The 128,831-nt window shown below is 42.0% G+C and overlaps 2 protein-coding genes across 10 annotated transcripts; one reads left to right on the top strand and one right to left on the bottom strand.

Annotated features, from left to right (window-relative positions):
• Positions 1–36,439: 36,439 nt before the first annotated feature.
• ZDHHC13 (zDHHC palmitoyltransferase 13) lies at positions 36,440–87,573 on the top strand. Of its 7 annotated transcripts, none has more exons than XM_086385166.1 (17): positions 36,440–36,539; positions 51,064–51,209; positions 53,415–53,537; positions 55,747–55,824; positions 56,995–57,139; positions 58,550–58,614; positions 59,972–60,134; positions 60,533–60,658; positions 63,939–64,072; positions 67,400–67,500; positions 72,917–73,041; positions 74,105–74,167; positions 74,875–74,968; positions 76,722–76,805; positions 81,256–81,413; positions 84,577–84,674; positions 86,958–87,573. In XM_086385166.1, exons 1-17 carry the CDS (start codon positions 36,513–36,515, stop codon positions 87,094–87,096), a joined length of 1,869 nt encoding a protein of 622 aa, XP_086241292.1. In that variant the 5' UTR covers positions 36,440–36,512; the 3' UTR covers positions 87,097–87,573. The 7 variants fall into 7 exon arrangements, with proteins under 7 accessions (XP_086241292.1, XP_086241295.1, XP_086241293.1 ...); XM_086385169.1 differs by having other exon boundaries at positions 51,069–51,209; XM_086385170.1 differs by lacking the exon at positions 36,440–36,539 and adding an exon at positions 49,784–49,869 and having other exon boundaries at positions 51,069–51,209.
• A 9,114-nt stretch (positions 87,574–96,687) lies between these two features.
• CSRP3 (cysteine and glycine rich protein 3) lies at positions 96,688–117,388 on the bottom strand. Of its 3 annotated transcripts, none has more exons than XM_086385174.1 (7): positions 117,360–117,388; positions 116,298–116,420; positions 106,795–106,934; positions 102,386–102,554; positions 100,533–100,665; positions 98,523–98,616; positions 96,688–97,024 (listed from the first exon to the last, which is right to left on the bottom strand). In XM_086385174.1, exons 2-7 carry the CDS (start codon positions 116,333–116,335, stop codon positions 96,948–96,950), a joined length of 651 nt encoding a protein of 216 aa, XP_086241300.1. In that variant the 5' UTR covers positions 116,336–116,420; positions 117,360–117,388; the 3' UTR covers positions 96,688–96,947. The 3 variants fall into 3 exon arrangements, with proteins under 3 accessions (XP_086241300.1, XP_086241301.1, XP_086241302.1); XM_086385175.1 differs by having other exon boundaries at positions 116,298–116,523; XM_086385176.1 differs by lacking the exon at positions 116,298–116,420.
• Positions 117,389–128,831: the final 11,443 nt, after the last annotated feature.

A 128,831-nucleotide genomic window follows, 5' to 3' on the forward strand; every position in this document is an offset into this window, starting at 1 on the left:
CTCTGTACAACTTCTCTCTCCATTTCTCAAAGCGATCTTTCAAACTTCATCTGCTCTCCTTGAGGGTGGGATGAATGGAGAGTAGCATGGTATATGTAAAATAGATAGCCAGTGGGAATTTTCTGTATGACACAGGGTGCTCAACCCAGTGCTCTGTGACAATCTAGAGGGATGGGATGGGGTGGGAGGGGAGAGGGAGGGCCAAGAGGGAGGGGACGTATGTATACCTATGGCTGATTCGTGTTGATGTATGGCGGAAACCAACACAGTATTGTAAAGCAGTTATCCTCCAATTAAATTAATGAAAACAAACAAACAAATGAACATCTCATCTTCTATCCTGAAGCCTCAGCACCCACTCTTGTGTAAATCTATCAGCCCATCTCCACTTCCCCCATTCTGGTTCCAACAGCTCTTGCAACAGTCTCGTAACTAGTGCCCCAGCCAGCTGCCTAGGTTCCCACCAACCTGCCTCCATGCTGCCAGAGTGAGATTTCTTAAAATACAGATACAAACCTCTAGGCTCCTACCCAGAACCCTGCAGGGGATTCCTGGTGTCCTTATGAAATGGCTGAAATGTCGAGGTCCCTCTTGGTCTGATCTTGGTAGCCTCATCCCTCATTTTTTCCCTTAAGAACTAGAAGTTTGGGATGGTTAGATCTCTGCCCCACCACACTCACTCCCACCTCTGGGGCCTTTGCACATGCTGTTCTTCCTCACCTGGAAACATTTTCTTTCTTATTACTGTTCCTGCCTCACCCTCTCCACGCCACCTGGCTCTCTGCAACTCATCTACTAGGGCCTCAGGTTCAGTGTCACGTCTTCCAGGAAGCACTGCTTGCCTTCCGAAGTCTGGAAGTCTTAGATGTGCCTGCCATGTATTCCCTCAGCGTCCTATTGGATCCTCAGCTTTTGGCACATGGTAATGCATGTGTGAGCGCACGTGTGTGTGTGTGTGTGTGTGTGTGTGTGTACTCCACCCCCTCCCCGAGCAGAGGGCAGACACCATGTCTGTTTTTGTCTGTTTTGGATCAGAGACCAAGTTCCTACTCAGAATATATTGGTTGAATGAAAGAGTGTCCTTCTTTGCAAAGAGGCTGTAGAAGGGATTCTTGCTTTGGGCCCTTTCCACCTCTGGGACCACCTTTCCATAAAACACACCCTCTCCTACACTTAAGTGGTATGTTACCATATCAACAGAAAATTTCAACATTCAATTCCTGTTTCAAACAGAAATTCACTCTAGGTGATGGTGCAAGGGGCAACAGGAGACTCCTCAGAGATCCAACATGACCAGTATTGGGTTGCATAATATAATTGCAGAAGGAAGTCTCAGTGGTGAAGTATTTGTTTCCATAGCTTCAAGCTCATTCTCTGTAACCAGGAGAGGGTGATTAATTTTCTGGAGGGACTGTTTAGACAGCCTATCCCCCTGGATAGTATCTTACTTTTGTGGTGCTGTTATGTCACTTGGCAGAAACAAACAAACGGGACATTGATAGCCAACAAAATGCACCTTGATCTACACCTCACACCTTATACAAAAATAAACTAAAGATGGACCATGGAGCTAAGTGTAAAATGTAAAACCATAAAATGTTTAGAGGAAAACATAGGAGAAAAGCTTTGTGATCTAAAATTAGGAGAAGAATTCTTAGACATGGCACCAAAAGCACAACCTATGAAAGGAGAGACTAAACTATTTAGACTTCATTAAAACTGAAAACTTTTGCTCTGTGGGCGACTCAGTGAAAAAGATAAAATGATAAGTACCAGTTGGGAGAAGACATTTGCAAACTACTTGACAAAAGGCTTGTTTTCAAAATGAAGAACTCTATACTTAACAGTAAGACAAATAATGCAATGAGAAAATAGTGAAGAACCTGGACACTTTGCTAAAGAAGATACGCAGATGACAAATAAACACATGGAAAGTTGTTTGCCATTACTAGCTGTTAAGGTATCACAATGAGATACCACTACACACCTATTAGAATGGCTAAGATAAAAAATACTGATGAAACAAATGCTGGCAAGGAAGCAGAGAGTTGAAACTAGGTCTTACATCTGCTTTTGGTGAGCATGTGAAATGTTAACAGCCATTCTGGAAATCTGCCTAGGAATTTCTTAAAGCATTAAACATATACTTGCTGTGTGACCCATGAGTCACAATCTTGGGCACTTATTTCAGAGAAATGAAAACATGCTCACATAAAAATGATCATGGCACATGCTCATGTAAAGTGTCCTAGGTGCAAAAGTTCAGAGAAGCTTTATTTGTAGTAGCTCCAAACTGGGAAACAACTCAACTGTCTTTCAGTATGTGAAGGTCAAACAGACTGTAGTACATCCATCTCATGGAACACTACCCAGCAAGGAAAAGGAGTGAATTATTGATAAATGCAAGAGCTGAGATGTATCATGAGGCTATTACGCTGAGTGAAAAAATGGCAGTCTTGAAAGCTTAAATACTGTATTATTTCATTTATAAAACATTCTCAAATTGACAAAGGGGGGATGGAGAAGAGAGAAGTGCTTGTGGGGGCTTGGGAAGGGGAGGGGGGTTTGATTATACAATGGCAGCACTATACAGCTGCCATTTGTGGTTCTGGGCAGTTCTGTCTTGATGTGGCAGTGATTATACAGATTAATACATATACAAGTTTTATAAAAAGTGAGTGCATGCAGACACTGGTCAGACTGTTGTGCAGATCAATCAGTAATGCACTGTAGGCGTGTAAAATGTCACAGCTGCAGGTGGCTAGATGACTGGTACATGGAATATTTCTGCATTATTTTTGCATCTCCCTGTGGCTCTGAATTATTTCAAAATTAGAAGTTAAAAAGTGGACTGGGAAAAAGGAGGCAAAGGAGCCTCTAACTTGTGCTAGGTGCCCTTTTGAAGGAGGTCACCATTATCTTTATTATCTCCACCATAGTTGGGCCTCAGACCAAGCAACAGGGAGGGAACACAGCCCTGCCCCTTAGAACAAAACCCGGTTTCCCCCTCAGTCAGTCTCTCCCATCAGGAAGCTTCCATAAGCCCCTTATCCTTATCCACCAGAAGGCAGACAGAATGAAAACCACAATCACAGAAAACTAACCAAACTGATCACATGAGCCTTGTCTAGCTCACTGAAACTATGAGCCATGCTGTGTAGGGCCACCCAAGACGGACAGGTCATGGCAGAGAGTTCTGAAAAAACGTGGTCCACTGGAGAAGGGAATGGCAATCCACTTCAGTATTCTTGCCTTGAGGACCCCATGAACAGTATGAAAAGGCCAAAAGGTATAACACTGAAAGATGAACTCCCGCAACATGCTACTGGAGAAGAGTGGAGAACTAACTGCAGAAAGAATGAAGAGGTGGAGCCAAAGCAAAAACAACACCCAGTTGTGGATGTGACTGGTGATGGAAGTAAAGTCTGATGCTGTAAGAAGCAATATTGCATAGGAATGTTAGGTCCGTGAATCAAGGTAAATTGGAAGTGGGCAAACAGGAGATGGCATCAACATTTTAGGAATCAGCGAACAAAAATGGACTGGAGTGGGTGAATTTAACTCAGATGACCATAGTATCTACTACTGTGGACAAGAATCCCTTAGAAGACATGGAGTAGCCATTGTAGTCAACAAAAGAGTCCAAAATTCAGTGCTTGGATGCAATCTCAAAAACGACAGAATTATCTCTGCTCGTTTCCAAGGCAAACCATTCAATATCACAGTAGTCCAAGTCTATGCCCCAATCAGTAATGCTGAAGAAGCTGAAGTTGAATGGTTCTATGAAGACCTTTTAGGACTAACACCCAAAAAAGATGTCCTCTTCACTATAGGGGACTGGAATGCAAAAGTAGGAAGTCAAGAGCTACCTGAAGTAACAGGCAAATTTGGCCTTGGAGTACAAAATGAAGCAGGTCAAAGGCAAACAGAATTTTGCCAAGAGAATGCACTGGTCATAGCTAACATCCTCTTCCAGCAACACAAGAGAGGACTCTACACATGGACATCACCAGATGGTCAATACCAAAATCAGATTATATTCTTTGCAGCCAAAGATGGAGAAGCTCTATACAGTGAGCAAAAACAAGACCAGGAGCTGACCGTGGCTCCGATCATGAACTCTTTATTGCCAAATTCAGACTTAAATTAAAGAAAGTAGGGAAAACCACTAGCCCATTCAGGTATGACCTAAATCAAATCCCTTATGATTATACAGAGGAAGTGACAAATAGATTCAAGGGATTAGATCTGATAGGGTGCCTGAAGAACTATGGACAAAGGTTCGTGACATTGGATAGGAGGCAGTAATAAAGACCATCCCCAAGAAAAAGAAATGCAAAAAGGCAAAATGGTTGTCTGAGGAGGACTTACAAATATCTGAGAAAAGAAGAGAAGTTAAAGGCAGAGGAGAAAAGGAAAGATACACCTATCTGAATGCAGAGTTCTAAAGAATAGCATGGAGAGATAAGAAAGCCTTCCTCAGTGATCAATGCAAAGAAATAGAGGAAAACAATAGAATGGGAAAGACTAGAGATCTCTTGAAGAAAATTAGAGATATCAGGGGAACATTTCATGCAAAGATGAGCACAATAAAGGACAGAAATGTTACGGACCTAACAGAAGTAGAAGATATTAAGAAGAGGTGGCAAGAATACACAATAGATAGCAAAAATCAATAAAGCCAAAAGCTGGTTCTTTGAGAAGATAAATAAAATTGACAAACCATTAGCCAGACTAATCAAGAAACAAAGGGAGAAAAATTAAATCAACAAAATTAGAAATGAAAATGGAGAGATCACAACAGACAACAGAGAAATATAAAGGATCATAAGAGACTACTATCAGCAACTATATGGCAATAAAATGGACAACTTGGAAGAAATGAACAAATTCTTAGAAAAGTACAACTTTCCAAAATTGAACCAGGAAGAAATAGAAAATCTTAACAGACTCACCACAAGCACGGAAATTGAAACTGTAATCAGAAATCTTTCAGCAAACAAAAGCCCAGGTCCAGACGGCTTCACAGCTGAATTCTACCAAAACTTTAGAGAAGAGCTAACACCTATCCTACTCAAATTCTTCCAGAAAATTGCAGAGGAAGGTAAACTTGCAAACTCATTCTATAAGGCCACCATCACCCTAATACCAAAACCTGACAAAGATGCCACAAAAAAAGAAAACTACAGGGCAATATCACTGATGAACATAGATGCAAAAATCCTTAACAAAATTCTAGCAAACAGAATCCAACAACATATTAAAAAAACCATACACCATGACCAAGTGGGCTTTATCTCAGGGATGCAGGTCAATATCTGCAAATCAATCAACATAATACACTGCATTAACAAATGGAAAAATAAAAACCACATGATTATCTCAATAGATGCAGAGAAAGCCTTTGACAAAATTCAACATCCATTTATGATAAGAAGTCTCCAGAAAGCAGGAATAGAAGGAACATACCTCAACATAATAAAAGCTATATATGACAAACCCACAGCAAACATTATCCTCAATGGTGAAAAATTGAAAGCATTTCCCCTAAAGTCAGGAACAAGACAAGGGTGCCCACTCTCACCACTACTATTCAACATAGTTTTGGAAGTTTTGGCCACAGCGATCAGAGCAGAAAAAGAAATAAAAAGAATCCAGATTGGAAAAGAAGTAAAACTCTCACTGTTTGTGGATCCATGATCCTCTACATAGAAAACCCTAAAGACTCCACCAGAAAATTACTAGAGCTAATCAATGAATATAGTAAAGTTGAAGGATATAAAATCAACACACAGAAATCCCTTGCATTCCTAACCACTAACAATGAGAAAACAGAAAGAGAAATTAAGGAAACAATTTAATTCACCATTGCAACGAAAAGAATAAAATACTTAGGAATATATCTACCTAAAGAAACAAAAGACCTATATATAGAAAACTGTAAAACACTGGTGAAAGAAATCAAAGAGGATGCAAATAAATGGAGAAATATACTGTGTTCATGGATCGGAAGAATCAATATAGTGAAAATGAGTATACTACCCAAAGCAATCTATAGATTCAATGCAATCCCTCTCAAGCTACCAATGGTATTTTTCACAGAACTAGAACAAATAATTTCACAATTTGTATGGAAATACAAAAAACCTCAAGTAGCCAAAGCAATCTTGAGAAAGAAGAATGGAACTGGAGGAATCAACCTGCCTGACTTCAGGCTCTACTACAAAGCCACAGTTATCAAGACAGTATGGTACTGGCACAAAGACAGAAATACAGATCAGTGGAACAAAATAGAAAGCCCAGAGATAAATACATGCACCTATGGACACCTTATCTTCGACAAAGGAGGCAAGAATATACAATGGAGAAAGGACAACCTTTTTAGTAAGTGGTACTGGGAAAACTGGTCAACCACTTGTAAAAGAATGAAACTAGAACACTTTCTAACACCACACACAAAAATAAACTCAAAATGGATTAAAGATCTAAACGTAAGATCAGAAACTATAAAACTCCTAGAGGAAAACATAGGCAAAACACTCTCCGACATAAGTCAAGGTGGGATCCTCTATGACTCACCTCCCAGAATATTGGAAATAAAAGCAAAAATAGACAAATGCGGCCTAATTAAAATTAAGAGCATTTGCACAACAAAGGAAACTATAAGCAAGGTGAAAAAACAGCCTTCAGAATGGGAGAAAATAATAGCAAATGAAGCAACTGACAAAGAATTAATCTCAAAAATATACAAGCAACTCCTGCAGCTCAATTCCAGAAAAATAAATGACCAATCCAAAAATGGGCCAAAGAAATAAGACATTTCTCCAAAGAAGACATACAGATGGCTAACAAACACATGAAAAGATGCTCAACATCACTCATTATCAGAGAAATGCAAATCAAAGCCACAATGAGGTACCATTTCACACCAGTCAGATGGCTGCTATCCAAAAGTCTACAAGCAATAAATGCTGGAGAGGGTGTGGAGAAAAGGGAACCCTCTTACACTGTTGGTGGGAATGCAAACTAGTACAGCCACTATGGAGAACAATGTGGAGATTCCTCAAAAAACTGGAAATAAAACTGCCATATGACCCAGCAATCCCACTGGTGGGCATACACACCAAGGAAACCAGAATTGGAAGAGACATGTGTACCCCAATGTTCATTGCAGCACTGTTTATAATAGCCAGGACATGGAAGCAACCTAGATGTTCATCATCAGATGAATGGATAAGAAAGCCGTGGTACTTGTACACGATGGAATATTACTCAGCAATTACAAAGAATACATTTGAATCAATTCTAATGAGGTGGATGAAACTGGAGCCTCTTATACAGAGTGAAGTAAGCCAGAAAGAAAAACAGCAATAGTGTATACTAACACATATATATGGAATTTAGAAAGATGGTAACAATAACCCTATATGCAAGACAGCAGAAAAGACACAGATGTATAGAACAGTCTTTTGGACTCTGTGCGAGAGGGCAAGGGTGGGATGGTTTGGGAGATCAGCATTGAAACATGTATATTATCATATGTGAAATGAATTGTCCGTCCAGGTTTGAGGCATGATACAGGGTGCTCGGGGCTGGTGCACTGGAATCACCCAGAGGGATGGGATGGGGAAGAAGGTGAAAGGGGGGTTCAGGATGGGGAATACATGTACACCCGTGGCAGATTCATGTCAATGTATGGCAAAACCAAGGGGAAAAAAAAAAAGAATACACAGAAGAACTAGACAAAAAAGATCTTCAGGACCCAGATAATCATGATGGAGTGATCACTCACCTAGGATGAGTGATCACTTCCAGGATGATCAGACTTCCTGGAATTCAAAGTCAAGTGGGCCTTAGAAAACATCACTATGAACAAGGCTAGTGGAGGTGATGGAATTCCAGTTGAGCTATTTCAAATACTAAAAGATGATTCTGTAAAAGTGCTGCACTCAATATGCCAGCAAAGGTGGAAAACTCAGCAATGGCAACAGGACTGGAAAAGGTCAGTTTTCATTCCAATTCCAAAGAAAGTCAATGCCAAAGAATTCTCAAACTACTGCACAATTGCACTCATCTCACACGCTAGTAAAGGAATGCTCAAAATTCTCCAAGCCAGGCTTCAACAGTACACGAACCGTGAACTTCCAGATGTTCAAGCTGGTTTTAGAAAAGGCAGAGGAACCAGAGATCAAATTGCCAACGTCTGCTGGATCATCGAAAAAGCAAGAGCATTCCAGAAAAACATCTACTTTTGCTTTATCAACGATGCCAAAGCCTTTGACTGTGTGGATCACAAACTGTGGAAAATTCTGAAAGAGATGGGAATACCAGATCACCTGATCTGCCTCCTGAGAAATCTGTATGCAGGTCAAGAAGCAACAGTTAGAACTGGACATGGAACAACAAATCCATGTTTGCATTTCCACCAACAGTGTAAGAGGGTTCCCTTTTCTCCACACCCTCTCCAGCATTTATTGCTTGTAGACTTTTGGATAGCAGCCATTCTGACTGGTGTGAAATGGTACCTCATTGTGGTTTTGATTTGCATTTCTCTGATAATGAGTGATGTTGAGCATCTTTTCATGTGTTTGTTGCCATCTGTATGTCTTCTTTGGAGAAATGTCTGTTTATTTCTTTGGCCCATTTTTGGATTGGTCACTTATTTTTCTGGAAAGGAGTACATCAAGGCTATATATTGTCATCACCCTGCTTATTTAACTTATATGCAGAATACATCATGCAAAATGCCAGGCTGAATAAAGCACAAGCTGGAATGAAGATTGCCCGGAGAAATATCAATAACTTCAGATATTCAGATGACACCACCCTATGGCAGAAAGCAAAGAACTAAAGAGCCTCTTGATGAAAGTGAAAGAGGAGAATGAAAAAGCTGACTTAAAACTCAATGTTCAGAAAACTAAGATCGTAGCATCTGGTCCCATCACTTCATGGCAAATAGACGGGGAAACAGAGGAAACAGTGCCAGATTTTATTTTTGGGGGGCTCCAAAACCACTGCAGATAGTGACTGAAGCCGTGAAATTAAAAGACACTTGCTCCTTGGAAGAAAAGCTATGACCAACCTAGACAGCATATTAAAAAGCAGAGACATTACTTTGTCAACAAAGGTCCATCTAGTCAAAGCTATGGTTTTTCCAGTAGTCATGTACGGATGTGAGAGTTGTCAGCTAAAGAAAGCTTAGCACCAAAGAATTGATGCTATTGAACTGTGGTGTTGGAGAAGACTTGTGAGTCTCTGGGATTGCAAGGAGATCAAACTAGTCAATCCTAAAGGAAATCAGTCCTGAATATTCATTGAAAGGACTGATGCTGAATCTGAGACTCCAATACTTTGCCCACCTGATGTGAAGAACTGACTCATTGGAAAAGACCTTTATGCTGGGAAAGATTGAAGGTTAGGGGAGAAGGGGATGACAGAGGATGAGATGGTTGGATGGCATCACTGACGCGATGGACATGAATTTGAGTAGGCTCCAGTAGTTGGTGATGGACAGGGAAGCCTGGCATGCTGCAGCCCATGGGGCCACAAAGAGTCAGACACAGCTTAGCGACTGAACTGAAGTGCCCTTAATTTGTCCATTCATTCAATATATTTATTGGATGCCTTCTGTATACCACACACTATGCCTGAAAATTAAAGTAAACTGCCTTTCTGATAATTACATTCTAGCTGAGAAAGATTAAATAAGTTGCCCAAGGTCACAAAATGGTAATAGATGGAATTGGATTCAAAGCCAAGGCTGCCTCTATAATTTTTTAAGTACCATGTGGCCATAATATACTTGTGCTATTGGTTTTGTCACTTAAAAAAAAAAAAAAACTATCTGCAAAGCAATTATATTTGGAGGTGATTTTTCATCAAATCTTTAGAGGGTTTTTTTTCTTTTACTCTACTAGAGGATTTACTACAGGGTTTCTTTATTTAAAAGACATTGAGTTTTTGGGAAATTAATCAATGTGTCATCCTTTTTTTAATTATGTACTCAAAAAACTCAGAGAAGAAAGGAAATGAAAAAAGGAAACTTTCTTCTCTCAGTGAGTTCACTTGGGTGTCGAGTTATTTTCTGGGATTCCCTGACCTGGATGGTTGTGGGAGGATTGGCCTCTCCATTTCAGCTCGAAGATGGTATTGTGAAGCCCCTGTACCCACTTCTGCCCACTCCTCTGGAGGCAGCAGGATTTCCAAAGGGGCAGTAGGGCTGTGGGGCTGCCTGGGGACTAAGCACAAAGCACCATGCCTTTGGAGCCATGTGAAGGCCTAAGGCATGTCTGGGGTGGCATGGGGGCCACCAGCGGAGCCGCCTCCTTAAAATGGATCACACACATGCTGGCCTGGCCAACAGCATCTGCGGGCTCCCTGAGGATCTGTATCTGTCCTCTGAGTTCCTGGATCACGGAAGATCCAAATTTATGTATCACAGCCGATGGGGTGCAGCCCTCAGAATGATCAAGATTGTATCTCCTGGCCTTGCCAACCAGGCAGATGGAAGCCAAGCAGGATTTGTGTCAATTTAGAAAAATGTAAAAAGTGATGCTTCTTCCATTTGAGTCTTGTGGTTTACACTGACTTTATGTGTGTAAATATGTGAGTGAGACAGAGAGAGAGAAAGGAAGAAATGTAGCCCTCATGCATTTAATCCAGCACTTGCTGTACATGTCACCTTGCTGGGACATATCAATCATGTAAAATGAGGGAACTATTGATTGGATTTAGCACAAGTGCCCTCCTTGTGCTAAATGCTAAAATCCATACCCTCTATTTTGAATCTGTTTTTTAATATCTGTGTTTGAGAACTTGTAGATGGTGAAGCCAGCATGTGCTTCAGGTCTGGCTGACCCCAAATCCCATCGCTAAGCATTAGAGTGAAGTTAATTCTCGGGGCTCTAATCCCACACTGAGAGATGCATGCCCTTGCTCCTGCTGGCAGACTGGAAGGGAAGATAGACTCTTCCTCAACCCTGCTCCATCGCACATGCCTGGGCTCCAGCCTGACTCTGTTCCTTAAGCCCAGGTGCCCTGTACCAGTCCCAGCTAGACTGAGTACAGTGGCTCCCATTTGCTTTCCTTCCTTTTTTCTTTTAAAGAAAGTCTTTGTTTTTATTTTACTTATTTATTTACCCTGGAGGCGGGCACAGCAATACCCATGCCCTGAGAAATCCTTTGGACAGAGGCTGCACTGGGTCTCCAGTGCTGCACACAGGCTTTTCTCCAGTTGCAGCAAGAGGCAGCTACTCTCTAGCTGTGGTGTGCACGCTTCTCTTTGGGGTGGCGTCTCTTGCTGCGGAGCAGGGACCCTCGAGTTTAGGCTCAATAGTTGTGGTGCATGAACTTAGTTGCCCTCCGATGTGTGAAATCTTCCCAGACCAGGGATCGAAACTGTGATAAGGGATTCTTATCCACTGGACCACCAGGAAGTCCCCTATGCTTCCATACATGATCGCCTCCCTTGACAATCATTTCATAAAGAGCCCTAAGTCTTTCTTTGCCCTTTGAACTGATGTTAAACTCCATCTCCCCAGAACATCCTGGCACAATTAATAATGCTATTGCCAAAGGCAGGACGTCAACACTGTCAGATTTGCCTTTTCTCTGACCAACTGTCCCAGCCTTTCTAGCACTGAAATAGAGTGTATTGTGGAAAGATGTTGGAATAAGAACAGATTTTTGTTTCCATTTTTTTATGCAGGACTTTGAACCACTTTATTATAATTTTAGAATTGTTATTGCAGTTGGAAGTTGGTTTTCAACAAATAGTCTGTAAGTCAAGAATGAATAATTATTTTACAGTTTCTATGAAAACAAGGTATTTATTTAAAAAATAAAGATTGTGGTTTTTTTTTTTTTTTTTAATGCAAGGATGTTGCCCATCTTCATGCAAGTCTGTATCTGCTGGTGTGTGACCTTTAGCAACTTGCTGTAACCTATATGAATGAGAGTAACCCGAGGTGCTCAGCACTGCTTCCCTCTATTTGCATCCTGATCTGGCTTATTCATGGAGCCCTCAACTTGCATCATCTGGGAAGGTCCACTTCTCCTCCTGAGACCTGCCTGCCTGAGCCTTGAACCCCCTTCCCCTGATAATTAAGTGTGTTGAGATGTCTGAGTGCTGATGTCAACCTGACACTCAGGATGGGGCGAAACCAAGGTGGTAAACTCGTTAACACCATTAGGATTTACAACAAAATAACTCAAACAGTTCCAGTCATCAGGGGAGACAGAAAGGGTCTCCTGGGCCACCTGCCAGCATCAGCATGTTGTTTCCTTCATCCTGAAGTTTCTCTTTCCGTTTTCCTTTCCCAAGATGGTGATAGCTTTGTGGTATTTCCTGATTATAATACAATAAACATTCTTATTTTTAGAAGTGTAGAAAGGTACAAAGAAGAGATAAAAATCAACCATAATTTCACTATTGGAGGAGGAAATGGCAACCCACTCCAGTATTCTTGCCCGGAAAATTCCATGGACAGAGGAGCCTGGTGAGCTACAGTCCATAGTGTTGCAAAGTGTTGGACATGACTGAGCACACATGCACTCACTCTATCTTTCCTGATATTATCACTATATCCTTCCTTTTTCTAGACCTCTGTAGCAGAAGGCATTTTATCTGATAGTATTGGGACTGTACTTAGTGAATTAAGGAAAAAAAGAGTTGAAATAAGAAATGATAACAATAACAGGGAGAACAAGATGGCAGAGAGTTAGTGGATGTGGAGTACATCTCTCTTCATGGATACATCAGGAATACACCTTCAGGCACAGAAGTGCATGCAGAACACCAGCTGAGAGCAGACCAGAGTACCTGGCCAGCAGAAAAAAATATATAGACCCAGGCAAAACTCGGTAGGAGGAAGGAACTAGGCGGAAAAATAGGAGTGTTAGTAAGACTGGATCTGCCCTTGGCAGGTGGGGGAACGGAAGCAGGGGTCCAATTCCCACACTGGGGCAATTGTCCGAGTCAGAGGAGAAACATTTAAGGCTGAGAGTGAAACAGCTGATCTGTAGCAGCCTAAATGGAATGAGAATCAGACAGTCCTTGCTGCAGCCATACATACCCTGGACAGGGATGCAAGTCCCGTGTAAGGTGCAGTGGCTGGGAGCTGGAGTTTAGGGATTGTGGAGCAATCCCAGGGCGAGGGCTGCTGTTGACTGTGGAGAGATGGATCGAGGTTGTGTGAGGGAGGAGATTGTCATGAGAAATGCCTGTGGAGGAAAGCAGGGCAGCCATGGAAGCAAGGCGATACTGATGAGTCATGCATAGGGGGTGGAGCCATCACTATAGCCTCTCTCCCTCTACATGCCAACACTGGCAGCTGAACAATAGAGAGGCTGGCCCATCAAATATCTGATGCACTTAATTAAAGAACAGGACCCCACCCAGGGTGCCCCTTTAAGTGCCAAATGCACTGATTTACAGAGTAGAACCCCAGGCATGGGGGCCCCTCTATGTGCCTGACCCACCGAGCAACAGAGAAGGACCCTAGGCAAGAGAGCTCTCTAAGTGCCCGAATGGGTGAAGCTACAGAGAAAGACGGCCAAAATGGCTTTCTGATTGCCAGCTACAAGAGGGTCGGAAAAAGACTCTGATATGGCCATAACTCTTGCAGCGGAAGCAGTCCACGGACACTTGGCACCACCGGGGTCCCTGCAACCCAAGCAGCTGCGCCATCTTCATGCTCAACTCTCACTGGGGCAGAGCTGCCGCAGGCAATAAAGTCTTGCATCTATGTGTGCAGGGTCGCTTTGGTAGTGTCCAACTCTGTGATCCTGTAGACTGTGGCCAGAAATGGTATGGACCTAACAGAAGCAGAAGATATTAAAAAGAGGTGGCAAGAATACACAGAACTATACAAAAAAGATCTTCACGACCCAGATAATCATGATGGAGTGATCACTCACCTAGAGCCAGACATCCTGGAATATGAAGTCAAATGGGCCTTAGGAAGCATCACTATGAAGAAAGCTGCTGGAAGTGATGGAATTCCAGTTGAGCTATTTCAAGTCCTGAAAGATGATGCTATGAAAGTGTTGCAGTCAATGTGCCAGCAAATTTGGAAAACTCAGCAGTGGCCACAGGACTGGAAAAGGTCAGTTTTCATTCCAGTCCCAAAGAAAGGCAATGCCAAAGAATGCTCAAACTACCACACAATGGCACTCATCTCACATGCTAGTAAAGGAATGCTCAAAATTCTCCATGCCAGGTTTCAACAGTATGTGAACCGTGAACTTCCAGATGTTCAAGTTGGATTTTAAAAAGGCAGAGGAATCAGAGGTCAAATTGTCAACATCTGCTGGATCATACAAAAAGCAAGCGAGTTCCAGAAAAACATCTACTTCTGCTTTATTGATTACTCCAAATCCTTTGACTGTGTGGGTCACAGCAAACTGTGGAAAATTCTTCAAGTGATGGGAATACCAGACCACCTGACCTTCCTCTTGAGAAATCTGTATGCAGGTCAGAAAGCAACAGTTGGAACTGGACATGGAACAACAGACTGGTTCCAAATCACTTGCATTTCTATATACTAACAATGAAAAATCAGAAAAAGAAATTAAGGAATCAATCCCATTCACCATTGCGACAATAGGAATTAAATATCTAGGAATAAACTTACCTAAGGAGACAAAAGAACTGTACTGCCAGGGTCCAGCCCCAGTGGATCCAGGGAATTCGAAGTGGGGACGGCGTCGGCGAGGATAAGAAAACAATTTCTTAATTAAATATTAATTAGAAATATAAAGAGTAATAGAATAAGGATAGCTCAGTAGGAAAATTCAGCGGAGAAAAGAGGCTGAATAACTTGGTTTACGTGGAAAGCTAATAAAATTCCAAAATAAGGAATTTGTATCACCACGTAGGCCGCAGGTGTCCTCCCGTTCTCCTGAAGGAGAGGAGACACTAAGGCCTCCCTAGTCAGATCTTAGAAGCCCAGGCAAAATTAGTAGGCTTGACGAGCCTCCCTGCCCCAGATGGGAATTCAGCCAGAAGGTGAGAGAAAGAACGACATGGGGAGACCAAGTTTTGGTGAACAAAGCCCGCACTTTATTTTCCAAAGTAGTTTTTATACCTTAAGTTGTGCATAGGGGATAATGGGGGAAGGGGTAGAGTCAGCAGTAAGCCAGGCTTTCTTCCTACAAACTTATCATATGCAAAAGTTTAGGTGATTTACATCATCTTCTGGCCCGGACGCCTGTTAACATTTTAAGACCCTTTCTTCAGAAAACTTATTTTTCTCTAAAGGTGATTAGTCAGGAGCCACCCTCCAAAAGCATTAGATAAAGTTGCATTCCTATAGGGCAAAGGTGTGGTGGGCTATAACAAGAAAAAGAATTAACTCAAGGGTCCAAGGTTACAAACATTAAAGCTACTACTTACATTCCTATACACCAATTATATTAATCAATACACTGCCAGGGACACAGTAGGTAAGGGATATGGAAACTTAGCAGCAAACATCGGCCCAACAAGTGAAAAACCCTTCACCAATACAATTTCTAATCAATCTTTTAACTGCTCAAAGGAATCTGTATTTAGACAGTTTAGAACATCTCATGCCTCTCATGGTTGGGAGGCTCTGAACAATCACATGTGGCCCAAAGAACCTATTCAGGCAGGCTAGAGGACTTCCAAAGGAGTTTGTAGGTTGAAACACTCTTGTCACGTCCAAGAACTTTATTAACTAGAGCTGTAAGTTAATTCTTTTTTCAGAGAGAGGTGGTGGGGGACAGCCCCCTGTAAAGTCAGAGATGTAGGTGAAAGCACAAAGCAGTAAAGTAGGCAGACTCTGGTTTGGGGGGTAGGTGCTCGAGAATTTCCAGGGGGACTCCTGAGGCTTGATCCCGCCTTTGCGTATGCCGAGCCTCCTTCCTCATGACCTTTGCCATGGGCAGAGTTCCTCACGCTGGCTCCCGGCACTGTACACAAAAGATTATATGACACTGATAAAAGAAATCAAAGATGACATAAACAGATGGAGAGATATTCCATGTTCCTGGGTAGGAAGAATAAATATTGTGAAAATGACTATAATACCAAATGCAATCTACAGATTCAGTGTGATCCCTATCAAAGTACCAATAGCATTTTTCACAGAACTAGAACAAAAAATTTCACAAGTCATATGGAAATACAAAAGACCCCGAATAGCCAAAGAAGTCTTGAGAAAGAAGAATGGAGCTGGAGGAATTAACCTTCCTGGCTTCAGATTATACTACAAAGATATAGTCATCAAGACAGTATGGCAATGGCACAAAAACAGAAATATAGACCAATGGAGCAAGATAGAAAGCCCAGAAATATACCCATGCACCTATGGGTACCTTATTTTTGACAAAGCAGGCAAGAATATACCATGGAGCAAAGACAGCCTCTTTAGTAAATGGTGCTGGGGAAACTGGACAGCAACATGTAAAATAATGAAATTAAAACTCTTCCTAACACCATACACAAAGACAAATTCAAAATGGTAAAGACCAAAATGTAAGACCAGAAACTATAAAACTCTTAGAGGAAAACCTAGGCAGAACACTCAGTGACATAAATCAAAGCAAGATCCTCTATGACCCACCTCCTAGAGTAACAGAAATAAAAACAAAAGTAAACAAGTGGGACCTGATTAAACTTAAAAGCTTTTGGACAGCAAAGGAATCTGTAAGCAAGCTGAAAAGATAACCTTCAGAATGGGAGAAAATAATAGCAAATGAAAAAACGGACAAGGAATTAAGTTCCAAAACATACAAGCAGTTCATACAACTCAATACCAGAAAAACAAACAACCCAATCAGAAAGTGGGGAAAAGACCTAAACAGACATTGCTCCAAAGAAGACATACAGATGGCTAACAAACACACGAATAGATGCTCAACATCGCTTATTATTAGAGAAATGGAAATCAAAACCAAATGAGATATCACCTCACACCAGTCAGAATGGCCATCATCAAAAAGTCTACAAACAATAAATGCTGGAAAGGGTGTGGAGAAAAGGGAACATTCTTGCACTGTTGGTAGGAATGTAAATTGATACAGCTACTCTGGAAGACGGTATGGAGATTCCTTAAAGAACTAGGAATAAAACCACCATATGACCCAGCAATCCCACTCCTAGGCATATACTCTGAAGAAACCAAAATTTAAAAAGACACATGTATCCCACTGTTTGTTGTAGCACTATTTACAGTAGCTAGAACATGGAAGCAACCTAGATGACCATGGACAGATAAATGGATAAAGAAGCTGTGGTACATATACACAATGGAATATTCCTCAGCCATAAAAAGGAACCCATTTGAGTCAGTTCTGATGAGGTGGATGGACCTAGAACCTATTACACAGAGTGTAGTGAGTCAGAAAGAGATAAATATCATATTCTAATGCACATACACAGAATCTAGAAAAATGGCACTGAAGAATTTATTTACAGGGCAGCAGTGGAGAAACATAGAGAATAGACTTATGGACATGGGGAGAGGGTAGGAGAGGGTGAGATGTATGGAAAGAGTAACATGGAAACTTACATTGCCATGTGTAAAATAGAGAGCCAACGGGAATTTGCTGTATGGCTCAGGAAACTCAAGCAGGGGCTCTGTATCAACCTAGAGGAGTGGAATGGGAGGGAGATGGGAGGGAGGTTCAAAAGGGAGGGGATATATGTATGCCTATGGCTGATTCATGCTGAGGTTTGACAGAGAACAACACAATTCTATAAAGCAGTTATCCTTCAATAAAAAAATTTAAAAAATAACAATAACAAATGATGTATATTCTTTAACTTTTCTATTTCACTTAAAATACATTAATGTTTTAGTATAGCTTTTTATGTTACTGTTACTCTGCTAAAGGGAGTTCACCTTTGCCTTTCTTATATAGACACCAAAATATTTTACTTCCTAATTCTTGTTTTGGCTTCTTTGAAGAAAGAAAACTTAAAAAAATATTTGGAAGCATTCTGAGAGCAGACTCTTGAACCTTGACCATTATCCCTCTCCCCTAACCCATTATAGCTACCTCACTACAATAACACTTGTGTTCTTCAAAACTCTCAACTTAATTTTTTAAATACATTTCTCTGTGTTCACTCATTTTTCCCACTTATGTAACATTTAACTATTAATAGACTAACAAGTATGTTGGAATAAAGAGGCTAGAGAACTATAAAACTGACTCCTGCTGAACACATGAGCTGTCTGGTAGGAACACAAGTGGGTGGGCACAAAGGCACACGGCCTTCCATCCAGAACCTTCAGTGGGCCTGAGCACCAGTCCTGGATGTTTTCCAGGTAGAAGGGGTGTATTGACTCAACTGATGAGTCAGCTAGATGGTTGGATATCAATTAGGAGAGTTCACACTGTCAGGAAATACACATAAACACACAATACACATTAATATAATATGTTTAAAAAATTTGAAATAATACTGTCCATATGGTCCCTTTTTTTTTTTTTTGGTTCACCATGTTGTTTATTTAGATGGTAATAAATATAGTCTGACATTATCACTTTGGGTGATTGCATAGTACTCCATTGTATGAATATGCATCTTTACCTAATCCCTTACTAAGACCTTTTAGACTTTGTTTTCTTTCTCCTTTTTCTTTTGCACTTGTTTGTATTTTTATACACTCATTTGATTATTCCCCCAGGATAAATTTCCAGGAATGAAACTGCTGTATCAAAGCATATCCATATTATTAAGATTTTGATACACATTGCTACCAACACTCCAGAAAATGTATACCAATGTACATACCTCCAGTAATATCACCCCCAGGTTTTCCTCTTGGCCCCATCGCTGCTCCCCTCTTCACCCAGCCTCTCAGTGAGCAATGAGGACTCTCAGGAAGAAAGGTTTGACAGATGTGAGATGGGGCTTCCCCAAAGAGATGCCCAGTGGGCTGAACAGTGGTACCAAAGTGGTGAATCCATCAGAGACAGAAAATGCTCAAGGAGGGGAGGAAGTGGTGTGTGGGACTACTGCTTCCTTTCATGGAATCTCAGGACAGCATCGTGTAGCAGAGAGCACCAAGGACAAGACCCCACCCCCACCCCGCCCCAAGGACCTGGTTCTGATGGATACCTCTGTCACTTACAGGTTGTGAGACCTTTAGGCAAGTCATTTAACCTCTCTGAGCCTCAGTTTCTTCATCTATACAATAGCATTGTCCTTGATTAGAGCATTTATCTCAGTCTGCCTTGCCTTACATATGGCTGGACAGGATGCAGTCTCACTCTCACCAGGGAATTGCTGCCTTAGTGCAAGGAAGGAGATGATCTTGGACTTCCGTACTTACAACCTGGGTTTTATTTAGCTTCTAAGAACAAGTCCTTGCTTGCTACCATGGTGAGGGTCTTCGCCTTGAACTTGATAACCACATTGCCCATATTCTTGATTCCTGTGAAGCTGGGTCCAGAAACAGCTGGAGACTGAAATGGGGGTGAGGGGAACAGGAAGAGGGATACAAAGGACAGTTTCATCCTGTGTGTTGATGATTACCATTAGGTTTATTTCAACACAACCTGCCTAATCTTGAACCTCAGACTGCAAGATCACCCTTCCTGAATCTGCCTGCTCTTGGACTCCCCATCTGGTCTCATCTGTCTCTGTCCTGCCTAACGCACCTCATTGGACAATCCCATTTCTTTCAACTAAAGAAGTTCCTTTAAAATAACAACTCCCACTGACGTGTTGTGAGCACATATTAGATGTCAGGTACTGTGCTAACAATTGTACATGTATTATCCCTACTGATAGTCCCAGAAGGTAGGCATTCCCATTTTACGGGTGAAAAAACCATCTCAGCAAATTTAGCAGCTTTACCACAATCACACAGCTAGACTGTGAATGAGCTGAGATCTAAACCCATTCATATGGGAACCAAGCCTGTGTTAGTCATTGCCAACAACCAGGAGAGGCAGGGAGGACAGTGTTCCACTCTCTTCCCATTTTATAGGGGAGCAAGTTGAGTCTCAGAGCATGTCAGAATCACACAGCTGGTCTCTAGCAGAGCCAAGCCTAAAGCCAGATCCCAGTAAAGGCACCCTGGATGGAGCTGTTACTCAGAGAGGTCACTGAAATATTGAGGGATGGTCTTCTGGTTCCTAAAGTAGGAGAAAACAGGAGATACTTCGAAATCTTGCAGAGGGTTTTAAAATATTCACTTAAAGGCTTTTTGGCAGAACCTAAGAAGCATCTGTGGAGACAAGGATGAGTCGTTCCTGTCCCTGTCTACAGGAACCTTGAAATGCAAATACAGCATGACAGAGTTGCAGATGGAGTTGGCAAGGAGCACTTCCTGTTGTATCAGGGAAGACTTCCTAGAGGGATGCATTTTCATTAGTCCTTGAAGTGTTGATATAATTGGAACAGAGTCGGTGGTGTCCGCATACCTGGGGAGCATATAGTCCTGACTTCAGACTGACACATACCAGATGGCTCTTGTGAGCCAAGCAAACAGTAGAGCAAACTTTATATGCTTTGTGATGTTATTTTTAAAGTTATCCTTACTAATGGGTAGGCTGTGTTTGCTTGTTATGTTGCTGGATGAAATAAAGAGAAGAATGATCTATGTTGCAGACCTATGCTCATTACCTGAGCTTAAGTTTCACTGTCTCCTCGCTTTAGGAGCCATCTGCATAGCTTTTTAGGCAGAGGTCTCTTGAACAGTCTTCCCATGAGTTCCTGTTGAGAATATATCTTCTTTAGTCACCTGCGTTTAAGTGTTCATTAGTGCTTTCCCATCCATTATGTCATTTAATCCTCACACTGTCCTCAGGAGGAAGACGTGCAGAAAGTATTCCCATTTCACAGACGAGGAAATTGAGGACTCAGCATAGGGGTGACAAGTAGGCTTCAATTCACATTGACTTCCTGGACTGCTGTATTGAGGGTTCTGAGGGGAGATCTAGGGGTTCACTGAAAACTAATGCTGTGATCAGTTAGTGATAGCTTACGGTGAATGGTGTCAGATTCCTGATCTCTGAAGAAGAAGATTTAACTTCGGGACCAGGGACCAGGCTTGATCACTCAAGAGCTTTTGTATAGCAGAGTTTTATTAAAGTATAAAAAGGGACAGAGAAAGCTTCTGACAGAGAGTGCCCCCCTAGTGTTAGCAAGGGAGTTATATACTCTTTTAATTAGTTATTACAATAAATCAAAAGAATGTCTCAAGGTTGTAAAGATCTTACTAGACCCACTCCCATAATTTACATTTTAAGATAACAGGATTAGCCAGAAGGTTTTCAGGAAGGAGAAACTGTCCTTAAGCAGGATACATTGTTGTTATATAATCCTTAGTACAGAGTTTAAACTGAGTCGTTTGTTGTGTAATCATTAGTTCTAGGCTTAAAGGAGAAAACATTTTATGAGACTAAGACTAAGGAATGTAGAGAAAAAAAAGGTGTTTGTCCTTTGCTCCTCCTTGAGAATTCCAGACCCCTATTTCCTCCTTGAGAGCCCCAAACCCCTTTCTCCTCTTCTGGGACCCCGGACTTCTTATCAACTTGCCTAGGAATTGACTCTCTTATTAGCAACGTCTGCCCTGGACACAGATAAGGAGGCAGGCACCTATGCTGATGAGTAAAAGGTCTTAGATTTCATAATTCCCAACTGGGGGTTTTTCCCACCACATGTTCATCACAGAGGGCTTGTGGGAGGAGGTTCAGGTATATAGATACAAGTAGGAAATGGGACGGAGTAAATGCTCAATGTGGTAGACTAAAAATGGTCTTCCAAAAGATATCCATGTCCTAATCCCTGGAATCTGTGTTACCTTATCTAGCAAAAAAAAAAAGTGTGTGCTGGGGTTCCTTTGTGGATATGATTAAGGATCTTGAGGTAGGGAGAGTATTCTGGATTATCCAAGTGGGCCCTAAATGCAATCATGTGTATATTCATAAGAGGGGGTCAGAAAGAGATTTCACAGAAGAGAAGGCATAGATAAGGCAAAGAGAGTTTTAGATGTTTCCACAAGCCAGGGATTGCTGATGAGAAGTTGGAAGTGACAAAGAATGGATTCTTCCTTAGGGTCTTTAGAGGATGTGCAGCCCTGACAACACCTTGATTTGGGCCCAGTGGTGCTGACTTCAGATTTCTGGCCTCCAGAACTGTGAGAGAATGCATTTCTGTTTTTTAAAGCCACCAATTTTGTGGCATATTGTTACAGCAGCCACAGAAAATGGATATACTCAGTTATATATTTTTATTGAGGTATAGTTGATATGGGAGAAGGCAATGGCACCCCACTCCAGTACTGTTCCCCGGAAAATCCCGGGGTTGGAGGAGCCTGGTAGGCTGCAGTCCATGGGGTCGCTAAGAGTCGGACAAGACTGAGCGACTTCACTTTCACTTTCCACTTTCATGCATTGGAGAAGGAAATGGCAACCCACTCCAGTGTTCTTGCCTGGAGAATCCCATGGACGGAGAAGCCTGGTGGGCTGCAGTCCATGGGGTCGCACAGAGTCGGACATGACTGAAGTGACTTAGCAGCAGCAGCAGCAGCAGCAGTTGATATGCAATACTATGTTTCAGGTATGCAACAGTGAGTCACCATTTTTAAAGGTTATACTCTGTTTATAATCATAATAAAACATTGGCTATATTACCTGTGATGTGTAATATACCCTTGCAACTTACAAACATAGGCGTTTGTACCTCTTAATTCCCTACCCCTCTCCTGCTCCTCCCCTACTCTCTCCCGGCTGGTGACCACTGGTTTATTCTCTATATCTGTAAGTATGTTTCTTTTTTGTTATACTCACTAGTTTTAGTTTTCAGATTCCACATATAAGTGATATCATACCATATTTGTCTTTGACTTATTTCACTAAGCGTAACACCCTCCGGGTCTATCTATGATGTTGCAATGGTAAAATTTCATTCTTTTTTTTTTTTACAGCTGAGTAATATTCCATTGTGTGTGTGTGTACCCTACATTTTCTTTATCTACTAATCCACTCATGAGCACTTAGGTTCCTCCATATTTTGCCTTTTGTAAATAATGCTGCTATGAACTTTGTATACTCAAAGCAGTATAATTTTCCCTCTCTTTGCAATTTTCCTGAGCTCTGGAAAATAAAGTTCACATATATTGTGCAGCAAATAATATATATTTCCATAAAAATCTCATTGTCAATAGAAGAGACCTCCACTATGAGTATATATGTTTAAAGCAGAATCTCATGTCTATAAAGATCATGCTTAGATGTTTACTGTATAAGGATATTTACTCTACATGGATACTAATTAAACATTAACTAGTCTGCTCCATTTTCTACCAGAACAATTATTTGTCTGATGTTTTCTGCAGTTTATCTTCAATAGCCCATGGTTTGGATAATAGCTTTGTGAACAAGTGTGAGCCTTTCATTCTAAGGAAAAGGTTTGCCTCTGTATTTTAAGGGTGTTTTTTGATTGTTTTGAAGGTGTTAGGGATTTTCCTCCTTCAGGAAGGGTCTGGTAAAGAAGCAAAAATTCGGCCTGCCATGAAATTAGCACACAGGCAGGCTGAATGTCCAAGGTCAGCAAACTGGAGGCAATAAATCATGTTATCTCAGCACATAGCCCATGGAGCCTAAATTAGAAAAAAACATCCATTATGAGAAATGAAATTCTTAATAATGAAATCCTATTCATGAATGGATGTATGTTGGGGAGGCTATGAAATGTGACTTGGAAGAGATTTGGAATGTTAATATCTGAGAGTTCAGAAGATGACTGTCATAGATAATTGCAATGCAAATAATGAATTGTGAGTCACGTACCACTTTTTTTTTTTTTTTTTTTAATATTCTACTCATGTCACACTCAGGAGAAAACATCTGCTACAGGAAGGTGCAGAAGACATGGTGTAAAAATCACTGTCAAAAGAGCCTCAGTGAAGATTTCCCCCAGGCTGGACATCCTGGATGGGTTCTGGGTGCTTCACTGGGCTGATGGTATTTAATCCCATCTCCTTTCAGAGGAGCCTGAGGCACTGAGTCCTTGTGCAGTAAAACCCTTGCTTCTTGTCCTCTGCCCTTTCTTAGTGACCACACTCTTCCTGGGACACACCGCTGCCTTGTCAAAGCCCAGCATGGGCCTCATCTTCAGCCTCCCTTAGGCATGTGCTGAATTAAGTTAATCTATAACTGGTATTTATTGAGTGGAATTAGGAAACGGGCTGCTTTTCCCTTGGCTGGGTAAGAAAAAAGCTGTGTTTAGCATGTGTTGATCTGGTTTCTTAGGCCCTACCTGAGTTACCCCAGGGAAACCAGTTTCAAGTTGCCTTGGGACCAGATCAGACTGGACTGAGCAGGATTTCAGCAGCCTTTTAGTTAAGCCAAATCTTCTCTGGCCTAGAATAACCTCAAATCACTGTTGTCTTTATTTACAGAAAGCCTGGAGGAGTCCCACATGAGCTAATGTATCACATCACACACTTTCATTACTATCCAGCACCACCGAACTCTATCCTAAATAAGTGCAGTATTTAATCCCATAAACAAACCAGGTGGGTTTCCTGTTTTTGCGTCTGGGTAATTTATTTTAGTAGCTGCAAAGTCCTGGAAAAAAAAAAAAAGATTCCTTTCTCAGTATGGCTCTGAGAAGCCCCGTGGAGGTATAGCTGGTAAAATCCCTGCCTGCCAGCACAGGTGGTGCTTGTGGTCAAGAGCCCGCCTGCCAAAGAAGGAGACACGGGTTCGATCCCTGGGTCAGGAAGATCCCCTGCAGGAGGGCATGGCAACCCACTCCAGTATTCTTGTCTGGAGAATCCCATGGACAGAGGAGCCTGACGGGCTACAGTCCATGCAGTGGCACAGAGTCAGGCATGACTCAAGTGACTTTAGCATACGCAGGCAGACTAAAACCTACAGAGCTTCCATGTCTCATCAGAGGCAATTCAGCTAGTAATTGGCCGAGTAAAGACTTGAAAGCTGTACCTCTTGACTCTTCACTCAGCTCCTCACACTGTCCCACATGTCCCCTTCAAGGCCGCCCAGCATCAGGGCTGGTGGAGGAGGAAGCTGATACAGGGAGAGATGGGGCTCTTGCCTCAGACCCTCTGTGGGGCTGATCACAGCTGGAGGCCTGGCCTCTAGTGCCCTGGATTCAATCACAGGTCTTGATTCTCTCTGAATGTGCCCCACCCTGGGGGTATCCCAGTCCTGTGGGCAGTTCCTGGTTGGTTATGTGCAGCTTCCTTGGCCTGAGATAGCTGTCAGGGCCCGTGCCACGGGCTTCACCACTGTTCACAGCAAAGGCGACCTGGATGCTGTGCTCCTAAACCCGTCCTGAGGGAGGCAGGGCACCTGTGGAACGTGGACACAAGTCCTGTGACTAGCTGAAATTAGGAACCGTGATGCCCCGGGTTAACCTCCGAAGTATCGCCTTTTCTCCTCGGTTCCTCCCCAAACTTGTCGGCCCAGGCCTTAGGCTGGGGCTCCTGACAAGTCTTTCCTCCCTCACCTGCATGGAAGCATCAAGCGGAATTACGCGCCCGCGTGTTATATGTTCTGTGCTGGCTCCGGGGTTGTAGTAGTGAACAGAAAGGACACGGCCCCTTCGCTCAGAGAGTCACAGACTGGAGGCACGGGCAGTTACAATTCAGTGAGGGGAGCGCCGAGCTGTAAAGCTGTGGGGTGTGGGCAAGGACAGTCCCTTCAGCCTCGGGGGCGGGGGGGTGGGCTGGGAGACTTTGCAGGACTCATTCCCATCTTGCTCCTCCCATCCCCCCACCTCCTCGCTCACTGAAATCCTCTGAGTGCCTGTTATTTAAGAGATGTTGTCCCGGGTGTTATGGGGAGTTGGCTCCAGATTTCTGTGACCCTCGGTTCTGGACTACTTTTTAAAACAAGTAAATCTTATCTTCTCCCATTTCCTGATGCATTTGTTTCCCCACCATCCAGGAACCCAGTTCCCTTCACTGCCTCCAGGTTGTCCAAAGTCCCTTATCATTCCACCTACCTGGCCTCTTGCTCCAAGAAGTTCCCCAGATCTCAGCATTTCCTCCAGCTCATGTCTGCCTGTTCGCAAACCCAAACTGCTGTTTTCTCAGACAGAGGCACGTGGATTAGATGAATTCTCTTTATTTTCCCTCTCTTGTGGGTTGAATGTGTCCCCCTATAAGGTATGTTGAAGTCTGAACTCCTGGCACCTATGAATGTGACCTTATTTGGAAATGCGGTCTTTGTAGATACAATCAAGTTAAGATGAGCTCATACAGAATCAGGGCAAAACCTAATTCAGTGTCTTTATAAGAAGAGGAATGTTTGGACACTCAGAGAGACACAGGGAGAGGATACCATGAAGAGGCTGAGATTGATGTGTTCACAAACCAAGGAATAAGAATTGCCAGCAACCACCAAAAGCTAGGAGGCAAGGAAGAATCCTCCTAGAATGCTCAGGGAGAGCATGGCCCTGCGTACACCTTGATTTAGGACTTCCTCAAAGTCCTAAATTAGGACCAGTCCTGATTTAAGACTTGCCTTTAGAATGAAATTAGACAGAGGATGAGATGGTTGGATGGCATCACCGACTCAATGGACATAAATTTAAGCAAACTCCTGGAGATGGTGAAGGGCAGGGAAGTCTGGCGTGCTGCAATCCCTGGTGTCGCAGAGAGTCAATGACCAAGCAACTGAACAGCAACAACTAGAATTAAGTCACCCAGTCTAGTGTTTTGTTGTGGCAGCCCTAGGAAACCAATACATCCTGCTGAATGTGTTTACTTGTGGGGACAAAGGCATCTCTAATTCGTGGAATTTCAGGAGGTGTATGTCCCCTTCTCTGTGAATTGTCCCCACACCCAGTCCTTGCTAAATCCCTTAGTGCTCATGGCAAAAACAAGCTACTCCATCACCGCCAACTGGTCAGGGTAGATAAGCAACCCAGAGCCATCTAAGCCCTTGAACAAGAACAACCAAATGGATTCTTTTTTTCAAAATTCTGAATGAAGAGGCACAGAGACAATGATAAGCAGGTAGTGGGGGGCTGGGGTCAGTGTCACATGCAAGCAGAAGTAGTGGGGAAGCAGGAACCATGAGAAAGCAGAGGGCCCTGCTCTACAGAAAGAAGAGGACCAATGTCCAGAGGCACCAACACGAGAGAGAAAATAGTGACCATGGTTACCTTAGTTTTTGAGAGTATCTCAGTGCTTAACTCTAGTCCCACAAAAGACTTTGCAGCAGGCAGTAGGAGCCACAGAAGATTCAAGGGAGTGGCAGGGTTTCTGTCTATCATTTTATTTGGTGTTCTGCCTCTTCTACCATCTCACCCACTACTGCCCTAGCCAACTATCATCTCTATTGGTCAGATTCATCAGAAACTCAGTGGCCTTGGGAATGAACTCAGTCCCTACTGTTTAGGAAATCCAGATTTTGTCTGGATTCACCACCCAATCAAAGCACAGTGTGGAATTTTTTCATTTAGAGACTGAGATGACAACGAATTCAGCCTCTTACGGTCCCTCCTTCTATATTCTTGAACAACTTGCACTGGAGCAAGCCAGCTTAGCCAGTTACCATGGACACCACTCTGTCACTATAATCAGAGCCCACAGGCAGCAGCTAACAGCAGATTTGACTAGTGTCTTGTCCTCTAGGGAAGGCACAGCTGAGGGAAATGTAGCTTTTCTCACTAACATAAATAGTTTAGTGTGCAGAACAGGGAGGTGAAGGAAAGAGGAGGACAGTTCCAGCAAATGTCACAACCCATGTCCTTTTTGAAACAAGGAGTAAATACTGGCTGGGGGAACCTTGATCCTATTTGCTATAAAGTCAGGAATATTCCAGAGTTGGGTCATGATTATTGTTTAGGCTGAGTTTTCCCTAAGATTTCAGGTTTTCTCAGTTTCTTCTGTACCTAGTAACATCCAACATTTATACAGCACTTATTATATGCACATTACGTACATTCATTCATTTAATCTCTACAACTACTCTGTGGAGGAGTAGGTTTTATTACTAGCTCCATTTTGCAGATGAGAGTGGTAAGGTCTCTTCCACAAGCTCTAGCCTGATGCTCCTGGGGTCAATTGGCTTTCCTCAGGAAGTGATGTTTCAGTGTATTCCAGGAGCACAGAGACTAGGGGAGGTGGATATGTAAACCAACAAATACAGAGCTCTGATAGATGGATATAGAAGGTAGAGAAGGGGTTCTTGCTACACTAGAGTCAAGGTAGATGGATTACCTAATCCTGAATGTTGCTGTCATGATTTGGATACAACCAGAACATTTTCCTTAATAGCAGGTATTTAAATGTGGGACTGCAATCAGGTGACTAAGAGTCAAAACAGCAACTGGCAAAATATACTTCCTGCTTCACCTTCTTTCTCTTCCTCTCTCTACCCCTCCCCAACACACACTCCCATATGAATCTGGTTAATCTGGCAAGTAAAATATAAGATGTGTGCCATGCCCTCCTAACCCAGATCATATTAGCTGAGGTTTTTAGAGTAGCTCATCACCAGATCTTGATAAATAGTATATAAAAGGAAGTGAAAGACTCACTTTCCATTTTTAACTGCGAAGGTTTTTCACAGATAGAAGACACGTAATCTAGCAAGACGTCTAAGCAATCCTTGTCCTGTCCCTCAACCCCTAGTGCTGAAAATCTGTGAGATTTGTGGTATTTAGAAAGCTGAGACTGCCGAGGGCTGGTGAGATACCTGTGATGGGTCAGGAGACCTGCCCTAATCCTATCTTCATCAGTAACTTGCAGGGTGATCTTGTGTAAGTCACTTCCCTCCCCGAGCCTCCCCATTTACTAACAGAGGAAGTTAGAAAAGTCCTTTGAGCTGGTTTATGAATTATGAAAACAACCCTCTACTCTACCCTATCCCCACCCCCCACCCCACCCCCACCCAGGCTAAAGCAGGTCCCTAGCTTATATTCTTGGTACTTTTCCTTGTTAGCACTTATCATTTTACTTCTTCTTCTTTTTTTTTTATAAATCAATTTATTTGTCTCTATCAGTATTTGCCCTCTCCAAAATACTTGAACTCCAGAGGAACAGCGTTTGTATTGTTCACCACTATACTCATGTATCGATATTTCTCCCAGCAATGTTGATTCCAGCTTGTGCTTCTTCCAGCCCAGCATTTCTCATAATATACTCTGCATATAAGTTAAATAAGCAGGGTGACAATATACAGCCTTGACGTACTCCTTTTCCTATTTGGAACCACTCTGTTGTTCCATGTCCAGTTCTAACTGTTGCTTCCTGACCTGCATACAGATTTCTCAAGAGGCAGGTCAGGTGTTCTGGTATTCCCATCTCTTTCAGAATTTTCCACAGTTTATTGTGATCCACACAATCAAAGGCATTTGCATAGTCAATAAAGCAGAAATAGATGTTTTTCTGGAACTCTCTTGCTTTTTCAATGATCCAGCGGATGTTGGCAATTTGATCTCTGGTTCCTCTGCCTTTTCTAAAACCAGCTTCAACATCAGGAAGTTCATGGTTCACATATTGCTGAAGCCTGGCTTGGAGAATTTTGAGCATTCCTTTACTAGCATGTGAGATGAGTGCAATTGTGCAGTAGTTTGAGCATTCTTTGGCATTGCCTTTCTTTGGGATTGAAATGAAAACTGACCTTTTCCAGTCCTGTGACTGGAAACTGCTGAGTTTTCCAAATTTGCTGGCATATTGAGTGCAGCACTTTCACAGCATCATCTTTCAGGATTTGAAATAGCTCAACTGGAATTCCACCACCTCCACTAGCTTTGCTCGTAGTGATGCTTTCTAAGGCCCACTTGACTTCACATTCCAGGATGTCTGGCTCTAGGTCAGTGTTCACACCATCGTGATTATCTGGGTCGTGAAGATCTTTTTTGTACAGTTCTTCTGTGTATTCTTGCAGAACACCACCCTTATGGCAGAAAGTGAAGAGGAACTAAAAAGCCTCTTGATAAAAGTGAAAGTGGAGAGTGAAAAAGTTGGCTTAAAGCTCAACATTCTGAAAATGAAGATCATGACATCTGGTCCCATCACTTCATGGGAAATAGATGGGGAAACAGTGGAAACAGTGTCAGACTTCATTTTTCTGGGCTCCAAAATCACTGCAGATGGTGACTGCAGCCATGAAATTAAAAGACACTTACTCCTTGAAAGGAAAGTTATGACCAACCTAGATAGCATATTGAAAAGCAGAGACGTTACTTTGCCAAAAAAGGTCCATCTAGTCAAGGCTATGGTTTTTCCTGTGGTCATGTATGGATGTGAGAGTTGGACTGTGAAGAAAGCTGAGCACTGAAGAATTGATGCTTTTGAACTGTGGTGTTGGAGAAGACTCTTGAGAGTCCCTTGGACTGCAAGGAGATCCAACCAGTCCATTCTGAAGGAGATCAGCCCTGGGATTTCTTTGGAAGGAATGATGCTAAAGCTGAAACTCCAGTACTTTGGCCACCTCATGCGAAGAGTTGACTCACTGGAAAAGACTCTGATGCTGGGAGGGATTGGGGGCAGGAAGAGAAGGGGACAACAGAGGATGAGATGGCTGGATGGCATCACTGACTTGATGGACGTGAGTCTGGGTGAACTCCGGGAGATGGTGACAGGGAGGCCTGGTGTGCTGCGATTCATGGGGTCGCAAAGAGTCGGACATGACTGATCGACTGAACTGAACTGAACTGATACTCATGTATCAGAGAAGGCAATGGCACCCCACTCCAGTACTCTTGCCTGTAAAATCCTATGGACGGAGGAGCCTGGTAGGCTGCACTCCATGGGGTCGCAAAGCGTCGGACACGACTGAGTGACTTCACTTTCACTTTCATGCACTAGAGAAGGAAATGGCAACCTACTCCAGTGTTCTTGCCTCGAGAATCCCAGGAATGGGGGAGCCTGGTGGGCTGCTGTCCATGGGGTTGCACAGAGTCAGACACGACTGAAGCGACTTAGCAGCAGCAGCAGCATACTCATGTATTTTAGCCTGTGTCTGGCACATATTAGGAACTCAATAAACATTTGTTGCCTGAAGTGTTCCTAGCAAATACTCCTCCTCACCCCAGCCCTGCTGGCCTGGTACCAGAGAGCACTGGGGATTCCTAGCTGGTGTCTGTGGGAATCTCTGTGCTAACAAACGTGTGGGTTTTTCTTTTTTTTTTTCCTGTTGTTATTGACATTGCAAAGGGTCACTTTGGTGCCAACACTGAAACGACTACAATGAGCCCGTTTCAAAAAAATTGCCCCTGTCCTTCACAGGGCTATGGAAGAAACGAGGAGGCCAGATTCAAAAGTTGAGTCAGAACGAAGTCAGTTGCTGCCCATAGTGTAACAGTGACGATTAGCAAACCATAATGTGGAAATTTTTTTCAAAGCCAAGAATTGTTAAGCATTGTGCAGTCAGCACTTCTTAGAGTGATTTATGAAGTTGAACAACTTTTGATTTCCTTTTGAAAACCATCACTTGAGCTGTATTCATTCATCAGTTTGTTTGTTTGGACAGCACTTCTTTTTTAGGCTTTAGCACATGCCAGACCTGGTGCAAAGCATGGTAAGGGACATAAAGACGATGTGTGCCAGAAGCCCATGGCCAAGTAGAGAGTCTACCCAAGGACTGCAAGGCTGACCCTAAGAGGGCAGTGTTTGTGAATCCATTTGATTAAAGTCTGTCTTTTGCTGCTAGACAGTAAAGCCCCAGGAAGCCAGGGGATAGCATTTTGGTCTTGCTCCATACTGAATCCCCAGTGCTAAATGGTGCCTAGTTTGTAGTTGTTGTTGTTCAGTCGCTTAGTCGTGTCCGACTCTGCAATCCCATGGACTGCTGCACGCCAGGCTTCCCTGTCCTTCACTATCTCCCTGAGTTTGCTCAAACTCACGTCCATCGAGTCAGTGATGCCATCCAGCCATCTCATCCTCTGTTATCCCCTTCTCCTCCTGCCCCCAATCCCTCCCAGCATCAGAGTCTTTTCCAATGAGTCAACTCTTCGCATGAGGGGCCACTGAAGATGGGTGGGCATGGTGGAGAGGTCTGACACAATATGGTCCACTGGAGAAGGGAATCACAAACCACTTCAGTACTGTTGCCTTGAGAACCCCATGAACAGTATGAAAAGGCAAAATGATAGGATACTGAAAGAGGAACTACCCAGGTCAGTAGGTGCCCAATATGCTACCGGAGATCAGTGAAGAAATAACTCCAGAAATAATGAAGGGAAAGGATTACCCACTCCATTATTCTGGCCTGGAGAATTCCATGGACTGTGGAGTCCATGTGGTCACAAAGAGTTGGACACAACTGAGCTACTTTCACAACATATTCTTTGCAGCCAAAGATGGAGAAGCTCTATATAGTCAGCAAAAACAAGACCGGGAGCTGACTGTGGCTCAGATCATGAACCTCTTATTGCCAAATGCAGACTTAAATTGAAGAAAGTAGGGAAAACCACTAGACCATTCAGGTGTGACCTAAATCAAATCCCTTATGATTATACAGTGGAAGTGAGAAATAGATTCAAAGGATTAGATCTGATAGACAAGAGTGCCTGATGAACTATGGACAGAGGTTCTAACATTGTACAGGAGGCAGTGATCAAGACCATCCCCAAGAAAAATAAATACAAAAAGGCAAAATGGTTGTCTGAGGAGGCCTTACAAATAGCTGAAAAAAGAAGAGAAGTTAAAGGGAAAGGAGAAAAGAAAAGATATACCCATTTGAATGCAGAGTTCCAAAGAATAGCAAGGAGAGATAAGAAAGCCTTCCTCAGGGATCAATGCAAAGAAATAGAGGAAAATAATAGAATGGGAAAGACTAGAGATCTCTTCAAGAAAATTAGTGATATCAAGGGAATATTTCATTCAAGGATGGGCACAATAAAGGACAGAAATGGTGTAGACCTAACAGAAGCAGAAAATATTAAGAAGAGGTGGCAAGAATACAGAGAGGAACAATACAAAATAGATCTTCAAGACCCAGATAACCAGGGTGGTGTGATCACTCACCTAGAGACAGGCATCCTGGAATGCGAAGTCAAGTGGGCCTTAGCAAGCATCACTACGAACAAAGCTAGTAGAGGTGATGGAATTCCAGTTGAGCTATTTCAAATCCTAAAAGATGATGCTGTGAAAGTACTGCACTCAATATGCCAGCAAATTTGGAAAACTCAGCATCATCCGGTCCCATCAATCATGGCAAATAGATGGGGAAACAATGGAAACAGTGACAGACTTTATTTTGGGGGGGCTCCAAAATCACTGCAGATGGTGACTGCAGCCATGAAATTAAAAGACGCTTGTTCCTTGGAAGAAAAGGTATGACCAACCTAGACAGCATAGTGAAAAATCAGAGACATTACTTTGCCAACAAAGGTCCATCTAGTCAAAGCTATGGTTTTTCCAGTAGTCATGTGTGGATGTGAGAGTTGGACTATAAAGAAAGCTGAGCACTGAAGAATTGATGCTTTTGAACTGTGGTGTTGGAGAAAACTCTTGAGAGTTCCTTGGACTGCAAGGAGATCAAACCAGTCCATCATTAAGGAGATCAGTCCTGAGTATTCACTGGAAGGACTGATGCTGAAGCTGAAACTCTAATACTTTGGCCATCTGATGCGAAGAACTGACTCATTGGAAAAGACCCTGATGCTGGGAAAGACTGAATGCAGAAAGAGAAGGGGACGACAGAGGATGAGATGATTGGATGGCATCACCGACTCGATGGACATGAGTTTGAGCAAGCTCTGGGAGTTGGTGATGGACAGGGAGGCCTGGCATGCTGCAGTCCAAGGAGTCACAAAGAGTCGGACATGACTGAGCAACTGAACTGAAAAGAACTGAACTGAACTGAACACAGTGTTATGGGCTGCATTTTGCCCCTCCTCCCCATTCATATATTGGAGTCTTAACTCCTAGTACCTTAGAATGTGACTGAATTTGGAAGTAGAGTCTTTAAAGAGAGAAGTTCAAATGAGGTCATTTTAGGGCCCTAATCCATTATGACTAGTGTCCTTATAAGAAGAGGAGATAAGGTGCAGATAACACACACAGAGGGAATGTGAAGACACAGGAATAAGATAGCCATCTGAATCCAAGCAGAGAGGCCTTTGAAGAAACAACTCTACTGACACCATAATCTTGGATTCTGGCCTCTAGAATTGTGAGAAAAATAAATTTCTGCTGTTTAAACCAGCCAGCCTGTGGCACTTTGTCATGGCAGCTCCAAGCCAACTAATGTACATGGTAAATAATGGCAAAGTTTGGACTAGAAGCCAGGTCTGCTGAGTGTGTGTCTTCAGCCCTTTACATGACCACCTCCAGCTGGTCCATTTGGTACTCTTTCCACCACCCACTGCTGAGGAGAACGATGACAATGACAATGGCAGCTAACCCATATACAGTGCCTATTAGGTTCCATGCACTCCAAGTACTCTACGTACAATGGCTCATGTAATTCTCCCAACAGCCCTGTGAGGTAAGTACTATCATTTCCCCATTTTTATATTTTACAGATTAGGAAACTGAAACACAAAGAGATTGAGCAACTTGCCCAAGATCATATGACAACTCAGTGCTGGCACTGGGATTCAGGCCCAGATGGTCTGCTCTAGGAACATGCCCCCTACCACTGGGCTATTCTCCAGTGCTATGTCAACACGCTAAGCCAGAGGCATTTTCAAAGATGAGAAGTAAGGGTGGCATTTCAAGGCCTCACTGGGTTTGCTTTCCTTCAGCCACCAGCTACGGATATACCCATCCCAATCTGAAGAAGCTCAATAGAGGCATTAAAAAAAAAGGCGGGGGAGGGGACTTGAAAGTGAAACAACCAAACCACTTCTGCTGAAGCACTTTGTGGTAAGAGACATGGGTTAGAATCCTTTCTCCACCACTTACCAGCTGAGTGATTTGGGGTTTATGGAATCAGTCTGAAACACAGTTTCTCCTTCTGGAAACATAGTAAGCGATCAATAAACAGAGCTCTTGTTAAGCAAAATGACCATGCCCAAAGGCTCTCTCCTCTGTGAAACCTTGCCCAGTGTCTCATCCTGGGGTGTTCAAATTGATTGCTTGCTCCACTGGCTTTCAAGGGACGTTGCTTGCACTTCTATTTGCCACTTAATTTGTCCTACCTTATATCATAGAAGTTGATGACACACCTATCCATTCACCCATCCACTCATTAAATTGTACCAAGCATTTTCCATGTACCAATGCTGTGCCAGGCACCAGGAGTTCACAGGTGGATACAGTAAGGCCCCAGCCTCGAAGACCTTGGGCTTTTGGGGCAACTCAGGACTGCTGCTGCTGCTGCTAAGTCGCTTCAGTCGTGTCTGACTCTGTGCGACCCCATAGACAGCAGCCCACCAGGCTCCTCCGTCCATGGGATCTTCCAGGCAACAGTACTGGAGTGGAGTGCCATTGCCTTATCTGAACTCAGGACTGGATGTTCCCAATAGGTAGCAGCACTCTAATAATAACAGTCAAACTTTACAATTATACTGTATTATAGTATTTATCACAGGAAACCCCAGCACTTTGTTTCCTTTCTAGACATTTATTTTATGGTTTAGAACTATTATAGTAGAATAGAGGCGACATCATTCTTTCAATCTTTTTCCAGTTTAACTTTCCAAAGGTTTGGTTTGGCAACAGATACATTAAGGAACAATTGCAAAGACTGTATTAAGTGCTGGGCTAGAAGAAGCCCTAGTGTTTTCTGGAGGCTGAGGCAGGAGAACCCATTTCCCCAGTGGACTCCCAAGGGCAGAAGCTAAGTCTTCACCTAGCTTCATGTCTGTCCTTCAGGGTGGATAGAGGTTAGGTGTCAGCTACTTCAGTGCAGTTCACAAAAGGGCGTGGGGAGCGCAGATGGCAGCTCTTCCCAATCCACCTGAGCGATGGAACTCACATATTTTTTTCTTTTGCTGAGGATGCAGAGCCCCAGAGGTGAAAGAGACTTGCCCAAGATGACAGGAACAGAGTGGCAAATGTTTTAATAGTTACCATTTATTGGTTCCTTCTTATGTCAAACATTGGCTAGGGGGCTTTACATGCTTAATCTCGTTCAACCCTTCTGACAATTCTGTGAAATAAGTACCCTCGTTTTCTCCATTTCACAGATGTGAAAATTGAGGTAAAGTTAAGAGACGGTTTCACAAGGCCATCTAGGTATTAAACAGCCAAGTCCCGATTTGCACTCTGCAGATGGTGGCTGACGTTGGAATAACCGCCAGATCCTGGACGTACACTAGCGGCAGAATGAGGCATGGGGACAGGTGGACACCTACCTGGGCAAGCAGTGCGCAGCCTTGGCCAGCGGCTCTTAGCACTCGGCGTGGGCGGGGCGTGGGCGGGGCCTCCGACTCGCAGTTCTCCACTAGCCTCCCTGGCGGCGTGAGAGTCCCGCCCCCAGCCGAAAGGAGGCCATGGATTGGCTCTTTCGAGGCCGATTGACGGCGCAGCGCTCGAGCCAGGGACGCGGTGGAGGCGGAGTCACAGGAGGAAGTGGGAGTAGAGACGGCTCGAGGCGGGCTGGCCAGCGGGCCGCCGCCGCCACTTTGTCGAGTCGCTGCTGCCACTGGGGAGATGGAGGGGCCGGGACTGGGCTCGCAGGTGAGTGCGGATGGGCGCAAACGTCTCAGGGGCCCGGCGGGTGGCCGAGGCGATGAAGAGACGGAGAGTTTGGGTGTGAGGTAGCTCCCAGAGGGGCCTCAGGGAGCGGAGGGGCAGGATCCAGGGAGGGGGAAACCTGGAAACGCCGAGAATGATGCAGGGAATTCTCTCCGAGGCGACCGGGAAGAAAAGGCGAAGACATAGGGTGAGTGCCATACCGGCTCTCCCGCATTCGCCGTAGGGCTGGGACCGCTGTGGGGCCTGGGAGGGGAGGGAAGCCGTTCCTGGGAGAGGTGTCAGCTGACACACCTGAGTTGGACCAGCCCTTCGTGACCTTGGCCTGAAGTCTGTGAGGTTCTATTCATTTCTTTTCCGGCCGAGGCGCCTGGGAACCTGTCTTCGCCCCACCCAGCCCCGTACTAGCTCCCTGTTGCCATATCCTTGCTTATTCCTTGAAAGATCTGAGGCTGTTTGTTTAGGCCAGAGAAAGCGGGGTGGAGAGGGAGGTGCGTGATGGCTATCTGCAAAATCCCAAAGGACTCCGTGTGTGTGGCGGAGGTCGTGCTGGAAGCCAGATGTAGTTTCAGAAAACAGAAGGGGCCAATGGCGAGTGACAGGAGGTACATGTTAGCTCCAGGAGAACTAGATTTTTGTCCTTTTTGTTTATGGTCCTGACTGGCATATTATAGCTGTTTACTTAGTATTTGTTGAATATATGAAAAATACTCAGGTTCGGCCAGGGTCTAGTGAGTTCTTAGCATATATATGCCAAATGCTTTTGTGTGCGTTATTTAGTTACAGAATTGAAGCATCCTTAAGAAGGTAATAGAATCCCCATTTACAGATGAGAAAACTGAAGCTGTCTCCAGCTGGAGTGAGTTGGGTAGTAGATTTTTTCTGTCCCTAAGTGGGATTCAAGCAGTTTGAGATTGATTGGCTTAGCTGGCCTCTCTAAGAAACGTCTTTGCCATCTTGAGAATGTTCCTCATTTTTCCCTTTTCCCTCCATTCTTTCAGCAAGCTGATGTAAGATTAAGTGAGGAACAAAACAGGAGGGAAGTTGTCAAATGTTCTTGCATTTTGATAGAATAAAAAAGGTTTGCAAGCAGACCAGATATTACAAAACAGTGTAGAACCTTCACGTGGAAACTGTCTCCTTTGTTTGTTTTCTTCCCCCTTAGAGTTTCAAGGAAAAGTTAGTAGGAATAATTATCATATCTTAATTACTACCACTCATTTACAGAAGCCTTTAAGTGCTTAAACTTCATTACCTGGTGCTTCAGGAAAGATTGCCCTGCTTGAATTCCCTGCCACATGGAGGGAGAGCATAATTCAGAGGTTGGGATTAAATGGGACAAGGTAGAAATCATTGTTGTTGTTAATAATAATTGCTATTAACTTTTTCAATAATAACGTAAAGATCTTACCTATATACGATGCTCTGCAGCTTGCAAAATACTTCTGTATTCTTAACCCTCACTGTGACTCTGTGAGGTGGGGAGGGATTGTTGCTGCAGTTTTAAAGATTAGAATTGAGGCTCAAAAAGTTGAGAGTCATGGAATTTCCCTGGAGGTCCAGTGGTTAGGACTCAGTGCTTTCACTCCCATGGCTCAGGTTCATTCCCTGGTTGGGGAACTGAGGATCCTGTAAGCTTTGTGGTGAGGCCAAAAAAAAAAAAAGAGGAGTCATTTGTTAAAAGTCAAATAGCTGGTAAGTGACAGAGCCAAGACCTCATTCCTTCTACCAGGGGTTAAGCATTGTTACAGGTGCTGGAGATTAATTGGTGAACAAAACAGACAAGAACATTCCTGCTCTGGTTGAATTTGGTTCCTCTGATTCCAGATGAAAGGTTTTTACCAGATTTGCCTTTACTCTCTGGCCCCCAGTTTCCTCTCTGACCTCATTTTTTATTAATACTGCTTTCTTGCTCAATCAACCAAAGCCACACTGGCCCCAAGGCCTTTGTACTTACTATTTGCTTTATCTGGAAAACTCTTTTCTCATATATTCACATGGCTTACTCCCTCCACTTTTGTAAGGTCTGGACACAAATGTCATGGCAATGTTGGCAGGCCCTCCCCATCATAACCACTATCTGCAACATTCCCTAACCCCCTTCCTTCCTTTATGTTTCTTCTCAGCATTTAATGTCATTAACATACTCTGTAAATAATTTCCCAGTGAATAAACTTGGATACTTAACTCTGTTAATACAGAGTACTTGTTAATGCCATGAGAAATTTTAAAGGTTATCTGTCCAATCTCTCTTTCTGTCTTTGTTTTATTTGATAATCATCAGGATTTTGAGCCTCATGAGAGTTTAAATACAGTTTTCTAGATCTTGGTTTTCTCTTTAGTTAATTAACTTTAATGGTACTTATATACTATTTAGAAAAAATAATTGGATTCAAGATATCTCCATGTGAGAAATACCTGTTATATGTTAACTGTGTTCCAGTCATCTACTGCTGCTGCTAAGTCACTTCAGTCGTGTCCGACTCTGTGTGACCCCATAGACGGCAGCCCACCAGACTCCCCCGTCCCTGGGATTCTCCAGGCAAGAAAACTGGAGTGGGTTGCCATTTCCTTCTCCAGTGCGTGAAAATGAAGTCACTCAGTCATGTCCGACTCTTAGCGATCCCATGGACTGCAGCCTACCAGGCTCCTCCATCCTTGGGAGTTTCCAGGCAAAAGTACTGGAGTGGGTTGCCAGTGCTTTCTCCGAATCATCTACTACTGTGTAACAAATCATCCCTAATCATAGCAGTCGGGATTTTGGCCAGGGCAAAGCAGGGATGGTTTGTTTCTGTTCCATCATGTCCGGAGCCTCTGCTGGAAAGACTTGTCCCCTGGGATGACTCAGGCTGGTATCATTTGGTGGTACCCTCAGTCACATGTCATGATGATTTTGAGCAGGGACACCTGCACATGCCCTGGGCCTCTGGACAGCATGGCGGCTGGGCTCCAAGAGTGAACATTTCAAGAGACAGAAAGAGGAAGCTGCCGGTTTCTGAGGCCTGAGCCTGCCGAGTATCACTGACCGAGTGTCACTTCTGTGGTATTTTATTATTGAAGTAGTCAGAGAGCTCAGATTTGAGAGGGAGGGACATAGATTCTTTCCTTTTGATGGAGAAGTATCAAAGAACTTGGGGACTTTGTTATAATAATCACCACACATGTATTCATAGCTGTCTTATAGAATTTTGTAATATCTTGTTCTGCTTTTTCTGTTCCTTGTGGAGGAGAGTATTCAGCTAGCTACAAGTCTTTTTTTTTTTTGGTATCCCTGCCCCTCCTTTCGGAGAAGGCAATGGCAACCCACTCCGATACTCTTGCCCGGAAAATCCCATGGACGGAGGAGCCTGGTAGGTTGCAGTCCATGGGGTCGCACAGAGTCGGACATGACTGAGCAACTTCACTTTCACTTTTCACTTTCATGCACTGGAGAAGGAAATGGCAACCCACTCCAGTGTTCTTGCCTGGAGAATCCCAGGGATGGCAGAGCCTGGTGGGCTGCCATCTATGGGGCTGCACAGAGTCACACGACTGAAGCGACTTAGCAGTAGCAGCAGCCCCTCCTTTTCTTTTTCTTATTTTGGACTGTGTTTGTTGTGTTCAGGGCCATATCAAGGTATTTCTCCAACAGTGACTGACACATTGAGTAGGCATTCAAGAAACACCTGGTGAATGAATGAATAGATTGTAGCAAGAATTTTGTTTTATTCATCCTTTATCCCTAAGTACCTAATACCCTGATTGGTATATAGTAGGTGTTCTTTACATTTCCCTGAGTGAATGATTAATGAAAACTCATATGAGTTTGCTGGTGTCTATTGCTCAGTCTATTCTGTTACCTTAATATTGTAGGTAGCCATATTATCAGTTAGGCTTCCACTGCCACGAAGGGTGTTTGTTTATGCAGTGATGCCTTTACCAGTACACATGTCAATAATAACTACTGTAACAGCTCTTCTTAGAACCGTAAACATGGATTTGGAAGTAACTTTATAGCTACATTGATCTCCTCCTTTCATTTTACAAATGTAGAAACTGAAGCCCTAAATCAGGTAGATGATTAGCTACCATCATACAGCCAACCTGAAATCTGAGACCTGGACCTTGTTCTCAAGAAGATTTTTCCTTTCAACATGGTAAAAAGGAAACAACTAGAGAAAACTTAAAAAAACATTTTGTAAGCTAACCAGCAAGTAATTTCTAAGGAGGATGTGGGATCGCGACAAACTTTGCTTTAACCTTTGCATTGGGACTCCATGGTTGTTTTCTGTAAACATTTTATGTGACTGTCCCTGAAGTTAACCTCCTCCCAAAGCAGGTCATTTCCTTTCTCACCTGTAGCTCTTACCGCAGAATTTTGAGAGGGAGTGATATCTAGAGCAAAGAACATAACTTACAGCTGTGTCCTCTAAGCTTTTTTGATCAAAAAAAAAAAGAACTTGGGGACTTTTCACTTTCATGCATTGGAGAAGGAAATGGCAACCCACTCCAGTGTTCTTGCCTGGAGAATCCCAGGGACGGGGGAGCCTGGTGGGCTGCCATCTATGGGGTCGCACAGGGTCAGACACGACAGAAGTAACTTAGCAAGTTATTTTGTAAACAGACCATGAGGAGTGACCTGCTTGATATACAGATTGCATGAGTCTTCCAGGACTAAAAACTCATAAAGATTAAAGAAGACAAATTTATAAACTTTTGTGGCTTTCCCTCCCCCCTTTCTAAAAAATACAGAAGTTATTATAATAGTAGCTTCAACATTTTCTTCTGTTACTGAGTGCTTGGCCTTGAGTGTGCTTCCTCACTTTGGAGACCGTTGGCTCTGAAATAAAGCTTTGAGTTTATGTAATCATCTTTAGCTTTTACTCTGATTTGGATTTAGGCAAAAACGGCATGAACACAAGGTGCCTCCTGTTGTCTACTCTTGGTCACCAATTTTTGCCGTTGCATCATATACTGCTTCAGTTATCACTTGAAGTATCTCTTTGTCTCTGACTTAGCTTCCCCATTAGACTTAAGCTCCTAAAGGATATACACTGATGTCTTGTGTTCCTAGCATAATGCTTTGCATGTCATAAAAACACAGAAATTAATTGCTGAATAAACTTCATAATAAATAAATGCTCTTTATATTGAAATGTGTAATCCTCCTCAATTTTCTGCATGAAAAATGAAACTGATGTCCTTAAAGCCCTGAGGCATAATGAGAAGTAATACATTTTTATCTATATAATATACAACATTTATTTGTGATGAAAAATCTGTATATAAAGAAAGGCTTAATCTTCTTAATGTATAAATGGAAAAAAGATACATAATCCATTAGAAGAACAGACTATGAAAAGGCAACCCACAAAAGAGAAAATATGAGACAATAAATGATAAAAAGCATTTTTTTATGTGTTTTAGCCATCAGATTGGAAAGATTGTAAAAAGATTGATAATAATCAGTTATGGGGAGGTTTTTGGGGAAAAGAACACTTATACTTGCTGCTGGGAATGTGGATTAGGGAAGATAATTGGTCAGTATCTGTTTATGTTTAAAATACGTATATATTTTTTTGACCCAGCAGTCCTGTGTTGGTGAATCAATGTTAGAGAATGTATGCGATGTTAATTACAGGGTTGTTTAGAGAGTGAATGCTGAAATCAGCTTTCATGTCTAATGTCTAATTATGCTAGGTCTTTACAATGGAATAAGATTCAACTATTGTTTACTGATTCCAGGGCTGTACATGATATATTGTTAGGTGAGACAGGCAAGTTGATGAATAATTATATAATCAAATCCCATGTTTGAAGATGTTTTGTTAAATATAAGAAAATCATAAAAACCTGTGTATACTCTATGATGTTATATATATTAAAGTATATACAGATAGTGAGGAAAGATATATACCAAACTGTTAATAATAGTATCTCTACTGGTACAAGATTGGGAGGGAAAGAGTCCAGAATATCAGCTAAAGTCTTCATGTCTGTATTGCTGGAGCTTTAAAATTAGTGTGAATTACTTTATGATTTAAAAAAATTTAAGTTTTATATAAAAAGCAGACTGATTTCTCTGTCATCTACATCTGATGTTTATTGAGACTGTAGAAATTCTGAGTAGAGTTTAACTCTTTCCTTGGTCCTTTGTCTTCTCTCAGTTGGAGGTAGTTACATGCGATATGGTGAAGAGAATCCTGATGTCCTTTTGATGTTTTCATCTCACTATGTATGTGTTTATTTTTATCTGTGTGTGTGCATGTAAAATTAGAGTTTCATGCAGTGAGGTTGAATTTACCAGAGAAGTCAGAACTTGTGTATTCAAAAAAACATTTGTGATTCTAGCTCTGGCTAAGAAGGAGCAAAAAACACTCCACCCTGTCTGTCCCCTTGAATGGACTGGATAGAATAGAATGCTCTTTAAGGATTCTCGAAAGAAAATTGTAGCAGGCAGAGCAGGGGGAAAGACCGGAATTTGAAAAACCACTGAACCAGGAGCTAATTTACTGTTTTCCCATCTGAGTCCCCTCCTCTCCATCCCCCACCCTGGGACTTGAACCCTGGCAGTGAGCATCCCTGCAGACAGGAGTGCTCCTGGAGAAGCCCTCTAGTTCAGGTTCAAGGAACAGGAAAGCGGTCTCCTGGCAGCACAAGCACCTGAAAGCCTGAGGGAGGAGAACTTCCTCTCTGAGCAGAGGAGTTGCAGTCCCAAGGCAGTGGTTGTTAGAAGTGACAGCAGAAGCATGATCCATGAAAGAAAAAAAAAATTGCTACATTATATTTTATTAAATTGAAAATCTTTGCTGTATGAAAGAGACTTAAGAAATTGGAAGGTAAGCTACAGATGGGGAAAATATATTTACAAATCACATATCTGACAAAGGACTTACTTATGTCTAGCATGTGTAGTATGGAGAAGGCAATGGCACCCCACTCCAGTACTCTTGCCTGGAAAATCCCATGGATGGAGGAGCCTGGTAGGCTGCAGTCCATGGGGTCACACAGAATTGGACACGACTGAGCGACTACCTTTTCACTTTTCACTTTCATGCACTGGAGAAGGAAATGGCAACCCACTCTAGTGTTCTTGCCTGGAGAATCCCAGGGACGGGGGACCCTGGTGGGCTGCCGTCAATGGGGTCGCACAGAGTCAGACACGACTGAAGCGACTTAGCAGCAGCAGCAGCAGCAGCATGTGTAGTATAAGGAACTCTGAAAACTTAGCAGTGAGAAAATAACCCAATTAAAAAATGAGTAAAAAGACAGTTCACCCAAGAAGATACACAGATAGCAGATAGCATATGAAATGACACTCAGCCCCCATTAGCCATCAGGGATATGCATCTCTTACACTGACAAGAGAGAGTCAGTGCCAGAGGATGCAGAGCAAGTGGAACGCTCATAATTTGCTAATGGCAATGCAAAGTGGTCCAGCCACCCTGGAAAATGATTTGGCAACTCCTTATAAATTTAACATCTACTTACCAGATGGTCAAGCAAATTTCACTGTTAGAGAAGCAAAACATACGTTCACACAAAATGTATGTTTATAGCAGCTCCATTTATAATTGCCAGAAGCTGGAAACAACCCAGGTGGGTTGTTTAAATGGATAAACTGTGATACATTCATGTAATGGAATACTATATAGCAAGAAAGGAACTATTACTAACATACAGTAACTTGGATGTGTCTCAGCATTATGCTGAGTGCCAGAAGCCAGTCTTAGAAGATTATATTCTGCATTATTCCATTGTTTGACAGTCTGGGAAAGAAAAAAATAAGTAATGAAGAACATATCCGTGGTTGCCAGGAGCTGAGGTAGTTGAGTTAGAGATGTGGCTTAAAAGGAATATTCCAAGGGAGTCTTTTGAGGTGTTGAAACTGTTCTGGATCCTGATTTTGGTAGTGGTTACAAGACTCCACATGTGTTAAAATCCACAGAACTATACACCAAAAGGTCAATTTAACTGTAAGATAACTTAGAACAAAAGTACTGATCCCTTATGAGTAACCCTTTGAGGGATTATGAACTTCTTTCAGTAAACCTATCATTTCTTGAATCTTTTTTGGAACTCCTGGAGAATTGATGTGAGCACATTTCACGTATCTTCAATTTTCTATTCTTGATGTGTATTCATCCTTTCAGAGTTGTTTTTAAACAATGAGAAGTTGTTCAGAGACAGGTCTGGTGAATAAGGTGGATAAAGGTCTGGTAACAACTTTATGGTATCTTTACCATAGATGGGATTAGAAAATAACAAGCCGGTTTGGATTTCTAGGCATGATTTGCTAGATATTTGATGTGAACCTCTCCCTTAAATGCAACTAAACATGCTGGATACAGTAGAAAATCTTTTTAAGTATTTTATATTGTATGCTACTGCTGCTGCTGCTAAGTCACGTCAGTTGTGTCCGACTATGTGCGACCCCATAGACAGCAGCCCACCAGGCTCCTCCATCCCTGGGATTCTCCAGGCAAGAACACTGGAGTGGGCTGCCATTTCCTTCTCCAATGCATTTAAGTGGAAAGTGAAAGCCGCTCAGTCGTGTCCGACTCCTATTGTAAATTTTAAAAAAGATCCCTTTGGGTTTTCTGTGTATATGATCATATTGTCTGTATATAAAGGTGAATTTGCTTCTTTTCTAATCTCTATGCATTTTTTCTTTCCTTTACTCTTATTCTGTCCAGGACTTCATTGTTGATTACAAGTGGTGATAATGGGCATTCTTGTTTTGTCTCAGTCTTTACAGTTAAAGCATTCATTCTTTTACTGTTAAGTGTGTGGTAGCTATAGATTTTTTAAAAATAATTTATTTATTTTTGGCTGTTCTAGGTCTTTGTTGCTGTGTGGGCTTTTCTCTAGTTGCGGGGGGCAGGGAACGACTCTGTTGCAGTGCATGGGCTTCTCGTTACGGTGACTCCTCTTGTGTTTAGGCTTCGGTAGTTGGGGTGCATGGGCTCAGGAGTTGTGGTTCCTGGACTCTAGAGCACAGGTTCAATAGCTGTGGTGCATGGGCTTAGCTGCTGGCAGCATGTGGGATCTTCCCAGACCAGGGCTCATACCCGTGTCTCCTGCATTGACATGTGGATTCTTTACCATTGAGCTACCAGGGAAGCCCTGTAGATTTCTTATAAATGATCTTTATCAGGTTGAGGAAGTCCCCTTCTTTCCCTAGTGTCCAAAGAGTGTCATGCATGGGTGTTGAATTCTGTCAAATGCTTTTGTTCTGCTGAATTGAATATATTTATTTTGTGAAGACGATGGATTGTACTGATTCCTTTTGAAATGTTTAAGCTTGGTTGTAATGTATATTACCCTTTTTATATTTGAATCACTGAATACAATTTTGCTGACATTTCATTGGGATCTTTACATGTGTGTTCATGAAGGGTATTAAGTCTGTAGTTTTGTTACTGCGAATGTCTGTTGGTTTTATTTTGGGGATCATGCTGCTTCCTAAAATGAGCTAGGAAGCAATTCCTCTGTATTCTGAAGGAGTTGGTATCGTTTCTTCCCTGAATGTTTTCATAGTGTTTGCCGGTTAAAAGTTATGTGGGCCTGGAGTTGTTTTGCTTTTGTTTGATGGGAAGTTTTTGTTTGTTTAATATTTTTATTTATTTACTTGACCACACCAGGTCTTCACTGTGGGGTGTGAACTCCGGTGTGGGATGTGGGGTCTAGTTCCAGGGATCAGACCTGGGCCCCCTGCATTGGGAGCACAGTCTTAGCCACTGGACTATGAGGAAGTCCCTATTGGGAAGTTTTAAAATTATGAACTCAATTTCCTTAATAGATAGAGTGCTACTCATTTCTTTTTAATTCCATTTTGATAACTTGTGTGTTCCAAGAAAATGTTTTGCATTTCATCTAGGTCATTGAATTTAATGGCATAAACATGATCACAGAAGTCCCTTATTATCCTTTTAGTGTTTCCAGAATCTTGTAATAGTGTCCTCTTTTTTAAACCTGCTATATGTCATTGACATCTTTATTTTTGATCAGTCTGGAGGTTTATCAATTTTATTGATTTATTATTTCCAAAGAACCAGCTATTTAAAGAAAAACTTTACACTCTGTTTTTGTTTTTAGTAATTTTTATTTATTTTGGTTGCCCTGAGTCTTCATTGCTTTGGTGGGCTTCTGAATTTCAGCAGTCGGGCTACTCTTCGTTGCGATGCGTGGGCTTCTCATTGCAGTGGCTTCTCTTGTTGCGGAACACAGGCTCTAGGCATGGGGGCTTTAGTAGCTGTGGCTCGTGGGCTCAGTAGCTGTGTCACACGGGCCCAGCTGCCCTATGGCCCGTGTAATCTCGCGACCAGGGATGGAACCACGGGCAGATTCCCATCTGCTGCACCACCAGGGAAGGCCCAAGAACAGCTGTTGGTTTCAGTGGTTCTGCATTTGTTTTCTTTTTTATATTTCATGGATTTCCATATCTTTATTGTTTCATTCATTCTATTTTGGGTTTATTTTCCTTCTCTAGGTTCTTAAGGCAAAAGCTTAGGTCATTTATTTTAGTTCCTTCTTTTTTCCCATTTAGCCACTCAGTCGTGTCCAACTCTTTGCAACCCCGTGGACTACAGCATGCCAGGCCTCCCTGCCCATCACCAACTCCCGGAGTTTACTCAAACTCATGTTCATTGAGTTGGTGATGCCATCCAACCATCTCATCCTCTGTTGTCCCCTTCTCCTCCCGCCTTCAATCTTTCCCAGCATCAGGGTCTTTACCAATGAGTCAGTCCTTCATATCAGGTGGCTAAAGTATTGAAGTTTAAGCTTCAGCATCAGTCCTTCCAATGAATATTCAGGACTGATTTCCTTTAGGATGGACTGGTTTGATCTCCTTGCCATCCAAGGGACTCTCAAGAGTCTTTTTCTGATTATAAGCATTTAAAGCTAAAAATTCACTGTATTTACAACTGTGTTGTTTAGTTTCCAAATATTTGAGAATATTCTACATATCCTTTCGTTATTGATTTTTAATCTAATTCCAGCTATGGCCAGAGAACATACTCTGTATGAATTCAACCCATATAAGTTTGTTGAGACTTGTTTTATGGCCCAGAATATTATCTGTCTTGATGAATATTCCATGTGTACTTGGAACACATATCTATTTTGTTGTTGGGTGGGATTTTATGAAAATGTCAGTTAGATCCAGTTGGTGGATAGTGTTAAGTCTTCTTGGTGGTGCAGTGGTAAAGAATTTGCCTGCCAGTGCAGGAGACAGGGTAGACGCGAGTTTGATCCCTGGGTCGGGAAGATCCTCTGGAGAAGGAAATGGCAACCCACTCCAGTATTCTTACCTGGAGAATCCCGTGGACAGAGGAGCCTGGCGGGCTACAGTCCACGGGGTCACAAAGAGTCGGACACGACTGAGGAATTGAGCACGCACGCGTGCATCTGTTTCTGATTTCTCTGTTTTTCTAGTAGCTGAAAGAAGTATTAAAATACTCGACTATAATAATGAATCTTCCTGTTTTTCTTTTTTGCTTTATGAATTTTGAAGTTCCTTTTGGGTACATGTGTATTTAAGGATGTTGTATCTTGATAAATTGCCTTCTTTAATATTTTGAGATGTCTCTCCTTATCTCTGGTAATATTTCTTGTGTTGATGTCTACTTTGTCTTATATTAATATAACCATTGAATTCCTTATGCTTATTTTTTTTTTTCATGGCATATCTCTTTCTATCCTTTACCTTTAACCTATGTATATTTTTGTATTTAATGTGAGTTTCCTGTAGATGACATGTAGTTTTCTAGGTGTTTGCTTTTTAAAAAATCCAGTCTACCAAACTGTCTTTCATTTGGTTTTCTTTAGACCATTAGTATTTAACGTGATTATAAATATAGTTTAGTATAAATATATTACCTTATATGTTTTATTCCTTCTCTGTTCTTTGTTCATTTTCCCTCTACTTTTCCTGTAGTTTGAAAAATACTGAGTATGTTTTAAGTATTTTATTTCTGCTATTGGCTTATTGCAAGACTTTATTTATTTAGAAGTTGCTCTTGGGTTTACTTATAACTGTTTATCTGCAAATACTGTTTTAAGAATCTCCTGTAACAATATACTTCTGTTTTTTGTCATCAAGAAATTAAAAAAATGTGACAAAATCTGTTATGTTGACCCACATAATTATACATATTAACCATGTAGTTCTGTCACTCTCTATTTCTTTGTATTGATTCAGATTTCTATCTGGTATTATTTTCCTTTAGCCTGAAAAACATCCTTTATTATTTCTTGTAAGATAGTGTCTGTTGGCAGTTTTCTAAGCTTTGATTTGTTTGAAAAAAGTGTTTCTTTCATTCCTATTTTTCAAGAATATTTTTGTTAGTGTTTGCAGGTTAAGTTTTTTCTTTTAGATTTTTAAAACTGTTTTGCTTTTGTCTTCTGGCTGGTACTTACTGATAAGAAGTCTGAGTTCATTCTTATCTTTGTTTTTTTGAACATAATGTGTCTTTTTCCTTGGACCGCTATCTTTATCATTGGTTTCGAGTAGTTTGATTTTTATATGCCTTGGTGTAATATGAGCTTGGTGCCGCTTGGGTTTGTTGAGCTTGTAGGAGCTGTGGGTTTATAATTTTCACCAAATTTGGAAGATTTTTGGCTATTTTTTAGTCAAATTATTTAAAAGTATTTCCTCTTCCTCTTCTGGGATTTCATTTATACATTGGGATGTAGCCTTAGGGTGTATTTGACATGACTTCCTGAAGCAGACGTGACCTTCCTGCTGTCAAGAGCCATGACCCTCGACCTATTACAAGTAACAGAATACTTTAGTGTCTTTTGCAGATGGCCTTTGTTTTATGACAGAACTATTTGGTTGGTGTAAATGTTATTGCGGTTTCAGACCATGAATGTTATATCATTATAACTAGGTTCAAGCACATCTTTATTAATAGGAACTATTACAATCAGCATGTTTTTGTCAACGAGAATAAGTGTGTGTATTCCTGTAGTGTAAAAATCTGTGCTTTGCAATTCAACACTCTTGAAAAGCATTTTCTGTCTCTTGTTGGTTTTGGAAGGATTTTCCCTGCAAAAAGTTGTCGAGATGCTTGAAGAAGTGATAGTCATTTGGTGAAAGGTCAGGTGACAATGAGGGCTTCCCTGGTGGCTCAGATGGTAAAGAATCTGCCTGCAATGCAGGAGATCCAGGTTCGATCCCTGGTTTGGGAAGATCCCCTGGAGAAGAGAGTGGCTACCCATTCTAGTATTCTTGCCTAGAGAATTCCATGGACAGAGGACCCTGCTGGGCTAGAGTCCATGGAGTTGCAAAGAGTCAGACACAACTGAGCAACTGACACTTTCACTTCAGGTGAGTATGGTGGATGAGGCAAAAGTTTGTAGCCCACTTTGCTCAACTTTTGAAGTGTTGGTTGTGCGATGTGTGGTCGGGCATTGTCATGGAGAAGAATTGGGCCCTTCGTGTTGACCAGTGCCAGCTGCAGGGATTGCAGCTTTCTGTTCATCTTATCGATTTGCTGAGCATACTTCTCTGATGTAATGGTTTCACTGGGATTCAGAAAGCTGTAGTGGATCAGACTGGCAGCAGACCACCAGACTGACCATGACCTTTTATTTTGGTGTAAGTTTGGCTTTGGAAAGTGCTTTGGAACTTTTTTTCAGTCCAGCCACTGAGCTGATTGTTACCCGGGGTTGTATGGAATCCACTTTTTGTCGCACATCACAATCACAATCAATAAATGGTTTGTTGTTGTTGTGTAGAATAAGAGAAGATGACACCTCAAAACGATATTTTTGGTTTGCAGTCAGCTCATGAAGCACCCACTTACTGAGCTGTTTCAGCTTTCCAGTTTGCTTCAAATGCTGAATGACCATAGAATGGTTGATGTTGGGTTCTTCGGCACTTTCAGTAGCTGTAAGAGGATCAGCTTGATGATGGCTCTCCGTTGGTCATTGTCAACTTCTGACGGCTGCCACTGCGCTCTTCATCTTCGAGACTCTCGTCTCCTTTGCAAAACTTCTTGAAGCGCCACTGCACATACTGTTCATTAGCAGTTTCTGAGCCAAGTGCGCTGTTGATGTTGCGAGTTGTCTCTGCTGCTTTGTGATCCATTTTGAACTTGAATTAAAAAATCACTGGAATTTAGTTTTTGTCTAACATCATTTCCACAGTCTAAGATAAATATAAACAGTAGGTAATAAGTCATTAGCAAAAATACATAGTGAGAAGTATGCATTAAAGTGATATATAAGATAACCACAGTTATTTAAGAATGTATTCCAGTGTTGAATGGCACAGTTCAACAGTGCAAAACCTCAATTACTTTTGCACCAACCTAATACATAGTTTGGACTTTTCTAATAGTAAGCATCTAATCCTAGTGAATAGAATTAAAATGAAAATTTTCTGTAGGATGTACCTCTAAGAATGAAAAAAAGTCATTTAATTGATGGATATTGTTGATAGTACCAAATGCTTTATGATGTAGTTGAATGTGACATTGATTCTTTTACCGTGCATTGTCAAATTACTCTTACTCTTCAGTGCAGGAATCACAGCCATGGCCCCTACCCTCCAGGATTTGGTCGACATGGAGTCTGTGCACACGAAAACAAAGAACTTGCCAAGGCGAGAGAGGCTCTTCCTCTTATAGAGGATTCTAGTAACTGTGACATTGTAAAAGCTACTCAGTAAGTCTTCCTAATGCTTTGTTTTATCCTTCATTTCTGTTGAGTTGTAATAACCTATGTGCAGTCCGTGGCACTCCTGTGTACACCTTCTCCCTTCATACTCCAGTGATAGTATGTATGCTTGTCAGACCAGCATCAGAACAGCTGATACAGTGCAGCTTAGTTTTTTATTAATGGTCTCTTCCATTAGATTGTGAACTTCTGAGCAAAAGCATGTCTTTTTCATCTTTGTAAGCCCAGTGCTTTTGCACAGTTTGTCTTGTATTAGGTGCTCAGTAAATGTTCATTGAGTGAGCAGATGGTTTTAAATGACACTCATGCTAGACTCTGAATTTGAAACACACAATCTTAGGCTTTTAAAATGTACTACAACCTAAATATGAAGATGAGATAGAAGAATATAACTCACACATTAATGAGTATTTTAAACATTTATTGATTACTTTCTGTGTAGCTATTATCTTGGGTGCACTAGAAGAAAGTCAGCAAAATAGAAACAGGTTTTCTGACCACTTGAAACTATAGTCGGTTGTTTTGCTTTCACTGAAAATGAAATATGTTTTGAGTTTCTCCTTAAGATTTCCACCTGTGGGTATTTGCATAAAATCATTTCCAACATTATCACCCTCATGGATCTCACTGATTGTTAACATCTACCACATCTCTTGCCATTGAATATGTTTTGAAATATTTTACCTGTCAGATTATGTTAATTAGTAGGCCACTTCATTAGTAATCAAATATTAGCCTGCCTGTCAGAGCTTCTAATCTGCATGAAAGAAACTGATGTTACCGCACAAACTTGATATATATCATTTCTGTCAAAAGTGAAGATGTTTGGTGATTAGTTAACCTGTTTGGCTTTAATGTAGACTAACATATTGCTTATATTTGTTAAAGAGTGATTGACAATTATTTGAATATTATAATTACTAATTTACATTAACTCTGGAGGCCCTGGGAACCACTACTTTGAGTTCAGTTCAGTCGCTAAGTTGTGTCCGACTCTTTGCGACCCCATGAATCGCTGCATGCCAGGCCTCCCTGTCCATCACCAACTCCCAGAGTTCACTCAGACTCACGTCCATTGAGTTGGTGATGCCATCCAGCCATCTCATCCTCTGTCATCCCCTTCTCCTGCCCCCAATCCCTCCCAGCATGGTTTAGTAGGACTTAATAGTTTCTATTGAAAAGAAATAGAGCTAATGAATGATTTTGAAAATTATTTTAGCATTAAAAAGAGATAAATTCTCTCCTACTTATCATTCTGATAGTTAAATAACTCTCTTAAATATCCCTTCAATCTTTCCCTCCTTTTCCATTCCTTTTACCTGAGGCTCCCTTTGCTGATCACCTGTCTCTAATACAAGAGCCTCTAAACTGGTCTCTCAGTCTTCACCTAAAATTAGCTTCCATACTGCACCAATGTGATCTTTCTTACAGCCCAAAGCCTGAGTGCTTTCTTCTTTAAAACCTGCGCTGGCTTCCCCTTGAGCTGTAAAGACTAAATTTCAAAGCGTGGCAGAGAAGGATCATGCAGGCTTTGCCTGCCTCTCCTAGCCTCATCTCCTGCCATTGCCTTTCTTATGCTTTATGCTTTGCGGTGCTAAATTGCTTATTATTTCTCCAGGTATCCGTGTAGTTTCATATCTCTGGTTTTCATACATGCTATTCCCTCTGCCTGAAATGTCCTCCCTTCGTAGCTTGTATATCGTGTTCCATCTACTTCAGGAAGGGCTAATCATTCCTTCCTTTTCTGTACCTACACCGTGTCCATGTTTTATTGTTGAATTTACCCTGTTCCAGTTTGCTTTTAGTCTCGCTCCCTTATTGTGAGATCATTGGTTGGGCTTTGATTGATTTGGGGATACGATTATTGTCCCGAATCAGCACCATGCATTCCTCGTGCGTAGTGGAAGATCCAGTGAAACTTATTGAAAGAGGGAAACTGTGAATGTTAAAAATTTATTTCAGAAAATCAGGTAAGTCCAAATAGAGTCATCTATCTCATCAGCTAGTAGCCAAGTTTACTTCTGTTGTTTGGCTTTACATTCCATCCACTTTGTGAATACCTTTGCTAATTATTATATTTCTGCATTGACCAAAAGACACACTGGATAAAGACATGGTAAAAGAAAGAAATCTTGACAGCTGAAATTATTTTAATAGTATCATTTATGCCTTTTATTTTCCATCTTATTGCAGATACGGAATTTTTGAACGATGTAAAGAGTTGGTAGAAGCAGGATATGATGTCAGGCAACCAGACAAAGAAAATGTGTCTCTTCTTCATTGGGCTGCCATTAATAACAGGCTGGATCTTGTAAAGTAAGATGGGATATATGTGTGTTAATTAAGTATGTGTTTTATAATTCTAAACCTTTCCTTCATTTGTCTTTTCTCTTTTCAAGTGCAAGTATGTATGTTGAGCCATCTCTAATCCTTTATTATAAATGAATGCTTGAACTTTGTACCATGCACAATGGTTATTATAGTATTGAAAAGGACCTCAGAGATCATCTGGACCAGGACTCACTGGCCCAAAAAGAAAAATTAAAAATGAAGTCACAGTTCAGGCAATGAATGTGAACATTTTTGGACATGGAACAACAGGCTGATTCAAAACTGGGAAAGAAGTACATCAAAGCTGTATATTGTCACTCTGCTTATTTAACTTACATGCAGAGTACATCATGCAAAAAGCTGGGCTGGATAAAGCACAAGCTGGAGTCAGCATTGCTGGTAGAAATATCAATAACCTCAGATATGCAGATGATACCACCCTTATGGCAGAAAGCGAAGAGGAACTGAAGAGCCTCTTGATGAAGGTGAAAGAGGAGAGTGAAAAAGCTGACTTAAAACTCAACATTCAAAAAACTAAGATCGTAGCATCTGTTTCCATCACTTCCTGGCAAATAGATGGGGAAACGATGGAAACAGTGACAGACTCTTTTTTCATAGGCTCCAAAATCACTGCGGATGGTGACTGCAACCTTGAAAGTTTTAAAAGACACTTGCTCCTTGGAAGAAAAGCTATGACAAACCTAGACAGCGTATTAAAAAGTAGAGACATTACTTGGCCGACAAAGGTCTGTATAGTCCAAGCTGTGTTTTTTGTAGTAGTCATGTATGAATGTGAGAGTTGGATCATAAAGAAGGCTGAGCGCCCAAGAATTGATGCTTTTGAACTGTGGTGCTGGAGAAGACTCTTGAGAGTCCCTTGGAGTGCAAGGAGATCCAACCAGTCCATTTTTAAGGAAATCAACCCTGAATATTCATTGGAAGGACTGGTGCTGAAGCTGAAACTCCAATACTTTGGCCACCTGATGTGAAGAACTGACTCAGTGGAAAAGACCCTGATGCTGGTTAAGATTGAAGGCAGGAGGAGAACGGGATGACAGAGGATGAGATGGTTGGATGGTATCACTGACTCAATGGACATGAGTTTGAATAAGCTCCAGGAGCTGGTGAAGGACAAGGAAACCTGGTGTGCTGCAGTCCATGGGGTCACACAGAGTAGGACATGATTGAGTGACAGCATAACAACATGTTTTTCACAATAGAACAGATAGTTTCACCAAGTTTAAAAGAATCACTGAAATTGTTACATTGTAATAATGCTAGGAGGAATGGATGGGTAGGGGAATAATTTAACAGCAAAATTAAATATGGAATACATTTTAGATTAGGCATGTATTAGATTGTATAAAATTATTCCCCTACATAAAGCACTACTGTGGGTTTTTTTTTAATATCTTAGCATGTAAAATGTGTATGTATACATGAATGTGTATATGTTTTGTATTATACACATTTAAAATCCTGTGGTTTAGGAAAGTAAAAATATACTGAAGGTTAGAATAAGGAGATATACTCACAGCCATACTCCTTTTCTGTGGAAATAAACTGGTGTATTGTTTAGATAATGTATATGAAGCACAACTTTGAAATAATGAGACTAATTCCTGTAAGCCACAGAAGAAAATAAGTCTCTTTACCTTATAGTTTCACTTTATACAATGTATCCCATCAATACCTCCAAAATAGAGAGTGAAATGCTCAAAATGTCTAACTTTTCTGGAAGAATTTTGAGTTATTTTTTTGCTACCTACTTTTAGCATCATTATTTCCACATAGTAACTCTAACTTTAAGCTGTTAGTTGTGACGTGGTTTCACCTTTCTTCTTGCAAGTTAAGTAGAACATCTGTAATAGAAACCTTTTAAATATAAACCATTTCAAGAGTTTTGTGGTTAGAATAAGCAGAGAGTAGTTATTATGTGTTCAGTGTATAGTTGTAAAGGAATGCTCATGACAGCAGGAGTAATCACTTACATGATGAGAATATTTCACCAGGGATCTGTTTGATGCTTTTATGTGAATCATTCCGACTTCTGCAGATCTGAGTGTTTTAGAGAGGGGCATTATTATAATTTCTGTTTTCGAATACTTTTATTACTAAGAAAAATGGATATTTTCTTTCTTAGTATGAATTTAAAATTTTAAACCTTATTTTCACTTATGTCTGCTCTTAACAGGTTTTATATTTCAAAAGGCGCTGTGGTAGATCAGTTGGGTGGTGATTTAAATTCAACTCCTCTTCACTGGGCCATCAGGTAAAGGTTTCTTTAAATACTGAAATTGCTGTTCAGAATCAAAACTGACATATGTATTTTCTGAACATTAAAGACCAGCACTTTGCAATAGAATTTTCTGTGAAGATGGAAGTGTTTGTGCTGTCCAGTAAAGGAGCACCACTAGCCACATGTGAAATGTAAAGTGTGGCTAATGCCACTAAGGAATTGGGTTTTTAATTTTAGTAAATTTTAGCTAATTTGCATTTAAATAACTATATATGTCTAGTAGTTCATATTGGAATTGCAGTTACAGACCACTTGAAAGACTTTCTTTTGTTTTTACCCCTTCATTGAAAAAAAAAATACAGTTTTAAAGAGTTTCCATAGATGATGTTTTTGTGTTTAATTGAGGCCCAAACTAAATCAAAGTAAATATTTTTAATATTTGATCACATGGACAAATGTGGTAGTTTAGTGAGTGTAAACTCCATCAGTTCTTTTCCCTGGTATGTACTGGCATCTGAAGCTGAAGTTAGTAAGTGTCTATTTGGATACTTAGCAACTTCTTCATCTTTCATTTTAACTCCATGCTGTCTGATCAGTGAAATTGATATGAACCTGAAAGTGAAGTGGATAATTGTTCATTTAAGGCAAGAAGTTGAATCTTTTCTCTGGAGTCGAGAATTTTGAAGAATCTGGGGTTAGCTCATCCCCTTAAGCTACAGTGCTTTACATAGAAATGAGCTGTATTCAAAGAGAAATATGTAGTTCCTAAGAACAGTATTATCACCTGTGGTCTGGGAATTGTTACCCTTCATTCAGCATACCTGTTTCATAATTGTTTTTTGTTTTTAAAATAACAATGGCAAAGTCCAAGTGATTTTTAATTTCCATTTTTATTGTTAGTTATGTAAAATTATTTATACATGGTAGTAGTCTTACACATAAGATTTAAGGTAGATTGGGAGGTTATTATTAATAAGCTTATTACCTGCACTTAAGAAGAACTGTCCAGATAGTTCTGAGTTTCGAATGTCTACGTAAAAGATATTTAGAGAAGCTCCAGTGTTTTAAAAATCTGTGCACTGTTAAGAAATACTCTTTATATCTAACCACAGTCCCTCATGTCTTAGAAATATTAGTTTCTCCCTGAATTTTTCTCTTTTGCACTATAGAGTACAGTATAATTTTTGTTCTCTCTTTTTCCAGACAAGGTCATTTACCTATGGTCATATTATTACTGCAGTATGGTGCAGACCCCGCTCTCATTGATGGAGAGGGATTCTGCGGCATCCACCTGGCAGTGTTATTTCAGCACATGCCCATTATAGCATATCTCATCTCTAAAGGACAGGTATGTTTTGAGACGTATTTTGTATTGCAGCTGTTGTAAATCTGAAAGGACTCAGAGGATCGTTAGTAATAGTCCTCATTTTTAAGGTATAAAAATCATTTTTACAGATACCTGAATGTTCAAATACTAGCCTCAGTAAGTCTAGCTATTGAATACTTCTTTTCCAGCTTCATTGGAGCAAAAAGGATAGGTCATTTAGCTCAGTAACATATAATAGTTGTTTCTGAAACTTGTAAGCTTATAATAGTTTTTCTTGTAATCCCAGTAATTTGCAGAGTTTTTCAAAAACATGACTTTAAAGCCTGTATTTTTTCTTTTGGTTGAATGTGGAAATGGTAATCAGATCACTAAATTAACCCATCATTTGCTTTCATTATTTGAGTCCAAGTGGAGACCAGTTTGAATGTGTGTTTCTTATTGTTCCCTGAAGTAATCCCATGAAAAATGACTTGCCTTAAGAGACATTCATTTGTGGCACTGGTTAAATTATGGGTTGTTGGCAGTGGGAGTTTCACTGTCAGTTCTGCTTGCCTGGGATATGATTTCTGATAACAACTAGTTTAGATATCAGTAGTTTCGTGTAGCAGGCATGGAAACATGTTTGCACAAATGCTGTTGGAATGACAGTATTCTCTTTAAATAAGCACTTTCTGTTAGACTTAGCAATTCAAGTAGAATAATTATAACCTCTTGGTTCTCATTTTGGAAACTATATGAAGAGTCATCTTTTCTACTTCACTTTGGGTTTCTTCCTCCAAGGCCTGTAAGAATATTCAGTCACTGACTTTTTTGGGGGATTGGGGGCCCTTGGTTGAGGTATTATATACCTCAACTCTGGACCCATTTTTTTTTTTAAGTGGACCATATCTTCTTGGACTATGATTTCCTTTTTATTTCCTGTATTCTCAAAAATAGAAAAGAATTTTTCATGTTTTACTCTTTGAAACATAGTAAATCCAAAAATACAATATACTTTGTATTCTTGCTTCAGAAGGTAGAGTTCACTCTTACTGAAAGTGTTTAAGTAGAGACTGGATGATTTTGTCCAAGAGGTGATAGTTTGAATTAATGTGTCAGTTAAAGTCTAAACTAGATAACTTCTAAGGTCTCTACTGTCTCATATTTGATGGTGATTATCAACATTTTTCTGTCCCTTAGTCTTCTTCCATTCACAACATACAACACTTGAAATCATATATTCAGATTTTTCCCTTTAAAAATATTTTGTAGCAATCAGTGGATTTTTACCCTATTGATGTAAAACAGAACACTAGTTTATTCAAGTGATATTTGAACACTTGTAGACACACTGGTGGTGTTGAATGTATTAAAGGGATACTTCTACTAAGAGAGAAAACAGTAACTTACCTGTGTTTACAGTTAGGCTGATCAACTCTTCTTTTTTAACAGAGTGTGAATACGATAGATGTAAATGGGCAGACACCACTCATGTTATCAGCTAACAAAGTACTTGGGTAAGTAAGTTTAATTGAATTGCCTTATTCTGACTCTTGATTCCAGCAGTTTAAGTATCTTATTCTATGTGAGGTGACAAAACATTCTGAAGAAAGTAAGATTTTCCGTCTTGTGACTGTGACATGCTCTTTTAATGTAGTTGTAGTTAGAAAAGCAGCATTGAAATAAGTTTTCTCTTTTCTGATAGCTTTGGGGAAAAATTTGAAAGCTACTAATAAGAAAAGAATTTCCTTACAGAACACCTGAAGATTCCAGAGCATATACTTATTAACAGAATTTGCATTTCTTAGTTTACATTTCTCGAGAATGGCTACAGGTTTAAATGCTCCCATAATTTGAAATCCATATGATAAATATGCAGTTCAAAAAACAATAAGTTTGAGGGTTCTCTGATATTGTTGACAACTCTGAAAATATTAATTGCAGTTGATGAAAATTGCACTTAAGAAAATAGCACATTTGTTATGTTCATATCAGTTACTTACGTATTTAAGTTTTTGTGTGTTTTATCATTACTGCTTGTGATTATTGGTCACCACGTTGTCCAACTTCTGTTATTCTTCTGTTCAAATCCGTGCTACGCTTCGTCCTTTGTCAGTTTTGTTTCCAGTGTTGTACTTAGTTTCTGAGTCTGCTTTTACTCAGGATGTTGCTCCTAGGAACTGAGTTAGTTCTGATGCTATTTCCTTTTAGTTCCTAGAGTGATAGGGCTCAAATTTGGGGTAGAATTTTGTCAAAAAGCATTTTGTCATCTTTGCTAGTAACTCTCAGGTCATGTATAATGTTTAAAAATCTTGAATAGAATGAGTAAAATAGATTATTATTTTATTAAAGGAATCTTTTGAGTAGTCATGAATGAAGTAAAGGTCTTGAAGATGAAGTAAAAAATATTTCATTAAATTCTGCTTTCAAGTCCATAACTTTCTATGGTAAATAATTTAGGGCATTTTTATACCACTTTATGTAATAAGTGGTTGGAGGGAGAATGTGAAGTTAGCTTTTGGTTTATCTACATAGCATTTAACGTTGGCCAAAGTTAAAAAAAAAAAAAAAAAAACGTTAACCATTAAATCAGCAGCATGAAAATAAAAATTTGAAAAACAAAAGCAATTATTCCATTGTATTGATATTAAAATTACATTATGTAGCAGACAATTAATACATTTCTCTTGGGGCAGCAACTTGGGCCTCACCAGTATTAGCACCTAGAATAAAACTCTGCACAGAGAAGTTCTGCAGTTTTCAGAATACTTACTGATTGGTTCATTGATACATTATCAAACAGGTTCATTATTTACATTTACCCTTCAAATCATTCTAATAAATGATCTTTGGTGTTTTATTGTTTTGAGACAGGCCAGAACCAACTGGATTTCTTTTAAAGTTTAATCCTTCTCTCAATATAGTTGATAAAATACATCAAAACACTCCACTCCACTGGGCGGTTGCAGCAGGAAATGTTAATGCTGTTGATAAGCTCTTGGAAGCTGGTTCTAGCCTGGATGTCCGAAATATTAAGGTATGGCCAGGTGTTTATCTCTCTTAGTTTATTATGTCTTCAGTTACCACAAGATACATAGAAACAATAATAGTTGGCTACCCTTGGAATAAATACATTGAATCTATGATTCTTGTGAGTTTGTAAAACTTGTTTAGCATTGGGACTTCCCTGGTGGCTCAGTGGCTAAGATTCCACGCTCCCAATGCAGGGAGCCTGGGTTCAATCCCTGGTCAGGGAACTAGGCCCCACATACCCCAACTAAGAGTTCACATACCACAGCTATAAAAGATCCTGCGTGTGCAACTAAAGATCACACGTGCCGCAACCAAGACTCAGCCAAATAAATAAATATTAAAAAAAAGTTTAGTACCTATGCTGTATCGAAAATGAAATTGAACTGTTTCTTTCTTTTTTAGGGAGAAACCCCTCTTGACATGGCCCTGCAGAACAAAAATCGGCTCATTATTCACATGCTAAAAACGGAGGCCAAAACTCGAGCCAACAAAAATTTCAGACTTTGGAGATGGCTGCAGAAATGCGAGGTATTTTCATACAGGGCCTATCCTGTGGGCTCTTTGTCCATTTGTTTTCGTGTTTGAAGTCATCAGGGAGAACCAAAGAGTTGGCCTACTGCTGCACTGTATCTGCCAATTGTATCTTTCCCATACATCCTGTAACCCAAAGTTGGAAATTTGGCACTTTTACTGGCAATTTATTGTTGGTTCTCAGCTAGATGGCTCAACAGCTCCATGTTACCTTTTGAATACCATAGCATACTTCACTTTTCACTTTCATGCATTGGAGAAGGAAATGGCAGCCCACTCCAGTGTTCTTGCCTGGAGAATCCCAGGGATGGCGGAGCCTGGTGGGCTGCCGTCTATGAGGTTGCTCAGAGTCGGACACGACTGAAGCGACTTAGCAGCAGCAGCATACTTCCACGTTTATTTCATGAGTGAATTGAAACACAAATAGTTTAGATTCTTAGAGACGCAAAAGGAAGAATCCTTGTTGCAAGGAATTTTATAGGGAGTTATTCTTAAAGAACTTGTTCCTATTAAAATTTTTTTCAAAGGGGAAATAATAACATTCAAAACGTTTTCTTAGAATCAGGAGGAGTTAAACTTAAAAAATGACAATGTTGCAAGCTTCAGGCGTATGATGTCACTTCATAAAATTAAAAGCATCCAGAATTTTGAGAGATGAAACCCAACCTTTATTCTTTTTTTTTTTAACTTGGCAGTTCTTCTGAGTGGTGGTCTTCTAAAGTTAAAAGTGAACAACAACAACAAAAAAGTGAATGGAATGATAGAAAAAATGAGAACGGTCAGCTTGCTCTTAGGTCCAGCAAAATCTAAGTTGTAATAGAGAATGTGTTATTAAAATGGATATTGGATTGATTTTACTGTTTAACATCTTCACATACAATAGCGTTGTCTTCAGAATGTGTGGAATACCTTCGGATTCTAGATTAACAGGCATGAGATTTCTATGCAGAGGATCCCCACGAAATCTACACCAATTTTGCATTTAAGTATGGGAAGGGAGAAAAAAAGAAATGACAGTTACTTCTAATCTCCTTTGCCATCTCCTCTGCTCCCTCCCCTGCTTTATTAGTAGAGTGTCCCAGGGTTTTGTCCTTGGACCTCTTTTCTATCTATTCATTCCCTTGGTAGTTTCCCTTCCATGGCTTTAAATGCTGTCTATATGTTGACAACACCCAAATGTATCTCTAGTTCAGACCTATCCAGTTACCTACTTGATTTATCCATTCACCATCCAAAAGGCATTGTCAGTATAACATCCAAAACTGAGCTCCTGATCTCTCCTACCCCTTGCTCCCAACTATTCTGTCCAGAGCTTCCCCATCTCAGCAGGTGGCAACTTACTCTCCAGTTACCTTTGCCTCTTTGTCATACTGCATATCCAGTCCATCAGAAAAACATATTGGCTAGTTCTGCCCTCAGTGTATATCCGGCATCTGACCTTTCTCACCACTTTACCATGACACTGGGGTCCAGCAAGATGAATTCCTGCAGCTCTCTGATGTTTTCCTGCCTCCACTCACCTCTAGTCTCTTCTCAGTAGAGCAGTCAGATGAATCTTACAATGTAAGTCAAATCCTGTCATTTATCTGCTCAGAATCCTGTGATGTTTCCCTCTTTCTCCCAGAATAAAAGCCAAAAACCTTAGAACAGACAAGTGTACTAAGTGAATATTAGAGTATAGAGAAAGCTTCCATTTAGCTTTCTCTATACTCTAAAATTCACTTAGTATGTTTGTCTGTCTTCCCCTGCTAGAATTTAGGCTTCGTGAGAGAAAGACTTTAAATTCATTGATGTGTTCCCAAGTGCCTAGAACAGTGCCTAGCATATGATGTACACTGGAATATTTGTTGAACAAGGAAATAGTGTGACTCATCCATGAGTGTTGTATCTGCGATTAAAAGTGTGAGATTCACATTTAATTATTATTTCTGTTCTGAGATTATATTGCATGTAGATTCTAAGTTTACCTTTTAAAAAAACAACCCTAGACTTGCTCATTTTGTGTTATCATGCAAATTAGAATTGGAAGCATATTAAAGATTTCCTGTCATTTGAAATTGACTTCCCTGGTAGCTCAGAGATTAAAGCGTCTGCCCGCAATGTGGGAGACCTGGGTTCGATCCCTGGGTCTGGAAGATCCCCTAGAGAAGGAAATGGCAACCCACTCCAGTATTCTTGCCTGGAGAATCCCATGGATGGAAGAGTCTGGTGGGCTACAGTCCACAGTGTCGCAAAGAATCGGACAATCATTTGAAGTTAGCCATTCTCAGAATGTGGTTTAGAGGAGTAAAGATTGTAGAAGATAGAGCAGAATATAAAGGTCATGCATACTGGAGTTAAGGGACCACACTGCACAGATGTGGCGTCCGGCTTTAAAGAGACAGCCACAGTGTTGCTTCCTTCTTTTAACTTTGTGGAATAAACTCATATTATTAGCATCCTGAGGATGTGTTTCAGACTTTGACCTCCATGTGACATATGACACTGAGAATCTACTCTTCTTGAAAGTGCCTTCCCTTGCTTGACTGGAACATTTCTTCTGGTTCTCATCCTGCCTTTCTGGTCATACCGGTCACACTTCCTTACTCACATTTTGGGACTTAGCTTTTTTCCCCTTGAGTGTTTCTGTTGGCCAAGCTTCTGCCCTATTCACCTGCACACAGTCCTCAGGATGCTTTTCATTCCTGTCTTTCCAGTCGGTGTACTGATTAAAGACTAAGTTTTGACCTGTATGGTAGATCTGCTTTTCTGACTGACCCTGGCTATCTCCTAGATGTCTGTAATTCCACATGCCCTAAATGAAAGTCATCTTTTCTGCAGACTTGTTCCTTCTGACCTTCTTTATAAGGGCATGGCACCATGCAGTGCCCAGATTGGAACTCTTGTACTTTCTTCGTTGAGTCTTGGGTATACTGATTTTTGTGTGGTCTTTTTGTCCTGCTTTATGCCTTCTGGCATATAATACTGTTTGAAAGAAATCATTTTTAAATGTCAGCTATCACTAACATGTTTCTAGAACATCAACATTTCTTGAAGTGGAATACAGCAAAACTAAACATGTTTAAGCAACATTTTATTAATGCAAGATTTAAAAGATTGCTTTCAAGATTTGTAATTTCTTAAAGTTCAGATTTATCTATCAGCAATTTTGAAGAAAAACTGTTATGCTGTTATATTAACTTGCTATATATTTAGGAAATAGTTTTGCTTTTGAACTATTATTAGGTGCTTAGGAGGTAAAATCCATTAAGTTCTAAAATTCTGAATCTCTTAATAGGTCTTCCTGCTGCTGCTCCTTTCTGTGATTACCATGTGGGCTGTTGGATACATATTGGACTTCGATTCAGATTCTTGGCTTTTAAAAGGATTTCTTTTAATAATATTGTTTTTTCTGACGTCTTTGTTTCCAAGGTGTGTATTAGTTTTTGCAAAGCTGGTTATTGCCCTTCCAATTTGAGTACTCTTTTTTTACTGTTATTAGTTGGAGCCACAGATTTTTATTGAGCTATGAATGTTACTTATCACATAGAATGATCCTCAAGGTGGGAGGGCAGGGCTTTGGTGGTATATGATTTGACTGAAAGCAAATCGGTCAATCCAATAATTTAATTATATTGACAATTGGTAGAAAATAAATATCCTAGCTCACTTTTTTTCCCTAGGTCACTTTTTGAATTGTTAATGAATAATGGGAAGATTTTTGTAACTATTTTGCATCTTGAAGCATTTTTCCCATTTTTTGGAAATTGTTTTTTTTTCTATTCTAAATCTAAATTCATTTTAGGCTAGTTTTTAGCTCATAATGTTTTTTAGGTAAGAAACAACCTAAGTAAATCATAGGAAATTATAAAATAGTAACTGTGGTATAGTTCTATTTTTAATAATATATTCATACATTTTATATATATATACATATATACATTTTATATATTTACATATTTATATGTAATACACATAGGTATGTATATACATTGTATACAATGTATATACAATGTATGTATATACATTTTATATATTTACATTTATATATGTGTATATATTTACATATATACATCTGTATACATTATATATATGTGTGTATATATACGTCTATATATATACACATACACACATGTATATATATGTAGTCGCTAGTTAAGAGTCAGATTGCCCGGGTTCAAGTCACGCTTTACCACATGACAGTCTGACCTTGAGCAAGTTGGTTTACCTTGCTGTGCCTCGATTTCTTCATCTCTAACATGAGGATGATGTTTATGACCTGCCTTGTGGTTAATACAAATGTAAAGGTTAAAACCATTACTGATGCCCAGTACTCAGTAGTCAGTACCCCAGCGCTGCTTTTCGTCTCCCTTTCCCAGCAAAGTGGCATGCAGTTTCTACATGAAGAATGGGTCCCATCCTCGGATTACTGCCCCCGCTGTTCTTCGCTGCTCCTCACCCCCACACCCAGTGCCCTCCCAGGCCCTCCCTGCCCTGTCCCACTTGGTCTGCTCACGCCCTCTCCTCCACTGGCTCCTTAGGCCAGGCCACCTCACTGATCTTCTGACTCCAGCTCTTATCCCACTGTAGTTCCTCCTCACTCAGCAATCAAGGGTGGGCTTTTAAAAAAGCAAACCAGTTTCTGTCTTCTCTCCCTGCATAAAGCCCTCCCGTGGCTTCTCCTTGTCCTCAGAATGACATCCAGACTCCTTGCCTGTGAGGTGCTATGTAGTCACCCCTTCCCCTCTGGCATTATCGCTTACTTTCACTGCCCTTCAGCCTTCTTTCTGTTTCTAGAACATAGGAAGCTCATACCCACCTGGGGCCTTGGCTCTTGCTTGTGTGTCTGTCTGCAGGGCTCTGCTCTGTACCACATTGTTACGTAGCGGGAGACGTCTCATGGACCTCAGCTCCCAGCATCCCCTCCTCAGCCAAGCCATGTCTGACTGGCTCTGCTGTATCCTCCCCCATGGCACTTAATTACTATTTCCTGGAATGTAAGGCCCATACAAGCAGGACACTTGTCTCTCCTGTCGAACGTTTTCAATCACTGAAGGAAAGGAAAATGTAACGATGATGATCTATAAGAGAGAATCTAAAAGAAAGTGTGTGTTGCTGTCTTCAGGGTGTGATTATGAGTGTTCCTATGTCCTTTGTCTGCTTACCAGCATTTTGTGGAATAAGCATGAGTTGCTTTTGTTATTTAAAAAAAAAAAAAGCATTAGCGGAATTTTACCACTTAGTCATTCAAGAACAGGACAGTAGGCTGGAAATGAATTTTAAAGCTTTTAAAGCTCAAATTTCTGAAAAATAGTAAAATGCCTGAAATTGCCTGCTATGCAGAAAATTTGTAAGTTAGAGATATTCATTCATTTTCCACTAATTGGATTGACTTGGTTTTCAAATAAATTTTAAGCCAAATTGCAGTCACATTTTTTCTTTTTTCCAGAGAGAAAGCAAAGGCTGGCACAATATCTACTCACCTAGGATAGGGGCATTTGAGACTTTGTTTTAATAGAAACTCATGTTATAAAATTTTTATATGGAAACTTTGTGAGTTGAGGGCTTCATGTGCTTATGAAGTCCATAGGCTTAGCATATGGACACTGTTCAAATGGGAGACAAATGCATATGGCAGCTTTGTCCGTTCTACTTTTATTTCTTCCACTTTTCAGAGTCCCAGTTTCACGGAGTAAGCAGCTATAAACTTCCACTATTACTGGCTCCACAGGAGGTTGTTTGTTGATCCAGGCTGCTGTGTGATACCTGTCAGTAGACAGGTCGTGGTAGCAGGCTGTTACAAATAAGATAGTTCACTGCACCACTTAATTAGGTCAAACAAATTTTGCTGCAGACAAGCCATGCCGTGAAGGTTATGTGGGCTCCAGTTGGCCTATTCTGGCAGCATACTGGGGGCCTGAGGTTTGGGATCTTTACTTGTTGCCAAGTGTTATTTTATCATAGTTGAGCTTAGGATCTTGATAGCTTTTTAAAAACCCTTTAATATGTGTGTTCAATCATTGTTGTTTTATGATATAAATTTTAAAATAGATCTAGGTAAACTATATTCATGCATACATTTACTGTATTGAGTATTTAATGTAAAAGATTTTTTTTCTTTTGAAACTATAATAATAAACATTTGAGTAAGTTTTATGTGGACTGCCATGTTGCTTGTGATCCAAGCAAGATGGTTGGGGTTTGATGACGAGAGCCACCGATAACCTGTATGTACCTTTTTATGTTATGTGTCTGCTTCGCAAGCTGATTGTAGGGTAAAAATGCTCAAGGTTGTGTGCCTCCGTGTGTTTCAAAAATACACTGCTTGCTTCACATTTAGCTTGTTAAATGTGAAGATGAGTCTCCAGGGATTTAAATTTTTGCATTTTGAAAATAGAACGTGTATTTGAAAATACAACATGCCAAAAATACAAATATGTATTTCAATAGAAATGAAAAAGATTAATTGAAAATATAATGTTATTGGGAGTAAAATAACGTGCAAGTTAGTTACAGGAACTAGAACATTCACTTTTTGAGAGTCCCAGTGTTTCCGTTTTCTCACACGTAAAATGAAGCGATGATGGTGCGTGGCTCTTACCACGTGGAAAGTGGCACATGGTGCTTAGTGAAAGCTGTTGTTGTTATCTGAGGTCGTCTTTACTTTCACTGTTATTATTATTTAAGGGAATTTAGAAATGAGATGAATATGATTCATACTTACTTTAATACCTTATGTTTATACTTTTTTTCTTTTAGGTTCTTGCTCGGGTACAAGAGCCTTATATACTTACCAACAGTCTTTCTGCTGAGTTCCATTTTTTGGATGTTTATGACTTGGTTCATCTTATTCTTTCCTGATATCCTTCAAGTTTACGTTTAAATGCATATCTCGTTTAGCTTTTAAAAATGACTAAAATTTAGATACTAGATGAGATCCAGGGAATGCAAATCAAATTTATATTAATTTAATTGTCCTGATTGAAGGTGTTTAATGTTGGAAATCTACTGAATTCTGGACATGCTCTCAGGGTACACTATGGAAGCAGCAGGTGTTTAGTATTAATTACACATAGGAAGGAAACAGTTTAACAATATATTAAAACAGTGAATGAATTATTTAGATCCATAAAAATTACTGTATTGCCTTGAGGTTCTCTTTAAGGTCAGATGGTTCTCTTAACTTGGTCAGCAGTTATAGTCGTTTAATAAATCTGGATACCAAGATTACCTGTATAGGTGGAATACTGAAGGAAATGTGTCCTCCTCAGCAGTGGTCAGTGCAGTGTTATTATCCAAGGCAGTGATTTTCAGTGCACAGTAAAAATAAATTTGTGTTGCCACCCAAAATATATGTGAGACAAAAGCACATCCTAATACTTGCTTTACTCTAATAGTTTTGTTTTTTATTCTATTTCCTTTTTAAAAAATGCGAGTCATAGGCCACTTAAATCTTTCATGACCTACTAGTGGATGGCAACTCATAGTTTAAAAAAATAACAACTCATCCAAGGGATTGGTTTATCACTTGAGGAGCAGGGCCCAGGCCAAATCCAGTCACCTGAAAGTGAGGATAGGGGTTGCTGCTGCTGCTGCCAAGTCGCTTCAGTTGTGTCCGATTCTGTGCGACCCCATAGATGGCAGCCCACCAGGCTCCCCCATCCCTGGGATTCTCCAGGCAAGAACACTGGAGTGGGTTGCCATTTCCTTCTCCAGTGCATGAAAGTGAAAAGTGAAAGTGAAGTCGCTCAGTCGGGTCTGACTCCTAGCGACCCCATGGACTGCAGCCTACCAGGCTCCTCTGTCCATGGGATTTGCCAGGCAAGAGTATTGGAGTGGGTTTCCACTTTCATGCATTGGAGAAGGAAATGGCAACCCACTCCAGTGTTCTTGCCTGGAGAATCCCAGGGACGGGGGAGCCTGATTGCCTGCTGTCTATGGGGTCACACAGAGTCGAACACAACTGAAGCGACTTAGCAGCAGCCATTGCCTTGGATAGGGGTTGCTGCTGCTGCTGCTGCTAAGTCGTTTCAGTTGTGTCCAACTTAGTTAATAGCTATTTATAGCTCCCATTAGGAAGGAAGCGTTTTCTCCAGTTTTCAGAGTTCCCACCTCTTTCTAGGCTCCTTTCTCTTCCTCAAAGGGCCCTAGGAAGCTACTAAAAGCCTTGCTTTCCTTCCAGGCCAGGGAAAGGGATGTGGTGAATAGACGTGTACCTTTAAGCATATTCCTTTAACTCTGTTATTTCTCTTTCTGGGAGTGATACACTTGAAAAGAAAGAATACTGCTTATAAGAGAGATGCGTTCACTCAGTGTATTTTTTCATTGGAATAAATGTAAAGTGAGAGAGGCATATGAGTTCTGAGTGCATTTATCACCCTTCATTATAGCATGTTTTTACTTTAGTGATGCTCTTTATTTCTGAGCGTTATCTCTAGTACTTTTCAGATTCCTTTAAATAAATGGCATAGTATACCATGGGGGTCATTTTGACTTTTCAAAAGATCTTAGTGCATTAATTTTCATCTCAATTATTGATTTGAGGGCAGCTTTTTAAGCACTGGCCTTATGACCACCATTTAATAAAGGCTTGGGTGATATTATGTGATACAAAAATACTTTTATCACTTATAGAAGTCCCAAGGCTAGTAAATGTTTTGGTAATTGACATGGTACTGAAAGGGCTGACTGATATTTTCATACACAGTGGAGTAAACATAGTTTAAAAATTGTGTTTCTTGATGACTTTTTAAAATGTGGGTAACTCATGCTCTTTCAGATTTTGCATCAAAAAAGTGTGGTAGTTTTTACATTGAATTATTTCAAATTTGCAGTGTCAGTATTAACAAAAATGTTACTCCATCATAGTTTGAAAACCTCAATTACAGAGGTATTTAGTTAGTACTCAGCTGAGTTTACTGCTGTTCAGTATTTGTGAAGATGTCATAACATGAGAAGGACTGATTTGATTTCCATAGCTGGACAGAATCTTAAAAGATGTTGGAGTTGACAGGAAGGTATTTTACTGACATGTACAGCATGAAGCCAGTTGTTCTAAGCGCCCAGGCTGCTGCTGGTGGGTCCAGGTCAGTCAGTAGGTGGCGCCATCAGATCAGTGTTTTCCAAGCTGAATGCTAAATGCTATCTGAACTGCCTTTGGTGTGCACTGAGGTGCTGCCCTGAAAAGACCCATCCTGAAGGTGTGGACTAGTGTTGCCGTGTCTGGATTGCATGGGGCCTCCACTCCCACAGCCGCTTTGCCCATCATGGGAAGAGGGCCTGGAAACATTGTGGAAGGAGTGTGGTCTTTGGAATCAGACAGAATGAACTGGAGTTCTGGCTTTTTTTTTTTTTATTCTTACTAGTTATTATGTGAAGTGAAGTGAAAGTCATTCAGTTATGTCTGACTCTGGGACGCCATAGACTGTAGCCCACCAGGCTCCTCTATCCATAAAATTCTCCAGGCCAGAATACTGGAGTGTGTTACCATTCCCTTCTCCAGGGGATCTTCCCAACCCAGGGATCGAACCCAAGTCTTCCACACTGCAGGCTGATTCTTTGCCTGCTGAGCCACGGTACCATTGGGCAAATAATTTCACTGAATATCAGTTATCCTATAAATTAGGGATAACAGTACCAAGTTCATCAGGTGGTTACAAGTATTACTATGTTAGGATATCTGTAAAATGCTGACCATAGTCCCCATTCTGTAAATAATACCTATTATTTTATTATTATCAATTACTCTTAAGAACAAAATCGGTGTGGAAGATTATATGTTGGAATTTTAAGAGCAGCTCTAGGTTAGCTCTTGAGATGAACACTTTCTTTTAGTGCCTTTTGTGTGTACAGTGAGTGATATGTGGTGCCAGGTTTGAGAGAAGGAGAGAAGGCCTTACTGCTGAGTTTGAAGGTAAGATTAAGATTCAGCAAAGAGATGGTGAACCACTGAACATGACGTTTGGGATTCCAGCTATAGCTGAGTTAAATTTAAGAGGGATAAATATGTGAAGTCCTAATACTGAGTTTCAGACAGTCAGCGTGATACAAGTGCACATCGTGATGAGAATGACACAGCTTCAGATCAAATGAAAAAGAGCCAGGAGCTTTGACTAGAATCTGGGTATGTGTAGTGATGCGGCTTTCAAGGAAACCAGTGTATCGTCTAGTAGTATTAGGACGTGAGTGTCCAGGCAAAAGACATCAGCATCTCACGGTCTACTGCGCTAGTCAGGACACACCTGAGATGTGTTTGCTCTGTTTCACATTCTGTTCTTTCGAAAAGAGACAGTGGCAAACAGAGGAACACATGCAGGAAAGCGTGTTGTACGAGCAGTGATACTGCTGCTTATCCTGGAGGTGTAAGCTCTGCCTTCCAATTTCAAGTGCCTGAGAGTCTGTCATTTGGAAGCCAGTGCATTGTACAGAATGAGCACTCAATAAAAATGTTGGAAGCAGCCCCTGTAGCATCTGCCTGTAGGGCAACTGTAGTGTAGATCTACAGTGTAGATATAAAGGAGCTAAAGAACGAAAACCAGTTAATCCAAGTTATAGAATGGCAGATCTCAGATCCATGTTGAGAAATATTTTAGCTACAAAAGGGTCACAGGCTAACTGGGGAGGTTAAATTGTCTACAGATAACTATAATCCAGGGCTGAGTGCCATAGAATTAACATTTCTTGGGTTTAGGGAAGGGAGAGAATCCTTTTCCACAGGGAAAGACCTCAAGTGAAAGGAAGGCTATAAAGTCTTGAAGGCAGTTAGGACTTGGACATCCTAAAAGTATGATTTTAGAAGTAAATGGGGAAAGTGGGGAGCACTTGAGAGCAGTGAGCCATACAGAGCAAGCGCATGGGAACAAGGAATGCTTGGCTTTTATGTGAGGGAATATAGTGAAGGGATCTGTTTATTTGGAAGGAGAGAATCCATCAATTTCTGCAGGATTTGTTTTAAAGATTATTCGGAACAGGAGCCCAAATTTGTTCCACTCAGTACGTGAGATTATCCTGTGATTCAGTTGGAGGTTTTTGAGACTGTGTCATGTATGTTGATCAGGATTTTAGGGGAATGCAATTTCAATTTCACACAGCTTTTTTTTTTTTTTTTGGATCCTGGCTCTTTCATAAAGCCAGGCCCATCTACAGATAAACCAATAAGCTAAACCAACCATTCCTGCTTACCAGAACCAGATGTGGTTGTGCTGGTTTTTTGTGGGTAAGAGCAGTGCTTCTCAAACTATAATGTGTGTGTGCCTCCCCTAGGGATCTTGGTGAACTCCAGAGTCTGCTTCTGCAGGTCTGGGGTGAGGTCTGGAGCTCTACCCTTCTAATAAGCTCCCAGGTAAAGCCATTGCTGTGGGTCCACGGACCACACTTTGAATAGCCAAGAGTTTAGAGTTTGTTCTATGGCTACGTGTTTCCACTCTGAAGTTTAGCACCAGGCAGCTTGGCAACACCTCCAAAGGCAGATACAGTTACTGTGTCAATATAATGATTTTAATTGGACAAGGAGAACTGGTTTACTGCCGGCTTATTGGTTCATTATTGCACGTTCATTTGTCCTTCCCTGGAGCAAAATTTTCCCTTTTGGTACAAAGGATTTGAACTACTTTAAAAGCACTTCAAAGTGGATAATGTCTATCTTTGAAACACTTTATCTTAACTTGTCCATAATATCTGCCTTTCCAAATAGTATCTAATTCGTAACCACTTTGCAAGGAGAGCAATTTCTTTGTTTCTGAATTAACTCAGCCTAATACAACTACAAGAATTATGTTATTAAACTTCCTTGTAAGAAATATTTGCTAGCATTAATCTAATATATAGGGAAATATTTTTAATTAGAATCTCTGAATTCAGTGATTTGTTTCTTTGAATAGTTTTGTTAAAATGTATTAGGTGACCAGAAAATACTATTTCAGATGCGCACAAGAGAGGCACAATTACCCCATTAGATATTAATTTGTTTGGATCTGGAAGGTTTTTCAGTATTTAGGAGGTTCTTCATATACCACAAGTACTCCTCTCAGTCTTTTATATGAGTTTCAGCTGATGAGGAGAGAATTATTAGCCAACTGTGAGCAAATTCCTGTGGGAGTAGACCATAGGGTGGGACCAGGTTTTAGGGTTAGTCCACGTAGTGGCGTGTGTATGTAGGGAAGGTAAGGGTAGAGTGCAGAGTGAAGAGACTCTTAAGCGCCAGTGATGAAATGTGCCTACATCACAATTAGGGTGTTCTTACTGGAAGTCTGATATGTTCCTTAACTTGGCTTTCACATGTAGCAGGCACCCCTTTGTATTTCGTTTTCATTATCAGCATAGCAGCCTTCCTCTATTTTTTCTACAAGACTTGGACAACTGATCCAGGGTTCACTAAGGCTTCAGAAGAAGAAAAGAAAATGGTGAGCTTTCTCTGTACCGTTACTGGTTTGTTTTATAGAAGGGCGTGGAAACGATGTCGGTTTTCATTGTGACTGCATCTCCAGTGCCTGCGGCTAATCAGTCTGTTAGTCGCTTCAGTCGTGACAAACTCTTTGTGACCCCATGGACTGTCGCCCGCTAGGCTCCTCTGCCCATGGGATTCTCCAGGCAAGAATACTGGAGTGAATTGCCATTCCCTTCCCCAGGGGGTCTTCCCAACCCAGGGATTGAACCCGAGTCTCCTCATTACAGCCGAATTCTTCTGAGCCGCAGGGAAACCTGGCATATAATAGGTGCAGCGTAAATGTGGAATAATTAAATCAGCAAGCAGATTTCTTCACTGTCATTTATTTATATGAACGTTTAAAAAATGTTTTTATTTTCCATTACAGTAATATACCACCAAGACTTTTTCAGATATAATTTCTGTCAGTAGGTATAAGCTCCTGCTTCTTTATAATAATACTTAGGTAATGATCATACAGCTTAAATTCCCCTATTAAATATATGAAGAGTATCTAGGACGAGACCACGGGGAGTCCTCCTCCTTACTGGCTGAGGAGATGCCCTTTTTGTCCTCAGACTGAAATTGTCTGCAGTCACGGTGTGTCTCCCATTGCTCGTGAATGTTAGAAGTTGGGGAGATTGTCGTTTTCTCTGTTATCTAAAGCCAGTATTCCTGAAAGCCTGCCTTTGGAATTTATAACCATCAATTCTGATGTATAGGTGGGTTTTGTTCCTTTTTTATGAGTGTATAATGTATGTGTTTATTTTTCTTTAGCATATTATAACTAAGAGATCATTGCCATTCATGGAATACAGGGAGGGGGAGCAATCTGTGCATTCTAATTTATTGACTGTGGTTGAAAATGCAGCCTTGAAAAGTCACATATTTCAGGCACAGAATGATATGGTGGCAGGTCTTCTAAATTGCTTTTCTAGCTATTGCAGTTTGGAGAGAGAACTGTGAGAATGGTATATAACCATGCATCATCCATTCCCCCAGTAAAAAGCAAACGTAAGGTCAAACTTAATGTCTTTCAGAGTATCATCACCCTTGCAGAGACTGGCTGTCTGGACTTCAGAACATTTTGTACATCCTGTCTTGTGAGTGAGTCTTTTCCTCTATAATTCTTTTCCCATAGTAAAAGCAAATTCTTTGTTACAATGCTCATGTAAGCATTTTTCACATCTTCCTGGTATATTTATACACCTTTCTTTTTACCAGGTATAAAATTGGTTTCTTTTAAATTTTGCATTGCTGTCAGAACAATTTTCTGCCTTGAACATATAAGAGAATGATGTTTATAATCTCTTGAAGTTGCCTATGGTTGAATCTCTTTGTGTGTGTGGTTTGCCTTTTCCTGCCATGAAGCATATGTTAGAACTAACTTGGAGTCTCAGGATCACGGTAACCCTAGAAACCACCTAGTGAAACCTTTGATTTAGCAACTGAGGATTCATGGCCTAAAGAGAGGAAGTAACTTTCCCCAAATTACTGACAGAGCCAGAAATGTAACTCGTGTTCGATTTCTCTTAGTCCGGTACTCACCCTGCTGTGTGGTGCTGCCTCATTTCCCCTTCATCGGTGTCAGTAGGTTCTGGACTCCATATCCTCTTATTGATGGCCCAATTAAAGTAGACACCCAGAAGCAAGAGCAACAAGGCCTTCCAGAGCCTGAGTGAAGTGATGATCACTATAGGATTATTTGTGCCAGTATGTCTTTATAATTTAGAAGCAAGATTTTGCTTTTGATTTGTTACCACTTTGGGATTCTGATATCTGCTTTTCGCTCTCTTAATTGTCGCCTTAGATAAGGAAGCCATTAAGGTCACTCCATTGCCATGTGTGCAACTCCTGCGTGGCTCGGTACGATCAACACTGCATGTGGACTGGACGGTGCATAGGTGAGAGTGTCAAGTTTCCATCTGAAGTTCAGCTCTCTTTTCATTAATGCGTGTGACTCAGAAAAAGCAGTAAGCATCAAAGGATCTAAGCATCTGTAGCTCTTGCTTGTCAGAGGATCAGCTCTGTGGTCTTAATACTTTTGGAACACTGATTTTTGAGGTTGATAATAATTTTAAAGCACCTTTATAGATAGTATCCTATTTGATCATGGAGGTTGGTATTACTATCTTCATTTTAGAGTTGGAAAAAATACTAAAGGTCAAATTATTTGCTCGAGTTCACTTTAGTAGTATCAGTTTTCCACTCCAGATAGCATGTTCTTTCCATAATTTGTATCTTATCCCTTTTAGTCACCTTTTCTCCTTGCCTCCCAGGCTCAGGTAGGCACCAGAGCCAGAGATGGCAGAGGTCTGGGGCCTGCCTTCCATGGGAGTATTCATTGTCCTGATCTGCAAGCCCTGGGTTTCCTCTGAGCCTTCACAGTAAAAGGCAGGGCTTTATTATGAAGAACTTCAGAGTCTCATGAATCTTCAAGGGAAGGTTATGCTTGTAGAATCTTGATGAACAAAAGGACCTTTCCGTGGTGCATTTTGATGTTTTCTACTATCGGGAAGATCCCCTGGAGAAGGAAATGGCAACCTACTCCATTTCTACTCCTATTCTTACCCGGGAATCCCATGGACAGAGCCTGGTGGGGTACAGTCCATGGGGTCACAAAGAGTCGGACATGACTGAGTGACTTAACACTTCTGTGAGCTTTTGTGTTTACAGAACAGGTGAAGAGATCATTCCTGTGTTCCCAGGCTTTGTGGACCCCATCCCACCATAGGGATGAGATGAATAGCATTGATGACAGGCAGCTTTGAATGGCAGTGGGAAAACAATAATATAAGCCCACATATTTTTATCACACCGTGTTTGCATAGTATTTGCATTTATATCATCCTCTTTGGTTGCCACAGGCTTGTGAAGTAGACAGAAGAGATATTTTCCTCATGTTACAAGAACACTGAATCAGAAGTTAAATGACCTACCTGTAGTCACACAACGTGTCATTTGTAAATCAGGGTCTCCTGATTCCAGTGGGTGTTATTCCTTCTGCTGGGCTTTGAGAAGCTGGGAACATGATGGTGGCTAAGGAGCTTTGTGTCATTAGCGTCAAAATGCTGCCATTTCCAGCATGGGGAGGGGGCAGCACATGCAACAGTGGGGCTTGGATACCTGGCACCCTCACCCTTCCCTTGCTTCTGTAGACCTTTCTCAGGCATTGCAGGTTGCCCCTCTTCTGCTGTATCCAGTTCCCTCCAAGATATCTCTTGCCCCTGTTTGTTTTCTGGGTTCCCCTGGTTGAGTCAGTCCTTAATGTCCAGAAGTCATACTTGTATAAACTCATTCCATGGAAGGAAGGGACAGGGTATGATTCGCCCCAGCTCCTGCCCACTCATCTCCCTCCAGCACTGTAGAGGCCATCCTAGGGCTGCATAGGATTTACTTAGTAAGCTTTGTTCTCTGCAAAAAAAATGTCTTCTTTTAGTAAGTAATGAATAAATATTAGTTCATTTGATGTGGACATTTGAACAGGACATATCAAAGCTGTTTGGTTTGGGTTTAATGGCATTTAAAAGCAAAACAACAGCTTAGTTCTTTTTTACTTTAGTGAAAGCTTTTGACAGGAAATTGTTTAATAAGACCTTGTTCTAGAAAATCATTGTAAGAAAGTGTTAAATATGTTGTTTTTCTTTTTTGATGTAGGTTTTGGCAACCATCACTATTACATATTCTTCTTATTTTTCCTTTCCATCGTGTGTGACTGGTTTATATATGAATCTTTCATCTGTAAGTATACATTTTTCTTATAGCAGATTTACACACCCACACTCGATACACTGTTTCTTGTAAACTCTTTTATATCACATTGTGGCTGGATGACTATAAACCATGCCCTAATAAAAGTGAAATGAATGCCCTTAAGACTCTCTCAGCATCGGGAAGCTGTAAGAAATGCTAGGAGAGGTTAGTTGTCAGTAGTTTGGAAGAGATTGAACTCTGAAGTGACCTTGATAAGTTTGAGAAGTGGTCAAAAATAGACTCATATAAGTGCAGATTTATCCCTCAGTGAGATGAGTAAAAATCAGTTGCTCAAGTACAAAGCAAGGGGAAGTGATAAGTAAATAAAATAGGGGGGAAAAGTTGGTGGTAGAGAGGTTGAGGGAGTGAGGTGGAGGTGGTCATAGTACTTAAGGCACGGAACTCTGAAAGCTCGTGCCATTTGATAAATATCAAGTCAGGACTTAGAACTGATGGGAAAACAGTGACAGTGATTGAAAGGTTGGAAATAATAACTTGGAAGAAACAGCAGATCACTTATTCTGCTTCTCTGAGAAAGGAAAACAACTTTTCAGTAGCCGTGCAGAAGGTTGTCAGTGGCTGGCGGGGGTGAGGGGGCTCATGTAGGGAGTGACGTCCAGCTGTTCCGAGGTGATCGAATAAGAACAGGGTTTAAATTGAAGCAAGGAGGATTTTGGTTAGCTCTTAAGAATTGTATGCCTGTGCTTTTCAGACCTAGGAATAGGCTATCTAACTGGAAAAACTTACAGAGCTTATAGTTTATTTTGATTTTATTGGTTTAAGTGAAAGTGAAGTCGCTCAGTCATGCCTGACTCTTAGCGACCCCATGGACTGCAGCCCACCAGGCTCCTCTGTCCATGGGATTTTCCAGGCAAGAGTACTTGAGTGGGTTGCCATTGCCTAACTGTTTATTGTTTATTTATTCTGAAAGTTTTAGGAGCATTTGGTTCTAGAGGCACAGGCTTTACTGCTGATCTGTTTCCATCCACATTCCCATTATATTCATGCTCAAGTCTTAGATTTTGCCAGTAGAATACAAGTCTATTGCTTGAGCTAAAATGTGGAATGATTCTAACAGATGTGGAAAATTTATTCCTACATTTTTTTCTTTTCCTCTTTAACATCCCAAGTCCCATCACTCCTTACTCCCCCAACCCCACTCACCAGCTGGCTTTCTCTAGGTTAAATTTTGTTTAGATTTTAAAAGGTAATTTTTCCCATGCTGTCCGCAGCCTCTCACATCTCCTTCCAGAAACATCCAGTATTACAAGTTGTTTGCTGTTGTTCAGTCACTCAGTCATGTCAGTTGTTTGTGGCCCCATGAACTGCAGCACACTAGGCTTCCCTGTCCTTCACTATCTCCTGGAGTTTGCTCAAATTCATGTCTGTTGAGTCAGTGATGTTATCTAATGATCTGATCCTCGGCAACCCCCTTATCCTTTTGCCTTCAGTCTTTCCCAGCATCAGGGTCTTTTCCAGTGAGTCAGTTCTTCACATCATGTGGCCAGAGTATTGGAGCTTCCTCTTCAGCATCAGTCCTTCAAATGAATATTTAGGGTTGATTTCCTTTAGGATGGACTGGTTTGATCTCCTTGCAGTCCGAAGGACTCTCAAGAGTCCCTTTTGTTTTGTTTAGAGACTGTTAATTGATATTCATGAAATGGTCTGGTTTTAGCCCTGCCATAGGCATGGAGAGGACCTCAGTTACCTTGACAGCCCTGTTTCTACCAGACACCTTTGGTGTCTCTGATCACTAGGGAATGCTTTTGGAGCTTAGCGTAACCGTCACCATCGCAAATGGAGCTGAGTCAGAAGGTTGTGATCCCTGATCTCAGTTCTTGTCAAAGACCATCAGTAATCCTGAGCACTGAAATTTTAAAACTGCTTCGATTATTATGTCCTGTGGTATAATAAATTAAAGATTTTTTTTAAAAAAAATGCTTCTTTCTGTTGAAAGAGCTGCCCTTTTAAAGGCCTGAAAATAAAGCATATTCCTGGAAAACCTTTTGAAGCTGGGCCTCTGGACCAGCTTGTCCCTTGGACTTGATCCTCAGGGAGAGGAGCCAGATTTTACGCCACTCTTGTCTCTCCGCACTCTCTCTCGTCACTAAAAATAGTCACCCTTGTGCGGTGGCTGTGTCCAGCATAAGACTGTTGATAAGGACAGAAGCAATTTTCCATCACATTCATACTTCCCAAGTCGCTTTCTTGTTACATGCATTGGCTCTTCCCTCCTCTTTGTCTTTATTCTCTGGCTCCAAAGCAATTTTTGTGTTACGTTTTTTGTTTCTTAGAAACAGTTCCACCTTACATTCACTAACAACTGTGTAAACTAGCTGAACATGTTTTGTTACTTTAATTTATTGTTTTGCTATTTTGTGACGGTCACAATATTTCTTTACACTGAACAAGAGCATCGTGTCCGTTTATCATTACTTCACAGAAGTCAAAAGTGAATTTTCACTCCATTTTTCTAACAAGGCCTCATTGTCATCCCACCTTCTTTATTATCAACACTGACGCTAGAACACTGCTGTGTACCCTCCTCCTCGTGGGATCCAGTTCTAGCTACTCTGGCTTTGAGCAGCCCCTGTGCATTTCCCCTTTTGTGGGGTCTGTTTTCAGGGTGGACAGAGTGTCAACATCCTATGAGCTACAGGCACAAAGATTTTTCGATCATTGTTAGAACACCATAACTGTCAAAGCTATTTAAAGATGAAAATGATTGATCTGGAGCACAAGTTCCCTGTTATTAGCCAGTGGCCACCTGAAAAAATGTATTATTAGTACACATTAAAGTGTTGTATTGCATAACATAATGTATGTGGCCATTGGCAGCCATATCTTCGATAAACATGAAATCAGTCCCGTGAAAATTCCTGTTCGAAGTCATGCAGTGTTATCAAAAAAATTCCCAGAAGGGAACAGTAGCCATTCAGAAGCAGAAAGAAAGTAGGTATTCTTTCCCGCTCAGCAGCTGTTTCCTAAGCCTGCTGTTGGAAATGATACATGTATATTTTGTCTATCAGGTGTGTATGTGGAATGCATCTTTGTTTGCTGTCCTGATGAGCAGCTTTAAAGAGAGTGTAATTTGCCTTAAATTTTTTTTTACCTTGATTGTTGCTCTGTGAAGATTGCCCTTAGAATGCTTCTGGCATATATTCATGAAAGATTGTTGGAAATCAAATGGGACTCCAAAAAAAAAAAGATTTTCAGGACTAAAATGGTCAGACAGATGATAGTAAAGCCATGGACTCATTTCCTTTCTGTCCCAGGAGCTCTTAAGTGCTGCTTTGGGAAAATGTCTGAACTATTATCAAATTGTCAGAGGCATTTATAAAACCTCAAGGTGCACATCTATACAATTCTTATTTCCTTGTCCTTTATGAATGCTCATGATGCCTGTTTGATGTCACTGATTTTTACCTTGGGCTTCCCTGGTGGCTCAGATGGTAAAGAATTCGCCTGCAATGTGGGAGACTTGGGTTCGATCCCAGGGTTGGGAAGATCCCCTGGAGAAGGGAACGGCTACCCACTCCAGTGTTCCTGCCTGGAGAATCCCATGGACAGAGGAGCCTGGCAGGCTACAGTCCATGGGGTTGCAGAGTCGGATGTGACTGACTTTCGCTTTTACTACCTGGAAGCTCTGTTCCTTTTTTTCTGCCTATTCCTGCCTGTGTTCTCACTACCGATGTTCTTGGCTTCCTGGGTTAGGGGGTCAGTATCATGAAGACCTCACTTTTGACTGACATATGAATAGATATTCCTGCAGAGAAACTGAGCTGCGACCGTATGAATCTTGTTCTTTTTTTTCTTAGGGGTGTCTGACTCATGAGTTCTCTCACCTGGCTTTTCTCCCTCTGCGGGATTAATTATGGTCCCATTGCACAAGTACAGTCAGTAACTGCCTGCTATAGGTTGTGTTACAGTGACACCCAGGTGCTTATAGGATTTCTTGTGTCCTCGACAATGGCCTCTTGAGCTGAGCCCTTAATAAGAATTTATGTTCAATTCTGTAGTAGACCCTTATCTTGGCTGTAACATGGATAAGATAGAGAATTTTCTCAGACAAATATTTATTGAATATATAATCATTCTCAGTTATCAAGTCCTTGAATAACTAACTTCTGGCCAGTCTATTTTATGCAGAATATACTGATTTTAGTGATGGTTTTATAAAGGTTTTGGCTTTTATTCCTTCACTGCCAACTACCAATGCAGTATTGTCATAGCCTTAACAGTACCATTTTTTAAAAAATCTTTGTTGAGGTGACATTTATTTGGAAGATAAAGTCTTTAAGTTGAGCTCTGATCTGTGCTATTATGTGTTACTTTCTCTTCTCCCTAAGTAGAACTGCAGCGATTTTTATCTTCTTGAAGAATGACCACTAGCTTGTTACCTTTTTAAATAATGGATCCCTCTTTTGTGAATTCACAGATTGGTCAAATCATTGTACCACAACATTCAAAGAAGATGGACTGTGGACCTACCTCAATCAGGCTGTGACCTGTTCCCCTTGGGTCATGTATATCTTCGTGTTAGCAAGTTTTCATTTCTCATGGTCAGCGTTTTTATTAATAAATCAACTTTTTCAGGTATTTATTTATTTTCTTGTAGTGCATATACAGTAATGCTTACTGAGGTAGAAGGACTTAGATTTGAGCGCTACCTCTGTCACTTACTCTGTGGGTCTGGGCATGTCATTTGACCCCTGAATTGCAGTTTCCTGTAAAATGGCGGCAGGGGCGGGGGTAGTAATTGCTGTCAACTCTAACAGATGGTTTAAAGGTTAGAGTAATAAGATGTTAGTATAGTCCTAAGAGTTATTTAAGCTGACCTCTTTAACAGATAGAGGTCAGGGAGGTGAATTGAACTGCTCAAGATCACCCACTGAATGGCAAAAATCAGAACTGGTAAGTTAGGTCTTCTGACAATTCCATTCAAGGGCTTTTTCCATCATATAATTAAACTATATGGTGTGTAAAAGCACTGTATAAACTGTAAAGCATTGGGCAGACGTGAGATGATTATGTTCCCTCCCTTTTCCTAGCCCTGTTTGTTATCCTTATTATTATGTGGTACTTAAGGGCATGGAAGTGGAGAAGAAATGAAAGATGCATCGCTAACCAATGGACATGGTAATTACCCTTGCAGAGAAGGTCATGACCATTAGAAAGGTCACGCTCCAGGGCAGTAGCCACCACTTTCAGCTTTCTGTGAAGCTTCTGTTCCTTCCCTGCTGCGTGCCTGCCTTTAAGAGCATAACCTAATTCCCATTGTTGCTATGGCCTCCTTCATGGAATGGACAGCCATGATCAGTCTGAGCCAATTACTGCCAGACCTCAGATAATTAGAGCATTACTCAACAAAAGCAAAATGTATTCCTTTTTTATGAAGAAGTAACCAATTTTGCAATAATAATAAAAAGTAAAGAAAGGAAAAGGGGGAAAATGCTGAAGCAAGGAATTAAGCTGATAATACTGACTGAATTGAGGTTTCTGACTATTTGTCCTAATCTCCCATCTGACATCTATAGACTCGGGCAGTAGGAATGGGTATTAGCAGGACTTCCCTGTTGGTCCAGTGGTTAGGACTCCTTGCTTCCACTACACAGGGTGTGGGTTTGATCCCTGGTGTGGGAACTAAGATCCCACATGCCATGTGGTGTGGCCAAAAAATAATTTAAAAAAAGAATGAATATTAGCATCAATGATTATTAATATTATAATAATCATTTATAATGTGTGTGTGCTCAGTTGTGTCCAACTCTTTGTGGCCCCATGGACTGTAGCCTACCAGGTTCCTCTGTCCATGGAATTTTCTAGGCAAGAATACTTGAATGGGTTGTCATTTCCTACTCCAGGGGTTCTTCATGACCCAGGGATCAAACCCTTGTCTTTTGTGCAGGTGGATTCTTTACCACTCGCATCACCTGGAAAGCCATAATCATTTATAAGTTTGTTCTAAGAGTCCAGGAAAGGAGGAAGAAAATTAGAACTGATGTCTCAAATCCTAGGTTCTGGCTCTAACTCCACCTCTGACTAAGTAAATGTGTTAGTCACTCAGTCGTGTCTGACTCTTTGCGACCCCATGGACTGTAGCCTGCCAGGCTCCTCTGTCCATGGGATTCTCCAGGCAAGAGTAGTGGAGTGGGTTGCCATGCCTTTCTCCAGGGGCTCTTCCCAACCCAGAGATTGAACCTGGGTCTCCTGCATTACAGGTAGATTCTTTAACATCTGAGCCACCAGGGAAGCCCAGCCATAAGCAAGGCACTCAACATCTCTTAGGCTTAGCTTTCTCATCCCTAAAATGGACACACGAATTTGGCACAGTCTCCATCTCAAATGTTGGGGAGCCCACTGCTGGGAAGGTGCTTTGGAATACGTAAAGCATATATAAATAATATATGTGTATAATATATATATATAAGATATTAGTAATGCAAATGATTATTTATATATGTTTTATGTATTCCAAAGCACTTTTGCATCAGTGGGCTCACAAACATTTGAGATGGAGACTGTGCCAAAGTCGTGTGTCCATTTTACGGATGAGAAAGCTAAGCCTAAGAGATGCTGAGTGCCTTGCTTATGGCCATAGGGCTTAGTTAGAGGCAGAACCTAAGATCTGAGACATCAGTTCTAAATTTTTCTTTCTTCTTTCTGGACTCTTTAAAGAAGTACAAGTATTTGAGGATATAATATCTTTGCTTTTTAAAAGAAAGTTTGTTTATACTCTCTAAGGCAGGAAAGTGGGCTCAAAGTTTTGGATAATGTTCGAATATGAGAATTCAGAGTAAAGTTGTTTTCTTAATAAACAAAATAGTCCAATTATTTGAAGTCTTTCATTTCCTAAGTGTTCTGATGAGTCATGGTTTTGACTGTAGCAAGTCAAACGAAGAGTGTAGACTGCTGACAGGGACCATGGACGTTCCCATGCTGACATGGTAGGGACAGTGTCAGTGCTCGGACGTTCCCATGCTGACCGAGGTGTCCATCCCAGTTCTGTCATTTTCTAAGCTGTGTGGCCTTGGACCAGTTGCTTCACCTCTATCAACCTCTGCACTAGATCATTTTAAACATACTATCGCAAGTCCTTAGACAAGCTGAAGAGGGTGCTGTGATAATCTGTGTTTTACAGATAAGGAACTTGATGTTTGAGTTGTTAGAGAATTGGATGAGATATCTCAGTGAATAATATTGGTTTTAATGATTCTAGAATTTTTTAAGTTTCTTTCATTCTTACCCTTCCCCAAATTTAGGGCTGTCCTTATAAAGGATAGTTTTCAAATGTCCTTCACGTCAGATTAACTTTATTTGACCCTTTTCAAAGAGATACTAAGAAGCATATAGAGGTTGAGATAATTGTATTAATATTGACATTATGTTGCTTGATTCATCTGAAATTTGAATGTGTTGAGAATCTAAACACTGCCATAAGCCACGGCCTGAATTGCTAAAGCAATCTTTTCATGATTATCAGTCAATGCCCTCTGCTTTCTTGAAGGTTAATAAAAAGCAGACAATCCAAAAAAAAAAAAAAAAAAAGCCCAGCTACTAGATTTATATAGGAGAGTCTGGTTTTGAGCTATCAAGTCCTTTCCCTTAGCACCATCCGTGGTTAGAAGGCTTGGTGATATTGTCTTTGGCGAAGAGCTGATTGTTTATCAGTGTCCCGTGATGCTCTGCCAAGAGTGATGAGCCTCAGTGTGGTGGTGTGGTTTCTTTTTTTTGCATACCTTCCAGTATTCTTTTTCAGATTGCTTTTCTGGGCCTGACCTCCTATGAGAGAACCAGCCTGCTGAAGCAGAGCAAGCACATGAAACAGACATTGTCCCTCAGGAGGACCCCCTACAAGTAAGTGAGACCTGTTCCTCCCGCTGGGCCTATGGAAGGTGCTGGCCTCGCCGTCACCACCCGTGGCCCTGCTGCCATCCTCCTGACTGGCTTCCTGGTGGAGTTGAACCTCTTCTTTCTTGGAAGCCTCAGTGACAGCAGATGAGTGGTAAGGTCATGAGCCCCAAGGTGGTAAGAATTTGGGATTTAGTCTACTGGACCGAGCACAAACAGTAAGTGACTTTGAAGTTTTGCCAAGCCGGGGGATCTTTTCAGTCAAGCCACATGGTCACAAGGTTGCATATTGCTGGCATGAAGTCAGTGTGAGATAACTGAGCACGTGGCTGAGAAAGCCAGCCACAGGGCTCTCTGCAGAAAGCGTTAGATTGTGAGCTTTGCCAGGATTTTCAACCTGACTTTCTATCACCAGTAATTCTTTTAGCCCTATGGTTTAATGAGCCCACCTGTGTCAAAGAAAAGCTACTTTTTCAGGTTTGGGATATGTTCTCCTCAGAGCACCAGCTGTATAAAACCCGTCCTCTGTCAAAAATGAGTGTGTCTGCAGGAAGGCCATCCTCTTATGATGTGAACGATCAGGCTTTGAAGCTTATCTCCCTGTCACATATATCGGGATCTGGAGGCTGGGAGCACTGCAGAGGTGACCCAGGGCCCTCCAGGGATTTGAACGCTTACTGCATATCTCATGAGCAGTCTATTTTAAAGCACACTCATGGTACAAGATGAAACTGTTAGGCTGTTAGACAGGGAAATCATAGCCTGTAATATGACTGTGATGTGTGTTTAGAGAAGAGAAATTGACTTAATTGGGAAGAGGGGACCAAAGTGATGGAGAATAGAGAGTGGTGTTAAGCTTGTGTTGATTGCTTGAGACTGGCAGTGGTGGTAATAAGTCCCTTTCTCAGGGATGTAACCAGAGGAATAAATATTTAGTCCACTGAAGTATGGACCTCTTTGTGATAGAGGTGGAATTTTAAGCTGAGCTTTGAAAGACATGGGGTTGGGGAGAAGGAAGGAAGGGCATTCTAAGCCCTGGAGAAGAGTCTGAATAAAGGGCCAGAGGTGAGCGAGCTGGGGCATGACAAGTAACGGCAGCATCCCTGGAGGAACTAAAGGTAAAGCCTTGGAGCCACTTTGAATCTGGCTTCTAAATGCTGCTCAGCCCAAAGGTTTGTCTTATATGTCCTCCCTAAGTTACTTTTACTCATAGCCAGCTCTTGAGCTGGGCCCTGTCAATCTCCAGCATGCCTTCCCGCTTCTACGTGGTCAGTTCCACGTGGGCAGCCCTCTGCCTGGGAAGCTGCCTTCTGAGCAGCCTTGGAACTCTTTCTGATGGCTCTCGCCAACCAGCAGCAGCACACACTCATCCTCACTCACAGATGTGTTCTCGCGTAAGATGGGGCACATGCATAAAAATGAATATTCATGGTAACTGGAACAGATAGTAGCATTCAGGAATTTAATGGAGGAAAATAAAGATGGTGAAGATATATGCAGTCAGGATGGCTCCAGAGGCGAAGTGGGCCTTGCCCTGGGCCTTGAGAACTGGTAGGACTTAAGAGGATGAGAGTGTTACCTGATACAAAATTAGTGAAATGTGGGTTCCAGGGTAGTAGAATGGCCCATGCAGTTGTGATCACAGGGAAAGTAAAGCCAGGGTAGCTATCACAAAAGGTATGTTTGGAGCGTTGAAACCCAAGGAGTCTTGGGGCTTTTATTGTGTAAGGCTGTGAGTACAAAGATGAGGAATTTGGATTTGAGCCTCTGGGCAGAGGAATGTCTTTAAAGGGTTTTGATTGGGAGGTGAGGAGTTGTGATGTATCATGTTTTTGGAGGCCCAGTCTCCAGTATGTAAGATGAATTAGAAGGAATTGAGACAGAAGCATCATTTAGAGAGTTTCTTAGAAGAATCCCATCTTATTGATTGTGTGTGTGCGTGTGTGTTTCTGGCCTGTCTGGCCTTCGAGATGGTCCAGGTCTGAATTAGAGCAGTGGGAATGAAAAGACCAAACTTAATAGTGGTGGTGACCCTTCCAGTAAGTGAGGATCCAAAATGAACTTAAGTTGCCAGGAATCTCAAAATAGGGATTCATGTTCAGAAATGGAGCCAGGCTTCAGTTTTAAGGGTCCCAGATTCAAGGAACTGTCTGATTCACCTCTGGATTTCTGTGGGATCTTAGAAGGATGTGTATTGTAAATTCTCAGTGCACATTTAGGGTTTGAGTGAATGTTTATCACGTGCTAACAGGAAATGTAGTAAGACGTGCTCTGTTCCTTTCTTGGCAGCCTTGGGTTCACACAGAACCTCGCAGATTTCTTCCAGTGCGGCTGCTTTGGCTTGGTGAAGCCCTGTGCAGTAGACTGGACTTCCCAGTACACCATGGTCTTTCACCCGGCTAAAGAGAAAGTTCTTCGCTCAGTATGAAGAAAAGCAACCCGTAACTCTCACTTTGATTTGTTTGTACTTACGTCGATGCTCTGTGGTCTGCAAGTGAAATGAAGATTTAGAGTTCACCTAAGCGCGAAGGAAAGCACAGGTGGCTTTTAAAGCCATCTGGTAAAAACAGAAGTTCTCAAGAAAGCATTTACACTTTTTCAGGTTTAGTAAGACGGACTGTTCCTGAACAATCTTAGCCAACGTCTAAAAAGAACTTTTATATTTTTCACGAGAAAATGCAAGTTCCTTTTTTTTTTTTTTTGGCGATAATATTCACCAATTATGGAGAAAGTGTGGTATTTTCAGATACTTTATTGGCTGTTTCAAAGTAGTACTATTCTTTAAACTTGTAATTTTTGATAAATTATTTGTCTTTGTTTTATCTATAAATATGTAAAAAAAAGTATTTAAATAGATGTACCTGTTTTGCTTTCACATGTAATAAAACAATTTTTTTGTAGCTGAGATTTAGTTTCTGAAACTTGACACTTCTTGAATCTTAAATTAAGAAAAGGTGTATTTAGGACTGAAGAAACATTCCCAGTTCCAGGAATGAGGTGAGATCATTGTTAATACAAATAAGCAAGTTTTTATTTCTTTTCCTGTTTTACTTAGAAAATTGAACATAGGAAGTATTAAAGACTAATTAGAATTTTTACTTAGTACCTTCAAAATAATAAATGGATGTGATTGTAAATGCTAATTTCCCCCTTCTGGAGGAAATGCTAGTTCAACTTTAACTCTTGGTATTATTTATATGCACACGCACACACACACACACACATATACACACACACACAGATATATACACATCCCTGGACATGGCGCCTACCTGCTGAAAACCCTGCCTTCGCTTCCCATTGCCCTGGGGCAAAAGCTAAAATTCCCATCATGCCCTGCTGGCCCTGTCCTGTTGCTGTTTAGTCACTAAGTCATGTCCAACCGCTTTGCAACCCCATGGACTGTAGCCCACCAGTCTGCTCCACCTGTGGGGTTTCCCAGGCAAGAATACTGGAGTGGGCTGCCATTTCCTTCTCAAGATAGCCTTGCATGATAGAGCCTTATTTTGTTTACCATCTTACTTTGGACCACACTTTGTCCTCTGACCACATAGACCTTTCAGTTCCTCAGTAATCTGTTCTCATTTTTTCTACAGAGCCTTTGAGATAAGGAAAGTAAAGCCTAAAGACGTTTGCATGCTCTGCAAGGTCACATGGATACTAAGTGGGCTACACACTCTAGAGTGCCGGCCTCCTAGAATACCACCTGACATGTATGTGTTCAGTAAATATTTGAGTGAACTTGTTAAATGTGTGGTTTTAAAGCAAGAAATGATGTGACCAGAATTGTGCTTGAAGGCTGATTCTCGTTTGAGAGGCAGAACGACTTTTTCAGGCTATATCCTCTCTCCATTCCTTTCCTATCAACTCCTGCCAAGTAAATATTCTCAAATTGTGATCCATAGACCATTTAGATCAGAACCACAGGGATAGGGCAGGGACCTGGAGCTCACTTGTTTATAATTCAGATTCCCAGAGCCACTGTATTCTACCATGTCTAATTGATATGTAACATGGAAAGCACATTTCATTCATTTTAAAATTACCCCACAAATATTTATGGAGCACCATGTTAGGTATTGTAGGCCAGAAAACATTTAGTTGGGCATACTAACCTTGGCATTTACAGTCTAGAGGGGAAGCTAAGATAAATGTAGAAGATAATTCTACATTTAGAAGAATATACATTTAGAATGTAGAAGAAAAAATGTAAGATAATATAGAAACTACTAAACGCCATAAGAGGGATCCAAATAAAATATTGTTAGAGTTTAGAGGTTGGGGAGACCCTCAGTGGTGTGATCAGGGAAGTGTTTATGGATGACAGGGCATTAGAAAGTATCATAGTCTTCTGTGATACTGAGTTTGAAAGTAGATAGTTGGAATTGAGAGGCATTCTCATGGAGAGAACTTTGAGTAAAGACAACAGAAAACTCTGTAGTCAGAACGATGACACCCTGGGCCCATAGAGTCCTGGAAGTGGGGAGCTTGGTTAATAAGTTGGAAAGGTGGATGAGAGCTATTAGTAGATCACCAGGAGTCTTGAATGTTAATTTAGGGAGCTATAAGATTAAAGTGAGCAATAAGGAGCTATTTCTTTATACATATGTATGTGTATGTGTGTGCGTGTGTGTGTGCGTGTGTGTGTGTGTGTGTATTTGTCTGCACAGGTCTTAGTTGTGACATGTGAGATGTTTAGTTGCAGCATCGGGGATCTAGTTCCCTGACTAGGTATTGAACACAGGCCCCCTGCATTGGGAGCTTCGAGTTTTAGACACTGGGCCACTAGGGAATTCCCAAGGAGCTATTTCTTTACTCTCATGTCAGTAGAAGTTCTTGAAAACCTTGTCAGTATCTCCAGGTTCTCTCTCCCATCCTCCTCATAACCCATCTGCAGTCAGGCTTTGACCTCCAGCACTTCATGGAAGCTGCTCTTGTCAAGTACTCCGTGTTGTTAATTCAGCGTTAGCTCCAAGTCCATCTTACAGAACCTACAGCAGCATCTGACAGTTGCTCACCCAGCCTCCAGAAGTGAGCACTCCTGAGTTTCCTCCTCATCTCACTGGTTGCTCTTGAGAGCCTGACATCTCCTTGCTGTTTTTCTACCCCTACCATTTTGTGCTGGAATGTCCCAGAGGCTAGTCCTTGATCTCCTTGCTCCTTATCTAAACTCACTTCCTCTTTGTTGATAATCTCATCTGATTTCGTGGTGACATACACCCCAGGTTATTAACTCCAGTTCAGACTTCCTTCTCAAACTCCAGACTGTGTACCTGACGTGCCCACTTCAACATCTAATAGTAGACATATTAAAATTTACTTGTCCAAATTGAAACTGAACTCTGATTTCTATCCTAGCTCTACCCGCACAACAGATTTTTAGAAATAGATAAAAATAAAACATAGAATACATTTTAAAATAAGTGAATAAAAAGTAAACAACCTTATTCCCTACCCTCAGTGTTCTTTGCATCCATTGATCAGAAATTTAATCCTTTCCATTACTGAGGCCAAAACTTCACAGTTTTTCTTGATCACTTTTTCCCATAATACTGCATATTCATTTCTTTGAGAAATCCTACTGGCTCCGCCTTCAGAATATATCCAGAAGTGACTCGTGGCCACCGTTGTTGCTGTGGCCCCGAGTTACATCACTTCTTGCCTGCATGACTACAGCCCTCTGATTTGGTCTCCTTGCTTCCACCCTCACCCAGTTACAAGCCTTGGAGTAAGCCCTGTACAAGGCAGATTGAATCACGGCACTCCTGGGCTCAGGAGTCCTCCAGTGGCTCAGCATGTCACCAGGGAAAGAGGTGAAGCCCTGACTGGCCTGCAGGGTTGGGCTGGCCGCTTGCCCTACTTCCCCCTTGATCATCCCACACACCCTGCACACTTCTGCCTCAGGCCTTTCCCTGCCTGTTCTCTCTGCCGAGACTGCTGTAACCCCAGAAATCCACAGTGCCTTTCCTCCCAGCTTTCTTTGAAATGTCCACTTCTCAATGAGGCCTGCCTTCATCCACATTTTGAAAGTTGTAACATCCTTTTCTTGCCCCTTTCCTCCTCTTTGCCCTACACTACATTTTTCCCCATAACACTTCCCGCCTTCTAACATCCTGTGTTCTTTATTCATTGTGTCTCCTGCATACTGCCTCCCTCTCCGCCCCGTTAGAATATAAGGTCCACGAGGGCTCTGTGTTCTGTTCACTGATGTATCCTAAGCACCTAGAATACTGTCTAGCACGTAGTATATATTCAATAAGTATTTGAATGAATCTGTTGAGTGGAATTGAAGGGATTTTGAGCAGAGCATGATGTGATCTGAGGTGTTTGAAGTCTGATTCTCAGTTTGGGGGCAGGTGGACTTTGTCAGGTTATATCCTCTCTGCTTCACTCACCAATCCCTGCCAAGTTCGTGTTCTACAGGCTGCTCACATCAAATAAGGGGCTGGGGTGGGAAGAAAGGGTGGTGTCCAGGGATAGCGTGTTCAAAATTCCGATTTCTCATCTCAGACCTTTTAAGTCAGTCTCTGAGATCTAAGAGAGTCCTGGAATCTGAATTTTTGTCAGGTTCCCCCGGCGATTCTCACATAGACCTGCTACAGTTTGAGAATCATTTGCTTAAGGAATCTTACCCCATTATTCTATTTTGGCATCTCCCTCAGGTATATGTGGGTGTGAAAGTTACAAAAAGCCTGGGCATCTGTTTCATACTGGGCACCCTGGGTTTGCATCCTGAGTATGTCGGTTGTAAGTTACTTTCGCCTCTTTGGGCACATGTGTTCCTAGTGCCTCAGTTTCCTTATTTGTATTCTGATTAGTTATAGTACAGTGCATACCTCCAAGTGTTATTATGAACACCTCCAAGTGTTATGATGAGGATTAGCGGAGTTAACCATATAAAGTGCTTAGAATTGTAATTGACACATAGTAAGGGCTCAATCAATGCTAGCTATTCAGAAATCCTTGTAAGGAGAGAAGCTATTGGTAGGGAAATGTGCCCAGTCTACCTCTCTCCTCTACATTGTGTGTCCACGTTAGGACTCTGAAAATGATAATCTCTTTGCCAGCCGACTTTGTGTTAAGTTCTGCCAGTAGGCTGGAAAGAGGAGGGGAGAAGGGACTGACTCCATCCTGCTCACCAGCTGTTCCCCTCAGTGTTGTTAAACAATGGCCTTTCACCCCCAGGATGACAGCTGGAGTCGGTGTCTAACTTTAGCTCCATGGTGCCCCTTGGAAGCGACAACCGTCTGCAGACCGAGCACTCTCCTCAGAGATCTGACTCCATGCCCCTGGGAGAGCTGTCCTTGAGGCATGTAGATGAGGGTACCACCATCTCTTCTCTTTGTTTCCGAGCCCCAGGGATAATGGAGCTGTGTCCTGTATCTCTGTGTTAAGTCAGTGTGTGCCTTGTTAATTTTTCAAAAGTTTAAGCACTCGTTTAGCCAATTTCTGCTATTATTTTCTCTCTTTTTGAAAAAAATAGTGTGATTTGTTTTTCTGACTGGACCCTGGAGGATAAAAATTGTTAGAGATAAACTTTTAATTGTGGTCTAGGTAACAAATAATGAAGGAGCAGGAGAGATCCAGCCAGCTCCATTACTGATTAAATGTGGGCAGAAGAGAGGGAGCCAAAGATGGCTTTGCAGTGTTGAATCCAGTGAATGAGGAGGGTGGGGTGCAATTTTGAGAAGTAAGGAAAACAGTGGAAAGACTGGGGGGTGAGTTTGGTAGTTGGGTCTGCTTGAGGTACTTGCAGACTGTCCACTGGAAGAAGTTAAGACGGCTGGAAAGAGGCCAGGGCATGCCTGTGAGTCACCTGCACAGATGGTGAGCTAGTCACAGGAGAGAGGCGGAGAAATGAGATGAAAATAAAAAGGGAGTTGCCCTCCCAAAATGGGAAGGTCAGTTCTAAAAATGGACCAAAGATGAAAACCAATGAAAACGAAAAGAGAGAGGAGAAGGACAGGAACATGACCTTAGGGAATATGGATCTAGGGAGCTGGAGAAGAAGGGGATGGGCTGAGAGGAGGTTGGGTAGGAGGGTAATCAGGAGGCAGTCATAGCATTCAAGGAGGGGAACCTTCAAAGAGAGAGCAGTGGTCAGGAGCTAAGGCGAAGCTGAGAAGAACCACTGAGGCAAGACCAGAGAGTTTGTGATCAGTGCTGAGGGGGTATTGGAAACCAAATACCAAGATGCTAAGGAATAAATGAGTCTTAGTCTTAACAGTTTGGCTCTGAACGAGAGGAGAAGGCTGTAGGTGAATAGCAAGGTTTTGTTTTTGTTTGGTTTTAACACCAACGCAAGCCCAATCATGTGACTCTTATTCTATCTTCCCATAGCTTCATTTCTTTTCCCAAATGCCTGTATAGTCACATTGGAGATGACACATCTGAATCATTTTCACAAATATTAGGCAAAATCCTGGTGATGCTCCCTGTGACTTGAATGGACGAGATGGACACTGACAGTGAATGTCTTGGATGCAGCACACCCAGTATTTCAGGTGCGTTTTAGTCAAGGGGGTTAACAAAGTAATAAACGTCCCCCAAATCTCAGCGGCCTAATACAACATGAGGTTTATGTCTCCCTCTTGTCACAGTCCATTTAGAATTAGCAGGTGTTCTATGCTGGGACCCAAGCTGCTTCCCAGCTAATGGCTCCACCATTTCCTAGGGCTTCAGTGTCCACCAGACTTTCTGTATCCACAGATGTGCCAAGAGAGAGTGGAGACTTTCCTGGGGGTCTTGGGGGCTGGGCCTCCATTGGCCAACTCCGTCATGTGGCCTAGTCGCTGACTGGGAGCCTGGGAAATTCAGTAGAACCATGTGCCCAGGAAGCAGAGGAGAAACACAAACCCTGCCAAACCACAATAAAGTTCTTGCCTTTTTTTTTTTTTTCCATTTCCAAGCTCCTTTGCTCCCATGTATAGTATCTTCTAAATTTTAGCAGAATTTGCTTTTAGTTCAGCCTACAATCTCTCACACATCACTCACTCCACACGTTTATTAAATGCCTGCTATTTTTTAAGCACAGTGAATGCAAATGTGTCACATTCTAACAAGGAGGCAGATCGAAGTTTAAAAATTCAATGCAGTGAGACAAGTGCTATGTTCATTACATACCAGCTGTGGGAACACAGAGGTGGATTAATTGGCATTTGATCTATGACTTGATTTCTAGGAGTTCACCAGGCTAAGGAGTTGGGAGTGGGTTCCATGTTCTTGGCATTCCAGGCAGGAAGAATAACATTTGCAGAAGCATGATGGGATGGGGGAATTCGTGTATTCGGAAAGCTTTGCATCTTTGAGTGTAGCTGGGCTCACATGGAGGAGATGGTCTGAAGCTAAGTTGAATGAGTTAAGTCCGAGGCAGTTTGTGTCCTTTATATGACACACTGTTACAAACAGAACTGTGCTGCCCACCCTGCCCCCCAAATTCTGTGTTCAGGTCCTAACCCCCAGTATCTCAGAATGCGATGTATTTGCAGGTGGGATCTTTACAGAAATAAGTTTAAATGAGATCATTCAGGTGGTCCCTAATTCGAAATGACTTGTGTCCTTATAAGAAGAGGTAGTTATGATAATTACAAAACAGACACTCATAAAGCGAAGGCCATGTGAAGACACAGGGAGAAGACAGCCATCTACAAGCCAGGGAGAGAGACTTCAGAAGACAGCAACTCTGCCGACACCTTAATCTTAGACTTCTAGGCTCTGGAACTGCGAAAAGCAATATCTGTGGTTTAAGCCATCTATTCCATGGTACTTTGCTACTGTAGCCCCAGCTGTATATCAAAGAGTGGGGATATCATATCAAACATATCAAAGAATGGGGATAGAGGAGGTGTATTCTAGGGACATTTTGAAGTAGAATCAGGGAGGCTTGGGGAATGAGGCAAGGAAGGATGAGGCTTGGGGAATGAGGCAAGGAAGGATGTCAGGGCAGAGCTAAGGATGACTGAAGTTTTTGCTTTTTTTTTTTTTTTTAATTTTTTCTAAAATTTTAATTGGAGGCTAATTACATTTAGCTTTCAGTCTCCCAGGTGGATGGATGGAGATGCTGGTAACTGCACTGCAGTGGAGGAGAAGGTTGCATTGTCTGGTAAACATTCATGTGTGTGTCACCCCTCAGCAAACCTGGAAGTCCCTGGTATGGGGGACCTCCTAGTGAAGGGCCAAGGTAGTGTATGGCTTTTAACGTCACTTCCGATTAAAGAGAATTTGGTTTAATTAATTCAGTTCATCACTGGCATTATTGTTTGATTGACAATGATGGGAACTCTGGAAAAAAGTTTCCAAATCAAAAATACACTGTCCTGGGCGTCCTTCCCAGAGAATTTGGAATGTATAATATATCTATCCTCAGGCTATTTGAACGGAACTCAGTGGCTGAATCACCCCAGCAAGAATCTCTGGGTGAGTGAAGCATACTTGTGTATCACTTGTTTGAAAGTGTAATGGGATGCAACCCCTGCCGGCTGTTTTTCTTTCTTCTTCCTGAACCATTCTATTTATGCCAATCAAACAAAGTGGTTAAATGTATTTGCATTTTGAACGTCAGAAAATAGATAAATAGGTAAATAATGAAGTCAGTATTATGAAAAGCTGGCTTAAAACTCAACATTCAAAAAACTAAGATCATGGCACCCGATCCCATCACTTGATAGATGGGGAAACAATGAAAATAGTGAGAGACTTTATTTTTTTGGACTCCAAAATCACTGCAGATGGTGACTTCAGCCATGAAATTAAAAGATGCTTACTCCTTGGAGGAAAAGTTATGACCAGCCTAGACAGCATAATAAAAAAGCAGAGACATTACTTTGCCAACAAAGGTCCATCTAGTCAAAGCTATGGCTTTCCCAGTAGTCATGTATGGATGTGAGAGCTGAGCACTGAAGAATTGATGCTTTTGAACCATGGTGTTGGAGAAGACTCTTGAGAATCCCTTGGACTGCAAGGAGATCCAACCAGTCCATCCTAAAGGAAATCAGTCCTGGATATTTATTGGAAGGACTGATGCTGAAGCTGAAGCTCCAATACTTTGACCACCTGATGTGAAGAACTGAATTATTGGAAAAGACCCTGATGCTGGGAAAGATTGAAGGCACGAGAAGAAGGGGATGACAGAGGATGAGATGGCTGGATGGCATCACCGACTCGATGGACATGACTTTGAGCAAGCTCTGGGAGTTGGTGATGGACAGGGAAGCCTGGCGTGCTGCAGTCCATGGGGTTGCAAAGAGTCGGACATGACTGAGCGACTGAACTGAACTGAATGAGGTCAGTGCAGGGCTTTGTCCATGACAGCAAGTATGCAGCCCTGAACAAATGCTCATTTTAAAAACATCTCCTTGGGTCTTGGAGCACAGAAAGCCCTACAGTTTAGTCTCATGTTCCATAATTTTTGTCAATAGATTTTCATTTGCTGCAAAGAATTGAGAATTTCATGGTAGTGGTAGAAATGCTGTGATTGTTAAAAGAGGAGGTGAGAAAATACACCCGCTTGAGCCGCCAAGGTCTTGCTGAGGAGGCAGAGGCAGATATTTTTAAATGGCTGCATTTCATTTGTGAGGCTGGCAGTTCGACAGGAGAAGTTTTAAGAAAATTTCTAAACATTAGGGAATTGCTCTGGAATGAAAGAAAATCATGCTCATGTTGTGTTTACCACAGAAGCAGACTCCACATTTTGTTGCCATGTCTGAGTCTTCACGAATGTGTAATATTGCAAAGCCCGTGGTAAGGAGAAAAGGATGAGGTCTTGATTAGTTTGATATTCCTTTTAGAATTCACTGCCACGTTGTCTGTTTCCTCGGGGACCCCCTACTTTCTTCTCCATTCGTGCTAACTAGAAAGAAGCTTAGCTGACAGATTCTAGAAGACTGCTTCCCTCTGCCTGTTGCCTCCTCCTCCTCCTCCTCACTCCTCAGCTGACACCAACATCCTCTGCACAACTTGTTAAAAAACTTTTTTTTTTTTTGAAAATGTCCCCTTATTTGAAAGAAAAGATCCAGAGACATACAAGGTGTCACTTAATTTTTATTTCTGGTCTCTCCCACCCCCAGGTATCATAAATAATAAAGCATTTTGTTTTGGACTTGACTGTTAATAATTTTCTTCCGAAGAGCTCTTCTAACTTCGGGTGAAGACTGTGATCGCTTCTGAGGAGAGATACCGTTCAGCCAGCGATGAGAGGAGGTTGGGAAGGGGTTTCCATCTGGGCAGGATTACTTGGGAAATGCTTTAGGCTGGTGAGAGACCTGAGACACGGTGCACGCTTCAATCTTTCTTTTCCACTTGGTGTGTAAGGCCCCCAAACCCAATACCTGTAGGGCCGAAGTTTTTGGCATAGCACACTGCGGACGAGAGAAAGAAGGGGACAGGGGAGGATGGGCCGGTCAGCACCATTATTTCAGTTCCCTGTATCTGAGCACAGTTATTTTACCTGGGTCAAGCGTCCTTTTTTTTTTTTTTTTTCTCCCAGGCATCCTTTTGATAAATGTGTTTATAAGTTACCTTTTAAACAAATTGAATTGTATTTTATATCTGCTTATAAAACTGTTTATGCGCCTTTGCACTCTCCTAAGTGTGTTCAGAGACATTTTCTCTTGAGTCCCCATAATCTGGCTGCCAGTTGCTTGCCCAGCACCCCCCGCCTCCTGCCTCCCTCCCTGCACTCCAGGTACACACTGCCTAGAATGAGCCACAATGTCCCAGCCTCGGTGCCTCTGCACTCACTGTTCCTGTTCTGGGACACCCCTTCCCAAAGCCAGAGGAAGCTTCTCTCTTCTAAGAACGCTTTCCTGGACCACTGTCTCCCCTGGTGCCCTGCACTGTGTGGCGCAGCACTTGGGAATGCAGTTATTCATACTTCTCTGCAGGTTGATCTCCCTACCAGCTGCCGCAGCATGTTAGAGGTTTCTGGCCCGTGAATGCTGAGGACCCTCTGTATGCTCTACTACCGGGAGCAGGCTGTCCCTGTCAGTTGCTGCATCAGCTTCCACCCGGTCTCATGCTGGGAGAAGCCGGGCCACCTGCAGTCTTGGTTAGCAATGTCCACCCTCTCCCCCCTCCCCAACTCTAACACACACATTCAGAGATCCTGAGAACCCATCATTGGGTGAAAAGGGTGAGGGGACCCTGCCTCCGGAGAAGCAGAATAGGGCTAGGAGAGGCTCTGAGGACAGTGCCACGGCCCTAAAGCATCCCCCTTCTTCTCGGCGTCAGGAAGGAGCTAAGCCTCTCTTCCTCTCTGCAAGACAGAGGGATGGTGGAGGCAGTTTGGGGCAGACCTGTGAGGACCAGAAGGCAAACCAGCTTGTCAGTTCTGTGTGATCACTAAGTGACGTGCAACTTCAGAACCGGACATGTCAGGAAGGAAGGGGGGAGGGAGGAGACAGGTGTGTCTTGATGAATTCAGCAGAGGCCAAACAGAGTTCATCCTCCCCAACCTCCCATCACCCCTATCTGCCAGTCATGTGGACAGAGCATTCAGGTTTTGGGAAGGGAATGTGATAAGTCCAGACCTGAGGCCCCTTCCAAGGCCAGTCAGGACACTGCTGCCTCCTTGGCCTCCCTCCTGCCAGGTGCCCAGCTGCCCTCAACTTCCCTGAGCATCTGTAAAGTATCAGGTCCCCCCACATGCTGCTGTGGAGGGGGGCCAGAGGTGGGTCAAGCGGAAGGTTACTTTCCATCCAGTGGCTGGCTTTGCCCTGCATCCTGGGAGCCCAAACCTGGATCAGGATGAGAAGCTACGCCTCTAGGCAGGCACAGGCCTCTCAGCAGAGACACAGGTTTCCCTCCCAAGGACCCTCCCTGAGAAAACATCTCAGGAGAGTCTCTGGAACCACTCACCTTTGCAGTAAAGTTCCCCATCTTTGTCAGTGACGTTTGTGGACTCTAGACTCTTCCCACAGATGGCGCAGCGAAAACAGGTCTTGTGCCAAGGCTGTGGGGCACAGGAGAGCAGGACAGTTGGATATTTAATAGGGCAGGCAGAGCATTTGCTTCCTTGTTAAGTCCCCTGACATATAAAGGAGTGCCCTTGTCTTAATCATTGACCCAACTATTTGGCTCCCAGAATCATTTTTCCAGGGATTTGAGGAAAATGAGATACAGAAAATTGGCCTGTGATTCTTAGGACCCCTAAAGCTGGATTTATCAAAGTGATTTTCATATATATCCCTTCAGAACAGACTAAATAGAAGAGGGATTCCTCTTTCTAGAAGATCAAAAAATAAACTGGAGAGAGGGGAACTTGGACTTGAGGCAGTGGGTAACATACTGAATATAAAATGAAAAAAGAAAGGCGAAGAAATGGGCCATCATCTAGGGAATTCAGCCTCATTTTTAACTCTCTGTACCTCCTCTTTTTTTATTGGAGCAAGTTGATTTCCAGTGTTGGTTTCAGGTATGCAGCAAAGTGATACACGTGTGTGTGTGTGTGTGTTCTTTTTCAGATTATTTTCCATTATAAGTTATGAGATACGGAATATAGTTCCCTTGTTGTTTATACAGGTAGGTCCTTGTTATTTAACTATTTTATATATAGTAGTGCCTGTCTGTTAACCACAAACTCCTAATTTATCCCTCCCCACCCTTCCCCTTTGGTAACCAGAGGTTTGTTTTCTGTGTCTGTGAGTCTATTTCTGTTTTGTAAGTGAGTTCGTCTATAACATTTTTTTAGATTCCGCACGTAAGTGATATCCTCTGATCCTTGCCCTTCTCTTTCTGACTTAGTGTGATAATCTCTAGGTCTATCCATGGTGCTGCAAATGGCATCATTTCACTAGATGTCTGAGTAGTATTCCATTGTGTGTGTGTACATTTGTTATCCATTCCTGTGTTGGTAGACGTTTATGTCGCTTCTGTGTCTTAGCTATTATAAATAGTGCTGCAATAAACTTTGGGGCGGATGTATCTTTTCGAATGAAGAGTTTTCATCTTTTCTGACATATGCCCAGGAGTGGGATTGTGGGGTCATATGATAACTCTATTTTTAGTTTTTTAAGGAACTTCCCTACTGTTTCTCATAGTGGCTGTACCAATTTACATTCCCACCAACAGTGCAGGAGAGTTCCCTTCTCTCCACACCCCCTCCAGCATTTGTTATTTGTAGTCTTTTTGGTACTCTCCTTGTATTTCTGATGGAAGAAAGTTGTGTGGCTTAGATGACCCAGAAGATTGCCTGCCTTCTGGGTATCTGCATGTCTCCCATGCACAGCCCAGGGTCCTCACCTGTATTTAAGTGGCCAGTCCTGGGGTGGAGACAGTCCCTATATTTGGAGTCAGACACTCTCTGTGGCCTTCCTCCCCCTGGTTAGTATAAACAGGATCTTTGTCTGTCTTCAGGCTCAAATCGTTGGGTGAACACCCTGGCTTCAGGCCTGAAACTGGAGCTTGTGGACAAGTGTGGGTTACTGTCTCAGATGTTGAGGACTCTCCCTGTTGCCACAACGTTTCTGAATGAGGATACTTCTAGCTGCTGTGGGGTGTTTGCTGTGTGCATCAGTGTGGCGCCAATAGCAGGCTGAGTTATGCAGTGGCCTCAGCTTCCAGAACTGACACTTTTCTGGAAGGATTGTGGACACTGAAGACAAGGGAGCTTGTGTATCTTTGTATCTCCAGAGCTCCTAGCTAGGTGCCTTCCCTCCAGTGAGTTAATGTATATTGCATCAAATTCTACTAGTTCCGGTTTCCTAGGGCACTGCAGGGTGACCGTCACAGTCCAGGAAGGCAGGTGAGAATGAGTAGCTCCTAAGTGGCTCCTGGGAGCTAAGGAGGGTCTGCCTCCCCCTCTCATTCCTCCCAGCCCACGGGGTGGAGGCGGGCACATCCCCATCTGGCTCCTGTGGAAGTCCTTACCTTACCACCTCCCATCACCTTCTCAGCAGCATAGACCGACTTTCCGCATCGAGGGCACTTCTCCGATTCTCCAAACTTCGCAAACTTGGAAGGGTTGCTGCTGGTGGTGGCTGAACGTGCCTGCTTTGGGGACCTGGTGGAAATAGACAAACGAATGAAACCTATAGACTTCCCTTGGCAAATAGTATGAGCTGTGTGACCTTGAGCAAGTTACTAAACTTCTCTGTGCCTTAGACTCCTCATCTGAGAGTGGGAATAGTTACAGTGCCTGGCTCACTGTTGAGAAGGTTTAATGAGGCCAGATAACTAAAGCACTTAGACCAGCACCTGCCTGGCATGCTGTAAGGGCTAATGAATGTGAGCCAGAATTCATTTACATCTTTCCTTTCTGTTGTAAAGCACTTAGCAAATGTTCCATGTATGTAGCTTGTATTATTGCTATTGTTGTGTTATTATCCTGATTGCATATTTAGGGTTATCTGTACCATCTGGAAACCCACAGGTCTGCTTTCCAAAATGAGTAAAAATATTACAAGGCAAGATAGCATCTTGACAGTTGATACTAAACAAACCATAGTCCAATGAGCTGATGCATTCCTTGTCACAATTCAGATTGTCACCCTGCATCCAAAGGTCACCTGCCCTCTTGAGAGCCATGTCTCAGATAGAGGCACAATAATAACCCTGCGTTTCCTTATCTTTTGGTGTTTCCTTGCACATTTATTGTTTGAGTCTCATCATAACCCTCTAAAGTAGGTAGGAGAAGCTGGAGAGTAAGGGCCAGAGGAGTAACTGTCCAAGGTCAGCAGCTCATAACTGGTGAGGCTGGGATGAAAGCCAGGTCTCCAGACTCTCTTTCTGTCTGTGCAGCACCCCAGAAAAAGCCCTAGCATAGAAAAGTGAGCTTTGGGTAATGTGAAGCAGAGATTGCAGCTGGTAGCATCTTTCTTTTTTAAATAGCATCTCCAGTTGGAGTTGAGTGATGAGAAAAATTTAAATGACAAATCACACATCCCTGTACTTTTACAGGCTCTACCATGGGCTGCGCTCTTTGAAAGGGACCAGATGACTCTTCAGATGCTATCACTGATCTCTGGGGGACACTGCCTCCACTGGGCTGGGCCTTTCTGCCAGTCCCACTGCAGAGCTGAGCCCGGGTACCAGCTGGCCAGATAGCAGCTGCAGGCCGGTGACTGTCAGTCTGTATACTCAGTTTTAGGCTGGAGGTCAGCACGATCATCAAGTAGAACAGACTGGTAGATGGAGGTGGCACAGTGTGAAATCCCTGCTTCCCTAGGATAATGCTAGGGAAACCTCAGCACTGTGCTGGTAACAGACAGGGCAGCTAGGAGACCCGCAGAACAGTCATAATTGATTGTTTACTCAGCACAGTCCATCCCCACAGACCCACTCCCCCCTACAATGCAGACATTAGTCATCTTACAACCCAAGGGGAGAGATCTTTCAGCGACAAACACACAGAGAAGGGCCATTGCGTCCCTGCCGTCTATATGTAATTTACACAGAAATACTCAAAGGGGAAGGAAAGAGACTCCATGCGGTTTTGCAAAGGTCAAACAATAGGACATCTGTACATTCTGGGTTTTCTCTTGACATGCAAACCAAGAGCTATGGTGTAAAAGTAATTGCCCTTTAGAAAGACAGATAATTTAAAGAGTGTCTTCAGAGAGATGACACATTGTTAGAACTTGGTCAGACTGAGTATTCTGTTGTTGGCAAGTCAACAATGGGGTTCATTCTCCCATCTCCAGAAAACGTTGCCATGGGAACAGAATGACCTACCCTGAGAGCTGGGGCTTTTACTGGCAGGGAGAAGCGGGGCAGTAACTCACTGTTGGAACTGGAGTCCCAGGTGTTCGCCTGTGTCCGTGCTGAGGCAGCCAGCGCCTTGTCCATACCCGATCCCTTTGGGGCCATACCGGCGCCCGTAGCAGACCTTACAGTAGATCTCTGACTCGTGAGCTGCCACCGTGGTGCTGTCCAGCGCCTTCCTGCAGGCCACTGCCAGGGAAAGGAGGGTCTGGGAGTTAGGGCCGCGATTCTTCCCTCCTTCCCTGCGCCTCTAGTGCAAGGGGCCCCCTTGCCAAGGACCAAGGAGCCGAGCACGAGGGGCCCCCCAAGCCAAGTACATGACTTTGATTCCTGACCTGTGCATCTGCCCTGAGACATAGGTTTCCAAGACAGTCCTGTTTCACAGATGAGGAAATGGGAGCACAGAGAAGGGAAGTCCTGTTTTCACCAGTGCCCAGCTAGAAAGAGGTGGCAAGCAGGACTGGAACCCAGTGTGTGGTCTCAGACCAACTAAGAGTAGTTGTCCTTGAGCGTCTCACCCCAAATGACATCGGGAAGTGTGAGTGTTTATGTGTGGGGGTAAGCAGGGAGTGAGGCAGGGGAGGAACTTATTTTTTTCTTAATCACATCAGAATCAGCACTGAGCAGTTTCTCTATTTAAAATGGACTCTGAAGGGCACTGTGATATTCAGGGAGATAATTCTTGCTGAGACTACTTTTGATCCAGTGCTGGAAGGAGGGGATGTAATGAAAGGGTAGACCTGCTCTTAGGCTTCCATTGACTCAAGTCACTGTATATCACCTAATATAAACTATGGGCGATACTTTACATTAGTATAGTTATTACATATATTATACATAGTACATAAGACTATTTTTCCAAAAAGAAGATTCACAGAAAATCTTCTATTAATTAACATTTTCAATTAATAGAAAAGTTTTTGTCAACTTGAATAAATAAATGTTTAAGGATGTAAATGAAAATGTCAAATACCCACTTATAATATTTAATAATATAAATAGAAAATATAAAATACATTGCTTTGGAGACATTAGCTTTTTTCTAATCTTACACAAATTCAGGAAACAAATTGCATCCAAATTATTTCTCTGCATCTTCACCTTCAACATCTCCCTTCTCAACAGTGTCTTCCTGAGGCAGCTGACTCAGCTCCCCAGAGCAGCTCATCCCCACGTCTGTCTGTATCTGAGAGGCAACCCTGTCTCCTCGAGCAGGAGGCTGTCACCTTGTGTGTCTCAACAAGAAGTACCTAATAACAATAAAATTAGGGCGGCTTTAAAAGCATATAGGATTTCCACAGCTTAATACCTTGCTGTATCGCGTTGTAATGAGGAGCCTTAAAGACTGTTTACGGTGATATGCAGTGCTTATAAGAGTGAGGTCATATCCCCAGGAATAATAATACATGTGCATTCAATTTGTTTGCCTCCTTTTTAGAAAACCAGTTCCATTAAGTGACCTCTATAAGCAATCCAACGTTTAATGAGATTGTTTCAAGCTAATATGCCTTTCTCAAATGGTAATTTTTTTTTTTTTAAAGTAAGTAATTGAATACGAGAGAGAGAGAAGATACGGTGGTAGAAGAGGTGGGGTTGGCCAGAGGTCGGTGCTTATGTGGCTGGAGAAACAGGCATACGGGAGTTCAGTAAACAATTATGTCAATATTATGTGTGTTAAATTTTCTAATTAAAAATTTTTAAATAAACTGAGAGACTGTCCTGTAGCATGAGAGACTTTATAAGGCTTTGAAGCCAAGGTGAACCCTTTTTGTGAGGAATAATTTTGGGGGGAAATGCCTTATATTTCAGCATATTAAGTATATATCTATCTTTGCCCTTCTTATCGCTGTCATTCCTAATCTCCAGAACAACTTGTTGAATATTTATAATGTTAGAGACTGAGTTCTTTGAGGTAAAAACTATTTTAATATCCCCAGAACACAGCACAGAGCCTAGTCCAAAGTTAGTCCTCTGTAAACATTTGTTGAGTGAATAAGTGAGTGAATTGATGCATGCATGCATGCATGAATATCAGTGACTTGTCCGTGATTACTACTACTACTACTACTAAGTCGCTTCAGTCGTGTCCGACTCTGTTCGACCCCATAGACGGCAGCCTACCAGGCTCCCCCGTCCCTGGGATTCTCCAGGCAAGAACACTGTAGTGGGTTGCCATTTCCTTCTCCAATACATGAAAGTGAAAAGTGAAAGTGAAGTATTACACAGCAGTAAATTTCAGAGCCAGCCTCGGATCCCTTTGACCCTACTCCAGTGCTCATTTCCATCACTCCAGGACTTCCTGGCCCCTGTCTTGTCCTAAACAATTCTGTAGCCACTCCCTAGCTTCTGACCAACCTTCACCCCCAGGCGCAGCAGAGTTGTGCTGTGCAATACCATAGCCACCTGCCCACCACATGAATTAATAATGTGTGTATTGATGACACGTTGAAATTATTATTTTTTATATGTTGGGTTGAATGTTTAAAATTTTCACCTGTTTCTTTTTATGTTTTTAAAAATAGAGTTACTAGAAAAATTTTCTATATGTGGCTTGCATTATAGTTTTTTTGGATAGCGCTGGTAGGGAGGATTAAGATTTGTCTAGAAGTTTGGAGAACACTGGCCAAGGGACAGACTAAGGTAGACTTTGCCTCTATTTCCAGCAATTACAGAGTGACCTATGGACAGATCAGTCCTGTGATGAAACTATAGAAAAACATGCTCCAGAATCTTCTGTCCACCACTGCTGAAACCTGCTCAGATCCCCATCCCACCCGCGAGTTCTAAGGAGAATATTCAAGGGTTGAAAGGGATGTAAATGCTTGCATCCTTTCTACACGGTCCATTAAAAAGGGCATCTTCCTGCTTCCTGGGAAGGACAAGACACCCCTCACCATGGAAAGCATCGCTATCATTGCCTGCTCCCACTCAGATATCCAAGTTGATGGAAGGAGAATAAAGGCCTAGAGAACTGGACTTCAGGTGAAGAACCCCAGCTTTCTTCTTATAACTTGTGTGGCTGGTATAACCATGTCTGTTTTGTAAATGGGGAAATTGAGGCTCACCATGGTGAAATGACTTACGTGGTCACAGTTACAGTGCATGGCAGGGTTCAGACTCAAACCCTAGTCATTTTTACTCCAATTCCAATGTTCTTTCCAATATTTCTTATCCCTACTCTTTTAAAAGAACATTAGCTATTTTGGACAGAAGTCAGAGGGTTATGGAATAAATCCTCTTGAGCAATGACTTCTGGATAATTGTGATGATAATGGTGAATCTGCTGGATGTGTATGATGACTTAAAATTAACTACCCATCATTAAAACCTAAAACATTGGTAGATTTGCCAATCCAATCACTCACAGCAGCATTTTCCCCTGTTCCTCAGTGAGAATTATGTATGTTGTAAGAGGTACAGGATAATGAAAACTTCTGGAGCAGATAAAACATTACTGTTACTGGAGGATGAAGGGTCTCTATGCCCTAACAGATGGAGCACTACCTTTGAAGTTCTGTTTGAAACAGTTTGAGGCAGCGTGATGCCTTGTGGCTGCTGGGTAAGACATGGGGATGGATGGAGCACTAGGCGGGGAGAGCGTCTGCCAAATGTCAAGTAAGACTAACCCTTAAGCCAGACCTACTGGAGGGAAGCAAAGAAGGTAAGTGCCCAAAACAGAACTGCTCTCCTACTAGAAGGCAGTCGGGTTGAGGAGACTAGACTGGGATTTGAAGGTACAGACTCTGCTCCTGGCTCTGTTGGCAGGTGCCTGTGACCCGGGCTTAGACATGAGAAATCACTTGTCCAGAGTCACATGAGTTGGGCAGAGCCTGACTCCTGGGTGGACCGCAGAGTCTTAAATGTCCCCCTAGTTTTGACATTTGTGAAACTGTGTCCAACAGGGGACGGTAAAGATTCCCCTTGTCAAGTTGATGGTGTCCCAAATTCTTCCCTTTCTGACCCTTCCAGAATCAGCCCCTGCTGTCCCCTCACCTGACACTGGTTTTTTCTTAGGAAAGGCCCATCGCAGCTGGCTTCAGCGACTGCTGGCCTGTGGGAACAACCCATTGAGCCAAGTCCAGCCTGGCTGCAGATAAGTGATGACTTCCTTTCTCTGCCAAGTCACACTTTGTAAATATCGCCACGGGGTCAGGGTTTTCACCACTGGGAGCTTGTTCTGATTCTGAGCTGCAGGGAAACTGCCTCTGAGCCGGGCACGTGGTTGGAGAAGGGGTGCTTAGGAGAGCACCGTCCCTTCTTTAGGCCATTCCCCAGCGTGGTAGTCCTAACAAGGTCCCGGGATGCTAATGCGTTGGGTCCCGGGGCCATCCGCTGAGAACGGCTGATACACAGTATCTGTGGCTAAGGGTGAGCTCTGGTGTGCCCTTGGTATGCTGAGGGACTGTCATGGTGTTCACATCCAACTCACTGCAGTGGAAACAGGTCTTGTGGAAACTCCTCCCATTGCACTGGATTTCTTCTGCGTGGTAGACGGTCTTTTCGCAGGCTCCGCATTTCGCTCCTCCACCCCAGTTTGGCATCTTGAAGACTCTCTGATCAAGGTCAAATCTAGCAGGATATAAAGCAAATACCCTCAGTTTAGGTGGCCTCCAGAGTGAACCAATCATGGTTGACATATACACATTGCTGCTGCTGCTGCTAAGTCACTTCAGTCGTGTCCGACTCTGTGTGACCCCACAGACGGCAGCCACCAGGCTCCCCCATCCCTGGGATTCTCCAGGCAAGAACACTGGAGTGGGTTGCCATTTCCTTCTCCAAGGCATGAAAGTGAAAAGTGAAAGTGAAGTCTCTCAGTCATGTCCAACTCTTAGCGACCCCGTGGACTGCAGCCTACCACGCTCCTCCGTCCATGGGATTTTCCAGGCAAAGTACTGGAGTGGGGTGCCACTGCCTTCTCCGCATATACACACTACTGTATATAAAATAGATAACTGATAAGGACCTACTGTATAACACAGGGAACACCACTCGATACTCTGTAATGACCTGTATGGGAAAAGAATCTTAAAAAGAGTGGATATATTTATAATGGATTCATTTTGCTGTGCAGCAGAAAGTAACACATTGTAAATCAACTATACTTCAAAAAAAAAGAACCAATCCTTAGTAGTCCTGTGGCCTGCAGACCAGGATCAAGCCCCAGTTTGTTGGTGGTTCATTCATTCATTCAGCAAATGGTTACTGTGTGTAAGTCAGCGGATAAGCTCAGACACTTAGAGCAAGCTCTGAGCCAGTCACTTTGCTACTGTGGGTGTCAGTTTCCTCTTTTGTTAAAAATTAATAGTCCCTCTTCCTGTGTACCTCACAGGGTTCTCAGAATGGATAAACTGGTTTTGTGTATCTGAAATTGTATGCAAATATTCAGTATTGTTATTTTCTTCCATCTAGATGTTTTTAAAACTGTTCCATCAGAAGTGGGAACAACCTATGAAAACCATATCTTATCTAGCTAAGTGTTTTTTGAGTCACCTTGGGTCTTGCTAAGATGCAGATTCTGCTTTGGTTGATCTGAGGAGGGGAGGAAGTTCTGCGTGTCTCAGACTCCAGGATGAGCTGATGCTGCTAGGAGTGAACCACCCTTTGGTTAGCAAAGCCTTCGCCAGTCATGCGTGTGTGCTGAGTCACTTCAGTCATGTCTGACTCTGTGCGATCCCATGGACTGTATTCCACTAGGCTTCTCTGTCCACGAGATTCTCCAGGCAAGAATACTGGAGTGGGTTGCCGTGCCCTCCTCCAGGGAATCTTCCCCACCCAGGGATCGAACCCACATCTCTTAGGTCTCCTGAATTGGTAGGCAGGTTCTTTACCACTGGTGCCACCTGGAAAGCCCTGATAAAAATACAAATACATATGTAATATTTTAAAACTCTCTTCAGATTCATTTCATCTACCCATTAATTCCTTTTTAAGAAATATCATTGCCCAGGTAATGAGCTATGTTGGCACCACACTAGATCAGTGGTTTGGAAACCTACCTCCTGCCATTAGGGCTACCAGCAACTTGCCGTGTGCATGGAAATGAACTTCATAGGGTCTCTTTATATCTGTTTTCCCACCTGTGCTATGAAGAGAGTCCTTCTTTTCTTTGCTGCTTCACAGTGTTGTTTAGAGGATGTGCAAGAAGGTACTTATCACTGCTCTCAGGGACAGGTGTGATTCCAGGAGCCAGGTGATGTTCCTGTGAGTCTGCCCACATCCTTTAAGCACCTTCCGTTGCCAGGAGCTGCTGACAGCCAGCCCCAGGCCACCCTTGTCCCCTCACTAGAGAACTATGTTTCAGAGATACCAGGCTAGGAGAGACATCAAGAATTTTTTTTCCTCTTTCCTTCTGTAGACACAGAATGTATAAGAATGTATACAGTGTATAAGAATGAATCCAGTTTTCAGTTTCCCCAGAGCAGAACTAAACTAAGCTATCCATGCTCAGTGAGATCTCTGAAATCCTGTCAGTCCTGGGGCCTGAATTTTCTCTGGGATCCTTTGGTTTGTAAGAATTCTGGTGTGTCATCTTGTCATTGGCACCAAGCACTATCAGACCATTCCAAGTGGCTGCTTCGACTTTCTGCTTCCCTTCCAGGAAGCCAGTCACCTTCTTATAATAGTTGGCGATTAACACTAAAGCTCCTGAGTCACCTGGTATGGATTGTGTCTTCCAGCCTCATAACAGAGACAGGTTTTGCTAAGAAACAGAAGGCAAATAGCAAACAGATCATGGAACCCAATACTAGGACAAAAGGGAAACTCTCCATCTAAATGCTTTACAAGGAGCTTTCCTTTCTTCCAACAACGGGTTAGGTTAGCCAGAAACCTACCCTTCCTCTCAGAGAAACAAGCTCTTCTTTTTATCCAATAAAATCTTAGAAAATATAGCCACACCATGAGGCTTGTGGGCTCTGAATTCCCCAACCAAGGATTGAACCCTGAGCCCTTAGCAGTGAAAGCGCCAAGTCCTAACCACTGGCATGCATGCTCGGTTGCTTCAGTCATGCCTGACTCTTTGTGACCCATAGACTGGTAGCCGTGCCAGGCTCCTCTCTCCGTGGGATCCTCCAGGCAAGAATACTGGAGTGGGTTGCCTTGCCCTCCTCCAAGGGATCTTCCTAACCTGGGGACTGAACCCACGTCTCCTGCATTGCAGGTGGATTCTTTACCCACTGAGCCACCTGGGAATTCCCCTAACCACTCCTCCAGGAAATTCCCCAAAATGTTTTTTAAAAAGGAAACCTTTAGTGCTATTTCTATAGTTCAGGTTGTTCAATATAGTGGCAAGAATAATGGATTTTTAGTTGAAAGCCTTGGGGTCAAATCTGCATTCATTCATTCATTCATTTAATCACCATGCGTTTACTACCACCTATCATGTGTCAATGTATCATGTGTCATGTATTGGGCTTCCCTAATAACTCAGTTGGTAACGAATCCGCCTGCAATGCAGGAGACCCAGTTCAATTCCTAGGTTGGGAAGATCCTCTGGAGAAAGGGATAAGCTACCCTCTTCAGTATTCTTGGGCTTCCCTTGTGGCTCAGCTGCTAAAGAATTCTCCCACAATGCAGGAGACCTGGGTTCGATCCCTGGGTTAGGATGATCCCCTGGAGAAGGGAAAGGCTACCCACTCCAGTATTCTGGCCTGGAGAATTCCATGGGCTGTATAGTCCATGAGGTTGCAAAGAGTCGGACATGACTGAGCGAATTCACTTTCACCTTTCACTTTCTGTCATGTGTCAGACACTGCACTAATTTCTTGGTGAGGGAATCAAGGAGGAGAAAGCTTATAAAGATGGGTACTTTGTGTCCCATTCCCTAGCCTTGAGAAGCCTACATTCTAGGAAAATATCTAGGAAGATAGGCAAGAACCAGCATACTCTGTACCAGAAAAGAGTCTTTTGGGATGAGTCGGACACGACTGAAGTGACTTAGCAGCAGCAGCAGCAGCATGCAAATTTAAAGGAGGAAATGACTTAGCCACTTACCTACATTTAGATTGGGGAAGAAAGCAGTGAGTTGTTAGAGGATCACAGAAAACATCACAAAGAGTTTACCAGACAGAGAAAAGGAAAAAGGACATTTCAGGCAGAGAAAAGAGCACACAGAAAGGCTTTGTGATCTTAAAACACCCTGAAAGAGCTCAAATTGTTTATACTTTACTTTCAGGGACAGAATAGACTTTTAATATTGCAACCTCATGTATACACAAGATGAGGCATAAAAAGTAGACATTTGGGGGTAATATTTTAGCCAACTTCTTTTTCCAAGATCCATCCTTCTCTGACTAAAGATGATACATTTTTGGAAAAGGGTAGAATCATGTAATTTTGCTCATGTTCATTTTGATCCTGAGTTTCAACATAATATAAAATAGAGAAGAAATGTAATACATATCTAGAAATGTGACTTGTGAAATTAATGACATGAAAAATTTCAATGAAAACAACCCCAGGTCAAATTTCTCATTTCACATCTTCAATGGAGATTTCATTGGCATGTCTTGCAATTTAATGGGAGACAGAGATGCCTTTTAGGGGGATTGTGTGTGTGTGTGTGTGTGTTCAGCAGTTGTCTACACATGGTACTTTTCAAAGTAAGTATAAGATTACAGATAATAGCTATTCACAAGGTAATGGAGCCTGCAGAGGTTGTTTTTAAGTGATCATAAATATCTGACATACATTTATCAAGATGTCAGGACACAAAATAGAAATCCATAAGCATTCAATTAAACAGGTGCTCAGGTCCACTTCTAAAGATGGAAGTGTAGCTATGGGGGCTTAATGCAAGAGACATCTCTGATTTCTTCTTTGGATGCTCAAGGCCAAATGGCAGTGTGCGTTGTGAAGCAGCCTGAATGGGAAGACACGGGCTTTAATCTTGACCTTGCGGCCTTGAAAGTGGGTGAAAAATGACAATGTTATATCCTGCACTTTCCTCACAGGATCCTTGTGAAGGTCATGGAAAGATGATGGAATTTAAAGCAGCATTGAGAAGCTGTTCAATGGCAAGTCATTGTTACTCACTTTATTTCAGGTTATTCAACCTGAATAACCATCTGCTAATTAAGTCACTATGATTTGAAAGAACCTTTAGGTCTTGGGTTACATACCTAACCTCAGCCTCTCGCATGGCTTTGGAATTCCTGTGTCTCAACATTCCCTGAGCCAGGCCTGGAGTGCAAGTTTACTCTGGCAAGGTCCAAGGGATGGGCCACTTGTTTATCAGCATTGCCTGGCACAGGCAAGGGTCACTGAAGGTGGGATACCAAATATAGGCTTGCCCGTCACTCAGCCCCATTTGTCACCTGGATCAGAGTCTCCATCACATCACCTGGCGCTACTCCCTGGGCCAGTCCCAGAGATGGTCTTGTCTGTGAGTCAGGATTAAAATGGGAGACAGTCCGGGATTTAGGAGGATGAAAGAGAATGCCAGACCCTGCCATGTCAACTAGGGAGAGGGTGGACTCCAGACTGCTGAATACCCAGTTCCCAGTGAGAGCTACCTGTATGGATTTCTTAATGAATAATGCTGTGGAAGAGATTATACTGGAATGCACTATTGTGGGGACTGGAGAAGAGAGTAAGCCAGATGCAGGAGGCCAGAGTTCTAGTTCTGCCTGGCCTTTTCGAAGCTGTGTGATCTGGGAAAGCCATGCAGGCTCTCTGAACGTTAATGTCTCTCTCTAAAACAGGCATGATAATCTCATCTATTTCACTATTTTGGGGAGGATGGTAGTTGTTTGAGTGAGTGAAATTGCAGAGTATTATAAAATGTGAAAGCTGATGAGTCCTGCAATAACTCTAAGTTGTTCACATATCTATCTTAATTTTTTAAAATATTGCTGTACTGTGTATTTTGGGCACATTCTTCCTAATTCAATACTTGCTTTTTCTTTTTTTAAACTACCAACTATAGAGCTGAATGGAGAAGGAGATGGCAACCCACTCCAGTACTCTTGCCTGGAAAATCCCATGGACGGAGGAGCCTGGTAGGCTACAGTCTATGGGGTCGCAAAGAGTTGGACACGACTGAGCGACTTCACTTTCTTCTTTCTTATAGAGCTGAAAGGTGATACCTTAGGGCAAAAGTGGGTGGGGTAGATAAAATAGGTGCTCAGTGATTCTGTTTTTTCTTTATTAGGGGTCCATTAAAGAACCAGGCCACGGGCTTTGAGCAGACACCGCCAGTGACAATGCTCTTTTCATCTCAGTGTTGGTTGTTCTGTTAGAGGCCTGATTCCACATAGTGAGTTAAATTGTCTGCACTGACTGAAGCAAAGATTTGGATCCTAGAAACACATATCTGGAATCTAAGTGATAATCAGTACTAATATAATCGTGTTGTTGAGTCAAATTATCTGGAGCCTGGCCCTTGGACCAGGCCCTGTGGCAAATCTCATTTAATCTTTACAGCCACTCTTCAAGATAGGTGCTTACAACATTCACTTTAGAGACAGAGACAAGGAATCTTGGGGAAATTACATTGCTCAGTGGCTAGTGGTTCTGGCCGTACTTGGCTAGTTTGTGTCACATGGCTAGGTTGGAACTTAGGCGGCTCTAACTCCGAAGCTGTGTTCTTCTGTTAACCTTAGCTACTACTTATTGTTTACTGAGTGTCAGTTACTTTATATATTACTACTTTTAATACAACAGCCCTGTAGAGCAAATGTTGTGATTCCCATTTTGTAGATGAGAAAACCGAGGCACAGAAAGCTAAAGTGACTTGGCTGAAGTCCCATAGCTAGTAAGCAGCAGAACCACAAGTCAAACCCCGTGGAAGCTGGTTCTGTGCCCCATGTCCCTGCTTACAACACACTGGAGAGGGGTCCAGAGTCAGCAACTCCATTAACCAAACTTCACAGGTGATGGGAACTGGGGTCTTACCGACCTGTCATCTCTCTGTGGGGCAGAGAGAGTACTCATGGGTGGGAGTAACGGGGCGATGGAATTCAATTTAGTAAAATAAAGGACTTTCCTAGAGTCAGTGCTCCTCACACATGGAAAGGGCTCCCTTGGGACTAGAGAGTTCTTTCTTCCTCTTGACTTAGCTTGGGCTGGATGGCCAAGTGGCTGCAATGTGGTGAAGCCCTTTCAAGGGTACTTCCTGAGACAGATTTAGGAATCTAATTGGTGACTGGAACCTCACCTGGCAGAGAAGCTGCCCAGAGGTATTTCCTCTTAAACACTGCCTCTTTAGTTTTTTCATCCAGGTAAAACAGATAATGTGGGAAAACAAGGGCTTTGGAAAGAACCAAACCAGGGTTCAAGAAGCACTATCTATTCAACTGTGGGCAAAGTACTCAAAATCTTTGAGCTCAATGTCATCATGTACATAAAGAGAGGATGAGAAGGCTTTTCTTAGAAGGTTGTTTTTGGTTAAATAAGACAGCAGTAATAGCAAAGATACTATATATAAATGCTTACACATAGCGGGTGTTTAATAATTTTAGTTGCTTTCATTATTACTGTTAGTGTTTTTAGTCTCCAGTTTTAAAATCCATTTTCTTTTCTTTTTTAAAAATGTATTTATTAGGCTGAGCCAGGTCTTCGATCTTTGTTGCAGCATGCGAGATCTTTAGTTACGGCATGTGGGATCTAGTTCCCCAGTCAGGGGTTGAACCTGGGCCCCCGGCACTGGGAGCACCAGAGCCTTAGCCACTGGGCTACCAGGAAAGACCCTAAAATACGTTTTCTTAAATAAATCTTTCCCACTCCTTCTCCATGGCTCTTCTGTTCAGACTGTGAACCCACTCTGTTTCTCAGCCTTCAGAGTGTGCTGTACCCAAGAACAGATGAAGCCTGGCAGCAGGGACAGCACGTTGGCAGGGTCCTGAGCCTGTGCCCTGGGGCAGCCACTTCCTCACTTGGGCAGTTCTGGTGCCTAATACCCGCTGACCTTGCTGGTGCTCTGGACTTGGAAGGGAAGCAGTGAACCCAAACAGAGTGCCCGTGGCCCAGGGAGACCGTGGCTCCCCCTGGGTAGGACACGCAAGGTCGGCAGCTTCCTGCTAAGCTTCTGAGGAGATACATGAAGTCCCCCTTCCAGAGGCCCTTTCTCAAAGTCTGGAGAGCATAGGTCACTTAATCCCAGTACAAAAATACACACAGCTCTTTTAAAATTCAGACAGAGTAGACACACCTGTCCCTCAAACTAAGGCTGTAGCGCACGGGTCATATTCTATCTATTCTGGAATCGTCTCTGAGATGTGGCCGACTGTTACTCTCAGAAACTCGCTTGGTTCTCTCTTGACCTTTATAATTTGTTTTTAAAGACCACGTTGCACCTTAGTTTGCAGCCTGTTCAGCCACTTCCTAGCCATGTGACCCTGAGTGATTACTTTGCTTCTTTGAAGTTTCATTACTTGCTCTGAAGAATGATGTCTTGCAGGACTTTTGGTGACTTTTGGCTACCTGTGTTCCACACCTGCGCAGGGCAGTAAACAACCGACAAATCATGATCCTTCCCCTTGCCCATGATAAGGTCGCTGGTCAGGCTCAGAGAAGCTTCTGTCTTCTTTGGCCCCCAAAATAAGACAATGATTGTCTCTTCTCCCGCTTCCCTTCATTGTAGTGAATAACTGCGATTCTTCACAGTTGAAGGCATCCCATTTCTCTTTGGCTGTGAAGTCCAGCTCTTGGATATAGTACTCCTGAAAATCTGAGTGGCACACTTATAATTGGAAGTCTGCCTGCCTCAGGAGTTCTATTTCCTGTGTATTATATTCCTTGTCTGCATCCTTCCTCTTGTAAAACACGTTAATCATCTAACTCTTGGTCAGCTTGTTATTTGCTCCGACCTCTATCATCACACTTGTAGTGGCTCAGATGGTAAAGAATCTGCCTGCACATGCAGGAGACCCGGGTTCAATTCCTGGGATGGGAAGATCCCCTGTAGAAGGGAACGGCAACCCACTCCAGTATTCTTTCTTGGAGAATTCCATGGACAGAGGAGCCTGGCAGACTACAGTCCATGGGGGTCACAAAGAGTCGGACACAACTGAGCAACTAACACACTTGTACTTAGCAGGAAATCCTCTTGCAGCCCATGGGGTTTGGCCCTGTGCCTTTTCTCCAAGGCCTTGATTATTTGTACAGTTTTACTAAGCTTACAGACTACTTTCTCATACTTTATTCCATTTGCTTCTAACAAATGCCCTTGGGATAGGTGGCCTAACTTTAATTTTTACTGTTCAGAAATGGAAACTCAGAGAAGTGATATTCAAAGCTAGAATTTGAACTGCCTCTATGGCTGAGGCTCTTCATTTGTTTCTATTTCCTTTTTCAAGTTCGAAGAATTTCTTTCTTTTTTTTTTTAAACATAAACTTTTTTTTTTTTTTTGGCCACACTGGCTCTTTGCAGCATGCAGGCTGGCACCGTTTTAGTTGCCCAGTGGCATGTGGAATCTTAGATCCCCAGTCATGGATCAAACCCACACTCCCTGCACTGGAAAGCAAATTCTTAACCACTGGACCACCAAGGAAGCCCCCCAGGATTTCTGAATTTGTATTCTCCCGAGTCTGTCTCCTCGTCTTCCAGGAGGACTGTAGCAATTTGCCTGTTGAAAGATCCTGCTCACTCTTTCCTTCTCCTTCTCTGCCCCCCAGTCCCCTTCCTCCTCCATCTCCAGTGGATGACTTGTGTGAGGGGCTGCAGGGCACCTGTCTGCCCGTTTGAGAGGATTCTGAGCCTGGGGGTCACCTGTACCCCTACCAACAGGCAGGGCTTGTTTTAAGGACTGAGTTGTTTAGAATGGAACCGAAGTCAAGCCAGAAGAGTCTCTGACATTTTCTGGGTCGTAAAGAAGTTTTATATGCATTGCGATGAACTGAATATACCCAGTGTTGCAGTTCAATCCCCAAAATATTATAAACTGAGGACATAGGTTTTCCCCATTTTCCTGCCCTTTTTGTATTGATGCCCACCTTTCCTTGCATTCAGGAGACGGCCAGTACAAGCTCATCAATGGCAATGAATTGTAAATTGTACTGCGGAGACAGGGGTCCTCAGACTTGTTCGCCAACCCTTCCTTCTTGAGGAGTCACCACCTTGGCTCAGTGAAGGGAACAGGATTTAGAGGCGGTGGCTCTGATCCTTGAGCAGCGTTTTCACTCGTTTCTCATTCTCAGTCACACTCATGCCTGTCATTCACTGGGATGTAACAACAACAGTAACAACAGAATCCTGTACTGAAATCTAGAGGAAACATTGGGAATCACCCCTCAAGCCCCAGCTGGGAATGATCTTCCAGTAAACAGAACTTTTAATGGATTTTCAACACAGACGTGTCTTTTGGGGGGGCTTGTTTTGAGTAGTTTCAAATGATTAAGAGCAAGTCTGTTGCTGAACATCCTTGGGATATAAAATCAGTTTTAAATCAATGACTCTTTTGAGTTTTACCAAAGTGCAAGAGAGGATAAGGTGAACTGTAGAAGTCTGAGTCCCTCACTCACACCTTTTGAAAAAGAACAGATCCTTGTATTCTAAGCATTGGAAAGGTGGCTTCTGCTGTATCGTGTCTATTTAACCACTTTGTGCAGGGCTTTACAGTTTAGGAAAATGTCACCACATCCATATTGATCCTGGCAGAGGAGACCAAGACCCTAAGGGCAGGAACTTTCTCAAAGTCACACGTCATTCATTATGTGATCCTAGGACTAGAATGAATGCCTTTTGACTAAGACAATAAGAAACATTATTCCATCAAAGTCGTTTTAGACCAAAAATGATCCCTTACTCATTCTCTGTGAGCTTTCCTTGCACCCTCAAATGCTAATCACCCTTTGAGGAGTGTTCTAGACAACTGGGTTTACCCCAGAATCGAGCATAACTTGAGCCTCCTTACACAGAACCAGAGTGGCTGGTGGCGCTTGAAAGAAATACACACTTACTCTATGAAACACACCCTTACTCTATGGACCCTTCCTAGTCCCAACGCGCCCCCAGGCCAGCCCACCCCCAGGCCTGATGCCCTTCGCTCCACTCACCTGTCTGTGTGATCTCTGTCGGCTCAGCTGCATAAAGGGGCTCACGTCTGCTTTAAATACATGGGGGCCGTCACCAGCCTTGGCCTGCGGTTCAGGGAAGGGGAGGGAGGCTGAGGGGAGGGGGTGAATGAGACATGAGTAACACAACTGCTATCAGAGGCTGAAAATAGCTTGTGACCAAAGCCCTGAGTGTCGTTCCCCCCACACCAGCTGCAAGGCCCTTGGAGAACCATATCGCCTGGGTTTTGTATTTGCCAATCGCCTTTGGCACACAGGGATCAATTTGTGGATTGTGCATTTCTGATCAAGTGGTGGGAACAGGAACAAAAGCAAGGAAGGATTTTACACCTAAAATCATTTTTCCCGGCTCTCAGTCCCCTGACCTTCCTGGAAATCAATGCAGAGTACCTGCATATGAATCATGAACCATATCTGGGCGCCCTCTGGAACTCGAAGACACAGGCCACTGTTCTCGTGAAGGAAACTCAGAGCTAAAAATAAGAGTGATGGGTGTCTGGAATGATACTTAGATAATCTCTTCAAAGCAGCTTGGGAAAATAAGGCCAGCTTAATCATTAAAGTCCTGTTACTTCATGGCCTGCTATCCTATGAGGAAAAGTTTTCTCTCCAAAGTTTTTAGTTACTTTGTTATCTTTTTCAATTTAAGAATTTAACATGGCTGTGCATCCTATTTAAGGGAATTCTTGACAAGTCTCTATAAACCCACATTGTTTTTGGAGGTCTAATTTCTCGCTGCATGAAGTGCACATATGTTTTGATCAAGCATCAAGGACTTAATATATATATATATATATTATACATATATATTATATATACATGTATTTATTTGGCTGCACCAGGTCTTAGTTGCAGCATATGGGATCTAGTTCCTTGTCCAGGAATTGAACCTGGGCATCCTGCATTGGGAGCACAAAGTCTTAGCCAGTTTGACCACCAGGGAAGTCCCAGTAGACCAAGTCTTTATACTATGGCTAAAGAAACAGACACCTATCTTGTTCAAGGCCAGACCATGAGGTCTGGCCATGAGGTCAAGGCCAGATCTAGGACCTGAGTTCGGTTCAGTCACTCAATCGTGTCCAACTCTACGACCCCATGGACTGCAGCACGCCAGGCTTCCCGGTGCATCACCAACTCCCGGAGTTCACTCAAACTCACGTCCATTGAGTTGGTGATGCCATCCAACCATCTCATCCTCTGCCGGCCCCTTCTCCTCCTGCCTTCAATCTTTCCCAGCATCAGGGTCTTTTCAAATGAGTCAGTTCTTTGCATCAGGTGGCCAAAGTATTGGAGTCTCAGCTTCAGCATCAGTCCTTCCAATGAATATTCAGGACTGATTTCCTTTAGGATGGACTGGTTGGATCTCCTTGCAGTCCAAGGGACTCTCAAGAGTCTTCTCCAACACCACAGTTCAAAAGCATCAATTCTTCGGGGCTCAGCTTTCTTTATAGTCCAACTCTGACATCCATACATGACTACTGGAAAAACCATAGCCTTTACTAGACGGACCTTTGTTGGCAAAGTAATGTCTCTGCTTTTTAATATGCTGTCTAGGCTGGTCATAACTTTCCTTCCAAGGAGTAAGCGTCTTTTAATTTCATGGCTGCAGTCACCATCTGCAGTGATCTTGGAGCCCAAAAAATAAAGTCTGACGCTGTTACCACTGTTTCCCCATCTATTTCCCATGAAGTGATGGGACCAGATGCCATGATCTTAGTTTTCTGAATGTTGAGCTTTAAGCCAACTTTTTCACTCTCCACTTTCACTTTCATCAAGAGGCTTTTTAGTTCCTCTTCACTTTCTGCCATAAGGGTAGTGTCATCTGCATATCTGAGGTTATTGATATTTCTCCCAGCAATCTTGATTCCAGCTTGTGTTTCTTCCAGTCCAGCGTTTCTCATGATGTACTCTGCACATAAGTTAAATAAGCAGGGTGACAATATACAGCCTTGACATACTCCTTTTCCTATTTGGAACCACTCTGTTGTTCCATGTCCAGTTCTAACTGTTGCTTCCTGACCTGCATACAGATTTCTCAAGAGGCAGGTCAGGTGGTCTGATATTCCCATCTCTTTCAGAATTTTCCACAGTTTATTGTGATCCACACAGTCAAAGGCTTTGGCATGGTCAATAAAGCAGAAATAGATGTTTTTCTGGAACTCTCTTGCTTTTTCTATGATGCAGCAGATGTTGGCAATTTGATCTCTGGCTCCTCTGCCTTTTCTAAAACCAACTTGAACACCTGGAAGTTCACGATTCACGTATTGTTGTTGAAGCCTGGCTTGCAGAATTTTGAGCATTACTTTATTAGCATGTGAGATGAGTACAATTGTGCGGTAGTTTTAGCATTCTTTGGAATTGGAATGAAAACTGACCTTTTCCAGTCCTGTGGCCACTGCTGAGTTTTCCAAATTTGCTGGCATATTGAGTGCAGCACTTTCACAGCATTATCTTTTAGGATTTGAAATAGCTCAACTTGAATTCCATCACCTCCACTAGCTTTGATCATAGTGATGCTTTGTAAGGCCCACTTGACTTAACATTCCAGGATGTCTGGCTCTAGGTGAGTGATCACACCATTGTGATTATCTGGGTCATGAAGATCTTTTTTGTACAGTTCTTCTGTGTATCTAGGACTTGGCAGGTCCTAGATCAAAATTCAAGTATCTGTTTCTAGGGAAAGGTACTTTCCACTAGTGTTGATCTGGATGTTGAGCTCAGGTGTGGGTAATACCCAACCAAGAGTTGTATGAAATCCAGCCCTCCAAATCAGTTGTATTAGCCTGTTAATTACAGGACCCAAACCTGTTGGTTAATTGATGGAATACTTCACTGTAAAGAAGCTTGCAATAATTTCACAAATATGAATACAGCAAAACCCTATATGAGATTTCCCTAGTCTGTGTTTTCATACAAAAATGTATTTGTTATCGAAATGGTAAGTACTCTAGGGTGTTCAAGTTAGAAGGAACTTAGAAGTCATCTAGGGAAAGCAGCTTCCAGACTTTGCTGTGTCTTTTTTAGAATTATAATACTATTTTCTATAAATAGTGTTAAATGGGACACAAATACAGTGAGTGAGTGAGTGAAAGTCACTCAGTTGTGTCCAACTCTTTGTGACCCCATGGACTGTATAGATCATGGAATTCTCTAGGCCAGAATACTGGAGTGAGTAGCCTTTCCCTTCTCCAGGGGATCTTCCCAACCCAGGGATCAAACCCAGTCTCCCACATTGCAGGCAGATTCTTTAGCAGCTGAGCCACAAGGGAAGCCCAATAATACTGGAGTGGGTAGCCTATCCCTTGTCCAGGGGATCTTCCTGACCCAGGGATTGAACCAGGGAGTCCTGCACTGCAGACAGATTTTTTACCAACTGAGCTATCAGGGAAGCCCCAGTGGGACATAAATATATAAATCAAATCAAATAGGAACTTCACTGCTTGACAAACATAGGTGATCTACTTACATAGCCTTTCTCTGAACCTTCACAGTAGCTTCTAAAATATTTCTTTGAGACAGAATTTGAAAGTCACAAATGTAGCTCACAACTTTCATTTTATCAGTCCAAATATTAAGGCCTAAAGAAGAGATTTAATTTGCTGAAGGGGAAATGCAATGTGTATAGTAGAGTAATTTCTGGAGCCAGAAAATCTAGCTTTGACTCTGATGTTTCTGATCTTAAAAAAAAAAAAGTCTTCTAATGACACAAGGAACACAAGAATGTATATTTATTGTGAAAGACTAAATGATAAAGATGTACTTGGGGTAAATAGTAAAAGCGCCCTCCCAGGACTTCCCTCGTGGTCCAGTGATTAAGACCCTGTGCTTCCACTGCAGGGGGCACAGGTTCTCTCTCTGGTCCAGGAACTAAGATCCCACAAGCTGTATTTGTAGGACAAAGGCCAAGAATGTGCCCTCCCACAATCCTACTCTCTTTCCCAGAGTTAACCAATGACAATATTTTGGGTTTTACACATAATTGAAAAAAATCTCTGTATTAGTTTGCTAGAACTGCTGTAATAAACATACACCGAGTAGCTTAAACAACAGAAATTAATTTTCTCACAATTCTGGAGCTAGAAATCCAAGATCAAGGTGTCAGTAGGGCTGGTTTCTTCTGAGGCCTTTCTGCCTGGCTTGTTGATGGCCATCTTTCTCACATGTTTGCAGATGGTCTTCCCCCTTGTGTGTCTGTGTTCTGATCTTCTCTTTTTAAAAGGATACCAGTCATGTTGGACTTAGGGCCCAATCATAGGACCTCATTTTACTTTTAAAGGCCTTATCTTCAAATATAGTCTCATTCTGAGGTTCCAGGGGTTAGGTCTTCAACAGGAATTTGGGAGGAACAATTCAGCCCATAACGGTCTCAATTTTGCGTGTACCTGAATGTTAGCTCAGCAGTCTCCAGAGTTGTACTGTCCAATACAATAGCCAACAGTCACCTACAGCTGAGTGGAAATTATTTAAAATTAAACAAAATGAAAAATTCAGTTCCTAAGTCACAGTAGCCATAGTCCAAGCACTTACTGCCCACGTGTGGCTCCTGCCTACACCTTGGACAGTGTAGCTATAGCGTGTTTCCATCTGTGCAGAAGTTCTGTAACTAGCCCTGCTCTAGAGTTTCTTCGTCTGAAGAATGAAGCAAATGCCTTTTGGATTCTACAAGGACTAGATAATATTAAGCATGAGTTGCACACAGGATGTCCAATCAATGCTAGCTGAGTGTTGACTCAACAGTGAGTAAATAGTAATATAAGGATCAGAACCCACTGTTCCCGCCCCATTGTTCCCCCAGAATAGCCATAAATGACTCACCTGTGAAACATACAACACAAAGAACATCAGGCAAGAGAGTGAGATGGGACGATGATTTTAAATACACGCCTGAAAACACTGTCTTTATACCTAAATCAGAATAAGCTGTATTTTATTTAATTCTCTCAATGACTTTGTAAAGAAGATATTTCTATACCCATTACTATACCCATGAGTGAGGAATGAAGTAAACACAGCTCTTGAAAGCTGCTAAGTAACTCCCTCGAGGCCACACAGCAGAGTCAACAGTGAGTCAGTAGCAATATCAGGACTAGAATCACTCTTTCCTCTCTTCCCTTCACCTAGGATAACCAAAAACTGAGAAGCCACTGGGAAACACAGATCTCTAAGGAGACCGGAAATTCAAACCCAGATTGAATTTCAAATCCCTTCTACAATGTTGGTTCCCAGATTCATCGAATCATTGCCCCCTCAGTAAACATTTTTGTTTATAGGCTCACACACACGTATATATGTGCATATATATGTAAATTATAGATGTATTACTGTAATGTATAATATAAAACACACTCCATGAAAAAGTGTTAATCAATCAGTAATGTCCTACTCTTTGAGACCCCATGGACTGTAGCCCACCAGGCTCCTCTGTTCATGGAATTCACCAGGCAAGAATGCTGGAGTGGGTGGCCATTCCTGGTCTTCCCGATCCAGGGATCAAACCCAAGTCTCTTACATTGCAGGCGGATTCTTTACCTTCTGAGCCACTGGGGAAGTCCCAACATATTACTGTCATATATACTATAAAACACACTCCATACCGTGCACTAAAAAACATAAAAATAAATGTTCTAATTCTTTTTCTCATGCTCTAGTATTTCACATGCTGTCTAGGATGCTGGCCTCCCTTCCGCTTTGGAAACCACTGTTCTAAACCATGTCAGACACAGAGAAAATATGCAGGAGAACTTACAGGCCTGGGAATCTTAGTTTCCATCCACTCCTCCAAAGCACTCTGAAAAGAAACATAATTGGACTATAATGTATTCAACGTCAGCCACATTCTTAGAGTAAATAGGGCTTTTCAGTATTTCTCTGCACCAGTGGTCTGACATTTGTCATTGGCTGTTATTTCCAAGAGAGAGTTAATTTAAAACTGCCATTCAAAAGTTGCCCCTGGCCATGTGGTTCTTTCATGAAAGGCAGAGAAATGGGCAAAGCAACACTTAAGGGCACCAAGATGGTTCCTCTTTTCCAAGATATATATATATATATAGTCATCCTCACTGCAATGAAGTGAAACTTGGAGAAACAAATAATTGATGTACTTGCATCATTCAGATTTTTTTTTTTTTTTTACTGGCCTCTTTGTTCTTATGACCATACATCACTGCTGATTGTAGTGATGACAGGGTTCCTTACATAACGCTTTTAGCTTAAAGGCATTCCCGAGTGTTTGATTCTCTCTCAGATGTGGTTCTCCTCGCTCTGTCCCTTTCTCTGTTTCTCAAGCAATGGGAGGGTATAGATAGGTGTTATTATTCCCTTTCCTCTTTTTTTTAATATTTATTTTAATTTTATCATTTATCTGTGCTGTGTTTCAGTTGGGGCATGCAGGCTTTTTGATCTTTGTGGTGGCATGTGAAGTCTTAGTTGCATCATGTGGAATCTAGTTCCATGACCGGGGATTGAACCTGGGCCCCTGCATTGGGAGTGAGGAGTCTTAACCACTGCATCACCAGGGAAGTGTTTATTATTCCCCTTTTTTTTTTTTAACAGATGAATAACCTGGTTTGAGAGGTGAGGTAAAGCCAGTAAATGGTAAAGTGAGAACCTGCTCCAGGTTGTCTGCTTCAGAGCCAATGCCCTGAGGGAAGTTTCAGCTGATCTGATCGCGCTTTGTGGTTGGGAGAGAGGACAGCGCAGGGGCGAGACCCTGCAGGTCAGAGGAACCCTGCTGTCAAAGCACCAACTCAGCTTCATCTTGCCCTGAGAGATTAGCAGGGCTTAATTTGACTCATTGGAAAAGACTCTGATGCTGGGAGGGATTGGGGGCAGGAGGAGAAGGGGACGACAGAGGATGAGATGGCTGGATGGCATCACCGACTCGATGGACGTGAGTCTGAGTGAACTCCGGGAGTTGGTGATGGACAGGGAGGCCTGGCGTGCTGCGATTCATGGGGTCACAAAGAGTCGGACACGACTGAGCGACTGAACTGAACTGAATTTGCATCAGTGGTCCCCGGGGTTCAGTAGAGGCTATTTTTGTATTCACTGTTCAGCCAGGACAAAGCCTCTGGGAGGAACCCAAAGCAGTGTAAACCCTTAGGTGGGTCTCACAGGGCCAGCAAATTGACAAATGCAGATTAACACATGGAGGTTCAGAAGAGGATCAGTGGGATCATTTTAGGAGTGATTGCTACGGCTTGAGTGGCATCTATCACTGCTCACATGTATCAACAATCTGTTGTTGCTGTTGTGTCGCTAAGTTGTGTCTGACACTTTTGTGACCCTATGGACTGTAGCCCACCCAGGCTCCTCTGTCCATGGAATTCTCCAGGCAAGAATACTGGAGTGGATTACCATTTTCTTCTCCAGGGGATCTTCCCGACCCAGGGATCAAACCTGCATCTCTAGCACTGTAGGCAGATTCTTTACCACTGAGCCAGCAGTGAAGCCCTTGTATCAACTATAGAAATGCTTTTCAATCCAGTCTTTCTTTTTATCCCTGCTTCTCTTACTGCCTTAGCTCAGATGTCTTGCCTAGCTTTTTTTTTTTTTTTTTTGGAAGCTTCCTGCTCAGTTTTCCCCACCTCTCTTCCATCTCTCACGCTGCTACAAGAATGTCTGTCTTTGGAAACACAGATCTGAGGATGGCAGCTTCCAACTTAGAGACCCCCGCCCCCATTAACACCCCATTAGTATGCAGTCATATTAAAAACGTTGACATAGCATTTCAGTTTCTTCTTCTAGCCGCAGATTAACATTCCAACCTTTTCTCCCACCACCCTACTTTCCTTTATCCTATCTTCCAGCCTCTCCAGGCTAATCACTCTTCTCCAAAAATAGCCAGCCCTCTATCGTGCCTCTCTGCTTTGCTCACTCTCCATCCTCTGCCTGGAATGTCCTCCCTCCTTACCTACCCCCTCGGGTGGAATCTTCCTTGGCCTTCCAAGAGCAGCTCAGATGCCACCTCTTCAGTGCAGGCCTCCTCCCTGCCCCTTTCCAGCGGGGATATGCCACTCTCTGTGCTGGCCCCCAAACACTCCTTTCACATGCCTCCTTCAGGGAATGTTGGCTGGTTTGTCATATATCATTTTGGCTCATGAGATGGTGAACTCCTTAGGGGAACAGAGAGAATCATATTTATCTTCGTGTCCTCTCTGTTGGCACCTGCAGGCATTAGAAAATTTTTGGTTGAATTTATTCATCTAACTGAGTGGTTTTGAGAAGTCTTAAAAGGGCTAAATTCCTTCCAGATCTTAAACAGCAAAGGAGACAGCACAAAATCAGCAAGAAGAAATGCCTTATTTAGGCATGTAGCCACTGCATACAGCCTGAAGTGGAAATAGCACCAGGTTGGAATGGACAGAAATGGGTTTCTAGTCTTACCTCTGCCATGAACTGAGCTGTGTGCCCTTTGGCAAGTCAGTCCCCCTTTCAGTTTTCTTTATTTATAAAATGTTCATGCTGGGAATTCCCTGGCAATTCAGTGGTTGAGTCTCTGTGCTTTCACTATGGAGGGCAGGTGTTCAGTCCCTGGTCGGGGCGCTAGGATTCTGAAAGTTGCACAGCACAGCCAACAGTTCATGCTGGACAAAATGACTTTTAAGGTGTCTTCTAATTCTAAAATTTGAACATTCTTATTTTCTAGTTAGGGAAAGTAAGTCTCTATTTCCTTTTGTGTGTGATGGACCCTTAGCAACAAGAGCAGGCATTCTATATTGTCATAGAAACACCTTTCTCCTACTGTGGCCCTATTACATAAAATGCATGTATTAGGGATAGTACCCAGAGAAGGCAATGGAACCCCACTCCAGTACTCTTGCCTGGAAAATCCCATGGACGGAGGAGCCTGGTAGGCTGCAGTCCATGGGGTCCCGAAGAGTCGGACATGACTGAGCAACTTCACTTTCACTTTTCACTTTCATGCATTGGAGAAGGAAATGGCAACCCACTCCAGTGTTCTTGCCTGGAGAATCCCAGGGACGGGGGAGCCTGGTGGGCTGCTGTCTATGGGGTCGCACAGAGCCGGACACGGCTGAAGCAACTTAGCAGCAGCAGCAGCAGAGATAGTACCAAATATTTTATGAAGCAAGAGTTCTTGATATAGGGTAAAAAAAAAAAAAAAAAAAGCAGAATTAACTAACAAAAAAACTCCTTACTGACAAAATGTTAGGGCTTTGGTCCTTTAAAGTTGAAAGGCCATGCATAAGGCCAAGAGAAAGACCTCAGAAAGATTAGTTGATCTGATGGGTTCAAAAAGATGGAGGAGAGAATAAAGTAGTCGGGTCATACATGAAGATGGTTTGGAGGAGAAGGAGAAGAGGCTTGGAGGTGGGGTTTTAAACTCAAGTCTTTGGGGAAGGCAGTCTACAGTATGTCACAGGGGCAAAGAGAATTGGAAATCCTCAAGGTGGTGAGTGGAGTGATGTCACTGGAACCTGTTAGGCACTGTGACAATTTCCTTTTATGTACAGGAAACTTGAAAGTCCTCTAGTATTCTGAAATGCTATTTTCTTTTTTTTTTAAACTGGGCTTTATTTCCTAGAGGAATTTTAGCTTCACCGTAATGTTGTGTGAAATGTACAGAGAACTTCATATACATGCGCAGCCTCTTCCAATATGTGTCCTGCACAGAGTGGTGCAGTTGACTGAATCAGTGGACCTGCACTACACATTATTATCATCCTAATTCCATAGTTTTACATTAGGGTTCACTCTTGGTGTTTTATAATCTATGAGTTTTGACAAATGTGTAAGGACATCCCACAGTCATATTTTTGTACCGAATAGTTTCAATGTCCTATAAATTCTGTCTGCTATGTCTGTTCAACCTCTTTCACCCACTAACCTCTGGAACTTTTTATTGCCTCCATAGTTTTGCCTTTTCTGGAATGTCATGTGGTTGGAGTCACATAGTGTGTAGCCTTTTCTGATTGGATTCTGTTACTTCATAATATGCATTTAAGCTTCCTTCATGTCTTTTCATGGCTTGATAGCTCTTTTTTTTTTTTGTAGCGTTGAGTATTATTCCATTGTCTGGATGTACCACGGTTTATTAGCTATTCTTCCACTGAAGGACACCTTGGGTGCTTCTAAGTTTCGGCAGTTATGAGTAAAACCGCTATAAACATCTATGTGCAGGTTTTTAAAGTCTTCAGTTCTTTTGGGTACATACTAAGGAGTGCAATTGCTGAAGCATATGGTAAAGATGCATTTATTTTTATAAGAAACTGCCAAACCATCTTCGAAAATGGCTGTATTATTTTGCATTCCCAACAGCAATTAATGAGAGTTCTTGTTGCTCTATGTCCTTGTCAGCATTTGGTGTTGTCAGTTCTCTGGATTTTGGCCGTTCTAAAAGGTGTATTGTATTGATTTTCAGTTCCCTATGACATATGACATTGAGCATCTTTTCGTATATTTATTTGCCATCTGCATGTCTTTATGGTGAGGTGTCTGTTCAGGGCTTTTGCCCATCTTTTATTTGGGTTGTTCATTTTCTTACGGTTAAGTTTTAAGAGTTCTTTGTATATTTTGGGTAACAGTCCTTTATCAGATATGTCTTTTGCAAATGTTTTCTTCCATCTGTGACTTGTATCCTTATTCTGTTTTCGGTGTCTTCTGTGGATCCAGTCTCATTTTTAATAGATCCATTCAAGCAAAATTCTACTTTTAAATTGGTTAGCAGAAATCCTGTTTATCCAGAAATTTCTTTCTAACCTATAGAAATAGACTATTTTTATTTGTATTTTCTTGATTTAGGAGTTATAAATAGGAGTTGCAAAAATTATCTGTCATCAGATTTGAGTTATAACTTGCAGGGTGTGTTTCAAAGATCCACTGAGGGGATGACTTGGGGTTGGGAGACTTCAACCCAATTTCTTTTTCTAGAAGATTATATTTATTTATTTTTAATTGATTGATGGATGATTGCCTTGTAATATTGGTTTGATTTCTATCATACATTAACATGAATTAGCAATAAGTGTACATACGTCCCTTCCCTCCCACTTTCTACACTTTCTCTCATCTCTAGGTTATTACAGAGCCCTGGTTTCAGTTCAGTTCAGTTTAGTCACTCAGTTGTGTCTGACTCTTTGTGACTCCATGGACTGCAGCACACCAGGCCTCCGTGTCCATCACCAACTCCCAGAGTCCACCCAAACTCATGTCCATTGAGTCAGTGATGCCATCCAACCTCTCATCCTCTGTCATCCCCTTCTCCGCCTGCCCTCAATCTTTCCCAGCATCATGGTTTTTTCAAATGAGTCAGTTCTTCACATCAAGTGGCCAAAGTATTGGAGTTTCAGCTTCAACATCAGAGCCCTGGTTTGAGTTCCCCGAATCATATAGCAAATTTCCATTGGCTATCTATTTTGCTTATGTTAGTGTGTATGCTTCCATGCCACTCTTTCCATTCATCTCACCCTCTCCTCCCTCTCTCCCGCCCTTGTC

This window comes from Bos grunniens, chromosome 29 (genome assembly GCF_055505025.1).
Source record: "Bos grunniens cultivar Pamir isolate PY7600 chromosome 29, Bosgru_T2T1.0, whole genome shotgun sequence".
In the NCBI taxonomy this organism is placed as follows: Eukaryota; Metazoa; Chordata; class Mammalia; order Artiodactyla; family Bovidae; genus Bos; species Bos grunniens.

Coding starts and splice junctions, on each gene's coding strand:
- CSRP3 (XM_086385174.1), bottom strand. CDS start 116,335: ATGAGCTTGTACTGGCCGTCTCCTGAATGCAAGGAAAG. Junction 102,555..106,794: donor CAAGACCTGTTTCCACTGCA/GTGAGTTGGATG, acceptor TTTCCCTGGCAG/TGGCCTGCAGGAAGGCGCTG. Junction 100,666..102,385: donor CTGGGACTCCAGTTCCAACA/GTGAGTTACTGC, acceptor TATTTCCACCAG/GTCCCCAAAGCAGGCACGTT.
- ZDHHC13 (XM_086385166.1), top strand. CDS start 36,513: ATGGAGGGGCCGGGACTGGGCTCGCAG. Junction 53,538..55,746: donor AACAGGCTGGATCTTGTAAA/GTAAGATGGGAT, acceptor TGCTCTTAACAG/GTTTTATATTTCAAAAGGCG. Junction 67,501..72,916: donor GTTCATCTTATTCTTTCCTG/ATATCCTTCAAG, acceptor CTTGGCTTTCAC/ATGTAGCAGGCACCCCTTTG.